Here is a 144,179-nt window from a genome sequence, read left to right on the forward strand (position 1 = left end):
CAAAGACATTAAAGACAGCAAGCAGTTGCAAAGCTTCGCTGATGTTCTGTGCAGTTGCAGAGACACTTTAAAGGCAATGAAGTGTGAGGAAGAGCTGAATAGTGGACGCACTTTGCTGCAGATTGTAGAAAAGCTACCTGAAGACTTAAAGAAAAGATGGCTCACAATAAACTATGAGATCATCAAGTCTGGCCGTTTGCCAAAGTTGGATGACATAGTCAGTCTTGTTGAATCGGAAGCTGCTAAGAGAGCAGATCCTATCTTCAGGAATCTTCTTAGTCCTGCCATTCGAAACTCTCCAACAAGTTTTAAATCAAGTACTAAGTCAAGTGTCAATAATAAAAGGCAGACATTCGCAACATTGTCTGTTACAAATGAATCCACAATGTCGTCTACACCAAAGACAACATTAAGATTTAAGTGTCCAAAATGCTCTGAGGGACACTTTCTGAACCAATGTCAAGCCTTTAGAGCTCTGTCTGTTCAAGAGCGTTTAGCCTTTGTTCAACAAAACCAACTCTGTCTGAACTGTTTCATGAAAGGTCATCGCAGCACAGTCTGTACTCGCAGCTGGGTATGTAAAGTGCCTGGATGTGGAAAAAAACATAACAGTTGGCTGCACTCTGCTATTGTGGCCTCTAAAAATGACAAAAGCCAATCTACTAATCAAGCTTCTGTAGATGAGCCAGCTGCTGACCCGCCACACTCCATTCAAGCACATGCTACCAGAAAGTTAATTGAAGTCAGTCGAAAGAAGATTGCACTTCCCATCTTGCCAGTAGTGGTTTCAGACAAACATAACCGTTTCTCTATGAACGTCTTTGCTTTGCTTGACAGTGGCTCTAATGGAACCTTTATTTCTAAGAAGCTAGTTCATGCTCTTAAGCTAGAGTCACGCAAAATGAACATTAAACTGAACACCATGGAGACCAAAAATCTCAATGTAGTCACGCTAGCAGTGGATCTACAAGTTGAAGATGCTCAACAAAGAAACTCTTACCTCATGAAGGGAGTACTCTGTCGGGATCACCTGAATATAAGTCTAGAGAACCTAGTCACACAGCATGAGGTGTTGCAGTGGCCACATCTGAGGGAAATTGCAGATGAAATTAGTTTACCTGATGTTGATTTAGTTGATGAAGTTCACCTGTTGATAGGTCTAGATCAACCAGACATACTTGCTCCTTGTGACACACGCTGTGGTGAGTCAGGCGAGCCTTATGCAATTTTGACTGGCCTGGGGTGGACACTCCATGGACCAGTAGCTGATGGTCCAACATCAATTTCTGCCAATTTCATTCAAGCTGACCACTCTCTACAACAGGCTGTTGAAAGGTTTTGGAAACTGGATGATCCAGTGCATGTTAACACTGACTCATTGTCAGTAGTTGATGAGCAAGTTGTGGATTTATGGAACAAGCTATCAGTCAAAGAAAATGGTCACTACACACTCCCAATCCCTTTCAAAGAACATCCACCACGACTGTCTAATAACTACACAATGGCCAAACATCGATTAGACCTTTTAGGAAAGAGGTTAAAGAAAGACCCAACTTTGCGTCAGAAATATACAGAAGGTATCAGAGACTCTTTGCTGAAAGGATACGCAGAAGAGGTCATTGACCTCGACAAAGAAGAGGGTTGTGTGTGGTATCTGCCACATCACCCAGTGCTACATCCACGCAAGCCCGAGAAGGTTCGTATTGTCTTTGATTGTGCAGCACGGTACCAAGGTACTTCATTAAATGATCATGTTCACCAAGGCCCAGACCTTACCAACAAGCTACTTGGAGTTCTTCTCAAGTTCAGGCAAGAACCAGTTGCTCTGAATGCAGACATCGAGAGCATGTATTATCAAGTCCGAGTACCACCAGCTGAAAGAGATGTGCTTCGCTTTTTGTGGTGGGAATATGACGACCCAGACAAACCACCTAAACATTATCGTATGACTGCACACCTTTTTGGAGGTGTCTGGAGTCCTAGTGCTGCAAATTTTGCTTTGCAACGAGTGGCTGAAGACAACTCTGGAAACTTCTCTGATGTCACTGTGGAAACGGTGAGGCGAAACTTCTACGTCGATGATTGTCTTAAGTCGGTATCAACAGAGGAGATTGCCATCAAACTTGCTTCCGAACTCCGGGAAATGCTCGCCTGTGGAGGCTTTAGATTAACCAAGTGGTTAAGCAATTCCAAGGAAGTGATGAAATCAATACCAGCCGAGGACTGGGCAAAATCACTGCATGAGGTAAACCTAGACCAAGAGGATTTGCCATTTGAACGAACACTGGGCGTTCTTTGGGATGTGCAACGAGATTGCTTCACTTTTGACATCAAGGCAGTGGACAAACCTGTAACAAAAAGAGGAGTATTGAGCACTACCAGTTCTATCTATGATCCTTTAGGATTTGCAAGCCCCTTTGTACTCAAAGCAAAGGCGATCTTTCAAGAGTTGTGCCGCATGAAAGTCGACTGGGATGAGGAGTTACCGCTGGACATGGCTGCACAGTGGCGCAGATGGTTAAACGACTTGCCTCTGTTGTCAGCACTGACAATTCCAAGATGTCTCAGACCAACATCCACTAGTTGCTTGTTAGCTACCCAGCTCCATCACTTTTCCGATGCTTCAGAACTGGCTTATGGTGCTGTTTCATACATCAGGATTGGTGGCACTTGCAGGCTGGTGATGTCAAAGGCCAGACTTGCACCAATCAAGCCAGTTAGTATACCACGATTGGAGCTACTAGCAGCGGTAGTTGCTACAGAGCTGGATCAGCATATCAAGCGCCACTTGGAAATTCCAATTGAAAGGACTTTCTTTTGGACAGACAGTACTATCGTACTTCAATACATCAACAACAAGCATTGTCGTTTTAAGACCTTCATCGCAAACCGCATTTCAAAAATACATGAGAGTTCAGAACCATGCCAGTGGAGACACATTGATTCTGCTTCTAACCCTGCGGATGATGTCTCTCGAGGAATGAATATGGGAGAGATTTTGTCGAGTGAACAGTGGGTATCTGGTCCGCGCTTTCTACAACTTGAGGAGGAATACTGGCCTGCTCAACCGATCATAAATGATTTGCCGGAGGAAGCAGAGGTCAAAGGAGCCAAAGAAATCTATGCAGCTAACGTAAAACCAAACCAAGTGATGAAAAATGCAATAGACAGACTACTGGAGCGATACTCCAGTTGGCATCGATTAAAAAGGGCTACTGCTATCCTGTTGCGTGTCAAGGCTTTGTTACGCAAGAAAACAAGAGTGCATCTTTCTGACCCCATCACTGTTTGTGAGCTCCAACAAGCAGAGTTAGCCATTCTCAACCAGATACAAACTGCATCTTTTGGATCTTCTCAAGTCAAAACCAGTTCCCTTCTTAAGCTTAAACCCTTTAAGGAGGAGAATAACCAACTCCTTCGTGTGGGAGGGAGACTAACACATGCCCCAATTCCTTTTGAGGCTAAACATCCAGTGATCCTACCTAACAATCATCACATCACCCAGCTGATTATCAGTCATTACCATCTTCGCTTGGGTCATGCAGGTCCAGAGCGGGTACTTGCGGAAATTCGGCAACGTTTCTGGATAATAAAGGGACGTGCTGTCATCAATCGAACTCTCAAGTCATGTCTACAGTGTCGCAAGTTAAGAGCCAAGCCACAAATCCAGCAAATGGCAGACTTGCCCGACTCTAGAGTAACACCAGGTGAGCCTCCATTCACTCGTGTGGGCGTAGACTACTTCGGGCCATTCTTGATTAAGAAGGCTCGCAGTGAACTCAAGAGGTATGGATGTTTGTTTACATGTCTCACTACGAGAGCCATCCACTTGGAAGTTGCGCACACTCTCGATACTGACTCATTCATCAATGCTTTACAGCGATTTATCGCTAGGAGAGGCCCACCCACAGAAATGCGCTCGGATAACGGGACTAATTTTGTCGGTGGATTACGAGAGTTGCGGAAAGCCATTAGTGAATGGAATCAACAAAGGATTTCTGATTATCTGCTACAGAAGAATGTAAAATGGATCTTTAATCCACCTGCCGCCTCCCACATGGGTGGTGTTTGGGAGCGACAAATTCGCACCGTCCGTTCCATTCTAAGCATTGTCCTAGCACAGCAGGCACCAGATGATGAGGGGTTGACAACACTGTTTTGCTGTGTTGAGTCTATTGTCAATGGTAGACCAATCACTAAACTCTCAGACGACCCAACAGATCCTCTACCACTCACACCAAATCATCTGTTGTTACTCCGTTCTGGTCCAATTCTACCTCCAGGAGCCTTCATAAAACAAGACGTCTACAGACGTAGATGGCGCCAGGTGCAATATCTGGCAGATGTCTTCTGGTGCAGATGGCTCAAGGAGTATTTACCTGCATTGCAGCAGCGTCAAAAATGGCTACAACCAAAGCGGAATCTTCAAATAGGAGATCTTGTGCTTATTCTGCAAGAAAACACACCACGCAATCACTGGCCATTAGGTCTGATTACTCAAGTATATCCAGGTGCAGATGGACTTGTGCGTACTGTGGAAGTGAAAACACAGGCAGGTGTCTTCAACCGTCCGGCTGACAAAATCTGCCTCCTGGAAGCCAGTCTTAGTTGACTTTCTCAGTTGAAATAGCTTAATGGAGACATCACCCTTCCTTTGTTTGAATGACCTGTTCGGGTCATTGGGGCCGGGATGTTGGGTGCTGCCCCTTTAAGGACGCTAGTACAGTGTGCTCAGGGGATTGATTAGAAAAAAAAAGTTAGTTAGAGAGAAAAAAGGACACTGAGAGAAAAGATATGTTGTTATGTTAAACCTTGCTAGACCAATAGTAAAATTCTAGTTTAAAAAATAATAATAACAAAACTATATATTCCCCAGCGTGGTGAGTGATTTATGTTAAGTGAATTGATATTTTTTGAGTTGTTATGTAGTTCGCTATTTGCAATTAGCGCCGAAGCGCCTAAACGGCTAATGCTAATGCATATATATGTTGTTTAGACGTTTGCCGGTTTGTATTGTTTGTCGGGATGTTCAAGCAATATATGTTGTATTTAGTACTAAATTGCATTTAGTTCTAAATTGCATTTGGTTATGTGGGCAATACTGCTTTAGTAATTTTGAGTTGTTTGTGTTTTGCAGTTTGACCACACACACACACGCATGTACACATGTATACACACATAAATGTAAAAAACCAACAACACCCAAAACAACAAATTCTGAGAATTAAACTACAGCAACAACGAATGTGTACATTGTGAGTTCTGCACTAGAGGAATACATAAATAAAAGAAAACACAACAAACAATATCCAGCTTAATGTTATCATTTTGTGGGTAACAGTATGTATGTATGTATGTATGTATGTATGTATGTATGTATGTACTGTATGCATGTATGTATGTATGTATGTATGTATGTATGTATGTATGTATGTATGTATGTATGTATGTGTGTGTGTGTGTACGTATGTATGTATGTATGTATGTATGTATGTATGTATGTATGTATGTATGTATGTGTGTGTATGTGTGTGTATGTGCATGTGTATGTATGTATGTATGTATGTATGTATGTATGTATCAGGGGCAGTTCTAGGGTTCTTTAGGGGGGCTTAGCCCTCTGTGAGAATTTAAAACCAGAAGAGTTTTATATTATATGTTATATGACTACATGGTAAACCAAAGGTTATGGTGTTATTTAAAATGGCAGAAGTGGACACCAAAATTGTATGCATGATGTAATGATGCCAGTCTTGAATCAAATCAGTTCATTGTAATTGTGCATTCTCTACAGTGTGTCCAGTGAATGCAGTCATCAATATAAAAATATTCACAAGACAAAGACCAAATCAATAAATGTTATTTTTATTTTGTATTGAATGGATTGTTTGCATTAATATTTTGTTTTTGTGCTATCAACTCTGGTACTGAGAATAGTGACATTTCACTGCTTTTGGTTGCCGTCTTTGCGTCTTTCCGCCGATTAACGTTATAGGTAAACGCCTCCAGCTCTGACTGCGCGTGCACGCTGCGCGTACCTGTGCTTCTCCGTTCAAATAAAGCAGACAGCTGAAGACGCACTACAACGCACACGCGTAAAAGCAAAGTAAAAAAAATCGCTCTTGGTTAAAAACTGATAAATAATTTTCATAATGTATGTATGTATGTATGTATGTATGTATGTATGTATGTGTGGGTATATGTATGTATGTATGTGTATGTGTGTGTGTATATGTATGTATGTATGTACGTGTGTGTGTGTGTGTGGTGTGTGTGTGTGTGTGTGTGTGTATGAATGAATGTATGTATGTATGTATGTGTGTATGTATGTATCTGTGTGTACGTATGTGTGTATTTGTGTGTGTGTGTGTGTGTGTGTGAGTGTGTTTGTGTGTATGTATATGTGTGTGTGTGTGTGTGTGTGTGTGTGTGTGTGTGTGTGTGTGTGTGTGTGTGTGTGTGTGTGTGTATTGTATGTGTGTATTTGAATTTATCATAGGGGGTTTTATTTTATTTTATATTCATTTAAAAAAAATAAATGAACAAAACTCCAAAAACATTCACACTACGTGTTTTGAAATCCTATTGCACGCTGCTTATACAGCAGTTTGTCCTGTTCGTTCAATGACAATTGGGGTTAGTTGGTTGCAGAATTGCTCTGTTTGTCTTTGGGTGGCCGCGTATCAAAGGAAGTGCAGCAGCGTCAGTGGGGCTTCGCGCCTCGCGCATATTAAAGCCTGCACGGTTTCGAGAGACAGTGAACTTGACAGCTCGTCTCTTGTTCCTCCTCAGATCTGCTTGAATGATCAGAGGGATTCCTCGGGAGGCTGCAGGATGACAGGGGTCATCAAAGGCCACCTGGACCCTTTAAAAGCTGCTTGTAAGGCCTGGACTCGACAAAGCTCATCGTTCAGACAGCAGCAAACTTTCACTCCGCAAAGAATCGTCTTATAGACAAACATTCACGCGATGAGACCACTTCCACTAGCTGTGGTGCTTGCTCTAGTGAGCCTGAGATGCCGGGGAACCAAACAGCACAGCCAGCAAAGGGGGAAACATCATGCAGAGCATCACAGTGAGCACGGAGCACACAGTGTTGGAGTGTATCATCCTCACAGATATCCACTGTATATGATGCAGCTGTACCGAGAATACAAATCAGTGGACACGAGGAAAACAGCTGCCCGTGTGAACGGTGATGCTTTGCATCAAACAGACTCCGTAGTGAGTTTGGTGGCCAAAGGTAGGAACGGTTATCTATCTATCTATCTATCTATCTATCTATCTATCTATCTATCTATCTATCTATCTATCTATCTGTAATAACACTGAAAATGATGTGACGTCACTGTGTATGCATTAATAGACAGCATGGACAGGTTGTTCTGCAGTGCTGAATAAACTCTTCTCATGCTGAATAAACATCTGGAACGTTAGTAGTGTTGTCGCTTCAACACCTTAAGTACTTCATTGCACTGTTCCTTATAGGTGCTGATATAACATTGATGACTTTTCTGTGTTTCATTCATTCATTCATTCATTCATTCATTCATTCATTCATTCATTCATTCATATTTTTCACATTCGTTAATTCACAAGCTTTTGCTTGTGCAAATCAGACCTGAATTCATATCAAGTGAATATGCACTTTTATTTGTACTTTTTTCGGATTTACTTTTAAGATTATTTGAATGCTTTAGGTGTCTGGTGGTCTACACGCCCATTGCAGAAACTTCTGGCGCGTATCATTGAGCTCTCATGTTATCGGCTGTTGTCTGATCCTCCCCGTTTAACAGCTCACTAGTGTCAGTGCTTATTCGACTTTAAAGAGTTGCTTCGTTTTATGTGCACGGGTGTGTGTATTAGCCCATCAGACGTTCAATACACATCCCCCTGCTCTCCCTGCACCTTCCTGTGGTCACATTTGGCTGGCGCTCTTTACTCCTGTTCAGGCTGAAGGCCATCAGCTGCATTTATGTTTATTGCATCGTGGTTTCTCTGAGTTAATGCTTTGATTGCTTCTCTGACTTTAACGGCTGCATAATTTCGCCCCGCCAGACTGCCATCAGATCGGTGAGAGGTGGAAGGTCACTTTCGACATGTCCTCCCTTTTCGGCAGACAAGAAATCCGGCTTTCCGAACTCCGGTTCCGCGTGTCCGCTTTTTCCGCCACCGAGGTAGAGCTTTATCACGCGCCGCATAACAGCGCACCTGAAGAGCGCGTCTTCCTCGGCAGCATCAATGTCACACCGGGACTCTCCTCCTCCTCCTGGAAGGTGTTCAACGTAACTGATCTCCTCACATATTGGCTGCATCACGGGGGCGAAGAGCAGTTTCCTGTAACGGACAAATTGAGAGCTGTAGAAGAGGGCAGCGGAAATGATGGAACTGAACCATCTCCACGCCGCACAATTCAGCTACCCACTGACCGAGTGATGATTGTAGTGTTCTTGAAGAGCTCGTTGACCCAGGGTCACCAGAGCAGGTCTACTTTAATGCAAACAGTACAACACTCCAAATACGTGGCCCTGGACCGACCCGGTAACGCAAGGCGACGCAAGAGGAACCGGATGGACCCGGGACATGTGCGGGAGGTGGTGGCGAGTGAAAACGTTACTGGGTCATTCATAGAGTCCGTGCAAAGGCCGCTGTGCAGACGAGTGGACATGTGGGTGGATTTTGACCAGATCGGGTGGAATGAGTGGATTGTGCATCCGAAACGTTACAACGCTTACCGATGTGAAGGAGAATGCCCAGTTCCGTTAGATGACTCCTTCAAGCCTACGAATCACGCCTACATGCAGGTAAGACACAGAGTCTTGGCACGAGTCAGTATGCACGACTTATTATCACATTATCACCTGTACACCTGAGAAAGGCTTTATTAGCCTACGCATTGCTTGATTAATGATATGAAATCGAACGAAATCATTACCATACATTAAAATTTCTGAATATTTTAGAAGGATTTTACCGTTGCTCACATGTTCAAATGTGACTTTTTCTGAATGAAACAGAGTCTGCTGAAACTTTACCATCCAGAGCGCGTTTCCTGCACTTCATGCGCGCCCACGCGCCTCAGCTCGCTCTCCATGCTCTATTACGAAGGCGATGACGTAGTGTTGCGTCACCACGAAGACATGATCGTAGAAGAGTGCGGATGCCAGTGAACCTGACCGGATGCTCCTGGATTATGAAGACACTTTTTTTTCACTTACTCTTCTTAAATTGCACACTTCGACTTGATAATGGTATTATTTTATCTGTATTTGTATTATTTCTGAGGTCAAAAGCCATTAGTCTACTGAGATAATTTAAATATTTAATATTTAAATAGAATGTTGGAAGTGGACTAATTTCTAAAAATGTCTATGTGTACAAAATGTATATATGAGTAGTTAATACATAATGATATATATATTTTTAATACATCAAATTTGCCATGTAAAATCTAATCTTTTATATTTTGTCATCAGAATCTATTATATGTACTGTTTGTACAATGCAAGATTACATATTTCCTTTTTGCGTAAATTTAAAGTTAAATGAATAAAAAACTTGCTAATCTACAAAGCAATATGAACTGAACCATTTATAAACTTGTACAGCAGCTTTAGCTTTGGCACAAAATTAAATTGTAAGGCTATCACAATCAGCAACCGGCTGTCATGCAAAATCTTACTAAAACCCAGTAATAGAAAGTTGATATGTAAAACATATGATTTTACATAAAATTATCCATCCTACAGTTTCAGCTTGTTTTGACTGGTTTAGCCATACAGAAATAAAGTTCAGAAATAAAGGTGAGACAAGTGACATGTAATCCATAGGTACAAGCATAAAATAAGCTCCACTATTTTTATTAGCCATTCAAAGTCCATATTCACAGTTCTATATAATTGAAAATCCTTTTAAAATAAAAAAAATATATTAGCTCTTTGTTCTTTATTGAACTGTGTTCTAGATAATATCATTAACACAAGGATTGCTAGGTTACAGTGAAATTTTAAGCTCAACTACAGTTCAAAGATGACACAAAAGACCTGAAACTAGTTTTTCTCAGCAACAAAACAACAAAACAACAAATCTAGAAAAAGTTTATCAGTCTCATGTCAAATAAGAAAAGGTAAAACAATCATTTGACTAATTTTCACTGTAAGAGTTAATATATATTTTTTTATTTTAACAGGATTTTCAATTCTATAGAACTGTGAATATGGACTTTGAATGGCTAATAAAAATAGTGGAGCTTATTTTATGCTTGTACCTATGGATTACATGGCACTTGTCTCACCTTTATTTCTGAACTACATTAGAGGAAAAATTAAAGGAAAAAGCTTTAAATGTTTCCACAACACAGCATGTCCCAACCTGGAGCAGAAGAATACACAGCTCCTCCCATATTGCAGTAACAGCCACTTTATCAGATATCCATCAGATAAAAACCTCTCTCAGTCTCAGACAGTTTAGTTAAGAGAGCATGAAGAGCAATCTACATCCCTAATACACAATTGAATGTTTTGGTTTAATATACATTTAACTGTGGTGGAATCTAAGCACTTTATCCCCGTCAGGTTCATGGTGGATCTGGACTCACTAACACCGGGTGAAAGGTGGCACAATTTACCAACACAGATATTAAACTGAGCTGAAAACATCTCTATGTGCACTTTACCTTAACTTATTTTTATTTAATGATGATTCATCATTTAATATTTGCACTATTTTATTTTCTAAGAAAGTTATATTTGCAGGATTAACTGGTGCTGCAAAAAAATCCCCAAAACAAAACAAACGAACTATAATTATTTCAGAGATATTGCTCTTATAGAAAGATCATTGGCTGTCATCCATAAAGCATAAAGCTCAACTATAGACATTTGGGATAAAGTTATTGCTGCACTTTTGATATCACATTTAGTCAATCCTTTAGGGCTAGCACATAATCTAAATGAATCTAAATCGTAACAACAAAACTAATGTCATTGTATTTATCTTATATATTCTTTTATTCATCTTTATTTTGGCAATTTTATAGAGTTTAAATATTATATATACTTGAATACACATATACACATATCCTACTAGACATATAACAAAGTAAAGTGTACATATTGTGTTAAACCTGAATAATAATAATAATAATAATAATAATAATAATAATAATAATAATAATAATAATAATAATAATAATAATAATAATAAAAAAAAAACATACTGAGAAAAAGCTTAAGTTTCTATACTTTTACACTTCTGGGAAGTTAATTTAATTGTAAGAAGGATTTTTGGTGCACTGTAATCTGTTGGACCTGTGGTTTGTACAAAAAAAACAAAAAACAAAAAACACAACACTTCAGTGCTTGTGAAGACTTAATGCTAGACTATGGCTATAAATCTGTAAGTAATACTTAATTAACACATGCTGACTGGATCTCAGACTCAGTCAACTGTAACCCTGTTAAACTCCTGGTGACCTTGTACTCTGATAGAATGTAGGAACAGTTACAATCTGAAAGCCTTGTAAACAGTTTATATAGAATAATAAAGTTGAATGGAATTCACTTTCTCACATCACATAAAAAGTGACATAAGTTTGTTTACATTTAAATATTAAATCGTATGTGAAATCAAGTCTTGAGATTTTTAACAGAAACGTTCTTGTTTCTAACATCAAGTCTACTATTTAATAGTTTGAGGTTTAAACTGCTACAGAAAGCTGCATCAGCCTCTTCAAAAGGAAAGAAAGAAGTCCCATTTGCACAGCTTTAGTGTTCTGGATTGCAGAGCCAAGTGCAAATCCTGACAAAATGACCTGGAGACTGGAGACAATAGAGGTGCGGCCGTTTGTTAATTTGGGGGTGGGATTGGGGGGACGGGCGTCAGCAGCATTTGAAGAACGGGTGGCATCTGGAAGTGTGTGAGTCCTCACATCGTAGAAAGTGGTTATTATTTTAGTTGGGTGGTCTGAGGGAAGGTTGTTACAGAAAGTGACAAACAGGAGCTACTTTGTACAGGAACAGACTGTGTGTGTAGTCTGTAGAGTGCAGTGAATATTGTAAATATCTGATTCAGTGACCCCCTCATGCTCCTAGTGTATAGGTGTGGAAGAGGAATGACTCACAATCACACTGTCTGGGGCATCACCCAGAGGAGGATGACTTTCCTAATGAGTCTGGTTTCTTCCTCTTGTCGACTCACTGTTTTTCCCCCATCACCACTGTTGACTCGCTTAATAGTGATTAATCTAATTGCCAAATGCCATGTCAATAAAAATGAATTGTACTTTTTTTTTAAGTACATAATGAAAAACCAGTTCAACTCAAAGTGCTATCTCTAATTTATAAATTTTAACCTCCATACTTTAACATCTAAGGTAACATTATTTTGTGATTATTTTTATGTCGTACTTAATATCTGGTCTCCAGATATTTGCAAAGCAACCAGCTCCAGGTCCCTGATTCACTAACACGGTCAGGTGTGCATGCTCTTGCGTGTCTGTCTGCAATTCCTCTTGGTTCTCTGGTTTTCATTCAACCTTCTCATGGCAGTATACAAACTCATGGCAGTATACAAATGTGTGTGCAACATTTTTCATATAATAAGAATAAGAATTATTAATATTGAGGTGATACAAAACTGACAAACACAAAGCCATTTGTGAGTAATCTTTTCTTTATTAATCCTGTAAATATTCTTTTTTTTGTTTGTTTGTTTTCAGCTGGTGTACAGGGTGAGTTGTCTATACATATATCTCAGGTCAGATCGGTTCAAACCATAGACCCTGTGTATAGGTACCATTTAATTGTTTTCCCATTTCAACAGCAATAAAAATAAGATCAAATAAAACAAAAGACCCACAAGGCCTCTTTATTTCCCAGGTTGCAGGCATACGTCTGAAGTCTCAGTTGCTATAAGTGCATCCATAATAGATCTGTAATCCCCAATAATTGGTTATAAATCCCCATGAGCAATTGCAAAGCATTCTAATTAAATATATATATATATATATATTTGGATATATATATATATATATATTATATATATGTATATATATATATATATCTTTGTATATATCAAAAACATTTTCTGTGCATGTGTGCAGTTTACATTCCTTTCAAGGTTAATATGCTATCGAGTGACTAATTGTAATCCGTTCTCTAGAAGTTTAAGATTATAAGTGTTTCTATTTTTTGCAACAGTTTACATTTTTGTAATAAATTGGTTTCATCACTGTAATGACATCAAAAAACTTTCTATTGGAATCCCCCTCTCTTTCACTGACTCTGACTTTCCTAAAATTCTGACTTTTCCACATGCGACTGTTTTTTCTTCTGTTTTTTTCTTTTTCTTTTTTTTTAAATGACAGAGAAATTAACTTGAGGAGAAGTCTTGTATGAACACAAGACTTGTGTTTACAAATCTTACATGTCGACTAGTTTCGAAGCCCAGCTCACCGTTCCGTTAACCATCATGAAGACAAAGGGAAGCACCATTTAGAGTTGCTTCTGGTGATGTTTCTTTAAACTCTACGTCCAAACTTCCATTCAAACTGCATCTGATCCACTACAGACGCCCACAGGCCAGGAGACAGTGAGAGTAAATACTATGTTACCACACTACAAAATGACAACATGAATAATCTCAAAAGTGGCTCATATTTTTGCACATTGCTGGTTCATGGCCTTTTCGTCTGAGACATCATTTCCGCTTTTAAAATAGAAATAAAACTAAAATGAAACATTTCGAAAAAAAAGAGTGAATGTGCCTTGTAGTATGTGATCTGACAATTTAACAAGAATGATGAGCACCGTTTGTGTCTCCAACACTTTGAAATGAAGCAGCTGAAGTCAGGGAAATACTTTGAACGTATTAAACAAACCTTTCAGATCTAAATACAGTGATTGATTATTAAAATTGTAGGAAACAATGCTCGTGATCAGTTCATTTACGGACGACGCTGCCTTTCACTTCAGTTTTCACTAATCATTTCTAACAATCTCTATTTCTCATGATCTGTTTGGTCACTGACTTCCTGTTTGTGAAGTAAAAGTTTCTATTTGGGTTAAATTTATGTAAATTTTATTCAACATTTTTTTCTTTTTGTCATAGCTCTTAGTGGTAAGTATCAGAGGACATGTACATGCTGTGTAAGAGGAAACTTTGGTGTAATTTGCTTTTCATGTCTCTTCACTATACTGTATTGATGATCTAACCTGTGTTTCTGATCCTTAAAGTGCTGTAAAAACAAAATGATCTAGAGTCATGCAAACATATTAGCTCACAGTCTTGCAGTGTCATTCAACTAAAAGAAATACGCTCCAAGGTCCTGATGAAAAAACAAGCAACACGTCGATATATTCTGACATCATTTCTGTTTCTGGGTGATACTATGTTACCACAAAACACTGGATTGTTTACATAGTCATAATAATAATGACAAATATTCAGTTGACTCACTAATTTCAGATGTATACCATGATATTTCATGTTCATTCTGATTTAGCTCACTTGGCTGATGATGATGAAATACTTTAAGGATTAGTTTTAGGACCATTGATATGAACTGTATTCGTATCTTGGTGCTTGAAAATGCATCAACATCATTGTGTTTACATCATAAGATCCTGGAATTATTCATAAAATGAATTCATGAAAATTGGCAGAAAATTTTTAAAAGTGTTTAGAGCAAGTACAGGTTACCATGGAGACCAATGGAAACAGATGGAAGAATATAGTTACATGTTAATATAATGACGCTTTAAAAGTACAACCAGTGAGAACTGGAAAAAGATAATAAAAAAATAAAATAAAATAAATAAATGAAATCAAGTTTTGGTGTTTCCTGCTTTAAACATATAACCTCGCAATATATTCTACAGTCAGAAGGTTTCAGTATCAGTGACATGTGTTTGTGTGTACTTGGGAAAGTTGGTCAGCTTGGACAGTGCTACAGTCTAATCACAGTGTTTTAAAGACCATTAAACTAAATCCGCCGGAGTTTTGTAGGAAAATTCACCACACCTCATTGCTCTTAATCGTGGCTGGTCAAAACAAAACAAAAACAACAACAAAAAAAGAAATTGAATCGAAATGCTAGAAAACATAAGAGAAGAAAAATAGCCATGTGTGCATTTAGGTCACGTGTCTATTGCTTTTCAGGTGTGAGTAAAGTACACAGGGCTCTAATGTCAGTTGTCTTTTTCTCATTTCAATTTGGCAGCACACACTTTTGAAATTTTGTCTTAAAACTAGAAAGTAAAATGACACATAACTGCAGAAACGGTGACACCAAACCCGCTTCAGACTAATAGACTAAAACCGATTTCCGTTTCATGTCACAATTAAAGCTGTTTGTGCCAGCCAAGAAACTTCAGGAAATTCCACTCCTTCATCTACTGACGTTCGATGTTCTCGCTTGAACTAATGTCTGTTCATACACAAAAATTAAGGTACACCAGCAAACTGATATCTATTGCTTTCATCAAGTTGCTTATTGCAGCGTTGAAGTGGGATCTTAAGTCCAGTTTTTCAGAGCAATGCTATAATTTGCTTAATAATAACTTCCTGAAGTTTCCACACATGACATTTGAGGTGAGTCTCTGAAGAGGTTGTAGGATCCCTTAAAAACTCTGAACGACGACTACGGAAAAGCAGAAAATAACTCCAGCATCCTGACTAACAGCTTTTCATTCATTTTACCTTACTTTATAATACTCTCTCTCTCTCTCTCTCTCTCTCTCTCTCTCTCTCTCTCTCTCTCTCTCTCTCTCTCTCTCTCTCTCTCTCTCTCACAGCACATCAAAACCTGAGCTACTGAGATCATTTAAAATGGAAGACTTCGTTGCTACATTTGCACTTAACACAAGTGTAAAAGTCAGACAGGTGTGTGTGTGTGTGTGTGTGTGTGTATGTCTAAAGTCATCAATTTCCTAGAAAAACTCTCTGATGACAGTTAGAAGAAGCAAAAAAAATAAATATCTATCAAAGGCCAAAAGCCCTGTTTTTTCCATGAGTGGAGAGACAACAATGGGGAAAAATGAAACAAGAGAAAAAACCATGAACATTATGTAACACTGATGTTTTGACATTGACACTGTTATTAATGCTGTATGTTATATCAAACTAAATAAAAGCCCAGGCAAGGAAGTAGCAGCAGAATCTTTGCATACAGTAGATTTGTTTCTCTTGCAGTTGCACACATCCAGACATATCAAACACACATGTAGTGTATTATTCAGTGCATATACGGCATTATGCACAAATCCAGTGCTGGAAGAAAAACTTGTGTGTAGCGAGATTGGATTTAAAAGAATTTCTTTTTAGATTAGACTACAACGAATAACACATTGGAAGACTTAAAATGTGTGAGATTTGGAGGGGGAACCGTTGTGTCATGTGACTACACATGTGTGTCGGCGATTGCATATATGTTTCTGAAATACAGTATTGGGGCTGAGCACTGGGTTCAGGTATACCCCAATATGCACAAACCCCTTCCTCATTTATTGCCCCTTATATCACCAGGAGCCCCATAATCCTTTGCTTTCTGTGGTGTATGTAAAGGCAGGCCATGCGACAGCACTCTCGCATGCTGATACAGGGATTACAGGAAGCACTTTTTGGATGCTTTTTTTTTTTTAAAGATTTTTTTCTACTAATTTTCCTTTTTATATGAAATCATGCTTTTAGCCTAGTTCTCATTGCAGGTTTGCTTTAAAGAAGCCTAAAAGCCATCTATTGGCACTGATGTCCTTTGCCCAATTTTCCACTTTCTTGCCGTTCTGGATGCTCATCATGTGTCTATGAGAGAAGGTTTGGGTGCCGGAGACAAGTCCTAGAGTAAAGAGAGAAAAAATTATTTTAGATAAACCATCAACAATAACTCATAAATAAATGAATAATTAAAAATTCTGACATTTTGCATCTCTTTTCTATTTTGCTTTTGCCTGTATTAATCAATGATTGTTTCCTGTAGAATTTTCTCTTTTTGTTCTTGTGTAGTATCAGACTTACAGATTAATCATTATATATAATATCCGATACTTGAATATTCTTATTCTTCTTATTAAACATGTTATCCTTGTGCTCTCATTGTATACTGTTTATATACCAAATATGGAAATATACAAAAAACCCAATAATTCACTATTACTATTAATACTGTGCCATACTGTAGGTTCGATAATTTCACTAAATGTCACATGGAGTCATTCACCTGTTTGGTTCAGTGCACACTACATGACTTGAGATCTGTGGCCATCGACCCCAAATACAGCATAAATACTACCAAACATGACACAACTTTGTGTGAAATGACTCCTTTGGATTTCTATAGAACTGATGTTCATCTCTGCCCACAACCACTTTTTCCTACATGTTCATCTCTTTTTCCTACAAAACGGTTACGATGTTCATATAATTTGATGCTCCCAAGCTACACAACAGAGATTACAAAGAGGTTTAATTCCAAGCTATCAATAAAAAATGTGTAAAATTGCTATAATGTTGCAGGGCCGGTTCCAGACAATTCTATTGGGGTGGGTTGATTAAAAGAAGGATCTAGAAGGATTAAATGCGTAGAATATATTAGCGAAGGCCCAATTTTGGTAATTAGCTAATATTGGCTAGGATGGGTCATTATTCAAATTACTAGCTGCCTGATCTTTATTAGCCTTTGATGAAATAAGAAGATCAAACTTTGATCAGGTGGGCGAGACCCAAAATGACCCATTACTGCTCAGTTGTGCCAAGTAGTATGTTTACTGTGCCCAGGTGTGTAGGATGTTCACTTAATCTGTGAGTGATCGTGTAGTGTGCACTCTCTTACGTTCAACAAACCCCAGATCATAAGCTTTTTAAATTTCAGTATGCCATGTAGTTTGCTTTTCATGAGTTTGGAGCCACTTCATTGATTTTGAAAACATATTCATCACACCTGGAACTCAAAAGGCCAATTAATCCCCAGGGTTAGCAGGCATAAGTGAGCTAGCGGCATGCCTATAGCCTTGTACCTGGACGGCCGAACGAGCGCCGCTCACTGCTTTACTCTCCGCAAAGTGGCACATTTCACTATCTGAGCCCCTCCCTTCTTCACATCCACAACATCCGGCTATCAACAGCAAGGAAGAGGAGAAGGTGGGGGTGACGAGTAGCACAGCAACAGCAGCAGATGAGACAGTCCAGAAAGTAGGAGGGTCAAGGAAAAGTGGTATAAATGCAGAATGGACAGTTGTTGGAGAGGTACAGTATGTGAATAAGAAAGAGAAAGAGGGATCAGGAAAACAGCGTTGAAGAAGATACAGTTAAAGTCAGAGGGAGATGTGTGAGAGATGGAGAGAGGGATGGTGCAGTCCATCGTGTGACATGGAAATAGGAGAGACAGAAAGGAGAAGCATCAGAAATGTGTACAGGTAAAAAAAAACCCCAAAAAAGCAGTGCTGCACGCAGAAGGACAAACACATTTATAGTTTACAGGAAGGAGAGTTTTAATGAAGCTTACATGAAACACAAAAAAGAACCAGATTAACAGGAAATGTACCAGGAAAAGACGCTATCCATACACAGCAGTTATGATGTGATGAAGGGACTAAAAATACATCACTGGTTGATATTACCTCATATTCATGGTTGTTTTACGGGGGCAGTTTTAAGGATAATTATTATTAAGAACCTGCCCCAGATTTCCATGTAATGAACACATACAGTGTTTTCAGAGTGAAAGCCATTGGATAATGTTTTTTTTTAGTGTTCACTGTGATTGGTTCCTCCTTTTGGGACAGAATGAAAATGAGGTGATGAAAAATCTAATCTCATGCATGCAGGGGAAAATTAAATACATGATGCGATTTGGGACGTTTAAGTTTGACACTTGAACTCTTTCACCTCAGAATTTAGAGACTCCTTATTGCAACCAAATGTTGGACATCAGCAAAAGATTGATTGAATTGAAATATCGTCTGTTAAAGAGTCGTTAATTATTTCACAATCATTAAATGACTCCGTTGGCCTTTAATTGCACCAATCAAACAGGATGATGTTTAATTCAAATTAGCTTGGATTTAATACTTCTACTGTAAATCAAATAAAACACATGGGACATAACAGGCAAGATATTTCTTTATTATAGTGTACACTCACTGTCCACTTTATTAGGAACATTTGAATTGCTGCAGTACACCATATAATATAAAACTAGATAATCAGCCAATCATGTGTCAAGTCATGCAGATACAAGGCAAGAGCTTCAGTTAATGCTCACATCAAATGGGGAAAAAACAGGATCCTGACACTACAGAGGTCACATACAGTAGTTTAATTTATGTATTTTTTTTCTTGAATTTTTGGTGTCTGAACTCTTGGCTGACAGAAGACAAGCCAGATTTGGCAGCTGCTTTTCTGTTCACTTCAGACTTCCTGTCATTTCCTCTAAGTGATATTTCTGCCTGCAGGAATGTCGCTCACTGGAATTATTTTTTGTACCTGCATTCTGCATGAACTGCATGAACCATGACAGTCAAAGTCATGGAGATGATTGCTGTGTGAGCATTTGGACATAAAACACAGCTCTTGTAACCACATGAGATTATACATGTTGCTATGTAATTGGCTGAGTAAATGGCTAATAAAGTGGACGTTGAGCATATATCGATCTATTTTAGTATTTCTGTTTGTATGTTTTATAGCACAGAACCACTGTGATAAAAAACAGGATTTACTTGGACAATTTAGAATTTACTATTTCTTACTGAAATCAAATAAAGACAAAATTTTCTGTGGTACTTTTCAGCATGTAATCTACTTTCAGCTAATCTACAGAGCCCAGAGTATTAAGACAAGGCAGTAGAACTTAGTCCATAACTTGAAGCCTAGATCCACGCTTGCTCAGAAGCCCACCTTGCTTTCACGGCCAAGGACAGCGTAGCCCATGAACTGCTCTGTGTCAGCATCCAACTCATCAGCTTCCTGTTGCCCGTCTATAATGAACTCCTGACCCTCACCCTCACCTTTTCCTCTCCTCACCACCTTCCTCACCACCTACACCACCCAATGATGAGCACCATGGAGTGGAAACAAAAGGGAGCAAAACAAGAGAAATGACATTAAACAATGAAAAATAAAAAGTCAAAAGGGAATGGTAATAAAAATGAGTGAAACCTAAACTAGAGTTTTTGGTGATCAAAAGGATGTGAGGAAACTAACCAGGATGCTTCTGTTCCCTTTTTGTCACTTTCAAATCATTAAAAAAGAATCATTTCTTCATTGCCTTCATTACTCCCATTTTACTGCTCTCTATATCTTTCAACATACTCATTAGATCTGTACTGATACAAAACCTGAAGTGAAAAACAATTGAAAAAACAAAACAAAACAAAACTGAGTGCTGTGCTGTAATTATGCTTTCAGCATGTGTTGTCTTTGGCATTTTTCATCTTTGCAATATTTGACAGAACAAACAGTCACAAAGAGAAAAGACATAAATGCAGCAACACATTTGACCCATAAAAAAAAGACTCATCAGTGCCAGTCTTACTTTAATGCCTGTGCCACACTGAGGATAATGTGGAGCGAAAAAGCCAAATCTTAACTTTAGAAATCTGCTGAGAATCTGGTCATGGCTATGCTGATTAAAAAAAACCCCAAAAACCCATTTAGTTCAGTATATGACTCAGCATGCTGTAGTGTGGAGTCCATAAACATATGGATGCATGATGAACTGTGTGTTTTGATCTGAATCTGTTTGCTCAAGAGGTATTTTGCTGCAATTCGAAACAGGATCACTCACAGGAACATGTGAACATGATGCAGATGCTCGTGCTCCAGGGCTAAACATCGTTATTGTCATTGTCCCAGTAATTGCTCCCATTTCGTTTTTAATATCAAAGTGTAGACCAGGCATTAGGTGTGTAATTATAGCCAGAAGACACATCAACATTTGAAGATGACTGATGAACAGAACAGAATCATAGTGAACAAAATGATTATTACTGCACTAATCATTTCGTCACAGCTGGTAAAAAAAAAAGATTATTTCATTTGAGTGGATGAATGTTGGTGACTTTGTTGAGAGCAACAGGCAGTAGGATGGGAAAGCTGACCTTTTTGGTGACGATGTTGCCATGCTCATCTGTAAACTGCTCCTCACTCACTTGCTCTCCAGGAAGATCCACAGCTTCATCACCCTATGTAATATATGACAGCATAAAAGCAGTGAGAAAAGCCTAAAGAAATAAGAATTCTAATAAAAGCCCCGGAAAGTAGATCAGAACAGAGAGAAACGCTAAGGAAGCTTTCCGTTTCCAAGCAAGTGTATCGGCCAAATGCGGTGCTGTCTTGCTTCAGGTAGCTCAGCTGATGAATATGTAATTTCAGCATGAATATAATATAATGAACATGCAAAAGTCCGAGACGACAAATATGTTATAGTGAGACACAGTGTCATTTGTGTGTCTTTGATAAATTCTCTGAGATTTATTCACATCATGTCCCCAGTCTGTGGATTCATCCAGAACTGGTGGAGCATATTAAATGACTTTTATTTTATTTCTTTTTTTACTGGGTGTGCTTTTTATACCAGTACAAAGTGGTGAGAAGTGGACTGTAAAAATGTGTTTATGGAAGGGTTTCACACAAGTCTGTTTTTAAGTGTAGCAGCACAACATCTGAACAAATAGGGCTCATCCCCTAGATTAATTAAAATATACTTAAGCTTCTTACTAGGTGAAACAACCATAGCAGACTAACTCCAGTACTGCATTTTCACAAACAGAAATAGTACCTCATATAATATACTCACATAACACCATCATTTGCCATATATGTAAGACCCTTATTCTTTTTTTTAACCAGTACACTGTTGACTTTTCAATCTTATTTGATCAGTATAAACAAGTGAATGATTTTCTGGCAGTAAGTCAGATCTAAAATGAGTCAGGATGCTGTTGGCTATCAGTGTATGATGTGTAAGATAATTTAGTGATCAAAGATAAGTAATTGTGTATCTCAGAGAGCAAAAAATTAGTTTGATGTCATCATTTACTTTGAAGATACAAACATTTGCATGTTTTTTTGTTTTTCCTTTTTTGTCTTTTGTTAACTTTTCTATAAAATTTTATTTATAAAAACATAAATACATAACATTTATTGCATTTGGCAGACAAACTTATCCATAGTGACTTACATTTTTTTAACCTCATTTTGTACAACTGAGCAATTTAGGGTTAAACAGTGGCAGTTTGGTGAACCTGGGATTCAAACTCAATACTTAAAGCTCTGAGTGTCTACTTTCATAAGAGCATCATATTTAACCACCACAGTGGAGTGGGACATGAGAAAGACATTCAGTGTTCAACATGGACACAACAAAACATGAGCAAATTCAGTTTTTTGGCCCTGGGAAAAAACTGTCTAATGTCTAATATCTGAAATGTGTAAGTTCTTAACTTCTGTTTCAATGTCAAACATCCACTCTTGTGTATTAATCTTATTTTTATAACCTAATTTACATCTAATCACACCATATAGCTAACGTAAGCATCACATCAAGCCCTCACTCCACTGCATACACACATAAACTACAGGCACTCCCCTTTTTCCCTAACACAACCTGAACCCTAGTGTTTTCTGACTCAGTGTTTCTTATTTAGTACATTTATTTTTTTTATAATACATTTTATTCCATTTGGTAACCTTATCCACAGCAACTTTTTATCTCATTTTATACAGGGTTAAGGGCCTTGCTTAGAGGCCCAATAATAGACCTGGGATTTGAACTCACAACCTGCTGATCACTAGGTCACACCCACATTGTTTACCTTTCCCTTCATTTGATTATCACAGAATGATCATTTGTTTATTTAAACTGTCAGCAAACCAGGTGCTTTTGTCTTTTGTTAATAATTTTTTTGGGAGAAAAATGTTATACATATTAGATATTATGCCACAGACCACTGCTGGTTGAGATGCTGCTGCTGAGAAGGTTGTGAGATCAAACCCCAGCACCACCAATTTGCTACAGCTGTGCCCTTGGGCAAGGCCCTTAACCCTATAAACAAGGTGCTTTAGATTAGTGCATTGGCCAAATGTAACTAATGTAACTAACACTCACAATGCAACGCACATTGTTATACAGGATTATATAATTGATTATAAGACTATAATTCTATATCAGATGACTCAAGTATCCATTGTAATAGGCAAGTTTAGTTTTTAGCCACCATGCGTCACACAAGATCAGCAGCATATTTACAGTATAATCAAGGGAAGTATAGGGAACAATATTGGAAAGTTATAGCTTAGTGTTTAAGGTGTTTGGTCTACCAATTAGAAGGTTGTGTCTTCAAATCTCTGGTCCACTAAGCTGCCACTGCTTTGCCCCTGAGCAAGGCCCTTAACACTTAATTGTTCAGTTGTATGAAATGAGAAGAAAATGTAAGTCGCTCTGGATAAGAGCATTTGCTAAATTCTGTAAATGTATATAATCAGTATCTAAAAGAACACCTGCTACAATGTAGGCTTGAACTGACACTTGTCTTTAATCTATTTCATTCTCATTTTCAGCATATGCTATTTTGAACATCTGCTGATATTTTAGCAAGCTAAGCCATTGTTGCATTTCCTTTAGAATAGGCATGAAGCACCACTTATACAACACCACTGCTATCCCCCATACAAGCATTGTAAGATACCTTCAGAATAACTCTGCGGCGCACCACTCGAGTGGTGACGTTCTCCTCTTGGTCTGGCATGCTCTCATCCTCCCCCAACTCCCGGTCAAGCTGCATGTGAATGTAAGTGAGCACTGATCTCACAGTGCCACTTGCAATGTGCAACACACTCTGGCAGCTGAGCACCAGAAAAGCCAGCACCACAAAGCTGAAGAGCAGCTCGGTAATCAAAGTCCACATCACGTCTCGCACAACCACAGGCACAAGTCACACAGCCGCTCAAGTCACACTGCTTCTGATCCCAAAAAACACCACAGGATTTCCTTAACTTTTCCGTTTCCTCATTACTGTTCTTCTGGCATACATTTGTCAGAGTCCATTCCTCTTTCTCCTGGGGGTCTAGTGGTCTCTTTACCTCTGTGCTCACTCAGCTGAGTGGTGTGAAGTGTTCTACCAATAACGAACAAATGCTCGCTCTCTCTCTCTCTCTCTCTCTCTCTCTCTCTCTCTCTCTCTCTCTCTCTCTCTCTCTCTGTCTCTCTCTCTCTTTCTCTCCCCTGTTGCACATGTGACCTGCAGCAGTCACTAACTTAACACCATGTCTGAATGGCAAAGTAAAACTGTTACTGTTTTTATGTTTAGCACATAAGCAGAAGCAACGTGCCTATATCATATTTACTCTCTGGATTCAAGACGAATTAAAAATATCAAATTCAATCTTTTGACTTAGTTGCAGTAAAGCCAGTTATGACTAGGCCAGTGGTTTGCCATTCCAACACATTTGCCTCTGTTCTGAATGTTTAAAGTGTTAAGTTCACAAAGAATAAGAATAATTAGAATAATAGGAGATTTATCCACTATTTAGATGCACTGTAGTAAATGACCTTATTGTCCATTTATTCAAATCCAAATATATCTCTTATAATCCCTCCCCCAACAGCAAAAGTAGCAGCAGTGGCCATAGGGAGGGTGAGAGAGGGGAAAAACGACAGGTGCTATATCTGTCACCCTCTGCTTGTGTCCTTCTTGGGTTGTCTGTGCCTGTGTGTGTGAACGTATGAGTGGTTGGGTGAACAATCAGCCTATGATTGTGATATAATGATTGTTTTTAAGATAAGGGGTTCTGAAACAGTTTGCAGCCAGGGATCCCCTTTAACTGTACAATATACTGTACTTGTTTTTGAGTTTGTGAGATTTGGATTAAATCCATTCAATTAAGGCAAACTGCCTAATAACTAATAATAAATACAGTTTTGATAGTGATTGTAATTTACATTACTGTATATATACCATTGTGAGCACCACTGCTTTACTCTTAAGTAAACAAATAATTTGGTCAGACTTAAGTATGCCGCATACTTAATATGTATTTGAGGCAAGATGTAATTACCAAAAATACATACCTGAAAAAGCTACCTAATCTTGCAATATTTTGGGATAGTCTTCTTAAGCACCATTTCCACTCCTTGTTTGCGGAGTAAAGCCAAAGTAACACGACAGGCACATTAAAAACACTGTAATATTTAAAGTTAGTTTATAACAGAATTGATGTTAGATCAGTTAATATAAGGACATAATACTTGGTTAAATCTATAAAACTGACCATACTAATGATAGTATGGCCAGCACTATGGCATGAATGTTTTTTCCCACACGTCAGGGTGGGATGAATGCTAGCAGAGTATTACTTACAAGGCACCAAAAACCTCCACTTCAAGCCGGTACTGAACAAACGCATCACAATTCAACAATTCAAAACACATGTCCCTATGCCATATGCTTTACTGATGACTGGAGTGCAATATCACTTACCTGCTCAGGTAATGAAGAACAATATAATTCTCCCTATCCTTCTTGGAAAGACTTATTGATAACTCAAAAGCTGCAAATGAGCTACCAAATCTCGTCATGGATGTGTCACATTTGAAACTGATTGCTTGACACACAACATACTGGTAAGTTCCACCATTCTATCTTATGTGAGTGTTTACATAAGTTCCCAGTGCTTACTTGTCCTCTGAGGTGCATATCTTCCCATCCTCGAAGGTCTGGTACTCTGTGGGGGAAGCCTAGGCCCTTTTCAAAAGGCTGAGTTCCCCAATAATGCCCACGAAGGATCTCTGAGTGCCCCATGTCTCGTACTGGTTGGAGCAAAGCTTCCTGGGACAGGTGAGACTGGCTTAAATCTGCATCCACTGCTGCCCTCACAGATGACATCATGGTCTCCTTGGCCTGTCTGAAATTGGGTGTCTGTGAGGTTCCTGCCCAGTTCTGAGTGGGATCTGGGATGGGATGCCATCCAGGGCCAGTCTGGTCTTGGAGGTAGGATAGGAAAGAACCACCACTTGTCCTTAGATGAAAAATAAACAATTAGTAAAAGAAATGGAAAAAGAGCTTTTGTTTGGGTGAATGTCTATATAATTTAATTTGAGATGTAAAATTCTTCTAATCATTATTAAATATTTTTTTCTAGTCAGGAATTGCTGACAAAATTGTGAGTGGAATTCTCCCAACATATAAACTTTACAATATTAACAGAAAGTACAAAAATAAGACAATAATTAACTATTTAATAATTAAGACATTATGAAATCTAAAACAGTACCAACTCACCTGTCACCATTGCGATCAGCCACTCGGCTTAGCCCAGGAGACTCACACATTCGAGCATAAACCCTCTGCTGTCCTGCAATAACAGACAAGCCTTCCACTAAGCCTGTGTCATCTCTTACTCCCAAACCTCCAGTGTCTCCTTCTGAAACATTCCTGCCTCCATCAACCGCAACCTCCAGTGCCTTCTCATCTGTCTCCAACCCTTGACCTCCGTCCAGCCCATTGATGTTGACCCCTGTTCCTGGAGTGGTGGCACAGTGTTCCGAGCCTGCCCCAAAGGACTGGTCCTCTAGCAGCTCAACGGACCCACTCAGGCCAATGGGACCACGTCCTGTACCTGGTGTGGCACTGCCTGGTCTGCCCATACTCCCATAGGACAGCCCCTCTGAGTCCTCAGCATTGCTACACTCAAGCGAGGAGTCCTCCACGGCCACCAGACATGGGCTTTTGCCCGATGGCCAAACTTGCACCTCGGACATCTCCATAAGTGTGTCTTCTTCAGTGGTAGCTATGGGAGCACCATCCATACTAGAGACTTCCTGCCAGTAGGGCTCGAGCCCCATTGGTGAGGCCAGGCTGTGTTGCACTGAGGCTGGGGAAACCAACACGTCCTGAACCACCAGTCCATAACCTGGAGTGACAAAGAGAGAGGCACACTGACATGCGCCTCCCCACCCTATCCCCTCCTTAGGGCCCTAGGAGGGGTGTGCTCTGAACCAGGGAAGGGTGGGGTAGGAAGGGTCACAAGGGCAGAAAGGTAAGTATAACCTGGAGTTGTGGGACAGAAGGATGGGATAGGAAGCTTCTTGCAAGCCATACCAGCCAACAGCAGGAGTACAGGCAGCCGGGGCACAGCATCCAATACACAAGTTATTATCTAATAAATATTGAGGCTGTTCCGCTGCCTGACACTTTACAGGTTACTGCCACCAGATTTTTTTTAAGCAACCAGGGACAAAGACACCCCTACAGACCTTTCACCTTTCTGGGACACACCACCTGCTCATATACATACGTGCATAATGCTCTCATGCGATTACTCTCCAAGTAACATAATTTGTAATTGATGTCAAAGTGCAGAGCATGCATGCAAGCAATCATATAATTCGTTTTACGTGTCTGTTTTTTCCACACATATATTAAAACTGTACATATGCCAATTTTATGGAAATAACTCTTTTCAGATACAGGGTGCTTCTTTGCTGATGCCACATACAATGACAAAAAGCAACCATTGGTTAAATGACAAAACCCTCCACCATTCACAAACAAACAAACAAAAAAAAAAGCAAAAAATGGACATTTTAAAATGACAACTATTTTAGTAAATCATAAGGTGTTTGACAATACATTAAATAAGCAATAAGAAACACATGGATATGATATTTACATGGAAATACATATGATAAATTCATCTACTATGGCAGTGATATAATGTCTTAGCTTGCACAAAAATGAGCTAAAAGTTCTTATGAAGTCTTAATACTCTGAAATACAAGAGGAAAAATGTCCTCACAATACAAAGATCCACATTCTTAAGTTTTGTATATTGGACAAACCAATGTTATCATGAAAAAAAGCAAGTGAACTGTTTGACCAGTCTGTAACCTCCGACCTGTTTTACGGCCTTGCACCGATTAAACCTTGTCCAATACACAACGCAAGGTTTCGTTTACCACATGGCTCTGGAATGTGAATTGAGGAGAGAATACACTTCCTCAAATGACCTCAATGCCTAAGCACTGTTACTATTACGGTACATTATGACATACTGTGAAAGTGAATATTGCATTGACCCAAAAAGTGGCCTTTAATTAAATAAGGATATAAGCAAGTATGAGGCAGGATGAAGGACTGGAATCAAAATACCGTTAACTGTCATGGTTTATTGACCTTGAAAACAACATTTGAATAATAATGCAACTAACATCAAACATATAAAACCTTAAATACTACAGTATGCAGTAGTACTAAATGTTGTATAAACTCTAAAATATTCAACAGGCCTACATTGCGGTTTTGTCCAATTGTCCAAATGCTTTCTGTTACTTATTTTTAAATAAAAATTAAATGAGTGCAATCTCTAAATTCTAAAATTTCACATATCAACAAAAAGACAGCAGTATGAGTTGGTAGGCTTTAAAAACAAAGAGAAGATTGCTAATAAATATATAAGTATGAGTGAAAGAAATATGTGTTGGAACCAAGTTTGTGACTGTACACTGTAATTTATGTTTGCATTTTATGTGTAAAAATGTGTGTGTACACGTGTGTGCCTGTGTGTTAAGGCTGGTGCGGGATCCTGGGGGTGGGGTTTATAGGGGGATAGGGGAGGGATTGCAGTTCAGGAGGTGGACGACTGTATTTTCGTCCCTTAGTGTCTGAAAGAAGAAGCGGAGTGTAATACAGTTGGTAGTTAGGAATATGCTGAGAGTGCAAGCAATATCAGTGACACCAGCTGGTTACATTCTCACTCCAGAGTTACTGCTGTACTGTACGTGATCTACCCTGTATCTGTCAGTCCTAGATTGTATTCCAAATAACAATCACTTTAATCTACCAGAATGGATTCCTTTTTGTTTTTGTCAATATTCCTACAATTCTGATGCAACATACAGTATGTGGTTGTAGAAAGGTAATGGGAACATTCTAGTAATGTTGTGTAACGTCATATGAAGGACTGACATGACATAAATAGAGATATTCACACGGACAGATAAACACACAAACACAAAGCGACATAAATAGATAGATTGGAATCTATTTCACACAGCCACAGGTACACAAACACCCAGGAATGTTCATTGCTGAACACAAACATATATACATGTATATAGAACAGACACATAATAATGCAAACAAAACACACTGCTAATGTAACAGCCATGAGTAAAAAGTAACACAGGTTTATTGCTATCAAAGAAACGCAAAAGGACATAATTAAGGCTTTGGTGATGCACAGGTCACAGACAAAGGACAGACAAGCACAAAAAACGTCACCGTACAGTAGAGTGGCCAAAAAGCATGAATTAAATCCACAACACAATTTTGTTTTCTTATTTATAGGCAGTAACAAGAGAAGTGGGAAGGCTTTGAGTCTCTATACTACATGCTGGCCGATCTCATTTCAGCCCTTCATGCAAAACATGCAGCATGCCAAAGTGCAGTTTATTTGAAGGGCATTATTATGTTAATTTAGTTACAAACACATACAGAGGGTAAAAAGAGCAGTTTAGATGAGGAGAAGACATTCCTTTGAATGCTTGTGTGCGTTTCCATAGACCCTGTACTGTAGATACGCAGCAAAACTTGTTCAGCTCAGAATTAAAGACAGATGGGTGACAGATTAAGGGAAAAACCAACAGAACATATCTTAAGTGTTTTTACTGACAATTTGATCATGTTCTGGAGAAAATTGTTTGGCTTTTCCTTGCACTTTACACTAATAAATGGCACTAAATGTGCAGATTTTATCCATCTTTTTCTTTAACTAAATGAACATATCACTATTGTTACTTTTCCTATTAAAACAGAGATGAATATCTTAGGTGATTGTTCTTAGGTGACCAGGATAATGTAAACCATTTCTCTTGCCATTTTAACATTTATTCAAGTATTTTTATTCATTACATTAATTGTTTAAATGTATCCTAACATACAGTTCTCTAAAAGCATCTGCATTTATTATGTTTCAGCCATCAGTTTTTCCTTTGATTAGTCACTCATCTGCAGGCCTACACACAGTATTTACATAAGCCTTATGAGTGTCAGTCAATCAAGTTGGAGTATGAGTATGCTAAATGTGTCAATAAGTCCCCAGGCAAAGCCCTTCAAAAATAATACAAAAAGTCCATTGGTCTGCATTCATCCTCTACATGCACAAAAAGTGATAAAGTCAAAGTAGCAATGAGCCTCAAGTGCATGCATACAGGCACCAGGGAAAGAAGAGAAGAGAGCAGGGGGTGTGTAGGTGGAAAGTAAAAGTACAGGAAAGAGAAAGAGGGAGGACAGCAGAAGACGACAGAGAGAGGGAACAGGAGACAGAGACAGAAGGTGACAGGGTCAGAAACACCTCCCTCCTGCAGGGGACACTGAGTGTACAGCTAATGAGAAGGGAATTTTGATCACATAAAAAAAACAGTAATATTGGTGGTGTTTTTGTGAAAAAAAGAAATAGGCAAAAATGCAGGCCTAAGGATATAGAGGTGAGGGCCAGAGGTCAACATGGTGTCTGTATGAGGTCAAAGGTCAGAGAGTTGTGGAGGAGGAGGAGGAGGAGGAGGAGGAGGAGGTGGAGGAGGAAGAGGCTAGGCTGCAGATGATATGTCCAGTGATTAAAAAGAGAGGGGTCAAAGGGAAGAGGTATGACACATTGTTTGTACTTGTGGTATGCCTTTAACTGCCAGATCGTATGCTTTTAATTTCTTATAGGAAACTCTTGTTATTCAGTATGTGATTTTTCTAGCACAAGCTATTTGTATGTGATATTGTAGTGATTTATATTGAGATTTCTCAAACCAAATAGCTTGCTTCGCCATTTCTCTTACAAGGGTAGCATGTTTTAATAAAGTATAAAACTACCACTGTGACAAAACAAGGACATTACACTGTACTGTATATACATGCACTCAAAAGTTATTCATTGGGTGTTTCCACACAAAGATACAACACTTTTGCAATCCGTTTTTTTTTTTTTTTTTTTGTCGTATTAGCATTAGCAAGTATTAATTAAGGCCTAACTAACTTTCTAACATGTGACCTTAAACCACTTGTTCTAACACCTCAACTCAGCCCAGATCTGAGATCTCGGCTATCTTCTTCCTTCACTTCTGCATTTTCCATGATGGTCATGCCATAATAATGACCAAATAAACACGAGGCAGGCCAAATCATGACAGTAAGCTTTATGCAAATCTGAACCCACATCAAGAGACAGTAAAGACAACAATGTGCATAACTGCTGTTCATGATTTTTACAGTAATTTTTGTTTGCTAGAAAAGTGTGGACATTAAAAACAAGTAATGTACTAGTAATAACAACACTTTACACTTAATAATGGCCATTAAATTTGATTAGCATCAGATAGATTGAAAGATGTAAGCAGGTTTGTAGGGATGTCCTTAGCCCTGGTCCTGGTGACAGCAGAATTGATGACATAAATGATCTGAGCTACATTATCAAGTATAAGCCGCTGGCACAGTGAATGGCTGTAGCTGTTAGCTGGAGGTGAGGAGAAGCCTGGTTTTGGGGTAAAAGGACTCACATGTGGCTGGGGAAGGGAAATTATGGAGGGAAAGGGCACTGAGGAATCTCTTACCATTTGGTATGCCAAGAGAGAGGTGGTCTCGGTCACTGTGTCTGTGCCGATCTTGTTCCTGGTTACCCTGTTGACCTTCTAGCATGTTCACAATATCCATTCGGTCAATGCTCTTCAGTGCCATGAACAAGTTCTCCACTGGAGCAGGACAGAAACAATTGCAAGATCTTATACATAATTCACATCTACAGTGAACAGGCTAAATAATGTCAAACATCGTCTTTTTCAATGCAACATGAGGCATGGACATTACTACTAATAAGGGCTAGAAAGGCTATTTATATATGCCATGGGTCAGACAGCTGTAAACAGGTTTAATAGTAAGGCATTTTGCTACTCATTACAGGAGATTCATCAGTCCAACAGAATTAGGGAAGGTGGAATTGGGAAATTTCTTTCTTTCTTACATTTACAAAATTTGTCAGAACTCTTATTTTCCAGAGCAATTTACATTTATCTCATTTATACAGCTGAACAATTGAGGGTTAAGGGCCTTGCTCAGGGGTCCAGAAGTAGCAGCTTAGTGGACCTAGGATTCAAACTCATGAACTTCCGATCAGTAGTCCAACACCTTAACCACTGAGCTACAATGTTCTCAATTTCTTTCTATTCTAATGTCCTCAAAAGATTTGCCCTTGATTTCTAGATATACAGCTGACAAATTACATCATGTTGTAGTTTTCCTTTAGAACTGATAAATTGATGAAGCAACTCAGATGACTGTAATAGTTTCCAAATCACCTAGATAACTAAAGGACTTCAGGCTATAGGTGTACAATTCACAGCTGATGGAGCACTTACTTTTGGCCCTCTTCCCTTCATGAGTAATCCACAAATTGAGAAGTGTTGAACTCTGTTCCAGGAGGGAATTGGGGTTCTCTACACGAATCCTATTAATTTCATCCACATTGAATTGGAGTTCTCGGGCCAGCTCTACATGGGGTTTAGAGATGACATTTTAAAACTATTATGAACTTGCACACATCACTGAATTATTTGCCTCATAAATCAGTAAGCAACTTTATTGGTATTGACTTACAAACATCTTGAAGCTTTCGAATGTTCAAAAAAGCAATCATGCTCCAGATATGTCTTCATAAGAAAAACTTCAATAACACAAATAAAACTCCCATTCATTCTTGTCCTCAATCCCCCCCCCCTTCACTCATTCACTTACTCAATCACTCCTTTTTTCCCACCCTGACTTGGTCACTTACTCTCTTCTTCAATCCCTCCTTCCCTCCCTCACTTACTCCCTCCCTCCCTCCCTCCCTCACATACTCCCTTCCTCAATCCCTCCTTCCGTAACCCTCCCTCCCTCCCCCCCTCCATCCAACCATCCCTCCCTCCCTCACTCACCGGCCCAGCTTAGTCCCAGTTGTTCAGCTATTAAAGCCATCTTTATCTCCGTCCTTTCCATTGCGCTCATTGATGCTGCAGAAATCAGACCATCATTGGCTCAGACCTTCTACAGTATAATGCTAGAGCTCAAATCATTTGTAAAAGAAGTATGGAATATGAATGGGTAATATGTGTGATAGCTATATACTGGTCTGTTCTTACCTACAGTTGGTTCATTGAGCGCACTGTATCTCTCTCTAAGGGCCAAAGGGGTGAGTGTCCTCCGTCGGTCCTCACCCCCTCCAATCTGTTATTAGCACATAATATGTACAGTTTATACTGAGTGCTCAGGCATTAGTATATAAATGTATATATGTATACATCACTGAATAAATGCATATAAAAGTGTTGTATAGATGCTTGTGTTTACCTTTATACTTGGTGGCATAGTAATATTGAGGTTGCAGAGTACTTGCTGACTGTCCTCATACTTGGTAGACTTACGTAAGAAAGACAAGAAGCCAGTGGGGTCCTTACTACTGTCCCTTACCTACAAGAGAGAAAAAAATAAATTTTAGTGAATGAGGAAATAAAAGCTGAGAAAAAGTTGGATTCCATTGCTGGCAGTGGCAGCACATGGAAATATGAACATTTTGAATATGCAGTATGAATTAGATGTCAATGGTGCATAATTCTGTAGATGACTTTACAGAGACCTTCACAGAGACAGGAAGTCTGTTATCTCTGAAGGCTTGGAAGCTGAAGCAACGGGGCTGTTGAGCAGCCTTCCTTATGGGGATCAAGTTCCCTGAGCACTCCAAGTGTAATGGCATGCCCTCCATTACCTGTGAATAATGGCACATTATTAAGAAATAGTACAAAATAATGCCATAAGTGAGTCACACAGGTCCAAAGTATTCTCACTGGCCACTTTAATATGGACACCTGCATCCATGCTCATTAATGTAATCATCCAATCAACCTTTCATGTGACAGGGGAGAGTGTTCCTAATAAAGTGGCTTGCAAGTGTAACTCTTTACTTACTTTCTTAAGTCCTTAAGCCCTAGATGACAGGTCATCCTGGTTATAGCAGCAGTTCTCAGATAACAACTATACAGAAGTGTTAGTGATTTATTTAGTTTTTGCTTGTGATTTTTTCTCCTGCTTCTGAATGAGCTACAACTGAGTTTGCATACTGTTAAATGTCTGACCTCTATGTCTCTGCTCCGGGCCACTTCAGTGAAGTTTTCATGCTGCTCTAGGGTCTTGTCCATCTTATCATCAGTCATACAGTAGCAGCGCAATCGACCTTCTCGTGCCTCATTCATCTTTGCAAACACTACAAATTTAACCATGTATGGCACTGCTGACAGCTCACGGTACAGCAGGTTAGCAAAGGAAACTGCTTCTGCAGTCCGTGGACAGTCTGCTAGCCAAAACCTGTGGGGAAAAAAACACAGAAAGACAACTTCTGTGATAAATACAGTACATCTAGCACTCTGGCTCCCAGAGACTGGTTAAATGTACAGTATTTACTTTTCCAGTTGTTACGTGATTATGTATTATTCTGAGATCTGTTTTTGCCTTTCCATGCCTTGACCAATATCATCAGCACTGTTCATACTGACCTCATGGTAATTCTGGGGTTTCTATGGCTTTAATATTTTATAAGACATCGCCTATTTTTTATAACAATTGTCATTTTACGCTCTCTGCTGGTTATGTTCACAATTCCTGCCTCCTCATTTAATGTATCAGTTCAGGTTTCTTGTTTTTTTCAATGTCTCTGTTCAAAGGTGAATAGACCACAGCTATTATGGGAAAGACAAGGAGATGAGGGACAAGGTCATGAACATTTTACCAAAGGAGAGGAGATAGCTTATGATTACACACAAGTATCATACCCTGACTACCAACTGCATTTGGAATAAGAAAATCATCGGTCGTTAGATCCTCTAAATGGCTCTGGAGGGTAGCCAGAAATGCATGTTGTTACACAGGAGTTAAATCACTTATTAAAAAAATAAAGACAGCTCCATTTCTGGGTTATGCTTGTCCTGTATTGTAAAACGAATCCAATTTCCTTTTTTTCCAGATATATCTGTTTGTATTTAAAGTCTAACTCTGAGTGTCTTTCTGCTAAATTCCCCTTGCAGTTGACAGGCCACCTGGCGATCTCCAGGAAGAAAGGTTACACAGGTGTCCTGTCATTGTTCCTGTCTTGCAGACTATATCCTTTCCATGACATGTCCATTAGGTATGTCATTGTTTATAAGGACAATATCTCAGTGTATTTTGCTGGTTTGATGGAACATGTATGTTACTTGAAGACCTTGTTGATCTGGTTGCATATATGTTACACAAAGATTTCAGTACCATTTCATCATTGTCTACCATCTAGTTTGCATCCTATCCCCTGTGTGTGGGGGTATGCAGGATTGCAAGATACATGCAGTTTAGAACTAGCTATGCTAAAGAACCATTTATGCTCCTCAGTAGGTCCTTCTCAAAGCATGATGCACTGGTCAAAGGTAGTAAAAGTGATTAATATTAACTAAGACCCCAGAATCCTGTTTGAGGTCAAGTTGGCAGTTTCTGAGGAGGGTATCTAAGTTTCTGAGGAGGGTATCTAAGTTTCTGAGGAGGGTTATACTATTGCAGTGGCAAAGAGGAGCACCCAAGTGCTAACCCGAACCCAGGCTGCTGCCCAAGTTAACAATGACACTGGAGACATTGACTAAAGGGGAATCTCCATCCACACTCCATACACACCTGTTGGGCTGGTTGTGGCATTGGAAAACTAAGGAATTTAGGAAATGGCACACACACACACACACACACACACACACACACACACACACACACACACACACACACACACACACACACACACACACACACACACACACACACACACACACACACACACAAAAATCTGTGGAAAGCACCCAAGGAAGAGCCAGGTTGCTCTTACATGAACATATGTATATGTATATGTGTTTTTTAATGATAAATGTAAGAGTCAGAATAATATTTCAGGCTGATTAGTGTGGCCCAAATATACAGTATTTTGTAGCCATGAACATTCACAAACCATATTTGTATTGATCATTCAGTGGACAGGCTCCAGTTTCCTTTTGCCTTGCACATCAATTGTTCAACTAATGTGTTTCAGTCAGGGAAATTGTGATTATTAAATTCACTGTCTGGCAGTATTTTTCGGTTGGAAGACTATACAGGTATTAGAGATAGCTGTAGGTAGAGCATCAGTAGAACAAACTAATATTACACAGTTTGCTCACACATGTAGAAGGCAGTAAATGTGTATCTAAGTTTGAAGATTACTCTCCAGTGACCTGGTAGAGTGAATGAGCATTAATACGTCCACAGTTATTGTTAAACCAGAAGGGGCAGCTGCAAGTGTGGCTATAAGCCAAATGTGTCCAGAACTCCTTATTTCACTTGACCAGTTTCAGTTAATTCTTGGTTTTCAGCCAGGCTTATTTTGCAGTTTTGGCTACATACAGTTAAAGCGAGAACTATTAAATTACAAGCTGCAAGTTTCACCACCACAGGGAGGCACTGGAATGCAGGTTGGTAGAGTGGTCTGGCTATCAACTTACATTTACATTCACAGAAATTGACAGAGACCCTTATCCAGAGATCCCTCCACTGGCTTCCGGTAGCTGCACGCATCCGATTCACAACACTGATGCTGGCCTACAAAGCCAAAAATGGACCAGCTCCCTCTTACCTCAAAGCTCTCATCATTCCTCACACTGCACCCCGCAACCTCCGATCTACCAGCACTGCTCGACTGGTTCCACCATCTCTCAGTGTAAGAGGCAAGTATTCTACAAGACTCTTCTCTGTTCTGGCACCAAGGTGGTAGAATGAACTTCCCCTAGAGGTCCGGACAGCTGAGTCACTGGCTATTTTCAAGCAGCGGTTGAAGACCTACTTATTCAGGAAGCACTTCAACTAGCACTTCTTTCCTTATCTTTTGCATAAAAAAAAAAAAAAAAAAAAAAAAAAAAAAAACCTTTGACACTTTTTCATTGTAACTTTGAACAAATATTTTAAAACTCATGGTATCTTATGTATGTAACCTAGTGAACCAGCATTAATGTATTCAATGTTAGAGATTTAAGCACTTATGTACATCTCTCTGGATAAGGGCGTCTGCCAAATGCTGTAAATTTAAATGTAAATGTATCCAGAGCAACTTACATTTTATCAAATTTGTATACAACTGAACAATTGAGAATTAAGGGCTTTGCTCAGGGGGCTAGCACTGGCAGATTGGTGATTCACCTCACAACCTTCTTACAGGTAGACTAACACATTAACCACTAGGCAATCTCCACAAATGTTGTACCACATCCCCACAAATGTGGTACAACATCCCCACATCCACTTGTGACCTCTACTGATTTGTGCATGACATAACAAGAATAAACACTAATAAACTGACTCACAGTGCTTTTTGTGTGGTTCTGTTTATACCAGTGTTTCATGTTTACAGTTATATCCTGGTCCTGTTATTGCTAGTCCTGCCTCTCTGTCTGACTATGTAAAGAGGTCGTCCAAGAACATGCTGAAGAGATTATTTCATGCACATTGTTATCTTACCGTGCAGACACATTGGTGGTGAAATTTGCACAGTCATTAGCATATACAAGTTTGGTTGTGCCAGTGATATCCTCCCACTGTGCTGGGTCCGTGCCACCTAAGAAATGTAGAAGAGCCTATGTTAAATTTGTGCTTAATGAAGAGGCAATCTTAGAAATAATGCCTAATGGGACTAGGAATGCAGTAATAAACAATACACCATTAAATTAATTTGTTATTTTAGAAAAAAATCATCACTCTCACTTTCACTTCAAGATACACTGAATTTTCACAAGATACTTGAAGGCAGAAATCTAGTCAGGTTTCCTTTACTGCAAAATGACCATATTTCTAATAAACCAGTGGAACTGTGTCATCATGTAGTATATTCATAATTTAAATTAAGTTATTCCTGTGGTTCGAACTAGCAGTCTAACATAGCATTTCCTAATGTTTTTTCCTGTGCAGCATTAAGCAGCTTAATATCGTATAGACTGTACATTCTGCTATTAATATACCTATTTTTATGAAAATATACTGGTAAATATTTAAACGTTATATGTGCCCAGGTGTAATGTTTTATTCCACTATAATATATAGGCATTGTAAAATGTTTGCTATGTATGAGAATGAGTCAAATGATAGCTTTAACCATAAATTTAAATGAACCCCATGAATAAAATTGTAACATCAATAAAAATGTAATCAATCATTTTTTTAGAGGAATCTGTAGACTTGCTTTGAACAAAATGAACAATATGTAGAAAAAAGTTAAACATATCATTTTCCTTATTCTTATTAATTACATTAACCCTTCTGAACTAAGTGTTTCCCTAGGGATTGTGTCGTACCAATGACACTGCAGAGCAGACGGAGGCTGGTAGTGTCACCCTCGCCCGAATCTCGTGGACTTTCCTTCCAGGACGGAGGCAGTGGGATGCGCAGGCCAATGGGCCGGTGGAACTTACGGCGCCGTGGTTCCACAGTCACCACAGGGCTGAACGTGGCCTGGTTCCCCAGCAGCTTGGCCACCAGCTCGTCAGGAACTGGCTGGGCCTGAGCACCAGGTATAGCAGTAAAAGGAAGGGGTGTAGGGAGGGAACGGCATTCAGAGATGTGTGTAATGGATAAATGTGAAAGACGTGTTGTGAAAGAAATATAAATGCAAATGGCAGCAACAGTAACAAAACATAGGGAAAGGATAAATGTGCACAGAGGCATATAAATAAAAAGAATAAGCAATTATATTGCACATTTAAGAGATGCAATATCAAATGAAATAATAATTGGTGGAAAAGCCAAAATGGGGGAGAGCAGTCAAATGGAACAAAATATGGGATGAAACAGAAGGAAAAGACAGAGAAAATTTTAATATATTCTCAGCACTGATGATCATTTAAAGGATAACTGAACAGCAAACAAGACACAAATAAACTGGTCAGATGGGAAGATTTATTATAAAAAGAAATTGTTACAAATCATTTTAAACAAACCTCACTAAAGTAGCTTTGTTCACATCATAGAAAGAAAGATTTTACCCTGTTATTCGAACTCAGTTTGTGTGATAAAGAATGTAAAATATGAGTCATGTGTTGTCCATGGATGTATTTACAAAGCACACTCTTAACTACATTTCATTAAGCTGTACTGTTTTGGATAGCTTAAAGTAGTTGATAGTAAAAAGAAATAATGAAAAGTGCACAGTTCAACTGGTCAAAATATGTATAAAACTTTGGTATTGAGCCTGTTACAGAAGCAGAAAGAGAGATTAAATACATGCATTTGATCTAAACCTAATTATAATTATATACTTGGGAAAAGTCTGAATCATGTAGGAAAGTAATGAGGGTAAACTAACAGAATCTAGATTTATTCAGCATCAGTAATATCAAAGGTTTTATCACAGTTATCACAAAGGCACATTTCAGTTATTCATCCTACATGTAAAAACCGCCTTAGTCCATCTTTGTGCACCTACAGTACTCTTTCCTCAAAAGCCATTCTGACATGCTGAAAAAAATCATCCATCATTCAACTCGATAAGGCAATACGGCAATAATGTAAATCTTTTCTAGTCCAGAAAATCAGGAATAGAGGCCAAAGGTTTGTGACACCTGACTATTATATCTATGTAAGTTTCTCCTCCAAAAGTTCAAACAAGCAGTTTTACGGAATGTATTTGTATGCTGTAGCATTATGATTTTCCTTGACTGGAACTAAGAGAAGGAATATGATTCTGTAAACAAAGCAAGCTTAATGAAGATGTAGTTTGAGAATGTTGAAGTGGAATGGGATATTCAGAAATAACATGTTAGTGTGATTTGCACCGGTGTGCACAAACTTTTGGCCATATTTATTGCATTTGATGCAAAGGCTTAAAGTATTTGTGAAGAGCTTTCTATCATTTCAGTGTTTTATTAAGCCTTAACAGAGCCAGATAGATGTTACATGCAGTCTAATGTCTGACATTAGTAAGTGCTGTTTCATGTCTTCTTTCAATTTGACATTCTTATTTAACTCAACCAGTACAGTACACCATGCTTCTCCTGGTACACTGCACATACCAATATCAAACCTCTACCAAACCAGTCTGAAGAAATACCTATGGTTATATTTCAGGTGGTAAAAATTCAATGGTTAATTTGTGATATTTTTCCCAACTCAGTAGAATTTTATTTGCATTGAAGGAACGGTAGCATTTGATAGAATGATGATTCAAATATCAATCAGTATTGTGTTATGGTGACAATAGTCCTAACTCTTCTCGATCCTCCTCATCCAAGCTCACCTGCAGTCCAAGGCGAACCCGCTTGGTGACAGAAGTCTCAGGGAAACTGGCCTGAACTAGTGGCAGAATTTTACTGGTCAGACGTCCTCCCTCGGGGCCAATCAAATCGCTCTCTTGTTGGATTCGGGAGACCACAGCAAAGTAGAGAGGGAAATCAGTGGAGATGATGCGCCTGATACGCTTCTTCCCAAGCTCTTCTTGGCTTTCTAAATCTAGAAAAAATAATAGAAAAATGATGATTTACCATTTAGATTATATGAATATTTAATGACCTGCCATAGATCAAATAGGAAACAATTGCCCCGTTAAACACAAAATGAACAGTTTCATAACATTAGATATAAACACAAAACTGTTTGCAAACCTTCATCCATGCCATTGAGTATAGTCTCCAAAACTTCATCACCATAACGGTTCCGATGCTCCTTCCAGACGGAGCCATTCTCACTCCTCAAGACCACCAGTTCCCTGTCTCCCCGACCAAGTGCTGCAAAATGAGGGATCTCCACAATCACCGGTCTGTAAAACCAAAGTTTTGTCAGTTACATAACAGTTATATCATTATCAAGTAATGTTCATCAGTAAAAAGTCAGGTGTTTTTTTCTTCTTCTCCTTTTTCTACTCATATATGGGGTTTTATCACTTCAGAACTGATGAATTCATAATTGAAATGGAATGTGATAATTCAAAATGATAAGAAATCTTACTGCTAATAACATTTAATTAATTATATCCAAAAACATGTTCTTTTTGGACTGTTGATCATGATCCTTTACTCACCCCAAAAACTGCATGCTAGCTGGACCTAGTGAGATGATTCGACTAGCTAAACCTTCACCCTCCACCAGAGGAGGTGGAGTAGAGAGCTTCTGGGGCTTCACCAGGCGGCAGGTTATACGCGTCGGGGCTGCACATGTCCGTGGTGGTATGATAACACGTAGACCATTGTGTCTGCTTCCTCTCATTGAACCACCTCGTGCATCCACCATGAAGCTGACCAAGAAGCTGAATAGAAGAAATCCACAAAACAAACACTATTTAGTATGAAAGTTGCACCGCAAACAAACAGACATTAATATATTTTTTACTGGGCTCATTATATCAAGATAACACCTGAGTGTCATAAGCAAATAAATAAACCACTGCATACCAAACAATATAAATTGTTTAGACTGTTAGGATAGGAAGACAAGTTTATAAAAAATACTTTTTTACACATTCATAAAGAAGCTGCTTTTGATGTGTATAACACCGTCTCCACATAATCTAAAACTAAAAATACTGAAGACGTTTATACAACATTTATGGAAGGAGTCTCCATTGGTAGTTATGTTTACTCTAAATGTTCTAATTTACAAGAGCAATGTTTTATTTTGTAATAGATGGACATTAAATATCTGCACTTGCCCAGTGTGGATGGGGCTGGCCACTGGACTGACGTTATCAGAGGTCTCGGTGGCTGGACTGCTGGGAATCAGAGAGTCATCATCATACTCTTTGGGCATTGGGATAGGAGTGTGCTGCTGTTATAGAGGAATAAGAAAAGGACAAACCTTTGTAATTCTGTGGTAAAGAGATCATTTCTGATGATAAAATGTACAGGAACAAGTGTGGAACTGAAATGTAGTTCATGCTTACCTGGTCCATTTCATGTTCTTTCAGCATCATGTTTTCAGGAGAGACGCAGGGGATCCTTGGAACAGCAGGTGAGTAGTTTCTGTTGGGAAAGAAGAAAATAATAGTTTGTACTTTTACGATGATATAAATTACTTGTTTTGACTATTTTTCTATCCTTTGCCTATCCCGTTTATATTCGCACTCAAGTCTTTTTTTTTATCATTTTTAATAAATCAGGACATTAATTCATCTGTTCATCTAACTATTCCTAATTCTCTGGTTATCCTCTGCTCTGTTACGCCTGCGAGGCGCACATCACATTTGAATAACGATATCCAAAAGTATTATTGCAGCCCTCTCTCTCATACTCTGTGCCTGTCCTGGAGGAAAGGAAATCGTCATCATGGTCCCTCATGCCGTCCGTCCTCAAATACCTGCCAATCTCTGTTCCCAGTAGCTCCTCGCCTGCCGCATGAGAAAGGAGGGAAAAAAGGAAAGACAAGCCATAATAATAATAATAGTATGAGGTTTGGACAGACTACAAGGATTTTGAGTCACCGTATATGAATGGGAGAAACACTGTAAGGTGAAGGACACGCAAACACAACACAAACACAACTGGCCTCATTTGTGAAAACCTTTTGGAGTATGTTCTTTACATGAATTTTTAAAAGATTGCAGGGGTTTTAATATCATATGATGATAATAATAATAATAATAATAATAATAATAATAATAATAATAATAATAATAATAATAAACTGTTTATCCGTGGTCTTTGATCTAAATCAATCAACTAACTATTGTTTAATCAACAGCAATTTTATATCAACATTGTCTATGTATAAAGAAACCCATACAGAATTTGCTGAAGTTGAATAACTCTTCTGTTTTTATTTCAGAAATGAGGCCTTGTATTCTTAAACACAGGACAGTGATGGAATGTTAATGTTCCTGTAATGTTCTTGTTACAAACTCAAATCAATGTGCCTCTTTTCATGCACTTTATTTTGCATAGATTGCCTTATCTGTGATGCATATATATATATATATATATATATATATATATATATATATATATATATATATATATATATATATATATATATATATATATAAATCTACTGTTCAGATTGAATATTAAAGAAACCATCATTATAGATTTACTGACTTCTCGTAGCATTGTGACAAAGATCATTATAGGGTGGTCATTATAGGGTGGTCATTATAAAACATAAACAGTGTTTTCAGGACCTTTTCTAGATCATAGAAGTGTACATGACATTTCAATATCATAAAAGTGTAAACATACCCAAAATTTACATCCAGGCTTTTATATAGTCATCGATTTGTATTTTTTTAATACTTTAAAGCAGGAATATGGTCTCAGGCATACTTTCGTGAGCACATTATTTGTACTGAACAAACACACATGTAATTAATTGCTACATTAATAAATAAATTGCTTTTTAAATCTGTTGCCATTGACATACTTACCTGAGCTCTAAGACAATCCAAAGAAAATTAGCTGCTGATTAAAAAAAAATACACCTTTTTTTGTATCATCTTCTAAACCTAGACCTCATACTGTATTAATCTGAGGTCTGTGTATGCAATGTGTTCAAGTCTGTTTAGTGTCAGATATATGGTGAGGAAGCATTATGTATATGGAACCTCAGCATACCAATGCCCTAACTTGCAGAATATTTCACTGAAAATTGAAAATTGCATCCAGCTTAATCACAATATTCAAGGAAAAGGACAAGCTTTTGAGTGTTGAAATAGCAAAAGGTGTAAAAGTGGTTTCAAGGACCCATTTGGATATACGAAAAAATAATTGCTGGTGACATTGTCTAAAAGGTATGGAAGTCTCAAGTGGCCATGTATTATTAGAAGTTTTTCTTGCTTGTTAAAAAAATAAGTTGTAATCACGAGAAAACAACTTGTTATGTTGAGTGTTAATGATAAAACAAGAAAGAAGAAATATAATAATGCATGGCCTCTTAGGACTTTCATTCGAAGGCAACGATCTATGAGAAAGCAAGAAGGTTGCATGCAGACTTTTTGGAGAGAATCCCAGGAAGGAGTCAAAAATATTGTAATCATAAATCATAAATTATGATAAAGAGAAGTTTATCTTTTGATTGCAAAAATATGATTATAGTGTTAAAAATTGATAGTATTTTTGGGTGGCTGGCACAAGATCATCTGCATTTACATTAGTTCCTATGAGAAAATTCATTTCACAATGTAAGTTTATGCCCCCAGAACAAATTAAATTCATATGCTGAGGTTCCACTGTATGTGTGACAGGGCTCTGAATAAATCAACCAATAATCCAACACTCAATCTCAAAAAGATAAGAACATGCTGGAGGTGTTTTGTGAACATTTACTATATCTTAAGGTGAAGAAACTTTCTTCCTCTTTGAGGATCAAGACTAGCAGGTTAGTGATCAGTTAGTGTTCGGTTAGTGTTCGGTTAGTGCCACAGGTTCCGACATGGTTATCGATGGACACATGCTGATGATACACCCATCATCACTGCCACTTTTGTGAGAATGTGAGTGACAAGAAGTCTGTTTTGTTTTTGTGTTAAGATTCATGGTCACTGCACACAGAACAGAGAGATGACAGACATTCATACCTAGCGTTAGCTGTGCAACTCCTAGGAAAAGCAAAAGGAGCACAATTTTTGGAAAATTGCACACTGGATGCTTTCTTTCCCTTCAGTTCAAAGTAAACTTGTATTCCCAGTAACAACAGATGGAAACTTGCACTTTACCTTCATCCTCAGACACATCCAGGATTTCATCCACCGTCTCAGGAAAACTCATTCGATGTTTTTCAGTGGTCGACTGCAAAGCAGATAATTAGATTTGAATAAATATGTGATTAACTCTTAAATGCTTTTATGATTATTCCTTTCCTTAGCTGATTACAGGTCAAAATATTTTGTGAGTGCTTTCTTTAGGGGAAAAACAAATCCGAAATGAATCATCTTTGAAAATCTATTTTTGAATTAAATTAGTGTAGCTACCATTTCAGCAGGAAGCCTTAGAGTCATGATGGCAGATGGATGAATACACATTCAGATTTTCAAAATATAAAAAATGATTGATGTAGAGACATGAACTAGACTGTGTAAACAAACAGAGAATGTATCAATGAGACCGTTCCAGAAAATCCGAAGCATGACAGTGAGACTTCAGGTTTCAGGGTGTCTGGGTGATCAGATAATTTTGAACATGGACAGTCATGTGACACTGACTGGCTGATGATTATGGGAATTGCCGAATGCATGATAGGGAAAATGCAGTGGTGCATGTGACTGTTGATAATCCTTTTACTTCAGGTAACAATTTCCTCAACATCTCTTAAAAAACATTGAACATGCTGTAGGCTATTTGCTGCTTATTTACAATCTACAAATATATAGTATCTCACAGAAGTGAGTACGCCCCTCACAATTTTGTAAATTAAATTATAAATTTTGTAAATTTATAAAAATAAATTTTGTAAATATTTAATTATATTTTTTCATGTGACAACACTGAAGCAACAGCATGTTGCTACATTGTAAAGTAGCTTGTATAACAGTGTAAATTTGCTGTCCCTCAAAATAACTCAACATACAGCCATTAATGTCTAAACTGCTGGCTACAATAGCGAGTATACTCCTAAGTGAATATGTCCAAATTTGGCCCAAAGTGTCAGGCCTGTTCTGAGTGGAATCTGTCCTGTTAAACCACTGTATGGTGTTGGCCACCATGCTGCAGCTCAATTTCAGGGTCTTGGCAATCTTCTTAGCCTATGCCATCTTTAAGTAGAGCAACAATTCTTATTTTCATTTATTTAACCCTAGGTGCCATGTTGAACTTCCAGTGACCAGTATGAGAGAGTGAGAGCAATAACACCAAATTTAACACACCTGCTCCCCATTCGCACCTGAGACCTTGTAACACTAATGTGTCAGAAAATGGCTACTTGGGCCCAATTTGGACATTTTCACTTTTTCACATTTTCAAGGGGTGTACACACTTTTGTGGCCAGCGGTTTAGACATTAATGGCTGTGTCTCAACAGCAAATTTACACTGTTATACAAGCTGTACACTCACTACTTCACATAGTCACAAAGTGTCAATTCTTAAAAGTATCTAAAAAGGTATAATAAAACATTAACAAAAATGTGAGAGGCGCACTCACTTAGATACTGTAAGATGTGCCCAAGATAATTTAATAATTCAATATTTTCAGGCATGCATACTAAAAGAATTTTTTTATAAGCTGAGAATTTTTGTCTGCTATTATCATTTATTATTACCTCTAACATCCTGCGTGTGCACTAAACAAGGTTACTTACCACGGTCACTGTTTCTTCAGTAATCAGTTTGAGGACATCAATGACAGAAATATAGCCGAGGCGTTTAGCAATGGCCAGTGCAGAAGTGCCGTTCTGTTTGAAAAACAAAGCTAATCATTTAATACCTAGAAATAAGTCTATTCTGTAGCTGTATTAAATAAGGAGAATGATTTGCAGTGTATATCTGATTGAACAATGTAATAGGTGTACTGTATAGAAAACACTAGAAGACCTGGAAATAAAATAAAATTTGTTCTTACGGTAGTAATTTCATTCGGTTGGGCACCATGTTTCAGAAGCAAGGTCACAATGTCAGTGTGGCCCTGTTGAGCAGCTTGATGAAGGGGTGTATATCCTGCCTGCAACGTAACACACAGTCATTACTGCTACTGAATTACAAATATGAATATGTAAGAAATGTTTCTTAAAAATACACCAGGAACTTCTTATTCCTGTTTACCCTGGTCTTGCTGTTGACATTTGCCTGCTGCTGCAGGAGGAACTTAACCATTTTAATGTTCCCATAATGACAAGCCACATGAAGTGGAGTGTAGCCCATCTGAAAGGACACAACATTTAACCCGTTAATGAAAAAAACAAGCATAGAACCAGATACAATTGATAGAACCCGAACAAAATATGTACACTGAACCATATTAACAGCAAATGCTTTTGTGCTGCATTCAAGATAGAACGCAGGCGAGCTGGCCTGGTGTATTTCTGCACAATTGACTGATACTGGAACTGATCTGCTGCTTGGATCTTCGCCAAAACAGATTTAGATTTGGCCCATGTTAACAAAAAATATTGTTGGCCCAGAGCTATTTTCAGGTCTATATATATATATATATATATATATATATATATATATATATATATATATATATATATGAAATATGCCTGAAAATAGCCCTATTATTATATATATTGTGAACAAATGATGAACATAGGAACATTTAGGAGCCAACCATTATTATTTACTAGCTGGATTGTAATATTCATGAAACATATTTTGCAACCGTTTCTACATTTGATACCAGTTTTTTTTAATGTATTCATCGGTAGCAAACAACTTATTCTGAATCTTTGAATATACAGTATACAGTACAGTGAGGCACAACTTCCACACGGATAACAGCCAGAATCGATACATCGGCAATAATGTTACAGAAAAGATTCAATTTACTGATATATTATCATTTTTAGTCAACTGTTTTTTCTAATAGAATTTGGCAAATAGTTTTATGTGGCTCATATGTGTCTTGAGGCTGCTGACAAAGTGTTCAGCTATTAACAGATGCTAAGGGTGAACTTGGCACAGATCGTCATTGTGGATGTGACTGCCAGGACTATTTCATGACTCTCATGTAGCCCAAACATTCTTGCTATCAGGGAATTTATCTTATACACCAGAGCCATTGCGGTTCAGACTGCTTTAATCTGACATATAAATAATAAAGCTTTGTATAACCTAAAATATCACTGGATCTTTTTTATTTTTAAGCAACTTTAATAAAAATAGTCCCATAACACATAACAAATGAAAATAAACAGTCTTTAATAATCCAGTGTTAATGTCAATGGCATGACATCTTACCCGTGTGGCAGCATATACAGATGCCCCATGTTTCACTAGGATGTCAGCAATGCCCACATGACCCTCTTGAGCAACAAGGTGAAGTGGGGTCAGGCCGCTCTGAAGAAAGATAAAACATACATTCCCACTGTTTTTAATTCTCACTCACCAGCATAAGACAATTATTGCTAACAGAATAACCTCCATATGTCATATGTCAAGTATTTACACTAGATTTTTGGAGCGTGACTATGCTGGGATTTGTAAAGGAGCAGATCTGAAGGGTTCATGGGCATTGAGTATTTTGCTGAACTGGATGTTTGGATGTTGTCACGCATAAAGTTGGGTTTGTTGACAAGTTAGGGTGTGGATTGCTGGCCACCGTAGGTCTTGCCATAGTCCCTGATTGCACTCTGCACACAATGCATGTCGTCCTCAACCATTATGTGACAGTAAATGACCATATAATATGTTCTATCTTTCCCTCTCTGTCTGTCTTTCTCTCAGTCGAGCCACACATGCTACTCCTGAGATTCAAGTGCTCCTGACTCCTCCTGCTCTCTGGTCCGGCCTAATTCATACTAATGTCCTACTTGTGCTTGGAGTCTCATCACATGGAAGCAGCTCTTTGCTGCTGAGGATGTGGCTGTAGAGGATGACAACCTGAAGCTACTTTATTCACTGTGTGGATGAAACCAATTCAAAACCAGGTATATATAGTGTACAGTTATATAAGGAATATTATTCTATATCCACCTAGATGAGGATGTGTTCCCCACAAGGTTTCTTGTTCCTGCCACCATCAGGTCTGTTTGTTCATTTATAAAAGTAAAATTTATATGCTGAATTGATATATTTCTGATAATGTCTATTTTTAAAAGTGCTATACAAATAAAATTGAACTGAATTAAATGTGGGCTCATTCACCACACTGAGGTCAGGTGAGGAGATATTGGGTGCAGTTCCCACTTCAGTTCATCCCAAAAAGTCAGGACACTTTAGTTTGTCCACTCCATTACTGGCAAACAATGTCTTCATGCACCTCGCTTTGTGCACAGGGGCGTTTTCATGCTGGACAAGATTTGGTTGGAGCCTGTCACAACTTTGTAACAACAGTTTGGAGAAAAACTCTTACGGTTGTGATGGTCAGGTGTCCAAAGACTTTTGGCCATATAGTGTACAGTATGTATATGGTCATGCTGTAAAGCAAATTTGCCTTGAATCCTTGTAAAAATGATTCAGTAATCTCATTTACATTTTGCACAGGGAAGTTGGTTAGTAATATTTACTGAGCATCTTGGAGAATCTGGAACAGCAACAAGTATGGAAAAATATGAAAGCTAGAGTTAAGGTTAGGGGTGAGGGTTTGTACCTGTTCTTGCGATGTCTTATGAAATCTTATGAAATCTAACAAAATTCAACCACATCAGCCAAACATAGATGATTTCATACATGAGTACAGGATTGAGTAACATGTAATTGGTCTACAAAGAGGACAACATTTCATCCAAAAAAAAAGAAAGGAGGAATGTGTACTTGCCTTGTTGCCCAGGTTGACATTGGCTTGCTTGGAAATGAGCAATGAGACCATGTCTACTTGACCCTCCTGGGAAGCCAAGTGCAGTGGTGTGATTCCTTGTAAGGATTCAGCATTGGCAGAGGCTCCATGTTGCAGCAAACTGTTGGCCACCTCCAACTGGTTCTGCTTGGAGGCAATGTGGAGTGGAGTGTAGCCATTCTAGGGTAAAGAGAACAGTCTCTAGTAATTCCGTCCAGTACAGCAATGTGGGTTGTTAAACATCAGGTTTGCTCAATCTAATGTTTTATCTTTTATGTGGTAATGCAGATGCTTCTACATAATGAGACTGATAATGAGACATTATTAAACAGATTCAAAATAATCCAATAAGGATACAGAAAAGTACAAATGTCCCAGTCTCAATTTTGCGTTCTTTAAAAAATTAGAAAACATGAAAATTGCTAATCTATTTATATTATTATCAGTATGAATTAGGAGCATTTAAATTAATTTTAAAAAAGTCCTATATCTCGTATATCTCCTTTTACTATAATGGAAGTGCATTGAAAATGGTCATGAACTCCACTAGTTTGAAAAACCTGGTGATTCATATTGTATCAAATCCACTGAATACTGTTGTATGTCGTTCTGAACAAGGGTCTTCCAAATGCCGCAAATGCAAACATGTGCTTCAATTAGTGCAGAATCTGGAACTGATATATTGCATATATTAAACATTTATTTAAATTGTTTTAAATATTTTTACATTCATTCTGTTTATTTTCAATTGTGAAAATGAATAGGTTTTGTATGTGGTTTCAGGCTTCTGGGCTCCATTGTTTGTATGTTAAAGCTGTCTGTAAGGAAAGTTTCTGGAAGTCTTCAGTGACAATGTTAGTGTCAGTAAGGACAGTGAACTTTTTTCTGCCTGGCGTGAGTTTTGGGATTCTCATTGTAAAGATCTGCTCACTCTTGCTGCGCTGTGTGGAGATCCGCCCTTGCTAACCAGTAAGTTTACCACATCCAGGTTATTGTGATGGACAGCAACATGTAACGGCGTGAGTCCATTCTAGAGGAGAACATAGATAAATGATGAGAACAACAGGAAGAGACTACGTAGCTTTTTATTTGTGTTTTTATAAAACCTGGTCATTAATATTGTAATGCAGCAAAGAATGGAACTCTGTACACACTAATGACTGAGCATGAAACAAAACAAATATGAAACTTCCTGCTGAAGTCATATTGAAACTTAATGTGGTCTTTCACGAATACTGAATGAACCCTGGCTCACAGTACAGGCTGAGAATATGAAGTACAAAACATCACTGAGCTTTCATTGCCTTTTGGATCAAAGTAAAAATCTGCACACTAGCTACGGTAGACATAAATTTGTATGTTTGGATTGATGTTTTTTATGTTTGTTATCCAATCGATTAGTGTGGCTGAGCTGCAAGCTGTTGCTCCGATGCTAAAGATAGAGATGTGGTGTACAAGAATGAAATCTGAGATTAAAATGTCAAAATGTCCAAACACACAAAATTCTGAGATTAGATTAAATCGATTCTTTTCTCCTTTCTAATGTACACTAGAAATTCAGACTCTAAGTGGTGTAGATTCTCTTTTTTAAAGATTTAAGCAGTTAACTAAGATTAACAATGAGATTTAGTATATATAATAATATGGATCTATGCAGGAATCTTGAATCCTGAGTCCATACCTTTCCTGCAGCATTTGGGTTTGCCCCTCTCTCAAGAAGTAACTCTGCCACATCTATCTTTCCATATTTTGCTGCCATATGGAGAGGAGTAAAGCCTTTCTACAAAGATAGTTAAAGGTTACTCAAGGTTAAATAATATATCTATTTATAGTTGTATGGTTTTCAGGCTTGTTGTGGCAGCTGGTAGCCTTATGTTATTCTCAAGGGCAGAAACTTACTTTCGTCATCTTGGTCTGCTGGGCATTCATGTCAAGGAGGATCCTGGCTGTCTGTGTGTGTCCCTCCCTGGCTGCAATGTGCAGTGGAGTGTGTCCAGCCATGGTGGCAGAATTTGGATTGGCCTTGTGCTCCAGCAGGAGCTTCACTAGTTCTTTGTGGCCCATGCGGGCAGCGCAGTGTAACGGGGTCTGGTCATCCTAAAGGAAACATGAAGGCTTTAAAAATTTGGGAGTCAAGATTTAAGAGTTAATTAGTCACATGCACAATTATATACATTATACAACTCGCTGTGTAATGAAATGCTTTTCCTTAGACTGTGCATGTAAATAAACTCAAATAAATAAATAGAAATAAAAATAAATAAGAAATAGAAATAAAATTCAATATGGATGCACAATTATGTTATACGTAAGAACAGTGCAGAGTGCAGCATGTCTACTGAGTCAATCTTTATGGAGTGCTAATGGATCGTTAAGGTGGACATTTTCAAAAGTCTGATGGCCTGAAGAAAGAAGCTCCTCCTATAATACAGAAGATCATGCCATGATTTCCAGGATTAGAAGTTAGCCACAAGTGGTGATGCAACTAGTTTAACTACATTGTTAAGTATGTCACCAAGTTATGTGTAGCATTTTGTGACTATGCTTGTGTGAAGCAGGAACCAAATGGACTATTCTCATAAAGGTTAGTTATGGTTTATTAACAATAAAAACATTGATACTAGATACATGGATATTTTTATGGATGAATATATTTTTAACATTCAAGTATTTTCTGAATGAATGAGATGAAGCAGATAATGATCAAAACAGCTACGTGTCTTGACAGAGCATGAGAGGGAACTAGACTAATAGCTGTTATCAGCCGATATGAAATAACAAAAAATGATGACAAGTTATACTTTATTGTAATCGTGCAATAAAGTAGCACTACTAAACAAGAAAAGATCACAGCAGAAACAAACAAACAAAAATCTGAAATTATTTGTAGTTTGTTGTGTATATTGCTGCTTTATTAAAAGAGGAGTTTGGCTATTTGAAACCATGAGTCTGTAGCTTATAAACAATCTCCCTAAAGCAATGTTCATCACTGAACACATGACTGTACCATTGCTAATTTTGTAGCAACTTATAGAAGTTAGGCTGCTCATTTCTAACTAAATAAAACTGTTAAAAAACATATATGTGTGGGTGGAGGATCTCTGTACCTTGGCTTTGGCATCCACTGGAGCTGTATTCTGCAGCAGAAACTCTGCAACTTCACAGTGACCTGCTCGGGATGCCATGTGCAGGGGCGTTTCCACTTTCTACAAAAAATAAACACAATTAATCTGTTTAAAAGTTAAAGAAACCATTCCTGGAAATGAACATTCAAGCTGAACAACACATGTATACGTTCAGAGATTACTGACCAAATTGGACAGACAGACTTTGATTAAAAGCCAGATCATGCAATAGACAGTGTTGAACTGGAGCCCAGTTTTATTGTGGGTTATTGCTCTGATCTATGAGATTTTGTGACTCACCACATTTGAGGCATTTGGAGAGGCTCCCTTTTGCAGCAGGATCTTCACTATGTTTAAATGACCCATGAAGGAGGCCACATGAAGTGGGGTTAGGCCTGACTGTTTTACACACACACACACACACACACACACACACACACACACACACACACACACACACACACACACACACACACACACACACACACACACACACACACACACACACAATGACTAACAGTACAATAGAGCAAAGCCTTATTACATTATTGGCTAAAGAACGTCATCCTAAATAAGTTAATGTTGCTGTAGTCTTGACAGTCATTTTTGTAATTTTCTGAACAATATTTTCAAGCCATTTTAATGATTCATAACATCAATGATATTAGATGGGATGGCTTAAATATAACATCTATCAATACCTTAAAATGAAAGTATAAGTATCAGTACTGAGCAATGTATTATATCATGATGTATCACTGATGTTAGTGTGACTGATGTGCGATTAGTCCATCTACGTCTAGTTTCTTCTCCAAAGCCTTTCAGGATGGTCAAGTAAATAATGCACCTTATTCACATGCATTACGCCTTCCATGTGCTCCTTCTCGGTCACTGTTGATAACGTGTGTACGGAACACAGGTTAAAAATCTAAAAACATCCAACCTAAGGGCCGTTTCACTCAATATACATGACTGCAGTCTAACTATGTAATGGTGCAGATTTACTAATCATATTCTCGAGTGGTGTGAGATACTGATGACCGAAATATATCTACCACAAATAATTTTAATTTCAATTCAATTTATTTGTATAGCGCTTTTAACAATTTCCCATTGTCTAAAAAGCAGCTTAACAGAAGTATGGAAATAGAAGAGAGAGAAAATGAAATAAATACATAATAATAATAAGAAGAAAAAATAAGGATAAAATAAATAAATGAATATATACAATTAAAGTTTTAAATTAATATAAAAATATTAACTTATAATTTATGATACTATATATCTATCCCTACCACTAATGAGCAAGCCGGAGGTAACGTGGCAAAAGGAAAAACTTCCTGAGATGATATGAGCAAGAAACCTTGAGAGGAACCAGGCTCAGAAGGGAACCCATCCTCATTTGGGTGACACTGTACAGTAAACAGTGTAAATGTAAATAATGTCCTTTCTACAACAGTTTATAATAGTGCAACCAAGATCTCCTGAGGAACTAATGGGTCATTGTAAGCTCTGAGTCTAGCACAGACCTGATTGCTGACAAAGACCAGACCATACAGCTGACTGACACAACATTGGTTCAAAAGAAGGCATGACAGTCTACGGGTGGCTTCATACACAACAATCCCATCAGACACTGGCTGACCATGCAGATCAATTCCTGGCAAGGTGACCACCGTATCAATTTATTCATATATCTATAGCATGCTAAGAGCTCCATATGAATGGACATTTTCTGACTTCTTAAAAACTCCTTCTGTTTTAATCAATTTGTGGAAAATTGTGGAAATTTTTGGAAAATCTCTTACCTCTGTCACGGCTTCCAATGATGCGGAGTGTTTTAGTAGTAGGTCCATTACACGGATGTGATTCTTCTTACAAGCTATGTGGAGAGGTGTGAAGCCATTCTGCGTATACAGTGAAAACATGATTAGATATGAAAGGCAAACATATATATATGCTGTGGCTCCACAAATTCCTACTGAATTAATATACACTGTCCTAATATATGTAAGGTGAGCTGACCAGTGCACGGGTGTTCGGCTTGGCTCCTTTATCCAGCAGCACTTTGGCCATGCGGTGGTGACCACAGTGTGCTGCCACATGTAGGGGTGTCAGGTGGTCTAGTGTTATATCATCAATCTCAGCGTTATACTGTAAGAGCTGTCGCACACAGTCCATGTGGTCCCCCTGAGCCGCCATGTGAATCGGAGAGAGACCATTCTGTAGGTGGGGTAAAGTATAATAAATAACATGCATGAGCTTAACTACATACAAGGTATGCATGGTTTACCTCAAGATCATTTGCTAGAAATTATTATTCAATATAACAGTCAGTGTATGCTATGCATGAATGTTAAAACCTTAACACTGGCTGTATATTTACTTTGGTCTTGGCTTGTATGGGGGCTCCTTGGTCCAGCAGGATCTCAATGATCCTAACATGACCATTTCTGGCAGCACAGTGAAGTGGAGTCAGCTCATCCTGTGTGCAATCAATCAATCAATCAATCAATCAATCAATCAATCAATCAATCAATCAATCAATCAATCAATCAATCAATCAATCAATCAATCAGTAAAAATGGCAAAACATCTAAAGGTCATTTGGTGTCAGAAGAAAAAAGTTTGTGTTGTGTTGTGCATTTGTATATCTCTTGTCCTAGTCTTGAGTGAGTCATATAGTGCTAATGTAAATGTTAAGCAGTCTATCATTACTTTAGTCTTGGCATCAATTGTTGCGCCCCGGTCCAGCAGAAGCCTGACCATGACAATGTTCCCTCTCCTGGATGCAATGTGAAGAGGTGTTATTCCATTCTGCAAAAAAATTAGGATCAGTCTGTTAAACTGCAATGATAAGACAAAACCAGTGCTTAAGTGATGCATTCAAGAAAGATACCTTGGGAGTGAAGTTCACATTGGCTCCTCTGTTTATCAGCAGCTGGGCAATGTTCACATTTTCATAGTGTGCTGCAATGTGGAGTGGTGTGAAGCCTGTCTGCAAGGAGTCATGGGAAATGAAGCCATATATAATAGATATTGTAAAATCTCTTAATATGCACACAGAAATAATTTTACCTAGCATGTTTGGAAATTACACACACACACACACACACACACACACACACACACACACACACACACACACACACACACACACACACACACACACACACAAACCTTGCTTAGTACATCAGGATTGGGGTCATTCTGCAGAAGCACAGCGGCAGTGCGAGTGTCATCGTTGCGTGCTGCTATGTGCAGCGCAGGGAGGCGAACCTTTCCCTTGGTGCCATGATTGATAAGCAGAGCCACTACATTCTCATGACCCTGCTGAAGAGCCACAGCTAATGGCGTAAAGCCGTCCTAAGAGACAGTGAGACAAAAAAAGTAAAGATAACTTGAATATTTTTCATTTTGTTTAGTTTTTCATATATTTTCAGTAAGAGCCTTATTCTGGTCAGAAGATGTGGTGGATCTGGAGCATATACCAGGCATACTAGACATGAGGCAGAAATGCAATCTGGACAGGATGTCAGTCCATCTTATGGCTCTGTTCACTTTCACACCCTCGTTCACACTTACAGGCTATTTAAAGTCACCAATCCACCTACAGGCATGTTTTTGGAAGGTAGGAGCAAAGCAGAGATTCCATAGGAAACCTTCATGAGACGAACAATTAAAAATCCAAACACACAGTAACCTGTAACCTAAGCTCTGGCCCAGGAAGTCTACCCTGCAGGATTAACCATCGTGCCCTGTCCTGCCATCCATAAACATACATCTGACACCGTGTTTAAATTTACCTCAGTTGGAATACTCTGATTGGCTCCATTGTCCAAGAGGAACTTCACAACCTCCAGATGATTCTCTTGTGCTGCCATGTAGAGTGGAGTGAAGCCCTTCTGTTATAGAAATGAATCGAAATGAAAACATTAGGGTTTTTTGCTGCATTTCCATTACTCTATTAATACTGACTATTAATCTGTAAATTATTTGATTTTTTGATAATATGGTTCTGGGTTTTTTATCCATCATTTGAGCATAACATGAAGCTGCCCTTTACTGGACTTACTACACACAAAGTTATTGTTTTTAATCTAACCTGAGACTGGGCATTGACGTTAGCTCCATAGTTAACCAGCTCTGTAACCACTTGCTCTTGTCCAGCCAATGCAGCAATGTGGAGGGCAGTGTTGCCTTTCTGCACAGGAATAACAAAAGAAACGCATTTGACTAAAGTGGACAGAAAAGGTCCTACTTTAGGATTTAGCTCTAGAATTTAGAGCTGTGTGGTATAGAAAAGAAACATAAGTGCTTTCTTAGCTAAAGATCATCAGACGTCTCTTTACCTTTGTTGTAGTCTCCAACACAATGCCGTTGTGCAGAAGTTCCAGCACCATTTTAACATGGCCTTCTTTTGAGGCCAAATGTAACCCATTGAGTCCATTCTGTAGAGGCAAGAAAGAACAAAGTAGACCTCACAGTGGAGGCTCCATTATGTGGTATCACACTCCCCAGAGCACCAGATGATCCTGGTGCCCTTGCTATTGTGGGGGCAATTCAGTGTAGCATATGATACCTTAATTAGGAAAACAAGAACTTCTATTTCCTCTCTGAATATAAAGACATGAGATACTAATAAGTGGCCATGATGATGAGAGTGATGGACTGCGATGAAGCGTAGGATGGCAGGTTGGTGGTCTCTCCGCCGGGAAGAATACAAGCTGTGTGGGATAGGTCTAACCTCACACAGCCTTCCTTCATCGACACCGGACATGTGAGGTTGGACCTTTCTCACATCGCTAATATTATCCCCCTCTGTGTCCAGAGACCACTCACCCCATCAGACAACGGATAAACAAAAAAATGAACAAGAGTGAATGGATGGACAGACGAATCAAACAGAGGATGATGCAGTGACTAGGATCAATTATCTGTGATAGACGCTGACAATGTTGACGTTGGCCAATTTTCTCACAAACACATGCCAAAGATCGACCCAGAGCAGCAGCAAGGCTGTGCATGTGCACTATGTCCATGTTAATGAAAGCTGCTGTAGTAAATGGATGTCTCCAGAAGGGGTCTCTTGATGCCAGGAGTTATTCTTGAAGGCCCCAAGGACTATTTGATCATCAGTTGCCAATTATGTCTCGATTTTCTCTCCCGTTCTGCAGTAATCTATGTTTCTAATCATTCTCTTTCTATTCTTAATTGCTTCACTTGGTCCTACACCTGATATTTGTAATAGAAAGCCATTTCATAGTACTGTATTTTTGTATAAAGCTACAAAGCTATATCAGCTGGTGTTACAAGGACCTTGGAATATGTTTATCCTTTGATTCATGTGTCTGTGCCGAGTCATGCGGATTTCACATCCTTACCGGTGCTGAACTGAGTATGTACTGCTGCATGCTGCATACTAATGAAAGTTACTGTATTACATTATTACATATTACATCACTGTGCAAAATGCATGCAAGTATCACTTCCAAGCTTCATACAATGACACTATCATGACACTAAGCTAACTGATGAAAACATTAACTCTCAGTTTTATAGATCACATTAACAATTAGCACTTTAATTACATGCTATTCATTGCTAGAACGCTTATAAAGAACACTTATGCTGTTTATCCTCGTGTTTATACTTGCTCAGAAAGTGAATGTTTTTGTCGTATCGCTGCATTGAGCGAGTGTGCCAGGTTGTGCAACCCACTCATGAGAATGTACTTACTGAGTGCTTGATTAATGAGCTCAGAGATTAATATCACACAGAGGTGCTGTATGTTTTCATCCTCACAAACACTGCTGCTAAAACGTCTTGGTTTGTGCTGGACCCAACACAGAGATTTATATGTCATGGTGAAGGAGGTGGAAGAAGTGAGGAACCACAGTGCACATATACACACACACACACACACACACACACACACACACACACACACACACACACGTACTCACACATATGGGAATAAACAGTATTTATATACACTTAAACAACTTATATGAGCTCCTACCACATGCACACACACACACACATTCTGGAGATTGTTTGTGATGTTGTGTGTCTGCGCATTATTGATAAGCCTTACACTTCACAGGCTCACACCCTGTTTTTTTGTCTTATCACACACGACTCTCTCTCTATGACGTATAGATGAGGCAACTCCCTATTCATCAGCTTAATACTTTTACAAGAGCTGTCACACCATTAATATCACTACACAGCTCAGAAATAAACAAATCATATCACAGATCAAATCTATACTTACAGCTCGAGCATTCTCTTATATTCTGACTCAAAATCAAATGTCACTGAAAACAAAGCGCTGATAAAAATCTGCTCAGGATTTCAAGAAGGCATGAGACACATACTTAAGAGAGGATATTATAAATGAATCTATAATGGAGAATGCAAATTGAGTAGCTTTATTTCTCAGCCATTAACAGTTAGAACCATTCACATTTCCATGAATAAGCAGTGATTTTTTTTTCACTTCACTGCTTGTTCCTTTAATCCTTTGACTGGGTTTCAGTATTCCAGCTCAGCAAACGCTTGCTGATGCAACATACTGAAATATTTAGCAGCAAATATGGCGAGAATGAAGCTGTTGAATATTAAGAACGGAAGATCGAGGTTAAATAGAAAACATTTCATGCTTAACAGACTGGATTGTCCTACAGAGAAATCCACTGTCAAACAACAGAAATGAAGCAGCTAGTTTTACTGATGAAAACAGACATGACGCACACAGAGGTCTAGGCGAGTCTCACCTGATTGGCTGTGTTGATATCGACACCGTTCTTGATGTGGTCAAGAGCCTTTTCCAGGTTACCTGAGCGGGCAGCACGTAGAAAACTGGTAGCAGCATCAGTCTGAGGCAGATATACAGACATACAGAGAGGTGGGAATAACAAGAGTGAAATTATTTGTGAAACTTAATCTGGAAATTAAGGGATCACGTGCGTAAGAGTGTCACGTTTCTTCTGCGTTATGACATTTAAGACATGGTGACCCAATACTTGACAACTAGCATTCACAGAAAGCACACAACACTACAAAACAACACAGAAAGCAGTAGTGTTAAGGTAAGGGAACATCTTCATTTCTAACATTAAAGACACAGGGTTAACATGACAACAATCCACAACCACAACACAAGGTACATTCAGAATGACTCATTGTGCTTTTCTGAAAGACCTTGGTAAAGACACCTCACAAAGAATCACAGGAATTAAAGACTTAACAGTCAGGTCAGGGTGCTACTTACAATTCTCCAGTGCATCCCCCTGGTAGCAACAGGGTTAAATCTATTGTGTTTAATGCATTCAGTGTTTAGCTCAATTTGCATTTGCATATAGTTTTTGTATCATACAGTATATGGTTGCTCAGTGATTGTATTAATACATTAGTGTTATTTAGTGTAGTCAAAGATCTCACAATAAAATAATTCTCATATGCAGACTCATTCGGTAAACAAACAAAGAAGCTGTGGAAAAAAGACAAGGACGTGTGACTCAAGCTGGGAATTCTTTACGCATAAACAGAATCCGCTCTTTTGTTCATTGTACATTACTATATTATAGACGACTGAACTGTTTCATGGCAGAGGATGTACATTCAATCCTCCATAAATTGCATTCTATAAGTTCATGTAAAACACAAGTAACCATAGAAAAACAAGCCAAAATTAACCACAAGACTTAAAGTGCTGCAGAGGAGAGCAGAAGAAGCCAGAGGCATGTGTGTGTGTGTGTGTGTGTGTGTGTGTGTGTGTGTGTGTGTGTGTGTGTGTGTGTGTGTGTGTGTGTGTGTAGAGGGGCAGACTGAGCAGAGCTATTTCCAGAAGTCTGAGGCAGCAAATCTTGTGGAGAGGTTCCCTCAGACAGTGTAAGGACTGCTGGAGTGTCCAGGTAGTGAAGATTTGACATATAGCCCCAGCTCAGTAAGACATCACACATACACACACACGCACACGCACACGCACACACACACACATACACATACACACACAAACACCTTCATCTTCACACTACATCCTGTGTCACTGCAAACAGGATTCACAGAAAAGGTTCAGCTTTTGAGGAACTCAGGACTGAAATGATGGAAAAGAACTTTGCCATTAAGAATTGAGAAAGAGATCTGAAGAAGTATTAGTTATTGGTGACGGATGTGTAGGCATGTCTGCCATGGTGATTCTGAAGTGTTTAAATAAAGCTGATGGCCACACACCCACAAAAACACACTCTAACACATGCATGGCCACACAGCAAGAGCTGGCATGGTAACGTCTTATAGTGACCTACTAGGGCCCCATTTGTTACAATAGCTCTCTCTCTCTTACACACACACACACACACACACACACACACACACACACACACACACACACACACACACACACACACACACACACACACACACACACACACACACACACACTAATTTACTAACTCTCTCTCTCACTGTATTACTTGCTGCTGTTGTAATAAGATGCTCTACCATAAAGCTTTCATCTGGACTTAAGGCATCTTGTCAGACAATTCAGTACCTGTTCATGTTATAATCTGTAGACTTTTAAAGGTAACACTGAACATTTACAGCAACTTTGGATACATCGAAAGTAAAAGCATGAATAATGATAGTCTTAAACACCATATATTGGTTTAAATAATAATGTGTCTTGCTGATGCATGATTTGAGTGCTCCCTATTTGCGAAAACTGAATTTGGATGTTTGCTGACGTCAGTGCACAAGTGTGTCTGGCTGTACAAGATAAGGCAGCACAGACTGTCTTATGTTTCCCATAGCAAGTTCCTTACTGTGTATCCATGCTCACTTCCTTTCATTTACACTGCAGCAGGAGATCTAGTTTCAAACTCCCAACCTATTAGTCATTTATGCTACTGCATTACTGCTGTATCATAAACCCTGAACCTGAATTACTACAACACCACCATGAAAAGGAGGAGGATATTGTTGATCCGAATTACTAATGTTACACCTATAAGGCACTCCATTTTATTTAGACGTTTTCAGATGTCATTACTCTGTATGTATTTATAATTGCTCAGCATGCTGTGAAGCTAATCAAGAATTTGAATCATTGTGCAGTAGAAATACAGATGTGACAAACATAGTCCTCTCTTGATATTTGCCTGTTCAGTTGATACTCCTACATTTTCCACCTACAGATCATATAACTCTAAAGTAATCCTTCTTGTCGTCATGTTCAGCTCCTTTGTTCTATCTCTCTGTCTCTCTCTGTCTCTCTCTCTCTCTCTCTCTCTCTCTCTCTCTCTCTCTCTCTCTCTCTCTCTCTCTGTGCACCAGTGCTGCGGCAGACAGGATGACATCACCACTAAGACATCACACTGCAGTGTGTTTGTGTAAAACAGAAGGAGTGCACGTGTCTGCTTGTGTATGTGTATGTGCGATGGTGTGTGAATGCATGCATGCTTGGTGTGTGTTTGTGCGTCTGTAATTGTGTGTCTGCATGTGAGATTGCATGAAAGAGCGAAAGAAAAACAGAGGCAAAAAGACAAACAGAGAGAGAGAGAGAGAGAGAGAGAGAGAAAGAGCGGACATATTGATCATGTATTAAACAGGTGACATTGCAAATAGTGACAATGCACAACAAAACAAGCATTATAAATAGCCTATATTATATATAGCCTACATATATATATATATATATATATATATATATATATATATATATATATATATATATATATATATATATATATATAAAACAAGCCTATATTTAAGGAAAAGCATTACATTTTATATGATTAATTGGAACTAGCATTCTCAAACTGACTGAGCTTTTCTAATTTTAGAGCAGCAAAATAGAAAAACAGGGGTCATGTGTATGTACAAAGGAAGGAAAGCAGAAAAAATGAGAAAGCTCAAGTTATGTCCTTCACCAAGACAAATTTGATCTGACTTGAGACATCTGCAACGTTCAGAAATGTGTCTTTTCTGAATTAACCAAAACTCTGCGGCATCCCCCTAATGTATAAAGTTACAGAAGCTGGTTATTGATTCAGACTTCCTCCATGGACTTGAGCATAATGCTGACACGCAACTAATGATTAGCTTGCACTGAGGAAGTAAAGTAACTGCAACACTTTGCAGCATAATGTATGATAACATGTTTAATTACGCTTGAATCCACATCTAAATGAATCCCAGAATTTCTGATCACATCAGCTTGGGGTCCTGATCAAACCTCATGTAAGATAATTCAAAATCTCTGACATGGGTTTTAGATGGATCGGTATATTTTTTCTGCTGACTCCGCTCTCCTCATTTTCTGCATGCTTCTCTTCTAGCTCACATTTCTCTACTTGGTTCTTCTAATTCTATGGGTGGAGCGTTGCAGTAGAAGATCGAGTAGTTATATCACCTTTATTGCTGGCAGTATGTTCACAGACAGCCGTAAAATGACAAGAACTAAAAACACTATATGCCGACTTCAAGTCTGATTATAAACTAGCCATCTTTCTTCTCTGTCATAAACAGACAGGCTTGTGTACTACACGACATGCAGACTTTTTACCCTAGACAAAAACCCTATTTTGTGTATTTATGTTGGGGGTAGGGTCGGGGGTGGGGACTACTAAGTAACTAACTAATGGCTAGAAATTTGCCTGTTTAATCCCAGAATGCACTATGGGAAAATCTGAAGTTGAGTCGCTACACCGAACTCTGCCACTGTGCCTTTGTTCCTGTTCTTCTTTCACTTCTATCGAGTCAACAAACTTAAAAGATAAAAGAATCAGGGAGAGAGACTGAAAAGAGGCAAAATGAAGAAATGCTGAAGTATTATGCCATAAAAGAATATATAGTCTTTATATACAGTAATTACTGGTATTCATTTTCTTTCATATACAGTTCAAATGGAACTGTAAAACAAAGGTACTCATAATAATAATAATAATAATAATAATAATAATAATAATAATAATAATAATAATAATAATAATAATAATAATACTTTCAAAGGAAAAACAACTTTTAAATGAATCTATTTATTTGTTTGTTTGTTTGTTTGTTTGTTTATCTATCTATATAATTCTAAGTTTATTCCATATACCTGATACTTATGTTATTTAAAAAAAATTTGGTGGAAAATATCAAGCAGGTTAATTTTTTTTGTAGCTGATAGTTTTGTATCCATGGTAACCCAGAAGTATCCGAACCCCGGGTTTTACTTTTAACAAATGAAATGTGTGAAGAATCCACAAGACTCTTTCACTCTGCTCTACTCCAATGTGTATGCACAGCAAACATCATTCTTCAGTAAGATATTTGTTTTTTAAGTTTACATTTCCCTTCATTTCACAGCCTGGGAAGATGTAGTAATAGTAGTAGTAGTAGTAGTAGTAGTAGTAGTAGTAATAATAATAATAATAATAATAATAATAATAATAATAATAATAATAAGAAGAAGAAGAAGAAGAAGAAGAAGAAGAAAGCACTCCACTTATTCACTGTAATGTGTGATACATTTTACTTCCTGTTCCCAGCCCAGATCTTGGCTCTGTCTGAAATTCTGTCCTGATCAAAGTTTTTTTGTTTTAGTTTTTTGCCAAAAACAATGAGTCTCGGGTTAAAGGATAAATAAAAAAGAAATGGCGAATAAGGTTACAGCCAGACAGATGCACTAAAAATGATGGTCAGACTGTGCCTAAAATAAAAAGCAGATTTAATTAAAAGTAAAAATAAAAAGAAAGAAAGAAAGAAAGAAAGCACAAAAGCTATTACTCACTCCCCAAGTGATCTTGCTCGGCATGCCTATTCACCTGCTTCCTCTCTCCACTTTTGTCTCTTCGTCTGTCTCTTGCCCCACGGCTGTGCTGTGATGCACTGAATATTTGGGCACAAGGCTCCTGGTACTGGGCTGTGGGTCCACCCCGGGACACACACACGCACGCACGCACGCACGCGCACACACACACACACACACACACACACACACACACACACACACACACACACACACACACACACACACACACACACACACACACACACACATGCACTCAACTAAGCAGTACTTGTGAGAGGTGGGTGGGGTTGGGGGATGTTATGGGGCCAAAGGGTTTATCTCTAACAGAAAGCTGTGTCTATCAACATAATTTCACCAAACCACTTGCTCCCTCTCTCTCTCTCTCTCTCTCTCTCTCTCTCTCTCTCTCTCTCTCTCTCTCTCTCTCTCTCTCTCTCTCTCTCTCTCTCTCTCTCTCTCTCTCTCTCTCTCTGACTTTTTTCCTGTGTTGTCTATTCCCTAATGTCTATAACATCTAGTCAGACCTGCTCGATGCATTCTGACAAGCGAAAAACTTACATTGAATGGCGTGGAGAAAGTGTCTGTGGGAAAAAAAAAGAAAGTAGTGGGTGTGTGCACATTTCTAGGTTCTGCCTGATTTCACTCTGCACTTGGAGTTACAGTGAGAAAGCTCACAGCAGGGGGGTTTAGGGAGGCACTTCAGCAACAGCAATCTTGGTGACAATGGAGCAGACGTTGATAGGGAGGGTGGATGTGTGTGTGAGTGTGTGTATAAGGGGCCCAGCCTCTTTTAATAAAAGATCCGTCACTTCTTGGTTGAAAAGGCCCCCTTGCTTTCTCTCTCCTGGCCAACGCTGGGAAAAGCACATCCCTGCCAAAGGCATGCACCCAAATAAACGTGTTTTATACAAGAAGAGATGGGGAAGAGTTGAGAATTGTGGCTCAGTGACACTAGACTGTGGGAGAGTGAAACTGTACGTATGAAGAATAAGAGATGCTTCTGGAGTGCAGGTTTTAGTCAGTAAGGTCATGGAAGGACAACGAGAGACAGCGAGTCAGAAGAGAACTGATGGAAAGTGCCTCAGTAATTTTAATCATATCTATTGAAGAAATTACAATGTCAACTTTGTAAATTTAAATTAAGTACCATTTTATTTGAGTTATTTGTTTTTTTAAGATTCATAACTTATCTGTGTTCTTAATTACATTGAGAATACCTAAATACATAATACTTGTCTATTATGATTTTCATATAATTAAATAACATTTACTTAATAATTTGGGTGATTTGTTAATTTTGTCCTCATGTTCAATAAATTTAAAAAATGGTTTTGATGGAAAATCTGTTACCTGGCAAACCTGCAGTGTTTAATCATGGTAAGCTACTTAGTGCCCATGACCAGTAGCTGAAAAAAGCTTTAAAAAAGCTGACTCTCCTTCGTGTTTTTGAAGCTCATGCAGTACAATTTAACGCATGTGCTACCATGTTCTCTACATTTTAATGACCACTATTCATGCCTCTTAGAGATTTTGCTAAAATCACTGCTGTTATCTCAGGCTTAATAGGTAGTATGATAGAGTGGGTAGCACGAGATGAAGGACTCACTTTACTGAGGGAGAGGAGAGAGGTAAGAGGCTGCCGCATGATACATGAGGCCAAAATCCAAACTCAAAACTCAAATTATGCATTAAAACAGTGCAGTGCTTGGAATTATGCAGTTTTGACATACAGTAATATACAACCCCAAATCAGAAAAAGTTGGGACAGTATGGAAAACACAAATAAAAAAAGAAAGTAGTGATTTCTAAATTTACTTTGACTTGTATTTCATTGCAGACAATGTAAAGACAAAATATTTCATGTTTTGTCTGGTCAGCTTAATTTCCTTAATAATCCTTTCCTGTCATTCAGACCTGCAACACATTCCAAAAAAGGTTGGGACAGGAGCAATGTAGGGCTAGTAATCGGGTAAATTGGTTAAATAATGATGTGATTTGAAACAGGTGATGTCAGCAGGTGATTGTAATTATGATTTGGTCTAGTCCTTTAGGAGTAAAGATGGGCCAAGGATTGCCAGTTTGCCAACAAATACGTGAGAAAAGTATTGAAATGTTTAAAAACTATGTTCCTCAAAGAAAGATAGGAAGACATTTGCTTATTTCACCTTCAACAGTGCATAACATAATTAAAAGATTCAAGGAATGTAGAGGAATTTCAGTGCGTAAAGGACAAGGGCGCAAGCCTAAGCTGAACAACAGTGATCTCCGATCCCTCAGGTGGCACTGCACCAAGAATCATCATTCATCTCTAAGTGATATCACCACATGGGCTCAGGACTACTTTGGCAAACCTTTGTCAATTACCACAATAGTTACATCCACAAATGGCAGTTAAAACTGTACTGTGCCAAAAGGAAGCCCTATGTTAACAGTGTCCAGAAGCGCCGTCGACTTCTTTGGGCTCGGAGGCATCAGGGATGGACCATCACACAGTGGAAACGTGTACTGTGGTCAGACGAATCAGTATTTCAGGTATTTTTGTGGAGAAATGGACGCCGTGTGCTCCAGACCAAAGAAGAAAAGGATCATCCAGACTGTTACCAGCAACAAGTCCAGAATCCAGGGTCTGTCATGGTATGGGGTTGTGTCAGTGCCCTTGGGAATGGTAACTTGCACTTCTGTGATGGCACCATTAATGCTGAAAAGTACATGGAGATTTTGGAGCACAATATGCTGCCTTCAAAATGACATCTTTTCCAGGGACGTCCATGCATATTTCAACAAGATAATGCCAAACCACATTCTGCACACGTTACAAAGTCCTGGCTTCTAAGGAAGAGGATATAGGTACTTGACTGGCCTGCCTGCAGTCTCGACCTGTCTCCAATAGAGAATATGTGGCGCATTTTGCGCTTCAATGAAGACCCCGTACTGTTGCCCACCTTGAGACTTGTTTGCAGCAAGAATGGGACAAAATTACACCTGAAACACTTCATATCACTTGGTGTCTTCAGTCCCTAAATGTCTTGTAAAAAGGAATGGCAACGTTACAAAATGTCAGATGCTTTACTGTTCTTTTTTTGAAATGTGTTACAAGAACCAAAATAGGAATTTAGATTTTTTGAAACAAACAAACAAACAAACAAACAAACAAACAAACAAACAAATAAATAAAAATAAATCATGAGGAACACATATAAATAATGTGCTCTTGTATTGTCTGCAATGAGATACAAGTCAAAGTAAATTTAGTAATCACTACTTGTTTTTTATTTGTGTTTTCCATACTGTCCCAACTTTTTCTGATTTGGGGTTACAGTATATAAAGAGATCTCCTGGTTATGTCAATAATTTCTCTAAACAGCTTAAATTGTGTTTTTTAGCTTTTAATTAAAAAGACCCCATTAGTCAAATCAAATGAAATCAAAATGAAATCAAATCAAATCATATTTTATTTGTCACATACACATACATACAGGGTACGACATGCAGTGAAATGCTTTTTTGCATCTGTCCGGTATATACTGTAAGCATAAAAAAAGGAATGCATCAGTCTCAGATCAATGCTGTGTGCACTTGAATTTCATTAGATATACCAACAAGGTCTGTGCTAAGATATACCATGTTGAAGTTTATTTAAATAAACAAGTTTTCTACAAGCATAATAAAGAATATTTGACAAGAAGAGAAGTACACTAGTGTATTTTTTATACGCTAGAGAAAAGTCATGTAAATTAGTTTAGTTTTAGATATTTGGATGATAATGCTTAATTTCAACATGTTATGTATGTTTGACTCCCACACACATTAAACTGATATCTACTTCGATGTGTTTTTATTATGTCATGAAAGCACTTCTTTATACAGTATGCTTACTTGGTCAAATCCCTCTTGCAGGCTTGTAGATGTACAGCTATAATATTACAACTGACAGGTGAAGTGAATAACATTGATTATCTTTTTACAGTGGCACTTGTCAAGGGGTGGGATATAAGGCAGTAAGTGAACAGACGGATGTGTTGGAAGTAGAAAAAGTGGGCAAGTATTATGGGCAAATTGTGATGGCTAGACGACTGGGACAGAGTATCTCCAAAACAGCAGGTCTCGTGTCATTGTTCCCAGTATGCAGCGGTTAGTACCTACCAAAAGTGGCCCAAGGAAGGACAATCTGTGAACCAGTGATAGTATCAGGGTGCTCAAGGCCCACATCGGACACAAGAGATACTGTAGCACAATTTGATGAAAGGTTGGCTGGCAATGATAGAAAGGTTTCAAGGCACACAATCCATCATAGTATGCTGACTTCTGTCCATGGGCATGTGACTATCAGAGCTAGAAGATGGAGGTGGACTTTTGAATCATTTGGTGTGTGTGTCACTTACCTGGGGATGGCTCGAGGACACATGGGAAGAAGGCAAGGCGGTGGCAATGTTCTGGCTCCTGCATTCATATGGATGTTACTTAGACATGTAGCACCTACCTAAACATTGTTGTAGACTAAACACACTTCATGGTAACAATGTACAGCAGGATAGTTCTCCTTGATCCGTGATCTTCTTTCAGCAGGATAATTCTCCCTGCCACACTGCAAAAATTGTTCAGAACTGGATTGAAGAACAGTGAAGAGCTCCAGGTGTTGACTTGGCCTCCACATTCCCCAGATCTAACTCAAATCCAGCATCTGTGGGATGTGCAGGACAAACATGTCTGGCCCATGGAGGCTTTGCCTCAAAACATACAGGATTTAAAGGATCTCTTGCTAACACTGTGTCAGAAACCACAACACACCTTCAGAAGTCTTGTAGAGTCCATGCCATCATGTCAGAGCTGTTTTGGTGGCACAAGGAGGACTTTCAGCATATTAGGTGGGGTTAAAGTTATGGATGGTTGGTGTTTTTTATCATTCTTTGAATTCATATGATATATTCCTAATTCTTATTTAGTTCTGTAGTAAATAATGGACGATACAGTAGCAGGTGGCCATCAAGTCCAGATGACCCTCCTTTGGTATTAGAGTTATGGACTCTGCTACACACAGTTCAGCATTCAGTAATTCTGTCTTAACAACAAATAATTTCCAAAGCAACTTTGGATCATTTTCTTGTATTTCAATGAACTAAATAAACCGAGTAGCCTGTGCCCTAGTGAATATCTGTCAGTTTTGGGAATTAATTGGGACAATAATTTATGTTGTACACACTTTGCCTAAATTGTGCAAAAATGTATAATAATAATAATAATAATAATAATAATAATAATAATAATAATAATAATAATAATAATAATAAATACAATCACAAAAATGTTAAATTTACACATGTATAAATGTATAAATTAAAAAAATGTATGGGCAAAAGAAAGTCTCATATCCACCTTGAAAGAAAATGATAAAAGGAAGGAAAAATATATATTGTGCTAATCAATATTAATAACTTATTTATAACTAAATTTTAGAGTTAGATTTATTCTTGTTTAATAAAATGTTGACTACATTACATACAGTATGCTAAAATAATTCTTATTTCTCTCTTTATTTCCTTGTAAGTGTTGTGAGTTTACTATAAGAGATAAATATTTAAGTATTTATTGTATTATTATTATTATTATTATTATTATTATTATTATTATTATTATTATTATTATATTGTTTTTTTGCTAACATGACGATGTAGTACAATCCAGTTTATGATGAGGTGGAAAAATATGTTTTTTAGGATGGTTTTCAGTAGATTGTAATACAATATTTTGACAAAAGAAAAGGATACCATAAAATTCTTCAAAACTAGAAAGCTTTTTTGGAATAAATGATAAAAAATCATGATAAAAAAATTATACTAACTATTACAATATTAGCAAAGTAAACCCCCAGCAAAATGAAGCATATTTTAAATAGTATTCTTTAAGTATTTCACGTATTGCAATGTCTATAGTTTAAGTAAAAAAATGTAAGTTAAATAGATTTTAAATGACAATACAGTATGAAGAAATACACCTAAAGAAATTAATTTCTTAACATACTGAAGCACACTTAAACAAACAAACAAACAAAAAAAAATACAAAACAAAAAATTTTATGTTATTTTTGAAAGTAATACCTTAAAGTAAGTAAAAGTGTCTGTTTAATTTAGGAACTACATTTAACGAAATAGAATTGTGTACAGATGAATAATTCAGCAACAATGTAAATTTAATTGCCATTTCAATGATAATTATTTATTTACTTTATTCAATTTATGCTTAATACATCAAAGAGCCTTTAGTTACTACATTCAAATGTATTTTACTGTCACATCAACTTAGGTATTAAAAAGGTATTATTAAAAACAGCAAAAGGATACATTTTAATACATACAAATATTGTGTGTATCCTTTATTTTACAGTCAATAATTATACTTTAGTAAGATGCTATTTTTTATACTTAAATAAAAATATGAATAGATTGACCTAAATGCTGTTTTGCGATCTAATAAACTTATTCTTTATGCTTTATTCTTTATTACCTGTTTATTAACTCTGATTTCCAACTTACTTCTTATTTCTGTATCATATATAGTGTAACTGTGTAAACTCAGTATATAATTTAAATATATTTCAAGTCTGAAAATACTGCAATATATGAGCAACTTTAGACCAGAGAACAAAAAGCTCACTTGGACAACTACAGTCTTAAATCTACCTTGGTACAAATTCAAGGAAATTACTCAACTGAATGCATTTAAGATATAACCAATCTTATTTACAATAGAAATGCACTTGTGTTGTCAAAAATTGTTCCAGTAGAACACATTTATTATTTATTAGTATGTATTCTAAAGTATTAAAGTCAAATGCATGTATTTTTAATATTAAATATTCTTTTTAAAAGTTGCTTTTTATACCTTATCATGTTTTTATTGGTTACAATACTGTATATTACAACAGAAAACTTTCTGAAAAAATATGAATCTTCATAAGATGGCCATGACCAAGAATGCAAGGTCAAGTCAAGTCAAGAAGCTTTTATTGTCTTCTTTTATATTGTCTTTTAAGGTCTTTATAAACATAAATAATAATTGTCATTAATAAAAAAATACATCTATTTATTGACCCTGTAGTCCTTGCTTGTTGAATTGCTACTTATTAATACTACTGCAGTTAACAACAAGAAAATGAATGAGCAGGACATCATAACAATGTATTATATAATATTTCTATAATGTCCAGTTTTATAGTCCAGATCCAATTTTTCTGTTTGCGGCTTTATGAATGAAATTTAGAGTATATATATTTCTATCAATATACTTCACACTTACCTGCTTATCTATGAGATCAGTGTGAGATATGATGTTATAATAATGTCTTCATACTTACCATCTTGTTATTCACAATTATTACCCAGTACTTTGGAGATCTATGTGGCTATGCTGATGACACACAGCTGTATATTTACCCGACGCAAATGACACATACCGTCTTTATAACTTTGAGGAATGTGTACAGGAAATTACAATTCTTAATTTATGTTTTAGGCTTGCAAGCAGCTAAGATAAGATTTCTATATAAGAGTTGCATATTTCTGATTTGTCTTGTATGTGGCAGTGTTAAAGGGCCTAATAAATTGCTGGATTCATGTGATTATTGTTTCTAATCTTTCATAACAGGGCCAGTTTTTCCCCACAACCATAAATCTACTGAACTCTACACTACACCGCTAGGACCCTAATACTTTACTGTCTGTAATCACCTGACAGTTCTTCTCCACCACTTACACGCTGTTACATCTTCTTTTCTCCACCTAATTATAAATATATATAACTGTACATCTATATGCATAATACATGTACCTGGACTATGCATTGACAGTAAACTTGTGTATCTAGCTATGGATGCGTAACTGACTGACTGACTATCTATCTATCTATCTATCTATCTATCTATCTATCTATCTATCTATCTATCTATCTATCTATCTATCTATCTATCTATCTATCTATCTATCTATCTATCTATCTATCTATCGATTTATCTATCTATCTACAGTATCAGTAAGTCTGAGACTGTACATGAACCCCACCAGACAAACACTTCTCCTGTTGTGGTTCTTCTTGTGGTTCCTCCAGAACTGCCTGATTCATCCTGGTGCTGTACTTCTGCCCCTTTATCTGGAAATTTATACACTCTTTCCTGTGGATAATATTATATTGGTGGTGTAGAATTGAACCTCTTATCTACTACTGCTGTTAGCAGAAACACCTCCCTTTGTTCATCAAACTAAATTCTATATCCTAATCAGATCAGTACAGTTAGTGTTGTTTGTCTTTTCCTGCTGTTTACTGTAATGATTTAGAGTCAATCTATCCGCGTCACTTGTTCCCTTGTAAGTCTGTCCTCCTTTAATGGGTTCTTTCTCATGTCATTGTAGGAAGCTCCGTGCCTCCCACTTGCTCATTAGAGATTTCAATCTACAGGATTTCTGTAAAACTACTATGCAAGACTGATAAAAAAAAGCTATACAAAGAGCCAAAGCATTGCTTCAGTGGTAGTTTGGTGGTTAGGATACTGAAGTATAAATTGAAAGTCTGACTGTTCAAATCCCTCCACTGCCAAGCTGTTACCCCTGAAGGGCAATAATCTGCCCTGATGTAAGAAATTAGATGTATGTAAACTGCTCTGGATAACAGCATCTGTCAAATCGTATGAGTTGTAAGGGTGTTTATATAATACTAATTAATTCATGTTTATTTAATTGCAAGTTATAAAAATATTGAATGAGGTCCTTGTGTCATCTCGGGGATGCTTTGTGCCTTAATTAATTACAGAAGAGGTTTAAATAATCTTTACTAATTATAATAATGTTTTAGTCAAACATTTAAATGATAAAAAAAAAGAAGCAACAATGTGTGTAGCTGCAATGAAAATTGTGATACCAAAGTGAGAGAATTCAGAAAAAAAAATTTAATGGACCTTAAACTTTAATTCAAAAACCTACTAGGATCTTAAAATTAGCTCTAAAAGTATTTTTTTATCATTGATATTAGAATATCACAAAACACAAAACATAAATATTATTTGGTTTTTTTGCAGATGTCAGTGTAAAGTCACTGAAATGTACAACCGTCAGTTGCTTTCACACACACACACACACACACACACACACACACACACACACACACACACACACACACACACACACACACACACACACACACACACACACACACACACACACACACACAGAGAGAGTTTGCAATGAAGGTGATGATTTTTGCCATAGCCCAATGCACTTAAATGACTGGATAGGAGAATGAGTGGACACCTATCCCTGACCCTTTCCACGTAGTGCTTACAATGAGAGAAACACGTGGAGAGGGAGCCAGCTGAGTGCATTGTGACAGGCCATTGCCTTAATTAAATTGTTCTTGAAAGAGATCTTTTCATAAGAAAGAGTAAACTTGTGTTTGTGTGTTCATATGTTGAGATATTTTCTTTTCAAATAACTCTGTATTGAAGTCACACCTGACAAACACTTTCAGGAAGTTTCCACACTTACCACAGATGGTGACTAACAAAGCACTATGAAGACTACATATCAACAATACAAACCAGACATAACACTAGACACACACACACACACACACACCTACACACACACAAAATATGGAACGAAAACATAATGAATGAACCACTAAGAAAGAACAGCACATGAAACTGAACCTCACTCACCACTCAGATTCAGCTCTTTCTAGCCACAAACACAGCATGAAGGAATATGGATAGTGAACGAATGACAACACATATCAGAGCATGCATTGGTGTCTAGAACTACATGAGTGAACACTGCTAAAGTGTGAAGACAGCACACTGTGAAGATGAAGAACCCACAGGAAAAATAAAGAAATATTATAATAGCTTATTCTAATGATCATGAACTATATTTATCAGATCATTTCATACCTTCAAATAAACAGAAACCATACTAAAGTTAAGGATAATATTTTGCCCGTGGACTCTTTCTTTTGCTGTGTGATGACGTGTATTTATATATACATTTTTTTAAACATGACAAAAATGACACCAAAAGTCACAGAAAAATGAAATCACAACAAAATCAGATAACTGAATTTGTTCCACAAATATGACCAAGTAAAACAAAAAAAAAGTGTCTGGATTAAAACTACAACCACATCTAAAGTTAGTGAATCAGCCAGCCCAATAGCAACACTAGCAACACAGAACTCCAAAGAAAACTACAGCTACACACATCAACTGCACTGCACAAGAAGCAACCAAAGGGCAAATGACATTTTAAAAATCACACACACAAACAAAAACACTAACAATGACAAAGGCGTATCTAGAGGCAGATACGTAATGGGCATAGATATATAAAATTAGGAAGAAGGAAAAAAGATATACGTGTTGCAGATATTTACTGTTTCATCATAGTGCCACACTCCCTGGCCATCCGGCGGCTCAGAGTTCACACTATTGTCCTGATCGATTAGCCAGCGGTGAACAGCGTGGGCCTAAAAGGACACACGACATAAAAACAGGAGGGCCATTAAATCTTAACAGGTTACAGGGACAATAGAGAGGGAAAGAAGGGACAGGGCCTCAATCATGATATATAGCTTACCAGCTTTCCTCTTTTATCTAATTTTTACTTTTTTAATTTCTAGATTGTGTAAAAAGAAAGTTAAAGGAAGTGATGGTAATGTAATGTAATGCACCCCAATTCTGATACATTCCTAGTGGTAATGGCTCTTGTGCATTGATATGATATTTGCATTGCAAGAGAATGTGATCATGGAACCCCGTTTTTTTTTTTATTTAATCAGGAAAAGGTAAAGAGAAATAACAGAGACAGAGAAGGTCATAAGAAGAGGAAAGGAAAATGTCTGTAACAGTCACAGACAAGCAGAATCTCAAAACCTGTCTTGCTCCTTCTTGCTGCAATTGAGATAAAATGTTAGTTTTCGATCATTCACACATAGGCAACAAGATTTGTCTGTCTGTCAGCATGAGCCAGGGATGAGAGCCACTGTTTCAGATATCAATAACAAATCCAAGGTGATGTAAGACTCAGTGAGCTATGCCAGACAGACGCTTGATTACTACCTCATACAATATTAAGAAAAAATGATCCTCATCCAAATTGGCCAAATAGATATTAATGAAATAATTATCATTAACTATTAAAGCCTGTTTAATTTCCCACAAGAAAGAATCAATTTAAATAAAATTAATCAAGAGAAAACCACCTCTTATAAAAATTATTCTTATTAGCCGATCTGTAAACCTTGCACACACAGTACACAAAGGAAACTATTGATATGATTAAAATAAGGACATATGCGGTGTTTAAAGTGAACACACATAAGAATAACAATTTTAGAAATTTATGTGTGTGTGTGTGCGTGTGCGTGTGTGTGTGTGTGTGTGTGTGTGTGTGTGTGTGTGTGTGTGTGTGTGTGTGTGTGTGTGTGTGTGAAGGTACACAGAGACACAGCCTGCAGTATTTGGGCTGATTTGTAAAGCGTGTCAGATTTTGAATGTAACTGGATTATAGAATAGCCTGGCAAATGCTTTGTGTGTGAAAGAAGTGGGGGACACCATGCAGGTGTCGATCCAGTAAAGAAAAGAAAGGCTAATTTTTGCAAAACAGCAACGCAAAAAATAATCCTTGCCCTACAATAGAGCTTGATAAGCAAGACTGGCTGCACAACACAAGAGCCTGAACAGGCAGAAAAATTGTGACTTAAAAACAGTCGCGTTTCATTTAATTACTTTTGGTAACTAGATCATCGATCTTGTCAAGGAGTGTTTAGTATTGCCTTTCAAATACTGAGAACCTCGACAAAAGTATTTACAATAAAAACTGTATCCTGCGCTTGAATCTGTTCTCCAGTGTCCCTTGAGAGATTTGTGACTGCATTTTGGGAATAATCACTCAGTAATGCTGTCTGTATGAAGGAACACCTGAGTGAGAATGCAGAATGTACGTAGACAGGATTCCACCACATTTGTAAACATGTTCATCAGTCACGTTAAATGCTATCACACTGAACATGTCACACATAGTGATCTAGATGCTGGTCAAATTCCAGAAAGCTACACATCATTTGAGTGAATGTCTCTAAATATCTAAAATTGCATATTAGAATTGTGTCACATAGATATTGTGTTTTATGCAATATGAGCAAAAGCACAAAAAAGAAATAATAATAATAATCTAATGTAATAATCTAACTTTTCAAACACATTTTTATTTTTTAATTTATGCCCTGTCAAAGAAAATAGTTCAAAATATGCCAACATTAACATGTGACTTTTACTGCTATTGGCTACAGCCGTCAAAAAGAACTATGAATGAAGATGACTGACGTTAAACTTCCACAGACCCCACAGAGCATATGTTCACAAACTGTGGCTCCATTTCAATATTTTTACAATGGCGTCATCCACTAGACCTTACCTGACAAGAATGGGGGAACATGTTGATCCATGCCTTAAGACAGACAACAAAGTTACCATCTTATCACTAACCTCATGATCTGCTGAATTAATTAGTATGATTTATTTAATTAGCATAAGACAAGAAAGAATAATACAAGAAACATATTTTTTAGACGTGCATTAAATTCAACAGTGTGTTCTTTTATATTTATATATTTGTGTATGTGACTTCCCTCATCAATCAGACTACAGGTTTCCAGAGATTGAAATGCTTGATGAAAAGAACCAGTTTAACCAGTTTAACAATTTCTCTGGTGATATGGATGTATATCTCAGTGTTAAATGTTTCATCTACATATCCTGTCCTGCGTGCAGCAAACGAACTTTGTAAATGAGGAATACAACTTCATTAGAGATCCTGGATCACAAGCTTCAAAATGCTGTGGAAAAAAAATCAGTGAAACATCTTTAGGACCTTGTACTGTATGCAGGTAACAGATAAATAAATCTCTCAGGATTGATTTTTCTTTTAAAGTTTCTAAACAGTTTGATATGGATGTGGCATCTAATAGACAATTTGAAAACTTTTTAAAACTAGAATTTTATACCTTATGTTTTTCTTCCCCCCTCTCCTCTATCATCCCCACTGTGTGACAGGGCAGTAAAGCTTATATGTCCCCTTTCTCACCAATTTTAATCTGTTGCAGACTTTATTATTATGGCCCAGATTGTGCTTCATAGTATTTTACACACCTTACCTGAACAGCAAACATTAGTTTTTTTGTGTTGAATGCTCTTTGGTTTTCTCTGCAGTGATGAATAAAAAAAGGTAAATTACACGTGTATTTATCTCCCAGAGAAATAAGAAAGGTTTTAGAATTCCCCAGGATTAGAGTTAATTCCTCACACAGCTGCCACAGTAAGACATGCACAAATTTCACATGGTCGTATGCTATTCAGTAAAATCTAAACCGAACACTCCAGCAAAATGACATTTATTTAAACACTGGCTTTGTCTGGTGTAGTTCAGATATGAGTATTGAGCAGCTCTAAATCACTGTACCGCTTCCAGTCATTTCTCCAACATTGGAATCATCACTGAATCATTGATTTTTTTTTTCACGTCATCAGGAGAACTTACTGTACTACATACATACTGTATGTATGAAGAATTGAAGATGACTGTGTGTAGTTGCACCTTATTTTTGCAAGTTCACATGTGTTCCTACCGGTCTCTGCCATTGTCCAAAACATGGCCTGGTAACTAAGTGGACTGGGAACTCAACATTGCCACAAGGTTTAAATGAGTGTATGACTGTTATTGTGTATGCAATGTGATAAACCGTGTCTCATCCAGGGTGTAGTCCTGCCTTATACCCAGTGTTCCTGTCAGGGTCTACCATGGCCCTGGTCAAAAGAAAACACTTACTAAAGATGCATGAATGAATGAACAAATGAATGAATTGATGAATGAATAAATGGTTGTTATTTTATATCTAAAATAACAATCTATCTCTACACACAATACAGGACATGTGTAGGAGGACTTTTTGCATCCCCCATTAAACTGAGGAAAACTGAGGATCATTGTGTGGCTTTAACGAATAACTACATATTATTTGTTTATTTTGAATCTAGATCTGATCCAACATCACAATCTTCATCAAGAATTAAATTCCAGTTGCACAGTAACTGCAACCATTGTGAAACAGGCAAAGATGCTCTCTGTATCTCATTTTCTGTTTATATTATTTTACACACACACACACACACACACACACACACACACACACACACACACACACACACACACACACACACACACACACACACACACACACACACACCGCGAAGTAAAATTTGCTGCAAAAGCTTGTTACAGTGAATTACTGATTATATTACAGTATACAGTACACAATCAGACGATGCACAACTTCAAAGAAAGTTACAATTGGGAGAAGACTGTTAATGCTGATGCAGTTGTCTTTTGAGTTAGTTAAAAATAAAGTTAAAAATAAACTAAAAGTTTGGTATGGACTCAACTTTCTATAATTATCCCAAGAGATCTTTATAGAGTAAGCAGTCAGCAGCACCTGTGTCTGCAGGGGACAACAATAATATTTTGTCTTGCATGTCTCTGCACTGCAACAAGGGCGTATTTTGGCAGAATTTGTTTGAGGAAAAAAAATACAACTAAGTTTCTGTGCATGGAATAAAACTGCACAGTAGTCAAAAATAGTTTCCCAACCATAGCAATTATAAAGCTATTGAAATTTTTCTTTCTTTCTTGGTTAAGTAGCATTTAACTAGGTTTCAAGTGACTATTCCGGTAAACTTTAAATAATTCCTCACATGAATAGATTCCATTTATTTTTTATTTCATTTTTGTTTCTTTTTGTATATCACTATTCATATCAATATTATATCATGGGTAGAGTGCATTTTTGTTTTAAAATAATACATTGAGTTTTATGTTTGAGTGATGTCATTTCTTCCTGTGGAATGGCCTAACTGCTTCCTGTCCTTGCACAGAACGGCTTTGAACGTGAGTGAAGCAGGTATTTGGTTAAAGGGTTCCCTGGTAAAGCCTGGTAAAGCAGATTAACTTAAGAATTTGGACATCCTCTGTGGATGACATGTTTAAGTGCTGTTTGAGTGACATAGTATGCTAAATTGTTGCTATTGGTTTGTATATTTGTATAAGTTCAGCTCAAGTTCCCTCTTGGGAACATCATGCAGTTTACCTTTTTGAAGTATATTTTCCTTTTATTTCTAAAATGCTATGTGTTTATGCATTTTAGTTGATCAGAAACAAGTATAGTGGTCTTTCATTTCACACTCCTCACAGAGACTACAGAATTGAGAGTGTGTTACGATGTGTTTTAGTCCTGTCTTTAATTTATTAACATAGTCCACCAAAGCTAGTGGTGGTGTGGGACATTTTTGTAGTGTAAGATGAGGTATATTAAAGTTACAAATCAGGAACTCAATTTAGGACACATCACCTCTTACAGCATATGCTTTAAAACCATACACATTTTGGAAATGCTTGTTGTCTTTCATGCAAAATAAAAGGTTAATATTCCAATATACTTCCACGTATGCAGTTACCTACCCATAAGAATGGTATGGTATTCACATTAGTCTTTTAAAGCTATTGCGTTAGGCACAAGAGAATTAGTAATTGATTTTTATGTGCATTTATTTTTGTCCAATCACTTTCAGTAACAGCTCATTTACATTATACCTATTTCCAATTTGGAGTTGCCAAATTATTCACATAAAGGCATGTTTTTTATTAGTTTGAAGGACATGGACACAAGGAAACCTGCATAACAGACAGCAAAGACAGCTGAGGGTCGCATCAATACCAGGTGCACAACCATACTGTCTATAACTTTATTTCCATTATAATTTTTCAGCAAGTCAAATTTGAGCAGCAGAATTTGCTTCTGTGGACAACTAAAAACTCCAAAGTCATATCACAGACAGACTACTACTACTGAGGTAATATGCTCCTGAGGTAATATGTTGTTTTGCCCTTTTCAGTAAAATAGTAAAAGACAAATTTCATCAAGTGTATTAAAACAAACTGTTTGTGTCAATCAATCATTTTCAACTGACGAGCAGTATTCTGAAGAGGGGTAAAATTTATAACAGGAATACAGTATGTGTCTGGTTTCCAAGTTGCATAAGGTGTAAAAAAAAAAAAAAAAAAAAAGGAAGCATCTTACCTGACCAAGCCAATGACATCCAAGACTGAACAACTTGTGGACAGCATAGAGAGACAGTACCTAGGGCTTGCTTATTCCAAATAAAAGTTTGATCAGTACATTGGTGACACCTAAAATGCCATAACTCCCTTCCATTTCAATAATAATGCACCAAGCCTAAATGATGTCGAGGATGTTGGGAGAACAGAAAGAAAAACTTCAGGCCACATAAGAGTATCATACATGGAGTCCTAGCTTTCTGTTGCTGGTCCTCAGCAATGCCTCTGCCTCAATCCAACACAAGCTGATGGGAACAGCACTGGTTTGCCAATATGTTCTAGGTAACATCAGGGACCTCAAAGTGCTACTGCTGCTCTACTGCATGAGCAACTGGGTGTACCATTTTATTGACATTGTATGCTCTTGACAGGAATATGCTTGTCAGCAGAATCTGGTGTTTGGCAGCCACCAAGCAGGGCATTTATGGAAGATCCAGTGGTGATAACATCAGTGATTGTATGCAGATCCTCCAAGGCCGCAATGACAAGTTCATTTTTTCCATAGGGGTAGATCATTTTAATCACTGAGAAACAAAATGAAGTGTCTGGGCAAGGTCTTTGACTATATCCTGAGGTACACTGCAGCCCTATATACAACCAACAGGGAGTTCCAGGAATGGTTGGCAGATATGGGCAAATCGGGAAGTTTAAAGCTTGGATTAATCAACATGGCACCTTACCATTACTTCTCTGGATGCTACTGGTCTCTACTGGTCTCTATGAGATCTTGCTTTCTACTGTAATGAAGAGTATTTAAAAAATGCCTTCAGCTACATCTTGCATAATCTTATTGGGAACAAGCTCCCTTTCAGAAGTTAGGGGAATCTATGGTTACCCAGGCAAGAGAAGTGCTCCTCCATAGCCCTTCCAAACTCTTCAGCCAGGGTTTGGCAGACACCCAGCATGCTCGCGGTTCCCGAAAAAAAAAGAACCCTGGAGCATATACTTAACTGTTGTCTAAAGGTCCTGGGAGAGGGGTGCTATTGTTGGCACCATAAACAGGTGCTAAGGATAATAATAATAAACCTGATGCAGCAAACCAGGCTTTCTTAATTTCTATGGCACTGGAGAAGCATTTGAAGGTTAACCTATGGTGATAACTAAAACTTACAGACAGAATATCAACACTAAGGCCAGATATTTTTTTAATATCAAAAATCACAAAGCAAATTATGCTACCAGAGTTCACAGTTCCTGGAAGGATTGAATAGAATAGAAGAGGTCTACAAGTATGAGAAGAGCAAAGTATGAGGGCCGTGTAGATAAGTGTGGGAGCCAAGGATGAAGTGCTCCATATGAGCCTATTAAAGTTTCCTGCAGAGGTTTTGCTGACCTGTCTCTGTACAGGCACTCAAGCTCCTTGGCATCAGAGTGCTGCACATTAGCAAAGCTATTTAAAACATGAGAGAGGCTGCAAAAAGGCATCAAAATGGCTGTGGATGAAACAGGGTGATCTGTGGGAAAAATACGCTACTCAGACACAACCCCTATTAGTGAGCTTTCAATGATAACCCTATTGTAATTTAGATAGGGGTGAGATGTGTTGGTGTTATGCACTAATGATTTTAAGTAAACATATTTCTGTATAGAAATATTCATATAGAATTGGTGGTACAAAACATGCATTAATGTTGCCAGAGGGGCTGGCTACTGCCTTAGTGGCAAGGCCTGCATGTCTCTGTTTGGGATTAGGCATTAGGTATATAGTAAGGAATCCATAATGAAACAGTAACTCTGAGCATGCATCAACTATGCCAAAAGGGTTTGCTACAGCTTTAGTCACCAGGGTGTCCTGTATGGCTCCGGTGGTGTTAGGCAGACATGTCTATGAGGGGAAAAAAAGTGTTGACTCTATACATAACCAGTGGCACTGAGCATGCATTAACAGTGGGGCTTGTGACATCATGAGTCACTGGGGAGGCCAGGTTGCAATACAAATGATTGCAATGCTGAAGGACAAAAGGGATAATTTGTGAAACACATAAGCTACTTGGAGACAAGCCAGAACCTGATTTTTTCCAGGCTTGGTCATGGACCTAAAACACTCGATGACCCCAGGTTATGTCACTTATGATACTGTATGTGCAAACTGCATCATAAGGCATATGATAAAACCAACTAGGGAATAGACTGTAACAACACTGGATTGGTTTAAAGTTTTAAAGTTTAAAGCTTGATTGGGACTGCATTTTTAAATAGTCCTAGTTAGAGGAACAATAAAATTCAGGATCAACACTGTACCATACTTCTCTTCCCTGAGTACTTCAATAAGATGTTTAACAAAGTGAAGATGTCATGAGCAAGATGTAAACTTATGCTAATGCAAAAATGTAACATTATAAACAACATCTACTTTGATCACTGAAGAAAGCGGAAGCTTTATAGCAGAGAGCAGGAGGAAGGTAATGGCATAAACAGCACAGACAATGTTTTAATAGGCAGCACCACTTCCAGCCGATCAGCCAAAATGATATTTGATTAACTCACTACAACCCGTGTGAATGTGTATTTTGCAAGCAAAACAGCTTTGCACTGCACTTTTTTTGGTGGTTTTGTCAGTGTTTTCACATGTTGTTTAAATGATTCTAAAAACACTACCTGTCATCTATGAAACCTTATAAAACATTATACCAATTAAGACAAGACCATTATACTGTATTTATACAGTAGCATGATGCGGTCACCTTTTCACTTTACAGGTGTATTATTAAAATTTTATTCTGGACACAGTGTGGAAGCCAACAAGGACAAAAAGTTAATATATTCTGTTACATTTGAAGTTGTGGGCAAAGTGGGCTGATGTGAAAGGTTAATTTAAGGCAAAGAGAATTTTAGAGACTCTCTTGAAGTTATGTATAAAATCTGTTTATTTTCTGTAATAATCACTGAATCACAAATATATTCTGAGAGATGGGCTACTACTCAACAGTACAGATTTTTATTTTCTGTTAGCAAAACATACTGTACCACAGTTCCATTTGCAAACAAATAACAATGCAAACAAAACTATGACTGGAAATATGAAACCTGTTTTGGTTTCATGGTACCATCTGTAGTACTCACAGACTGTTATGAATATAGACTGTTATGTCTGAACCACCGTAACCCATCAACTTAGAAATGTTTTTATTATTTGTCATGACACAGACTGTAATTGAGATAACATGCACATCTCCTACATTGCGCTCAGCTCTCTTAATGAGGTGGAAATAATACTGAATTCCAGACACCTCTGTCAGAACCTTTTGCAAAGTAAATAAACACATAGAAACAACTTAGGTAACTGAAGTAATATTTGACTAATAATAATAACTAAATATACTAGAAAAAAAGGCAATTCATCACTCACTCACTCACTCACTCACTCACTCACTCACTCACTCACTCACTCACTCACTCACTCACTCACTCATTTTCTACCGCTTATCCGAACTACCTCAGGTCACGGGGAGCCTGTGCCTATCTCAGGCGTCATTGGGCATCAAGGCAGGATACACCCTGGACGGAGTGCCAACCCATCGCATTGCACACACACACTCTCATTCACTCACGCAATCATACACTACGGACAGGGGAGAACATGCAAACTCCACACACACAAGGCAGAGGCTGGAATCGAACCCCCAACCCTGGAGGTGTGAGGCAAACCACTAAGCCACCGTGCCCCCTCAAAAGCAATTAAATTAGATAATATTTAAAATTACTGCATAAATGAATTACAAATCAAGGTTCAGACCTTCTGAATTTATTAAACAGAAACAATCCAATTTTCAACTTGATCGAGTTTATATAGTACTATTTACTTTTTTGCTCTGCATCAAACCTTCAAGCTAATTTTGAGTGGTTCTTTTAGGCTCGACTTTAGGAAGACCTTTATTACTCAGCCCCAGTTATCATGGTACATAATAAATAACTTAAACATAAATGAACAGGTTTTAATGCACATTCTTGCTCTAATTTGACCATAGATAAAAACACATTATTTTTCATTATTCTTTCCACCTATAGAACATCCTAGAATGACTGACAATTTTCTCACAATTTATCTGTAAAATCTAGATATATAGCAATCATGTGTAATACAGATCATGCATCTATTTAATCTGACTAGATTAAGTTGTTCTTCAACCCAAAGCAAATTCTATTTAATTACCTTTGTAAATTACCTAATGTCCCAAGGTTGCCAGATTTTTAAAGAAAACCATTAACCTATCTGTTCTTGCAGATGTCCCTGTGCCTGACAGTTAATAGGTCACTGACCAGCTGTTTGTGTGCTTCATGGATCTTAATGCATGTCACTGCAGTTTAAAGATAGGGTAGCCCACTGGGTGTCAGAAATTATGGTGCAAGCATACTTAGAGGTCAAGAAATGCTTGCTTTCATTAACAAATTTGTGAAGCGGTGACAAAGAGCTCATGACCGGATGTTATATTATGAATCTCACCCCCTGTGGAGAGAAGTGTCAGAATGTTGAGTGATTCTTATGTTCAATAGAGAGCAGCACATGCCATCCTTAATAACATATCTAATAAGATGTCAGTGCTATATAAGTGTGTTATTTATTATTATTGCTGGAAGGGGCACCATCCAGACATAACTGATATGTGGCATCCACTATTAAGGAAACTGGCTTGTTAGTTTAGAATGAATAACAAAAGGATGAATTGAAGGTTAGATATTTAACTGTGGTTCTACAGCTGTGAGGAGGAATGCCAAGCCAGCTGAGGATGACATTGCTGTTTATTACTCAGCTTGAAAATAGGTTCTGGCCTCATTATACAATTCAATGTGAATTTGGATTTATTGCTTATATTTATAATTAAGGATGTTCATTTTTCCTTTTTTTTCTTCCTTTTTTTTATAAGCATACTTTAGATTTTTTTTTTCAATTCACAACTGCACAATAATATGCTTTAGCAGTTTTACAAATAAATATCTGCCAAAACATTATTTATGTAGGGCTACCACAAAAGACATAAGTAACCAAGTGTTTACACAGATTTAGTTGTAATCCAAATACAGCAGACAAAAGCACAGGCACTGGTGTTTGGAAAATAGACTGCATATAAAATGAAGGGTGGATAATAAGGGATAAGAGGAAGTTCCTCAGTTGGGGTGTTACGGTTTATCAATGACAGACAGGGAACCCTCATCTCCATCATGACTCTCTTAATCCCCCTTTTACTTCTTTGAAAAGAGAGAACCCCGCCTCTGGCAGAGTATTTTTTATTCTCCAATCCATAATTAGCATAATAAAACATTGGCAAGAAAAGGGACAGTCACAAAGAGCCAAATGTGCAGAGTTTCTTAACCTATTTTCATCTTTTATATTTTATCAAAGAGAGGCCAACCTATCATTCATAATTTCCTTTAAAATCTGGTCTTTTGTGTGCATTAGAACCTTGACAGTTCCCGTGACACAAACACAAGCACTAGACTTGTTTATCCTGATGAAGGTTTGATGCTGTTTTGATGTGCGGCAGTCAACGCAGACTTCAAGTATGTGTGCATGCCTCTCTTCACATAGTATTGAACAAAGATTAGTACTCTGAAGTACATAGATCTTCCTGGTGAAAGAACAGACATGAATAGACCGAAAAGTGAAAGGTCTAAACTCCTGGCAGATTCCTAATATACTACTTTTTATAATATCCTATTTTTATGTTTTGACAGATTTTCCATTTTCTCTTGATTGTGCAAATAATCACAATAATCATTATATTAATATTTAAGATTTCCCTATATTTCTAATGGCTTATTGATTTCACAAACTTGGTACCTGTAACATCAGGTCTGTCCATAAAACCATTTTTATAATCTCAAAATCACACTCCGAATATTAGCATTCCCAAGAAGGAAAGCAGCTTGTATTATCTGTTCTTTAGTTCAAATGCTAATGGCAAGATGGTTACAAGTTATACTGTAGCTGCATGATCCAAGTGCATTGTATAACTGGGGATGAATTAACAGCTTGAACTGGTACATGCTGTAGCTGGAGTCCATGAGCATGTACAGTACAGTACAGTAGCCTTCAGGCATACCCTGATTCCGTTGTCAGAAAAAAATTAGCAACGGTCGCTTCATGGTTAAGGCTTTAAGTCTAAACTGAGTTTGGTATTTAGTTCATTGTAATCTTCTGACAGAAAATACTAGATAAATTGGATTATGTTCAAGAAAATTTAACTTGATGTCTGAAGAATACTTCTATTATTATTTCATTCAAATATCAGCAGCATTTCTAAACCTGTTGACCACCTGGAATATCACCTGAGAAGCACAAACAAAATATGAAATATGAAAAAACACGTATTGAAAAAACAAGAAAAAAAATGTTTGCTTCCGGAATGGCTTCTTGTGATGCCTTGTCATCTTTTTTATGTAAAGCTTTTTCAGAATGTAGACACATGTACCTTTACCAGCAACAGACATCCCATTAACCCAGGCTCACCTACTATTCCCAAATTGACCACAAAGTCATTGTCATGACTTTAACTTTGCAAAGACTTGCTGAAATATTGAGTTGCGTTAAGTTGTCTAGCCCATACTTTATTTTTGGGGTTTGGTGTAAGCAGGCCTACTGTTGGTTTCTGGTATTCTAGAGAATATTAGGAACACTAGCTTACTAACTGTTTGTAAATCCATTTTAACCTCATTGCCTTGACCTGTGAGGAAAATTTGATATTCAGGGTTTGTTATGACATGTATAGACTAATCAGTACCTAGCTTTAGGTCTTTTGGGAGCCTCCTTGGTAAGTTTTGGTCTTGTCCTTTTATACATTTAGAAGGGCGTCCTGAATTTTTCTGTGCATCCTGTTCCTGTTGATGTCACTTTGGTGCTCCATTTTCTCTATTTGATGATGGCCTTTTTACAGCGTTCCATAAGACAGATAACATTTCCCATGAAGCCAAAAATGGACCAGTACCCACTTACAGTACCTTGTTCTTGTCACTCTTTGCACATCATGTTCACTCCTATCTACTACTGTAGCACTGCTCAACTGGTCCCACCTTCTCTGGATACAAGGTAGGTATATATCAAGACTCATGTCTGTTCTAAGACTGAGGTGGTGGAATGAACTTCTCATAGATGTCTGAACAGCTGAGTCACTGGCTGTCTTCAACATCTACAGGAATCTACAGGAAGACCTACCTCTACCTACCTCACTTTTTCCCCCATTTGTATTGTGTGAATATTTAAAAGAAAAAAACAACAACCCTGAACAGAGTTTTAGGTTGATAGCATCCTAAGTCTGTAACCTCATGAAAGTTAATGTATGCATTGAGAGAGCATTCAAATCACTTCTCTCTGGATGAGGGCATCTGCCAAATGCCATAAATGTAAATTGTTCAGAAAATACTTTTGTACCCCTCTTCTGATTGATACCTTTCAAATAAGTGCTATTTGTGGATCATAGCTTCAGCAGTCACTTTAAACCAAGATGATGTGAAAAAAAATCCAACTGAAACATTAGGATTAATCTTTAATTTGGTTTAAGCAGAATAATTGAAATGATGACAGCTGTATGATGATATCACAAATTAGCAAAGGATTTTAAAATAATTGTTTTATTGTAATTGTAATAATTGTTTTCCCCCTAAAATGGTTCTGATTCGATTTTCACTTAGTTGTTTATGTTGTAATATCACATTCAGTGTGGACATGCTGATATTAACAAAATATCACTTTCTAAAAGTCTTCCATCTCACATTAGTAGAAGCATAGACTAGAATTTATTTATCCCATATTTGGTGGTTGGGGTCAGAGCACAGAGTCAGCCATGATCTAGCACCCCTTTAGACAGGTGAATGGAGAACGTTTTGATCATCAATGTTAAAATAAAATGCTAATTTATCAGATTTAGCCAGTATTAGTAGAAGATTATAGAACAAGTTTTGAGTTTAAGCTAAGGTCATTCAGAACACTAATATATATATATATAACAGTAATGTTCTAGGTGATTTTTTTTGTCCTGCACAAATAGGGGTGATGTTAGTAATTGATCAGACACCCTGTAATCAAAAATCTAAAAAAAAGACAAGACCTCAAAACAAGAAGTGATTGTATTATAGCGATTATAAAATATCTGTGTGACACGGCATCACAACGGCCACCATTGCCACCTCACAGCACCAGAGTCCCATGTTCAGTTCTCTACCTACCTGGAAGTTATTTGACCATGCTAAAAATTGCCTCTGCTTGTGAATGAGTGCATAATGGATGTTTGCATGGTGCCCTACATTGGACTAGTATCCCATCCAGGGTGTACTCTTACCTCACACCTACTGTTGCTTGGATAGACTCCAGGCCCACTGCAACACTGACCCAGGAAAAGAAATGAATGAAGATGAATAAATCAGTGAATCAATCAGTACGAACAAAGCATCAGGGTTAAACATAGTCAAATAAATAAGCAGCTAAATGGCAAATGAGAGCATTAAAAATAGTAACACACACTAGACAGCACAAATGGAGCATAAGAAATAAACTGCAATTTGCTGAATATATCTAGAACCTTTTTGTGGATAAATGTAACCAATCTTTCTTAAAGAACCTTTTGAGGCATCCCTTAATGTTATGCGATGTAAACTGTTTTTGCTTTTCTAGGACACCCTCACACTCTTTTGGTTGGACATGTTTGTACAGTGCAGACAAACCACATCCTGAAATTTTAAAACAACTAAAAAAGTGACTTATATCATGTTAAAACATGGTTATTATTATTAGTTATAGCTTTAGGTTTGAGAGAAATGTGCCATTTCTTCAATTTACATTTTGACTGAACTGCATTTATGGAGATTTATCTAATCATACTGCTAACAAACTGCTATCAAAGATATATTTATTATTAAGTTAACAATACAAGCTCTAAAACACCTTTCCTTCCCATGTCAAGTTTGAATCATACTCATTTCATAAAATATACACAAGCAAAAAAAAATAAAAATTCAATGTAGTCATGTGATCTGAGTGGAAATGAAGACAAAAGATTGCAAGAGAATTATAGTAAAACATCTGAGATCCATTGCTTTTTTACACTGAATAATATAATTGTTTCAAATTAAAAAGTCATTAAGTAAATGTATATTTCATTCAGAAATGATCAGTGAATAAATCATAAAAAGCAAAGGCACGACGCAGGAGTTAGCACTGCTATAATGGTAGAAAGATTCATGTACCCGGTGGTTAAGTTTGGCTCATTTCAATGTTTGATGCTACTATCATTTATACTGTAAGTATGGATGATAAATGGAAGTTAGCATTGGCTCAGTAGGTACTTTGCATAAACATGACTCTTCTTGATCTATCACTGAGTTTCAAAAGTCATGTTTCTCTCCTTATGCTAATGTAATGCTGCAAATCCTTCTGCATTGCAGTGTTCAGTGTCACACGCATGCACACAAACGTGTTGCTGGTCTTAGTTCTGTGGGTTGATTTTGACTGTGCTAGAATTGCTGAGCTGTGGTGTGGTTTTCACAGACCAAGATCTAAATAAGGAATCTTTGAGGTTAAGGAACAAGGATACATTAGCTCATCAATGCTTTTCTATGAATCCTTTGTCTTATTAGGAGAAGAATAGGTTTCAACAGACATACTGCTCAATGTTTCAATTAAAATCTATTTTTTTGCTGAAAATTTCATTCATTCAACTCAACATTCATTATCCTTCAAAGTGAATTTTATAAAAACACTAATAATTTAGTATTCTCTGAAACAGCATTTCTGTGAATTATAAAGACTGCAATCTAACACCAGCAGGCAGATACAGACAAAAACACCGGCTTCCCTACAGGTCACTGTGGTAGCTTCTGAACGTGTCCCATCTTCCCATAATGTTTATCTTAATATAGGCATGATTTCTTTTATTTTTTAAATATTTCTCACATAACAATCTCCACAGAGTTAAGGTTACTGCTCTGCCAAGTCTATTAAAATGCCATGCTGAATTTTACTGCCTTGCCCTGATGCCGATGTACATCAGCATAGACTGCAATGATGTCTAAATGAAATACATGTATCACTTCATGTGTTTTAGGATCACCATGCAAGCCTGTCAAGTCTGGTTCTCTCTCCCTCTCTTCCTTGCTCCTTCTCTCCTTTCACTCTGAATGAGTGGAGAAATCCATAACTGCATGCATAATTGATGCTGCTGCATAAGACTCCAGCAGATCAGTTTTTGATCACTGAGCAAGCTTGAGTTTAAAGTGGTGTGTGTGTGTGTGTGTGTGTGTGTGTGTGTGTGTGTGTGTGTGTGTGTGTGTGTGTGTGTGTGTGTGTGTGTGTGTGTGTGTGTGTGTGTGTGTGTACGTGAATATGTGTCTCCTTGCAGGTGTGTGTGTTTGTCTGCAGATGTATGTGTGCTTGCGTATGTGTGTCTCACTGTATGTATGTGCATGTGTGTGTCTCTGCAGAGATGTGTATGTCTGTGTGCAGATGTGTGTGTGTATGCGTCCATGTGTGTCTCTACAGATGTGTGTGTCTGTGCAAATGTGTGTGTGTCTGCACAGATGTGTGTGTTTGCACACAGGTGTGTGTGCAGATGTGTGTTTGCATGCAAGTCTGTGTTCCCACATTTTTGTCAGACATTATACTTTACAATATTTACACTTACTGTCCACATTACTGCACACGCTCATTCATGTGGTCAGTGAGTGTATACACTTTGTCTTTGTGTTTTTCTATGCAGGCACTTTTCTTACTTGCCAATTATTAGGAACAGATGCCAGTATGACAGAGCAGCATTATTTGCTAAGACCATATTCTTCACCCCTCCCTCTCACCCCACCTCCCCTTTCTGAGAACTGTGGAAAACTTCGACATATAATAGGCTTTTAAGGGCTTTACTGTTTCTTACTCCACACACACACACACACACACACACACACACACACACACACACACACACACACACACACACACACACACACACACACACACACAGTATATTGTGGTACAAAATAAAAAGCTAATAATTTCTTACAGTAGGAGTCTCAAAGCTGTAATTCCTAATTTGTTCATTTGTAATGTCTGTTTTTGTTACAACATATTTCTCTTTATCCTTATATGCTGTGTTCATATTTATTTGTTTGTTTGTTTATTTATAGTACAGCGTGGGGGGAAAAACAGTCTGAAAAGTCAGCAATAATATATATGATAGAGTAGGTGCAGGATAAATGGACCATGGCTATATATGATAAATGGCCCCAGTCAGACTAGACAGAACAGCTCACTGTTTTTACTACCATGTACTATATTATTAATATTTCAAATATTAACTTACACATTATGATAATTTTGATATATTTTACCAAATAAAGCTAACTAAATGTTGCCAATGTTTTACTTCTGGATTTTCTTTTGGTTCGGGATCTTTCTGACATTTAGCTGCACCCACTCATCATGGAATTTTACCTAACATGTGGTATGATCTGAACCGAGTGCCTTTCAACAGATATCAGTGTGCTGGAGATGTAGTTAGCTGACTGTATTTACATATGCACCGGTGTGAGAATTATTAATGCAATTCCATTTTATAAATAACCATTGCCTTTTTCTGTACGAGTACACTCTTTATAGTTATACAGGTCTAAACTCCACTTCCTAGTTTGTAGCAATAGCAAAGTTAAATTTACAGCCCTCTTTTTGTCCTGTACATTCGCAGTAGCCTGTAATCACCCACATATTTACACTGACAATAATTCAATAGCTCAAATATTAAAATCATTATCAGTATTAAAATGTACCAACTCTTCTCTCAGACCCTGATGCAACATAAGAGAACAAGTGATCATTAAAAAAGGAAAATATGGCAAAACTCAAAGGAAAAGAAAGTGTATAAAACCCAAGTGTGGAATATGTATTTATTTATTTATTTATTTATTTATTTATTTATTTATTTATCCATTGTTCTCTCAGAACAGCCTCATTTCTTCATGTTATGGATTCAGGATTTGGGAAAATCCTTGAGATTTTCCTGGAAGCTGAAATGGGTGCATTACACAATTTCTGCAGATTTGTCAGTTGTACATTCATGCTGTGCATCTCCTATTTTACCACCTATCAAAGGTGACTATGGGATACAGGTCTGGTGACTTGGGAAGCCACTGAGGTACACACAACTAATTGTTATTTGCATAGTACAGAGCAGACTAGGGCTTTGTAACATGGCACATTATCATGCTGAAAGCAGCAACTATAATATGGGTAAATTGTGGCCATAAAGGAATGCACATAGTCAGCAACAATACACGATACAGGATGTGAAATTCAAATGATGCTTGTTGGTATTAAGGGGCCTAGTTGTCCCCAAACAATTATCTCGCCACCACCTTCCTGAAGTACTTACACAAGGCAGGTTATATCCCTGTAGATAGACATACTGTATCTGATACTATCTTCACATCAGAGCAGAAATCAAGATTTATCAGACCAGTTTTTCTAATGCCTAAATTTGGTGGGTCTGTGTTCATTTTAGCCTCCGAATCCTGTTCTTGCCTTAATGGAGAGGATCCCAGTGTGGTTGTTTGCTATGGTGGCTCATCTGCATCAAGGTCTGGGTCAACTAATCACTCTTTACTAATCTATGGTGTGCAAAACATCAACACACAATACGGGCTACAATGGAAAAACTAAAATCCTTTTTCACTCCTTTCATCCAAAAACAATAACCTGAGGCTACAGTTATTGCTCTGACCACAAACCATCTAGCTGGGCATTTAGATCCAAGGTAGAATAAAATCCATGAAATGAATTATATATAAAATCATAACTGATATTATTTTATTCAGTAAAACTTGCAGCTCTGAGACTTTATTGCAATCACACACACACACACACACACACACACACACACACACACACACACACACACACACACACACACACACACACACACACACACACACACACACACACACACACACACACACACACACACACTTTCTGGGAACCAGCTAGCCAATCGTCTTTGATAGCACCCAAGCACAGACACACAGTAACAGGGCTCCTTAGAAAGTATATTGTTTATTACATTAAGCAATGTAAGTAAACATTAATAATTCATTCAGCATAATGTAGCCTGTGTGCTTGTGTATAAGGACAAGAAAAAACTTAATAGTGAGACAGCTGTTTCAGACTGAGTGGGTGAGCTGACATCCCCCTATCAGTGTACCAAGGGCATAGGCACACAAACGCATACATTCCTACAGTAACTTTAACACAGCTTAATGAGACAATACTGCCTTTAATTCAGCCATAGTACAGCTTGATAATGCTATTAATTGCTATAATTTCAACACAAAATTTTGTAATGTATATGAATTGTGTTCAACCAAGGGAGAGATAAAAAAGGCGGACACACACGCACACACACACACACACACACACACACACACACACACACACACACACACACACACACACACACACACACACACACACACACACACACACATAAACACACACACACACACACACACACACACACACACACACACACACACACACACACACACACACACACACACACACACACACACACACACACACACACACACACACACACACACACCACAGAGGATGAAACAAATATTCATCAAGTTGCATTTCCTCTCCAGTTCCAGCAGGATTCCCCCTGTGAGGCAGCAGTGTGTCTGACGTAACCAAGAGCCTAGCGTTGATCAAAAGCAGTGTGAGATGCTGAGCTATCACTGGGACCATCTGGAGCCTGAACAGCTCCCACACCTATATATGGGCACAGTAAATTCACAGGAATGAAACTGGTCCATATTACCTCAGGGAGATAATAAGAAAAATGAGATAGTCAGAGAGAAGCAAGTTTTATCGCACAATCAGTGTAATTGTCTCCTAATAGTCGAATACGAGCTGCTACTGATTTGAATAATGATGCATCTATACTCATGCATTTTTTTTAACTCCAGGACAGAATCTATGTGTATTCATATTAGAAATTATTACTTGTTAGTGTGATGATTAACACTATCTTTTTTTCAGTACAGATGATAAGGAAAGATGAGTTTCAGAGTGGACATAGCAGATGGTGTGAAGGTGTTGGATTTGCCTAGAGGGACTCCATTATACTGCCTCATGGACTGGATATACAGGGGTAAAAACTTTGTGTATGTGTGAGTCGGAGAGATAGAGAGGGGGTAAACGAGGGCATCAGTGCTGATAAACCATTCTGGCTGGCAGTGTGAAAGGCAGTACATGACTTCACAACATTTGTTTTTTTTAAAGTGGAACAGCACTAGAGGGTGATGTCTGTATCTGCTTCACCTTAAATAACATTTAACTACAGTTTGCTTGCTGGTAAGACATTCGGTTATAATGGAGTTATTTTATATCTTACGAGTTGCTTTTGTTGAATAAAAGGACATAAATAATGCATAAATAAGTGATTATCAATATTTATCACTATATGTTATTTATACTTGTCATTGAATATATGTGAGTATATACAATATCACTTGCATAACACAGACGTGTGTGTGTGTGTGTGTGTGTGTGTGTGTGTGTGTGTGTGTGTGTGTGTGTGTGTGTGTGTGTGTGTGGGATAGGGTTATTTTCAGTTTTTATTTATGGCTCAGTATTTTAAAAACGCATGATTATCAGCATGATCCTTATAATCTAAGGTCTAAAAATGTCATACCTTAAGAATAAGTATAAGGAAGTCTCTAAAAAGTAATTAGGTCTATATTTTGCTGTTTATTAAACTATATTTGCCATACAAATAAATAATAATAAAAAAAATAAAACAAATCCTATTGCCATTTCAGCATTAGTACTTGTCCCCATGAGGGTGCAATGTTCGCTGCATCACAGAATTGGGAGGACAGGAAAGGTTGTAACAATGCAAAGCACAGCACTGACCAAGGACAGATTCTTGGTTCTGTCATTTTTAATGTCTAAACTGCATTTGGTAATTATTAATGGGAGTCCATTTTGTCCTTGATGATGACCATGATGTAAGAGAATGTGATTAATAAATGGAAAAGTTTCGAGTAAGCCCTATGAGGTTATATACTCTGGAGTAAATGTTTTGACAAATATTTTCACGGATAATGTAATTAAACATTGTATAACTTAAAAAGACAACAACAAAACAATGGTAGCTAAGTAACTAAATTATAATGAAAGAAGTAAATTGAAAGGGAAGTAGTCTTAGATTCTTTAATTCTATTTTATGAGACAATCTGAAATAAGAATCAGAAATAATCAACATTATTGCTCTTTCTGTACTTTTAGGAGACCACCATAGAATTACTTCATTTGACTATGTCAGCTAAACATGCTCCAGTCAAAATGGTTTACTGTTTTATGGGGGTATACAGGAAACCTTCTTTAGATAAAAAAAAATCACCTTCAGTTGTTGTAGATAACCACAAACCAAACCACACCATGGTGCAATCCTCTAACTCTGACCACAGTGTAGAAATAATCCCTAAATAAAGTAATCTCCACCTACAGGTTTAAGTAAGAATAGCTTAAGTCCTGAATAGCTGTAATTATTAACAGCTATTCAGGACTTAAGCTATCCCACAACTCTAACACCAGTCTTCAAATTCATACTTACTTACTTAACTTAATCTTATCTAGAATAATCAATACTTGTTTAATAATAAGGCCTTATTTATAAGTAGTTTTTTAGGCTGCTGTCTATTACACAGTTGTGGTCAAAGTAAACCAACATGTTAAACAGTCTCTATCTTGAAAATAACTGGACTTCTTGAAGTTTGGAAAAGGACTGAAGAGAGGTTTATTTAGTTTAAGGGATCCACTGAAATGGTGGACAAGATCCATTAATATCAGTCTGCTCATTGCTTCACCTCACCTTTGAATGTATTTGATTATAAGTAAAAGTCATTAAAATTGGGTTGAGTATTTATATGTGGACAATCCCCTTCTGGAACACTAGGGGGTGTCCAAGCAGTTTCTTTCCTTAGTCCCTTCTGCACACCTGTTCCCCAACTACCTTTCCTCTTTATACCTGCTGCATTGCATCTTGTTTTTGCTGAATCCTTGATGCTGTTGGGTGTCTCTTGTCACTGTGTTTTTGTTCTGTTTTATGTTCTTGGTTTTTGTATCCTGTTTCATATTTTCCTGCCTAGTTTTCCATCCTAGTGTTACCAGTGAGTGTCTATCTATGGATTTGGGTCTGATTTTGTTCCTGGGGAGGCAGTTAGCCTAAACATAATAACCTTAGATAGTTAATAATTTGTTGCTAAAATTATTTAGCGAAGTTTGGAGTATCATGTAATGGACTGTTTAAAATAAATACAGCTGGCAAATATCCCTTTGGCCGGTTTTGTATTTTCTAAAACTACAACATACAATATAATAAGTACAAATGATAACATCACTCAAATAAAATATATTTAAAAGGTTTTCAGTAGGATATTATTATTAGTGCCAAAGTAAGGTGTCAATTTTATATTTAGAGAAATTCAGTCTTTGGAGAAAATAAATGCTAATTTCTCTTCAATATAAGTCTAAATGTGTGTGTTTAACCTCCACACACACACTCACATACACAGGTGCACAAACAACCACATTCTCTGAATTGTAGAGTCACACATGCACCACAACTGCTATAAGCACTGCTATAAATATGAGTGAATTTTATGGGACTGTGTTGTGCTGAGTCATGCACAGGAATCTCTCAGGGCTACAGACAGAGCAGTGAATGACAATCACAGGGAATAAAACATCAGCTCAACACAGCTGGAAAATAACTGTGTATATTGAATAACCATTCAATTGGACATGGATTTAACTTCAATTACCTAGCTTAGTCAAAACAGACAAAAAAACTTGTTATTAACTGAGAAACGTGCTAATACAGCATGACATTATTTTCATAAGCTTTTTGGGGGTAATTTAAGCAGTTGGCTGTGGTTATATTTGAATGTTTGAAAAAAGAAACATAGTGCAGATGTGGGTTTCAAGTCAAAGTAGTGATCGGCTATGTTTCTGTTCAGAGTCTCAAAATCTTGGGGCACATGCATACATATATAAATACATACATTAAATGTACACATGTATAATGAAATAACAACCTTTATTAGGAAAATTTGTCCATTTGTTTTATAAGATACACAAAAAGAGTTTTTGATCTATGGTGCTCACATCATTCTTGCTACTGCATGCACACAGTGATGTATAATCCTGTTTGTTTTTTTTTTTTTTGCTTCAAGTTTAGCTGCATCACACCACCCTGGTGTGGATAATTTTACTATAATTACGCTAGACTCATATTCCTTTGATTTTTAGTTACATTTGAGGTTGTGCTGCCAAAAAGCTTAATTGTGAGGTGCACAACACACATCAGTGGACTTCTTTTGGTTCGGCAAATCAGTGGCTATACTCCAAGGCTCTCCTGGAGAATTGTTATGCACCTCACCCATCAGGGAGAGTAAGTCCAACAACCCTGCAGAGGAAAATCATTTCTTATGCTAATACCTGAGACTATTGTTTTTGTCAGCTTTAGTACTATAGGTATGGAAAGGGACAACAATAGGGACACCACCACAGACTATAATACTGCTGCTGACCCAATCTATTTATCAATCTCTCACCATTTTTTAAATAAGCCCCCAAGATACTAAAACTCTTCCACCAAGGGCAAAGCCAGGAAAGCAGCAAAATGACTGAGTGCAGGTATACATCAGATGATTCCAAGAGAACAACATAATCTGCAAATAACCCTAGACCCTGCCATATTGGACAACTCTCAAACCTTGTCTGTGTCTTGAGTAGGAGTAAGAGAGGACACAACCTTATTGGAGTCTGACAACAAACATAAACTCTCACTGCTCTCCTGCAGGGACTGGCTCACACTGACCCAATAGCCCAAGACCCCTGCGGCTCCTCCAGCAGCAAATGTCACAGACATTTTCCAAATACACAGAATATTTGTAGACTGGATTAGCATACAAAAAAATTCATGCATGCAGTGCAGCAACTGCATTATTCCTCCTGAAACTATAGAATAAAAGCCATTATTTTGTCACATATACAACACAGCACAGTGAAATTCTTTCTTCACACATTCCAACTTTTGGAGGTTGTGGTCAAAGCATAGGTTCAGCCATGATACAGTGCCCCTGGAGCAGAGAGGGTTAAGGGCCTTGCTCAAGGGCGCAGCAACAGTGTTGCGCCTTTAACCCCCGATTCTCCGATCACCATCTCAGAGCCTTAACCGCTTGAGCCACCACTGCCATATGGAGACTAACCTCCAGAACACTAGAGGAGGCTGGGAGGCTGGGATTCTGCAGTCTGATTATTAGTTTATTAGTGCAATTTGTAATGCACTAATGCTGATGTGCTGTAGTGTAAAAGTCTGGTGTACATTGACAAAAAATTTAGATTGTAAAAACTTATTTACTGTATATTCTACATATTAATTGCAGTGGGAGTGGTATCTCATTACATGTGGACATGAAAAAGTCAAAACATGATAAAAATTGAAAAAATATGAATACAGTCTAAGTGTACTAGCCAATTCTTTACAATAATACTGCTTAGATTTTTTTTTTCTGAAAGAATATATAACTCTGTGCAGGTTGACTGCTATGAGCTGCACCACAGTGTGGAATTTTGCTTAAATGATCCTTCAATTTTTGGAAATTTAAACTTTCAAAATAGTCAGTCAGTCACAGTCAAGTATCTAGCCTACAGTCTGCTAGCCAGTATTTTAATCCTCTTCTGCCCAAGAGACTCTGACAAATCTAAATAAAAATTTAATTATTCTGCTTATTCCGCAATTGCAGATGGCAGTAAGATTTTGGGTGTCTTTGAAAACTGACAGTGTTGTTGGAAAGAAGGCTTCTGACTTTCTCACCTGCCTGAAGTATTAATTTAAGCTAATGTAACGGGTTACTTTTTTTTTGTCTTCGAAATCACAGAAATCAGGATGTATGTTTGTTCTGTTCATAAAAAAACACTTGTTACAATGTTTAATACTTTGATAATGTTAAATAAAGTACAAATATATTAGTATGCATTTAGTATGCCTACATTGTAAGGTGTTGAGTCACGAAGCAAACTTATGCCATCTGACTTGCTGAATCTGATAACTATCTTCTGATGACCCCAAACATCCTTTTACCATGTTACAAATTTTGTAAATGCCTTTAGCACAGAAAGAAAGAAAGAAAGAAAGAAAGAAAGAAAGAAAGAAAGAAAGAAAGAAAGAAAGAAAGAAAGAAGGGAAGAAGGAAAGAATGAGAGAAGGAAGGAAAGAGAGAAAGAAAGAAGTAAGGATAAAAGAATGGACAGAAGGAAGAAGGGAGGAAGAAGCAATAACGGAAAGAAAAAAGAAGGAAGGAAGAAAGTAAGTAAGAAAGAAGCAAATTACCACAATAGCATTAAAGCCAGAATCATGGCATTGATTGGACAGGGTCTGGATGATCTGGGATTCTGGGAGTTAGACCACAGACCATTGATCCCACTAAAGACCATGTCTGGAAGTCTCACAGAATGGAGAAATGACAGTGGGCAACTATGCCATATTATCTGGTTCACCTGTTATGTGTACCAGCCTATTTAGATTGGATATGTTTAGAGCATCCTGCCTTTGTCAGGTGGTGTATTTGTGTGTTGCTGCTTTATAACAGAACTTTCAAGTAGGTTCAATAGACTGCTTGAGTGGTTTGGATTGTCAGAAGCTTTCTGATGTTTGCCAGATAATAGGCCCAAATTAAAACACGTTATCAGATGTTTTGTCTCAGCACGATCCTCAAATGACTGAGATCAGGATTTCACATAATATTAAAAGATTATGCAGTTAAAAGGCAGATTTAATCTCTTTTGGATGTGAGTATTATAGTGGTGGTGATAAATAAACAACAGTATGTGACTACTGTATGTGTGGATTAAAATTACCTTTGTGAGACAAGTAGCGAAATAGACATATACTTTAAAGTGTCTCAAATGTTTTAGTTTTTTAGACTATTGTTTCCATTTTGTAAATCGTGTAACTCAAGAATAGTTCCATGCTGGGTATATGCTGTACTTACGGTCAGTGTTCCTAGTTTAGATCCTCACCAGTACAGATAACAATATAGGACATATCTCTGCTGAGAAAGAGGGACAGCACACTTTGTTTTATTTTGGTGACCCTAGCATTCAATTATCATTTATGAGAAGGTGAATTTGTTTATTTATTTATTTACTTATTTGTTTGTTTGTTTGGAGAGAGCAATATATATTTTAAATTATAATTCATTATAAGCACAGGAACAATCTGCTTATCTTTTATCTATATTTTCAAATAGATCTAGGTTGAATTTTTTCATGCCATTTCTTCTGTAGTTCATCCACTAACCTTATATCACACTGTATCATCTGGTATTGGATATTGGTATTAGGGCATTTATTTTGAATTCAAGTAGGAGTTAAATGATCTCGGTATCAGGCCAATGCCAGTATGAGTACTGATGCATTTCTAATTGCATTCCTAGGATATGATTTTATAAATAGTTCCTTAGTTATTTCAATATTGAAAGTGCATGCAATTCTTAGTATGGTTATTCACCATTGTTTAATGGCATTGAAACACAAAATGATTAACCTGATAAGATTAGTCAGATGTTTCAGACTTCTGCTATTTAAGGTATATTATAAAATCTAAGCTCTAAAAACCTGCCAAGATTACAAACTTGAAAAATGTCCATCTTAGAATTTGCAAGTTAACTTTCAATTACTTATGATTAGAAATAACATGAATGTTACCTACCTCCTGGTGTTGGAATGTTACCAGTGTTTTGTCAGAGACAAAAAAACAACCTTCATCTGGTGCCTTGAAGTGGCATTAGAGTTTGATTCAAAGTGGTAGTCTTAGTATAATACAGCTGGCCTTGTGCAGATGTAGAAGGATAATCCTCAAATCAGTCAAATTTTCTGTATGAAGGAAGCCAAAGACTGCTAATATAAGATCCTAACTGGTTTTCAATATCACCATGAGATGGGTTACTTATGAATAGTATTTCATTTTTTTCTGGTCACTAAATAGATGTTGGGAGTGATGGTTCGTCTTAATAGAGCCAGTCACTAAAGATATTCTTGTCACAACATATCACTTTACAAATGCTAGATTAATGCCAATCAGAGATCAAAAACAAGATGCATATGGGAACACCATTAGTGCATTATGGTTTCCTGAAAAAACTTGTACCAGAGTAAGAAATTTTAAATCCCACAATATTAAAGAACTGTGCTCCCTGTTTCATTATCCCTGGCAAAGAAAAGGTCAGAATGAGGACCATATTTTGTATGCTGGTCATGTTGAACACTTAAAACACTTGACTTATCAGTATCAGCTTTTGTACTCACAGTAACCAACAAAGCCTTTGTCACATTGTCAATATGTGTGAAATCTGAAAAGGCATGCTGAGAAACTTACCAGATAGCAATTGACAACGATTGAAAGGTAACTGAGAAAAACATAAACTTATTATTATAGAAAGCCTGATATAATTTATACACTGTTATGGCCAGAAACATCAGGATTTTGGAGGTTGCAATTTGAAGTTCTGCTCACGTAGATTTGAACATTAACACCCAATGACTTGTCAAAGCTATTGTAAAATGAATGAGAAAATATATATATTAAAAGAGAAGGCTTTTTTTAAAGCAGTCATGTCAGTCTTTCTATCCAGTGTTAAAATTCTGGTTTGCTAGACTAACAGAAAAAAGAGAGCGACAGATGGTGTTGACATGCATAATTGCACAATTTATCTTGTTGTTTGGTTTCAAAATCGAACTCTTCTTTATGACCTCTATACAACAAGTTGTTTAGAGAGGTTGCATGAAAGCACTTGTGCTCAGTTTAAGCCTGAAATTGTCCTTATTGGCTGTACACACCATTAGAGAGTTTAGAAAAGTGCTCAATAGGTTCTTGTAAAAAATGATAATAGAAAATTCTGATATCAAGATATATTGCCCCAAAACTCAAATAATGACCCCCAAATGGACATAGAAATGGTTTTGCAGTGGAGCGTCTCTGGGTTTAAAGAATGTTGGAAACCTGTGGTCTGTTCTGAACTTCACATTCTATACAAGTTTTAATTAAAGTGGAAGACTTTAGAATGTGTGATTTCTGACTGAAATAGCAGCCATTAGAAATGACTAGCAGATTGATATATATGGAATTTGGAATGTACAGTAGCAACAGTCTAGAAAATATATCTAAGTAAATCTAAGTATTGTAAATAGGATACTCTCTACAACAAAACAGCTGAACTGTTACTGCCTAGTCATCTTGTATAAATTCATTTTAAAGTGCTCTAAGGAAACAAAGACAATAGTAGAGAAGACAAATATATGGTGAATTGTTCCCCCTTGAGGGAGACACCGAGCCATAACTCTTCATCCCATAGCATATAAATCATTCTCCCGAAGAAGGAGGCAGGAAGAGACTTACAGAATGCTGGCTCAGCACCAAGGGGACCAAGAGCAGCACAGAGACTGTCTTGGCTTAACACTGAACATAACGTTGTGTTGTGAATACTGTATACATTGCTTATTATCATATCTCAGTCATGTAACACGGTCTTACTATAGAAAATGTATTTTCATCATTTTGTGTAAATTAAGTAAAATATCTGTTGCTAATTACTGTTTGCAGATGTTTACTATGGTCTTTGATAGATAGACAGACAGACAGACAGACAGACAGACAGACAGACAGACAGACAGACAGACAGACAGACAGATAGATAGATAGATAGATAGATAGATAGATAGATAGATAGATAGATAGATAGATAGATAGATAGATAGACATGAAAACACATAAAAAGGTATACAGTCCACATGGAGAAATAGAAAAAAATAAAATTTTCTCACAACAACAGCAATGACAGCCAATGAATACAAATGTAGACATGGAACCCATTCTCACCAAAACATTTGTATTGTTTGTTTTGGGTCAGATTTTGAACCAATCACCCAACTGTGGTCTTTTCATTTATCCAGCAAACAAGGAGGGTAGATACTGTGCACACTTACAGAAGTATACATAGGAAGAGAGAGAGAGATTATTTATGTCTGTCCCACCACAGACACAAAGACACCCTTACTGTACAGTGAGCAGCACAAATATAACACTCTGCAATTCTCCAGAGGAAACTAGATTCACAGCTTGCATTGCATTAACTGTCAGCATGACAAGCAGAAACCAATTCTACTAGACACAGTTCATGATTGCTCCCAATCCCATCTAGAGTAAATGTGTTGTATATTCAGAGGAACCTGTACATGCCATACTGCATAGTTCATTATGTTTTTGAGGCTTGTGCTGCACTCTGTGCACCTTAATGAGTAGGTACCTAGAATGGGTATGTTAGTGCACTGACTTCTTTACTGTCTCATGTGTGGTTCAAAATGTGTGTCCAGGTGCGTGTTTGCAGCAGGCATGTTTCTCATGTTGCACCATTGCTGTCCCAACACCTATCTAAAAAGCACGATCTGTGTCCAATCTTTTCTGTTTCTTCCCTCCCCATTGCTGCCTCGTTCCCTCTCCCCATGCTCCATCTGTCTACCCCCTTACCTTGCGCTTTTTGTCCCGTGAGCGACTCCTCTTCTTCACTTTCTCCTCCTTTTCTTTCCTCTCTTGCTCAGCAAGAGCCTCTAAATCCTTGTTCTTACGAAGGTGTTTGGCGGCTTGTGCCATGGCCGGTGGTCCAGGACTTGGCTGCTGGGTCTGTGCTGGTGCAAGTGTGTGCCACCGGAGAGCACTGCGTTGCTTCTGCTACACAGCCCCGCAGCGGCCAAATGAGCCTGCCCACCCTCCTTTGTCGGTTCCCTCTCTCACACTCTTACCGTCTGTCCCTGACTCTCTCTCTCTCTCTCTCTCTCTCTCTCTCTCTCTCTCTCTTGCTCTCTCGTTTGTGCTGCAGGGGTTGTCAGGCAGGCTGAGCCACAAACCGTTTAGTGTGCGTAATGCTGCCGCAGCACAATGCATTTCTCTCTTTCTATGTCTCAAAACCTTGCTCGCTCACACCCTACTGTATTTTTCTGCAGCTCTCTCTCTCACTCTATCTCACTCTCTCTTAGCCTCTGTCTCTCTCGTGTCTGTTTCATATTGCGCAGATGAGCAACAGTAAGTGTGAAGGCATGAGACTTCAATGAAGGGATCGCTGGCATGTTCTGTCATACTTTGCTGTGTTACTTTGCTTACTTTTCTCCACACATCTCTACCATTACTGCTTTTTTTTTACTGCCGTTTACCTTACTGCCGTAAGTCATATAGAGGCAATGGACACTAAACATTAAGAAATAAATTTACACAGAAGTGTCAGTGGACTAAATATGTGTCGTTACCCATCTCTCTGGAGATCCTTCTCTAGGATGCATCACACAGTTTTCTGAGCACATGTGAGGCATAGGGGGAGGGGTGATGGTGGCATGACAGTAATCTTGCCTCCCTTTATCCTGCTGTGTTGTTTTAGTCCCCCACCCAACTCTCACCTACCTCAGACGCAGTAATATGAACCTGTAAGATTTGTGTGTGTGCATGGATGTGTGTATATGGAGTAGGAGTGCAGTGAGGTCTTATGTGTGCTGGTGTGTGTGTGTGTGTGTGTGTGTGTGTGTGTGTGTGTGTGTGTGTGTGTGTGTGTGTGTGTGTGCATACCTGCTACAGACATAGCAATTCAATCTAGATAAATGAAAAAGTGAAAATGCATGAAGGTGTGTGATCATCACTGCTCTCTCCCTCTCTCTCTCTCTCTCTCTCTCTCTCTCTCTCTCATAAGAGAAAAGAAGAAGAAAAAAGAGATTATTCAAAAACAGTCAAACACTACAGAGACAGCTTCATTTGGTGTCCATCTAAGACTTTCTCTGCTGTGTTTATGAAGCCTGCACCACCTATTGCTACTGTTATCCATGGCTCCCTCTGCTTCTCCTTCACTCACCAGTGTTGCTGATGCAGGCAAAAGGCTTTTCCTCTCCTGCTGCTAAAGAAACAGAATAATAACATATAAGAAAAGCTTAACATATTCCCCTGTCTAAGAGTGTTTTTAGACAAAGGAATAACATTTGGAAAAGTGCTTATAATATATGCCATTAATTATGCATGTTCTCAGACACACCTCTGTGCTGCAGGTTTTTTATGGAAATCAGTTAATTTATTTATCTTTACAGCAGTAAATATTTCTCTCCCCTAAAACTATTCACTGTGAACTGTATTAGTAATCTTCAGCCTTACAGCGACTATAAATTTGCATAACAGCTGCTGTTTGAATGAAATCTACCATTGCATCAAAAACCTCTAGTGTGAACATCTGTGTTCTCATGGCTAGTTTTGTAAAAGACAAAAAGACATAAAGAACCCAAGACATGGCTGCCAACATTCATTTCAAATTCTGCACTTCTCAGCTCAGCAGTTAAGTCAGGACATTGTACAGCATAGTATTAAAAATCAATGAGCTTGTTTGACTGTCAGGCAAAAGTGCTGAGGGCATGAGCCCTCTAGTGGCACAACTAGTCTCACTTTTAGTGGTAAAAAAAAAAAACACAACTAAGTCTAAAGAATATGACATAAAAAAGAGTGGCATTAGAAATTGTTACAAATGTTACAGAATAAAATCTACTCTCAAGTATCATATTAAGTTCTAATTCTCAGTGTTACATTGCACAACAGCAATAAAAAACAGGTCTCAAGCATATAACCAATTTCTTATCTTTAAAATGCATTGATGATGTTGATTTATGTAGCTGAAAACAATGACATTTGGAAACTGGAAATCAAAAATGGATGAATATTAACTTGTAAATGTTGCCTAAAGATGGGACTATTCTTATTTATTGAGCAAATGTAATTCTGCGCTGTATTACCTCGCACACTATTCATGGGCTAATAAAAAACTACTCTATAAAGGTATGTTGAATCCCCTTCTAATTATTGAGTTCAGGTGAGATCAGGTATTTCAGCTGTTACTAATAGGTGCATAAATTAAAGCCTTTATTTTTCATGGCCAAGCAGCTTCACTTAAGCCTAAGAAGCATCAGTTTCAGTGGGGTAAAGCACACTGTCATTGGACTTGTGAGAAGTGTATATCTGTTCTCTGGAGTGATGAATCAAACTATTTGGCAGTCCAATGTATGAATCTGGGTTTGGCAGATAGGATAAGAATGCTATATACTGGAAAACGTAGTGCCAACAGTGTGGTGGTGGTGGTGGTGGTGGTGGTGGTGGTGGGGGGGGGGGGATGGTCTGGTCTGGTCTAGGGCTTTTCCTGTTCCAGTCTGGTCTCCGGCCCTGCTCTGGTCTCCGGCTCCGCCTGCAGCACCGCCATGGTCTCCGGCCTTGCTCTGGTCTCCGGCTCCGCCTGCGGCACCGCCCTGGTCTCCGGCCCTGCTCTGGTCTCCGGCTCCGCCTGCAGCACCGCCCTGGTCTCCGGCCTTGCTCTGGTCTCCGGCTCCGCCTGCGGCACCGGCCTGGTCTCCAACCCTTCTCTGGTTTCTGGCTCCGCCTCCAGCACCACCCTGGTCTCCAGTCCTGCTCTGGTCTCCGGCTCCGCCTCCAGCACCACCCCGGTCACCTGCTCTGCTGGCTCCGCCCTGGCCTCCTGCTCTGCCGGCGCCGCCCTGGCCTCCTGCTCTGCCGGTGCCGCCCTGGCCTCCTGCTCTGCCGGCGCCGCCCTGGCCTCCTGCTCTGCCGGTGCCACCACTAGGGGGGGGTCTTAGTTTGTGATTGCCTCCGTCTTGTGATTGGTTCTTGTTCCCTATATCTACTCTGTTTGTTCATTTCCCTGTTGTAAGTTGTTGTTAGTATGTGCTATGCTCTCTGTTCCTGTCTCTGTTCCTGTCTCTGTTCCTGTGCCCTGTCCTGCTCAGTGTTCTGCCCTGTTTTTTCCTGCTTGTTTGTTTCTTGTTTCCTGTTTTTGTCTATTAAATGGATTTAACTGCATTTGGATCCGCATTCGCCTGTGACTAACCGCGACATCAGGGCTGTTCTTTTAATCTACTGTAGAAGAATGTTATGAAAGGTGTCAAAAGGTGTACTAAGTTCAAGCAGCACAAGTAAGGAGACACAACCCCGATTTACGGTGCCTTGCAAAAGTATTCATACCCACTGATCTTTTTCACATTCTGACATGTTACAACCACAAAAATGTATTTTATTTGGATTTTATGTGATATACCAACACAAATATTTAATTTACAAATAAATATCTGAAAAGTGTGGTGTGCGTTTGTATTCAGCCCCACTGAGTCAATACTGACTAGTCATTCTAACACATGAATATGCTTTGATCGCTCTGGCTGTATGTTTAGGGTCATTGCCTTGCTGCAAGGCAAGTCTCAAGCCTTTTGCAGAATCGAACAGGTTTTCATCTAAGATTGCCCTGTATTTGGCTCCATCCATATTCCCATAAACTCTGACCAGCTTCCCTGCTCCTGCTGAAGAAAAGCATCCCCACAATATGATGCTGCCACCACCCTGTTTCACGGTGGGGATGTTCAGAGTGATGTGCAGTGTTAGGTTTCCACCACACATAACGTTTTGAATTTTGGCCAAAAAGTTTTAGTCTCATCTGACCAGAGCACCTTCTTCCACACGCTTGCTGTGTCCCCCACATGGCTTGCTGCAAAGTGCAAATGGGATGTCGTATGGCTTTCTTTCAACAATGGCTTTCTTCTTGCCCCTCTTCCATAAAGATTTATGGAGTGCATGACTAATAGTTGTCCTGTGGTCAGATTCTCTAACCTGAGTTGTGTATCTCTGCAGCTCCTCCAGACTTACCATGAGCCTCTTGGCTGCTTCTCTGATTAATGCTCTCCTTGCTATGTCTTGGTAGGCTTGCAGCTGTGCCATACTCTTTCCATTTCAGGATGATAGATTGTAAAGTGCTCCGTGAGATGTTCAAGGCTTGGGATATTAATTTATAACCTAACCCTGCTTTAAACTTCTCCACAACTTTATCCCTGACCTGTTTGGTGTGTTCTTTGGTCTTCATGATTCTGTTTGTTCACTTATTTTCTCTAACACACTTCTGAGGGCTTCACAGAACCGCTGTATTTATACTGAGATTAAATTACACACAGGTGCACACTATTTACTAATTAGGTGACTTCTGAAGGCAGTTGGTTTCACTGGATTTCAGTTAGGGGTATCAGAGTAAAGGGGGCTGAATACAAACGCACACCACACTTTTCAGATATTTATTTGTAACAAAAAATTTGGAAACCATTTATAATTTTCATTCCACTTCACAATTATGTGCCACTTTCTTTTGGTCTATTTCATAAAATCCCAATAAAATACATTTTTCTTTGTGGTTTTAACATGTCAAAATGTAGAAAGGTTCAGTGGGTATGAATACTTTTGCAAGGCACTGTATAACCTGGCTCGCCTGCTAGGGTGGAAGGGGTTAACCTGTGAGATCCAGCATTCAGAAGTCAAATTTAACATCATATTTCAGTGACAGTCTAAAATGTAGTTCTTGAAGTGATGATGATGATAATGATGTTCATCATCATCAGGCAGAGGAGGAGGATAATAATGACCATATAGACTTAATGATTGATGTAATGAAAAGCATATAAAAGACGAGTATGTAAAAGGATGAGAGTTCTGCCTCCTTAAATCCTGTGTAGTTACATCTTATGCCCAGAAGATGGATCCCTATTCACGTCAAACTCATTAGATTCCTCTACAGTCCACAACGTCAGGAAATAAGAAACCTATTCCATTTTATAAAGGAAAAAACATATATTTAGAATACCATAATTTTAAAAAAGAATGTTCTACTTAAAAAAACTTTCATTGGACACCTTTGACATGTTTCAAACCTTGTTTTAAAAAATGTAAGTAAAAAAGTAATATATTCACATTTCACAGTTATGTTTCTATAAATGAAAATATTTCATAATCTTAAGCTACTTTGAGACTGTAGTGTAAACATGTTAGAATTATTTTCATTGTCTATTCCATCTGATTTGCCAAAAATCTTTTTTTTTTTTTTTTTAATAAATAAATAAATAAATAGATTTGTTTTCCTGGGAAACAATGCTTCTTCCTAAACCTATTTAAAAGCAATGCAATTGAAACATATTAAGGCAATCCTTATTTTTTAGGATTAAAACCATTGTAATTTACTTTTATATAAATTATGACTGGTCATTAGACCAATTATGTATAACTTATGGTGACATAATGGTTTCCTAAAGATTTTAAGTGTGGGTCATTTCCTCAGGGAAATCAGAAAACAGTAAGTTCTGCATCTGTTGTCACAGATGTAGTTCAGTCTGTTGCATCTCACCAGCAGGGGACAGTATTGGGTCAGTATGAGCATGTCTCACCTGTTCAAAATATAAATCAAAGCTGAACAGAGAAGATAATTACAAAATAAGTCATGACCCCACATATGCGCACTAACAAGTGATAAATGAAAATCTGGCAATTTACATAAAACCTATGACTTATAGCAGTATTGTGGCATTTGTTGGTAGGGTGAATGAAATACTGGATGTGAAAATGGTAAATTCCAGCAGATAAACAGGGTCTTAATTTCATCAGCAATCAAATAACCACACACACACACACACACACACACACACACACACACACACACACACACACACACACACACACACACACACACACACACACACACACACACACACACACACACACACACAGGCAGCAGGTGCTTCTTCTTGAGCTTTAATTACATGATCTCTGATTCATCTAATTGATATGCTAATGAGAATGTAATTAATGCATGAGAGAAAACATTCGCACCCCTATTAATTAATGGATTTATTTGATCATATATACCCTGCATATTTAATTATAGACTGCACATCCGAGTGGGGTTCAAAAATGTTTTTAATATTTTTTTAACCTTTTGAGGCTTTATTTTAGTAGGATTAACTCATATGGATGCAATTGTTAGCTATAAAATGTTTTTAATAATGTTGACTTTATCTTTGTACTCTTTTTGCCTGTTAGCATTGCTGCTTCACTGTTCCAGGGTCACTGAGATTAGTTTAATGTGTATTTAAAGTGTTGCATGTTCACCCTGTGTCTGTGTGTGGTTCCTCCAGGTTCTCCAGATTCCTCCCATCTCACAGAATCATGGCTCATGCTGATGCTGTCCTTTTGCTTGGATCTTTATTTACCTGAAGTGAGCTTTCCTGAAGTTTCTCAAGTTGTCCTTGGCACACTCAAATTTTACTGGTTTACTGGTTTGTACATTTATAATTGCCACAAGTCCCAGTTTCACACAGTTTGCCACAAGTCCCTGTTCTACCCGGGAGAGCCAAAGTTTCACTTCCCTCATCAATTAATTACAAAAAAAATCTGAATTGTATCTAATCTGAACATGCATCACTCTGGGTAGAATAGAAGTATTTATAAACTGACATTTTTAAACAAACATTTCATTGCATGTAGTACTCTGTATGTATGTGTATGTGACAAATAAAATTTGATTGATTTGAACTGTTCTCACTGCATGCAGCTCTGCTGTCTGTTTATCTGATTAAGATTTGGGTTGTTGATCAAAGGATCAGGGTTTAAGCCCAAGCACTGCCAAGCTGCCACTGTTGGGCTCTTGAGCAAGGCCCTTAACCCTCTCTGCACCAGGGGCACTGTATCATGGATTACTCTGTGTTCTGACCCCAACCTCCAAAGTTGGGATATGCAAAAATAGAATTTGACTGTGCTGTAATGTATATGTGACAAATAAATGCTTCTGTATAAGCAGTAACCCTAGAGAAACTATGTTCTAGTGCATGCATGCATATGTGTTGTATGGATTGTTTTGTCCGGTTCAGCAAAAAGAAAAGGTGGATACATTCAATTTGGTTTTGCTGATAAACAATAAAGTGGATGGATGTCATTTTAGTTATAATGTGCAACTTAAAGCAATTTATTACAAAGCACAGGCTTCTTATTTGGTTCACCCTTTCTAAAGACATGAAACAGTGTATAACACTCGAACATCTGCATTTAAAACAAAAAAGTAATGCTGTATTCATCCATAATTTCATACAGTGATTGTTTTCTTTTCTTTATTGCTTTACATGATTACATGTTACACAACAAATCCCTCACAATACTATTCACCACTAATTGGTTTGACTTGGTTGCATATTTTATGTTGGATATTTTATGTGGGTAGTTACTAATAACCATGGTCATGCATTCAGAGCCTGTATCTCTGGAGAAGATGGACTCAACCCCACATACAAGGAAGCCCACAAAACAGACTGATTTACTCTCTAGAAGAATCAACAACTTTGGACCAGATGTGGCTTAGCTCCAGTCAGTGATTTAACAGCAGATACCATATTTACATTTACATGTCCAGCATTTGCTAGAATGTTAGGGTTAGGGTTTGGGTTTTCCTGTCAGCTAGAAGGCACTGCTGATAACCTCTAAACTAAACATGGCACCCATGGAGACAGCCCAAGTAGAGTTGGAGGATCTGGTCATGGATTGCACAGCAGAGGGGTTTACCAAAATGGCTAGACGGACAATTTGTTTGACAATGTTAGGTTACAACAATCTGGTTTAGTAGTTCAACAGCCACAAGGGACCTTCCTGCCTCTCACTAACCTTGCTGGAGGAAAGCTCAAAGACATTTAAGACATCTTCATCTATCCCATGGGGTGGGCACTTAATTCTGATTAATTTTGCCTCCAAACCCAGCCCATGTAGATGATTGTTTTGTTGCTATATCCCATAGCTAGTACTACCTGTACTGTATGTATGGGCTTAGCCAGTAAGGTATGTACTAAAAAATAGTAATATATCTAAACAAATATGAAATTGTTTCTAATGTATGTCACAGTTTATCAGTTGTATTTTATTTATTTTGTTTAGTTTAATATATATAGCACTTTAAACAATGGATGCTGTCACAAAGAATTTTTATAGAAATCCAGATATGGACATTGATCCATAATATCAATAATGAGCAAGCCAGAGGTAACAGTAGCATGGAAAATACCTACAACGAAATGAGGAAGAAACCTTCATAGGAATCATACTCACAAATAAACTCGTTCTGGCTAACACCTGATCTTCAGTACAATCATCTGGAATGGCTTTTATAACATCAGCGTATTCAATTTAAGTCCATGTATATACCTATGTATAATGATGAATGACACATGTGACAGGATCCAAAATGTTCAAGTTTCCAAAAAGAAAACTGTAAGTAGCAATTCTGACTCAAAAGCATTTTATTCTGAGCACTCTGCATGACTGTTTGCTTCCCATCTTGTGAATTATACTTGACTGATATATCATATCATTATATTTGACTGAATAATAAAGTCAAATATAGCGAAGCAATGCAGTCATGAATGGTCATTATGGAGACACATCTTTATGAAGTGGTAATACAATTACAATCCATAAACTACTGAATTTCCAGAAGTGTTAAACTTTAATTTAACTTTAAACTGTTAAATGCTTTGTTTTATATTATTTTCCTCTCACACAGTAGACTTAATATCAAGACTATCAGGCACTTTATGAGTTGGACCTGTTTCAGTATTAACCTTCAGGCTACTGATTATTAAAAAAGAAAGTGTCAACTGCATGATGTCCAGGTACCAGTAACCCCTCCTCCCACATCACCCTCCCAAATGTACCCCAACACACACACACACACACACACACACACACACACACACACACACACACACACACACACACACACACACACACACACACACACACACACACACACACACACACACACGATGCACTTAGCGGATCTAATAACATTACATCAAGCTAGTCACTGTTAAGTTGGTTAAGTGAGAAAGCCCTTGCTTAACGCCTCACAGACCGGGGGCTTGGTTGAACCCCCAGAGTGATTGATGGCCTAACAGAAGCCAGGTCAATTAGTTGGTGGCTTTTCCTCCATACGTACTGTTGGGGGCTGCCGTCCGTCCCACTGCTGCCGCTGTCAAACAACACCAGTTTAATTTATCACCCAGCCAAAAGCTTCACCTTAGTGTACACTGCAATTACAAATGAGCCAGTGCTCACATAAAACAATTGTAAGCTGGTGAAGATAGAGAACAAGGCTAAGTTTATTAGACGGCTTGAATTGTTTTTAAGAGACATATAATGTCATAAAAATTAATATAAAACTATCGATTACGAAATTCTTCTTTTGCTATGACAGACTTTTATGCAGGTGAGATTTAGTTAAAAATATAAAAATATATTAAACAGACGTGATCAAAAATCACATTTTCTGAGATGAAGAAACCTTGAGAGGAACCAGATTCTAGCAAGATTCAAATTCTGCTGGATGACAATGGATTATTGTAGATGAGTAAAAACAAACAAAGGTTCAGTATGATCAAATTCCTATGAGAAATGTGATTCTTCTTTTTATGTTTCATACTTTAATGTTTATATGATGTTATTAAAATCATTTATTATACAACTGGCAACTAATTTTAATTCAACTAAATACAAGCGGTGTTCTACAAGTGTTTTCTTTTTCTTTTTTTTTCTTTTTTTTTTTACTGTTTTAGTTTTAGTGTCTTTTTATACTTAATTTAACTACAGTACACTGTGAGTTTTCACTGTTTAGCATTTCTACAATAAATGAAGTCAGTAACAAACAAAATGTGTTTTCATAATCTAACTTTTGCCTTAAAATTTGAAAAGTCAATTTCCTTTTATGTTAATGTGTAATTCAATGTGAGCTTAAATATTCGGTTTACCTTTTGTTTAGTTTTAATAAGTAATACTGTTAAATTACAAGAGATATATAGCATGACAGCACAGAGACATAGTCCAAGATTTACTGTGTTGATTGTAGTTGCATCATATGAACTCTCATGTGAAATACACTGAGATTATCTCAGATGAAGATAATAAGCAAGGACATAAATTTGCAATCGGTCCTTGTTGAAAATGTTTAGTAGAGATGTATGTGTGTGTGTGTGTGTGTGTGTGTGTGTGTGTGTGTGTGTGTGTGTGTGTGTGTGTGTGTGTGTGTGTGTGTGTGTGTGCGTGTTTGCGTGTGTGTGCGTGTTTTGTTTTGTTTTGTGAAATATCCCATGAGACCGCTCCCTGTCAGTTCCATCTGTCACCCCACTCTTCTGACACCCAGGGGAGAGGGGAAGGGTGTATGGGTCTGCATAAGCTATAATGGACTACAAAAAAGGACACACTGATTGGACCAAAAGTGTGGCGAAGATGCTTGTGTTCACAATTTAATATATTTCCCTATTGGCAGTAGCCCCAAAGCCTTGCCTCAGAAATTCAGAGCAAAAATGCATACATTCAAACAGATGCACACACACACACACACACACACACACACACACACACACACACACACACACACACACACACACACACACACACACACACACACACAGACAATGCTGGTCATATTAGCTAAGTAGCCACATAGATAATTGAGGAAATGAACTCTTACATCTCCCTCGAGGAGCTTTTTTCTGTATATTTACAGTTTGTTATCCACATTGTAGCATTCGGCATTCAGTCTTGTCTAGATGAGAATTCTGAGAGTTCCATGTATAAAAATCTGAATTAAAATCAGACAATGTTAAAATGGCATGTCTGATCACTCAGCCAGATAAACATCAACAAAATCAAGCCAAGGAATCATTTAGAAAGCAACATATGGCTGCTGTGCCTCTAGGCAGAAGGATGTATTAGACTGATGAGTGCCGAGGCGCTGACAACAAAGCAGAATTTAACTTGTCAAATTAGTAGAAAGAAGAGGAGGGGGAGGGTGATAGAGTCAGAGACTGAGAGAGGGAGATGACAGAGAAGGAAAAAGGAAATTGAGGCGTAGACAACAGCTTGGATTTTCATAGCAAGTGCCACTTGAAGGTGACAGAAGTAGTCAGGGACTGCATTTGTAATAACTCCTGAAATCCTTTTGAGTAGAGTAAAATACTTTGCTGACTCCACTACAGTTACTGAGAGATCTTCAGTGAAATCTGCACTCTGTGTGTGACAGTTTTTATGTCTTGTCTGTGTGCTTCAGCAATATCGTAGCAGTGTTATTGCAGGTGGTACAGCAAGTTAAATCGCTGCTTCACAGCTCCAGGGTCCACAGTTTGATACTGAATGTAGTTAGGGCTGGTTTGTTTGCACATGGGTTGCTTCTGAGTTCTCACACCACCCAAAAATGCTGTTCTATATAACATCTAAATGTGATTGAGAATGCACAGTATGTGTGTTACACTCTTTGATGGACTGGCAATATGTGTTCCTGCTGCTTAAAATGCTTACAGAAGAATGAAAGTGAATGACCTAAGATAAGAATTATGTTACTCAGTTACATTTTGCAGCGGCCTTTGAAAAAGAGACATTTATTTTTCAGTTTAGCTTTGTTTGTGGCAATTTCTATCTTCACATAATTTGTCAGTGTAGTTATTCCTGTATGTGTGTAAATGTTAAACACCAAGTAACTAGAAACCGAGTATGACTTCCCATAAACACATTACAAATGCATGTAGGAAAATACAATTTTTTGGTTAATTCAAACTGTTTAATGGAGAAACAAGAATAAATAAGATTGTTGTTATTTTTATTTCTGAATGAAATGTATTATAATGTTTCTTTTATTTTGCTTTTATGACATACAGTGATCACAAACAGTTTAAGCCTAATCATGTACTGCATAGTTACAGAATTGTTCTGTGATGGTGTGTAACATTGCTGGAAATCTCCAACACACTACTGATGAAAATGCAGCTGAATTACAAAGAATTTCCGAACTAGAAGTTTTCTGAACTACAAAATTTGTAAACATTTACAGTAGTATTTACTGTAAGGTCTATTCAATAAGAGCTTGCCACCAAACTCTGAATATAAGTTAATAATTATTCAAATTATGAAACAATTTAAGTAAGAGGCAAGTTAAACTATGATCCTGGAGAGGAATACCTTATAGCTTTATGCAGTGCCACACTTGGAAGAGTTTAAAAAAATATTTAGTATTATTTTTCCCTAACAAAATGATTTCAGGATTTCTCCAGGAAATTTAGATGTAAAAAATAATAAGCTAATAACATTCATTATAAACTCACAACATAAACATAATAGCAACATAGTAATAAGATATATAACAAGTAGAACAATTTCAAATAGGAGCAAAAGTTGTTTTATTATTACTTACTTAACCTAAAAAATAATAACTTATATACCATTTATTTTTAAATAAGTCAATATATGAGGTCATCAGATCACATCTCTGAGAGGTACAAAGTATAATTTCCCTTATTTTCAAACTAAGAAAGAAAATAAAATTCTGCACATCTATAAATGGAATGCTTAGGTTATCGGTGTACAGAGTCTTTTGTGACCAAGGTTTCTGCACAAACCTTGAAAAAAGCTTTGGACGGTTCTCTCTGAGACTTGCTTGTTTGTATGATGAGAGGCCTCTGATCATGTGATCAACAATCTCTGTAGAAAAAGCATCATAAATGGCTGACAGACTGGTGAAGCCTCTCTGAGCTAAGGAGAAGGATTTGCCAATACGAAGTTCTATGTGAAGTTCCTCAAAGCTGATCACGTCCTGTCCCATTCATATTTTCTTCATATGGAGAGATGGAATTCACAGCTTGTTATCACTCATGGTTTAAAATGTTTAAGAGTCTGCAGTGTCTTTCTGGGTGGTTGGTGTGAGTAGTTGTGAGTTGTTAGGAGGTAAAGACGTCACTAGTCGTAGTATAACCCTGGGGTGTCAGCTGGTGAAAATATCTTATCTCGCAACAATGTGTCTTCTACATTGGAGGGACAACGAGTCCAGTCATTGCTGAAGAAAAAGAGAACAAATAGAGCTGTTAATAAGTAAAGAATAAATGTCTACTTGTGAATAATCTATCTATCTATCTATCTATCTATCTATCTATCTATCTATCTATCTATCTATCTATCTATCTACTGTATGTATGTATGTATGTATGTATGTATGTATGTATGTATGTATGTATCTATCTATCTATCTATCTATCTATCTATCTATCTATCTATCTATCTATCTATCTATCTATCTATCTATCTATCTACTGTATGTATGTATGTATGTATGTATGTATGTATGTATGTATGTATGTATCTATCTATCTATCTATCTATCTATCTATCTATCTATCTATCTATCTATCTATCTATCTGCTTAACAACTTCAGAATATCTCTCGTCACCTCTAAAGCCATTGCCTCCTGAAGTGGGACAGACAGGTGAAGGTGAGCCTTGTGGTCTCAAGACAGGAGCAAAAGCACTCTTCTGTTTGGCCGTGGAAGGAAAAGATGAGAAGGGAAGAAGAGAGGAAGACGAACTAGAGCCTGGTATAGTGGGACTAGATGGCATAACTGCAAAAGAAAGAAATGGGGTGGAAGATACAGTAAGAAACTATTTTTGTATTTTTTCATACCGGTAAGCAAACACAACAGAATATCAGTTTAAAATGGCAAAAAAGTAGAAGGTTCCAACTGCATATACAATAAACAGGTCTAGAAATTGGAATGTGGCTTTGACAAACAGTTTAAACAGTTAAATATCTATTATGTTTATTATTCTATTTGGAATGTTATCACATTATAGGAAACAGAGAACAATCGCATCTTTTTGAGTTCTTTGAAAAGCTTTTATACGACATTGGGAGCCACTTGGTAAATGGTAAAAACTTTTATTGGCTTACAAACATATTACCTCAAGAACCAAATATTTTCTTATACCCTGCTAGGTGTTTTATATGTGTGTGCTGAAAAAAAAGTCATAGGACTGAGTGGATTTTATGTTGATGCCATAGACACATTATCAATCAAAAAATTTCAGTCATTACCATAAGGAGAGCTGTTTGGGGAGGCACTGCTGAAGCCAGGAGAACCGGGCACACCCAAACTACCCATGGGTACAGCTCCATACCCTCCACTCATTCCTCCTCCAGAGCCATAGGTGGACTGCTGAGGGGTGGAAGCAGATGGGTAGCTCCGTGGAGACAAACTTGTAGAATTACGCATGTAACCTTTGTAAGAAAGCAGAGATGGAAACTGTTAAGAGACTAAAGTTATTTTGATGAAATAATAGCCTTGTGAAAATGTTAACCTTAAAATATATTTAATATGTCATCATGCACCTGCTTTACAAATCTGACTGTATTTCTGACTGTATTTCTTTCTTTTGCTTTGATCCTTGGTCCAAACATATTCTAAAGTAACATATGACATGTACTGTACATAAGACACTCTAAACTATTGTGTGCATATAAAAAACTGTAAAATTCTTCAGGACACCCTTTTGATTTTTTAGGCCTCTCTCACCTTGGCCACTGCTTTGTCCAGGGTCACCAATGCTCACACCGAGCTGAGATGGGTAGGAGCTTAATCCCATAACACTGCCATGCACTGGGGAGCTGGGCAGAGCCTGTAGTTGACTGTGGGGCCGTGGTACACTATACAAAGCTTCAGCAATGTCCGCTGCCCTTTTGAGTAACATGTCCTTCAGCCAAATATGAGGAAAAAATTTGTTATATGTATTGTACTTATATATGTATATATGTATAATGTTTTCTGATGATTTTTATAGGAATTGCAGGACTGTACAATTTAATGTTCTGAGTCCCTCAATTCTGCAGATAGTTTTATTTCTTAAGCATTGAAGACTCAAGACTCACTTACTCACTAGACCTGTCTGATTCCCCCTGATACTATTCCTACGTAGAGCTACCCTTGTGACTCATAATGTTTAGTCAATCATACTAAAAATCCTTCCAACACACTTATTACATTTTTGTAGAAGGGTAATGATTTATAATCTCATGAGCCATGTTGTCTCAGGGAATTTTTAAAAATAAATATATATTTAGCTACATCTGGGTATCTATCTATAACCCTGTCTTATTGTTACCCTGTAATATTTTCTACTGTAAAAAGCAAAATACAACGCAAACTGAGATGCATTGAAGACTGTTTAAAGTTAAGGTCGGTCACCCTCCTAAATGATAAATGCTGAAAGTTTAGGTAGTGATGATGATTCATTCATGCTTAGCTTAATTCATAAAGCTCACACTTAAACTGTCAATGATTTACACACCTGATTACTGTGGGTATTTCCATAGACTGCTTCCACAAGATCTGCTGCCCTTTTAAGCAGCATCTCCTAAGCGGAAATCCAAAAATATTGTTAGGTTACAGAAGATCAGATCAGTTCACATAGAAAAAAATGATTTAGATGTTAAGAGTAGCATCAAATTCCCTACTTTTGCCAATTTGTCAGGGTCCCCAGGATGTCTAGGAATGACCTTCTGCAATCTCTGGAAGCCGTAGTCTATAGTTGGTTCATTCAGTGCTAAGGACAAATTCACAGTGCAAACTGACACAAGATTCCACATTTACACATACAACTAAAACACATTTTAAAAAAGTAAGGAAAGTTAGGAATATAAAATTTACAGAAAAACATGCCAAAGAAATAGCAAAGAGTACGTCTCTATGACTTTGAATACCTGTGTAAATGAATCTTCCCGGAGCTCCTTTGCAAAACTGTTTTGATTTGTAGGACAGTGTGACTTCTACTACCCCTGGAATGTGTCTTGGAGGTGTCTGAACCCGGATTGCATGAGGAGTGATTAACTGTTAAAAAACAAACAGTTTAAATGAAACAAAGTTTTCTATCCAGTGCTCACAAACTAAAGTTCTAACAATTACCACTACTAACATTATTATTATTATTATTATTATTATTATTATTATTATTATTATTATTATTATTATTATTATTGTTATTATTGTTATTATTATTATTATTATTATTATTATTATTATTATTATTATTATTATTATTATTATTATTATTTAATTGATCTTGGTAACTGAAATAGTAACAGTGAAGTTACACACACACTAACCTCACTCCACACCAACATGCTCCCAAACACAACCTGCAGACCATCAAAGAAGTTCTCGCCGATAATGATTACCATCGCTCCACCTGTGGTCCAGCCCTCACTGGGGCTGATGGCTTTGATACATGGGGTGGCTGTTTATTTGGAACAATAAGCAAAGATAGAAATTTTCAATTGACGTTATCATGTCACTGTGAGGGGGAATTTAAACTGTAGACAAAATGTGCACAATGTACCTACAGTATACTTTGTTAACACTGGACTTTTCTTTAATATATATATATATATATATATATATATATATATATATATATATATATATATATATATATATATATATATATATATAATATCTATATCTTACTCCACTCACCATATTCCATAGTGTTCTCTAGGGACTCTCCTGGCTCCAGTCTTCGTGCTCGTCGGCCATGTTTGGAGTTGTTGTGTACAAACATATTATCGGATACTGCGAGAACGTGACCATCCACACTAATAGTGCTTGAGAGAACAACCTAAATGTGGAAAAGAGATGATGGTCAAAATGTTTTATAAAGCATTTAGAAGGGTTCATTAGTGGACTGTATCTCTTGCTAAACATTTTGATTCAAGATTCAAGAAAAATTTACTCTTCTCAACTTGCACTGTGTAGAGTCATATTCATTCTTAATTTTAGGATGCTTTTTTCAGGATCTCTTCCTACTCATTCTTTCTACTCACAGCCATCATTCTTAACATCCTTGAACACTCTACCTCATTGTCCATTTGGCTTTCTCCTTTCCATCATCATCTCTTTATGTACTATGGTCTATGAGCAGGAGGTGTATAGGAACTCTCTGTGGTCCACCCTATCCCTCAGTGCTATCAAGGCCATATGGAGTGAATCTCTTTTGGCTCCTGTGAGGTACACTGACTGATGATGTGTTGTGACCCCTAATTTCATTTTTTTCATTCAGTGCACAGCCGCCCTGCATTGGACTGATGTTCCAGTCATGGTGTCTCACTGCCACACAACAAATGTAAGGTAAAAGGAAGGGGTATAAGTGAGGTGGAGAGTGGATAGATAGATAGATAGATAGATAGATAGATAGATAGATAGATAGATAGATAGATAGATAGATAGATAGATAGATAGATAGATAGATAGATAGATAGATAGATAGATCATAAGGAGCTCTTAGGTGGAGTAGAGCAGGAAGATGCTATCCAGATGTTTTTAGGTGACTAGATGCCAAAAGTCTGAGTACTCTCAAAAATAAATAATTGAATATTAGAGAGACAAAGACATGGCTTCTGTGCAGGGATTCACAGAGGTGTGGGACCCACGTGGAAGTCATTTCTCAGCATGTGTCAGTGGGAATGAGTTAAAACAAACATGATAGAAGGAAAGAAACAGGGATAGCATGGGAGGGTAAAAGGAAGAGATGTCAAAATGGGGGTGGGTGGTAGTGAAAGACATGTAGGAGGAAGTGAGGAGGGAGGGTCCCCAGTGAGTACTTCCTGGGTCATGGAACCTGACCTCCCACATCTGGAGCCAATCACTCAAATCTTGACAACTTCCTGAAACATCTCGTCTGATTTCCTGTGATGCCTGCATCTCCCAGTAAACCCATACCTTCTCCTTTTCACTTTCCTTTCTTCACTTTCTCTCTTTCTCCCTCTCCCTCTCTCTCTATCACACACACCAGTTTTAGTTTTTCACATTCTTATTCTCAAAACAAAAATGTCAATATGAATTCTGAATTATAAACTATTTCCATATAAGGAACGAAATGTGGACTAACATAATGAAGGATCTAACGTTTACCCCATGACCTTGACAGCAAATTCTTCATTTTTACACAACTTCAGATTGATTTTGTACCTGAAATCTTCTCATGTCTCTTGGGTTTCCTGCTGTCTTCAAACAATTTTGGTTGCACTTGAGGAAAAACTTCAAGAAAAATCTGTAGGAAAGAGAAGACAAAGATTTGTTTATTCAAGATGTCATAAAAAAGAAAGAAAGAAAGAAAGAAAGAAAGAAAGAAAGAAAGAAAGAAAGAAAGAAAGAAAGAAAGAAAGAAAGAAAGAAAACCCAAATAAGCAACGGGGTAGTTCTAACTGTCATGAGCTTGTATGCTGCTGAACTAAATACAGAAAAAAATGTAAAACAGCAGTGTAGGCCCAGGGGACAACAGCATCCCACAATGCAGTGCATGAAACTCCCATGAGGCAGGACTGTGAGTGTTCAGCTGACAGAGTGTGAGAGGAAGGCATGTAAATCTACACCATATTATATTCATTTTTAATCTTCTATAATGATTTGTTGAGACAGTGTGTTCTTAGGTATGAATTTGTGTATGCGGTGTATTGAAGTGAAGAGCAGTGCAATATTATAGGGAGACATGAGGAGAAATGAGGGAGATGAGAGAGAGAAAGAGAGAGAGAGAGAGTAAGTGGGGGAGAAGAAGACTTCAAATCACAGGAGTGTATCGTCCAGCAATATGGCACTGCTGCCATGGCAACCCAGATCTGCCGCAATCCCAAAGTCCCCAATGTAAAGCAAGGAGGGACAGAAAAGTAAAAATGCAACTGGGAACTGAGAGAAGGAGAGTCGGAGGCATTTCAAAAAGAGACTTTCATTATACAGCAAATCCTTTCGTGTCTTTTTTTCATCACAAACTACACACAAGACCAGGGTATAAAAAATTAAAAAGATTCAAGCCAGTCCCCAGTGATTTTCACTTTAGAGAGCTATTTAAGAAAAACACAGTCAAGACTGTTGCTGGCAGAAAGTGGTTATGATTTATCATTTAGACTTAAGAGATCTGGCAATTATACCATTAAGCCATCTAACCATTACACCACAATTCAGCACACACTCACACACACATTCTGCTTGTAGTATCACAATTACAAGGACTACAGCATAAAGTATACACCTGAAGCATATGTTGTCACTGCTTCTATCTGGAACCCAAGGTCACATTTTTAAGTTAAAATCCTTAAAGATTAAAGAAACGTAACACAGGATATGTCTGTCCCAATATGCCTCACTGTTGGGGTTTTCCGTTGACTGGGTGGGGCAAAATTAGTTGTCTTTAGTTGGTTTGTGGTCTGCTAGCTTGTAAGTGATGAGACATTAGGTTGACTGATGATTGCAGAAGTTTTGCTAACTTGTTAGCATTAAATATATCGTCATTATTTAGCTAGTTTATTATAGCTTGTTAGGTCCAGTGAACCAACTGTACAATTGTGTACATTCATACTGCTGTTGTAAAACAGTGTTCTTTAGTGATAATAATGAACAGGTTAGTTTTTCATCATGACTCCTGTTCCACCCTGTTATTTTCCAATTAACTTCTAATTAAAGCAAATCCTTTCTCCCAAACTTTTTCACCAGTTGTAATTTATTGCCAACCCATAGTGTCTTATAGAATTGTGCACAGGGCAACACACACAGCACTTTGTTCCCTTTCAAATTAATTAATTCATCTTCAGTGTAAATCATGGACCCATAAGCTGTGAGGCCTGCAAACCCAACATCTTTTATAAAATTGCCAGCCTACAGATTTCTTACCCTACTCTGCCACACCTCTTGTTCTTAAAAGGCAACTCACAATACATTAAATCAGTTCTGCAGAAAGATTGATGTAAGGAAACTTATTGATGCTTTAATCTCAGTTGCAGTTCACCTTGTAGACAGCAGAGGGATTTAAATTGGCAAACCTTTCCTTTAAGTTTCCTCAGCTCATAGTTAGTTCTAGTATTAAACTTTTTAGTGGTTTGAAATGTACCTGTGCCACTGTCCTCATCCTCACTTGTTCAACTTTTCATCCCTAAAAGAGTCAGTGGCACCCAGCTGTGAACAGCTAAAATTAAGCATGATGGCCACGCACACATTAGCATGCATTAGTCACTTCCCCCTCCCTGCCCACTTAGCATGCAAATCTCCCAGGCTCAGTGCCTCGCACCTTCTGCCATGCAGCCATTTGCTGCATTATAATTAGAGCTATCTTGCATAATTAATTAGCTCTCCCAAACATCCCTGTATTGTAACACAACATCCTCCACCCACCCAATCTCAGCTGTTCTGCAAGGGAAAGTTTAATATCAACATTGTTTGTTGTGGTTTGTTGTGATATTTAGATTTAACAGATGGAGGGGTCGGGAGTTGTAATGGTAGGTGTTGATGAATGCGTGTTAATTAGTAATTACAAACATTAATTCAAGATGAAACCAAGAATTTGATCAATTATGAAACAACTGCTGTATTAAATCATGATTTCATGTGTAATATTTATATTTGTGTATTAATGCAAGTAAAATCAGGTGGACGTTCATGATTTATTTGAGACCTCGCTTTTATATAAAAGCACAATGTTGCAGAAATGAAAGCATTGGCCCCATTCTGAGCTGCAGATGTCACTGGGTGTATTAATCTATAATGTCAGGCAACGGTCAATTCCCTTTGCATCTCTAGGAACACTTGTTAGGAAACAAAAGGTATGGTTGAGTCTTAAGCCAGGGGATCAGTTTCCACAGTGCCTCAGAGGGAGTCCCTGGCCAGGCCTCTGAATGGCCTTTGTGTGCATCTGCCTCACTTCTCAAGACCAAACACGACACTCTCAGCATGGAGCTGCCTTCTAAGAGTGACAACTTGCTTAATGTAGAAAAAAAATGGCACACTGAACTAGTAACAACACAGTCCATAATACAAACGTATCTGTGGACAGAATTGAACACTAGCTGTGGAATGTACTGGAGTCTATTTGTCTCCAAAACTGTGAAAATATGATGAATTATATTACCCTTGCATTGAGTTGAAAACATAATAATTAAAAAAATGGAAGCCCAAGTGACATGATTAATCATCATCATCATCATCATCATCATCATCACCATCATCATAAATTATTAAATTTTGCATCAACATTTACCAGCAAATGGAAATCAGTAATTATGTCCAGCAAATGGAAATCAGTAATGCCTGATTATGTATCTGGAGTCATGTATTAATGTTATGATTATGTATGATTTAAAAGTTTTTAAAATTATTTTATTAAAGGAATTTTAGGATATTCCTAGGATTCTTTTAACAGAAATATAAACTATAAAAGAAAAGAAAAAAAAGAAAGAGAATGACAGAAAAAGAGAGTTGTGTTGGTGTTTTAGATTTAGGATCATCACTCATCAAAATCCCTCTCCTCCACCTAAACCCTCCACCCTCCCTAGAAAAACAAAACAGTGTCATGACATGGAGGGAATTGGAGGGGGAGGAAAATTAGGAAACCAGATGTGAGGCATTAAAATATTGACATGCTGAAAGCTTCTCCAGCACCACTGATACACAGGAACTGTAAGTCACGGACACGTACACGTGTGGTCACAAATTAGCTCGACTGCATTCTACAGCGTTAATCAAAAGTTGGATGTGTGGATATTGTGTAAATGACAACTCTATTATTTGAAAATTTTACAAACATTAATTTGAAGAGAATAAAACCTACTGATGCAAACTGTACTGCAAATCAACACAAATGCAGTAAAAACAGGATTCCAGGATATTGCAACCAAGTTCAATAACAAAGAAAGTAGCAATGATAAACACTTGAAGTGTTTCATTTTACATATGAATATACTTCACATAGTTGTGTATATAATAACAATTTTATGGATGAGAACAAAAGAAAGGGATGACTTTCTTTAATGCCTCAAACTGGGGAAAGTTGTAGGTGAGAGCAGTGCATGCTAGGGGGAGAATTGTGTGTGTGTGTGTGTGTGTGTGTGTGTGTGTGTGTGTGTGTGTGTGTGTGTGTGTGTGTGTGTGTGTGTGTGTGTGTGTGTGTGTGTGTGTGTGTGTGTGTTTGAAGAGTCAGTCATAAATACTCTGGGCTCCCAGAGCCCCATGGCAGACCGGGGCTAGACTGGTCATAGGGGTTAACACCCTGTGCTGGTGACCTCTGACACCGCTAACAGGGTGCATAGAGTAGAGCAGCTAAAGCGATACCCCCGTCACCACATACCACACCGGGACCTTTCACACCCGGCTCCATGAGTAAACGAAATGAAAACAGCACCAGGCTTTTTCCAGGGCTCTCACCTTTCCATGTCAGAGTCCGTCTCCTTGTAAAATACGTAAATTAAGGCTTTTTGTCAAATAAACATGTAGATGACAAATGAATCCTGAAGTTGTTCTATTTGAAGGAAAAAAGTTGCCTCGTTACTGGAATCTGTCTAATCAATGTTACATAACACTTCAGCGTGATGTTTTTTTCTACTTAAACTGATTTTTAAATTGATTTTGATTGGTTTATTTGCACATATTTGCACAGGAAACTTCCAAATCTAATCTTTCTGTGAGTGACACTCCAGACTTGCACTGGACTGGCATCTGTAATGGAGTCAAACTTTTAAAATAATAAAATTTTTGAATTCTTGGCTTGATCTTGGAGTAATTAAGGATGTTTTATTCATTTTCAGAAGATGTAGTCATATACCTTGCAAAGGTTGAGACTGTGGAGTTTAAAATGACGGTTCATCATTCAGGGTTATATATGCAGTTCACTGAGGATATCGAGCTTTGTGAAAAAATGCATTGTGTATATATTTACTAACCGAATAGATTATATTATACAGCGAATGAAAAAAGGAGATTAATGCATAGCATTTATTAATAATAAATAAAGATTACAAGTTTACTCTAATGTTAAAGCAACAAAGAATTGCTAAGCAATAACTCCCTTCAGGCACCATTAGAGCTGCATTTTGAATCGGATGTTGTGGTAAAATTTGCCAAAATCAATTTTTTCTCACCATAAAAACTGTCAGCATGTTTAGTGACAAACAGGGAATTCATACTAGGAAAAGCTTAATGGCATCATGACTTTTGCCAGGATATTAGGATATTTCATCCCAGAACCGGGTTGCCTCTTCCAGCAGATTCAGATATTGCCATAGATAGAACTTTCAAAATAAACCTATGGTATGAATTGAAGAAGGAAAACTACGTGAACAAACATATGAATTTAAAGGAATTTAAAAGTGTCTCCATCCTCTTGAGCAGTTACAGGAAGATATATATTGCTGTGAAAACATACAATAAAACTATACAATATTTGAGCTCCAGAAATGATGTATGTATTATTCTAATTCATCTCTTATACTTGTGCCATTTTTATGAAGGGTCTCAATAATTCTGGAGAGCAATGTATATAGGATTTTTTTCAAAATGAAACAATATCTTCATATTACTTGTGTCTTACCACAGCCATGCTCACACTTGTTTAATTATTTTTACTTTTATGTAACATCTACAAAATCATCAAGCCCTTATGAGAAGTAACACAAACATATGCATCACAGTGAACGAGATACACCTTCAGCTCTGTAGGGGAACAAAGCTTGGACTATCTGAGAATTAGTGAGCAGCAGGCAGTAGAAAAGAGAGAAGAGATGTCTGCTTAATTAGCCAGTAATGATAGGATCTGACAAACAACATCTGTTTCCAGATAGAAAAGGGGAGAGATGGAAGAGAAAGTGAGAGAGAGAGAGAGAGAGAGAGAGAGAGAGAGAGAGAGAGAGAGAGAGAGAGAGAGAGAGAGAGAGAGAGATGAAGATGACAATAGTCACTAAACTGAAAGTGTCATCACAGCAAAATTCTTGATGGAAGGTGTGTGAGGAGAAGAGGGCAACAGAGAGAGATGGAAAATGACAATACAGCAACAAAAAAAAACAGCATGAAAAATAAACAGAACAATAGGAAGATGAAGAAAGGGTGGTCCGGGTGAGCAGAAAGAAGGTGGTGGGGGAATGTGTGAAGATATGGGGTAAGGAATCACTCAAAAGTCCAAAGCGCTGTAATTTACTGTCCGTAACTAATCCATAGCAAATGTGAAAGGATGCAGAAAAGAGAGAAGAAGGAAAGGGGAGGCATGGAGCAGGGGAGGAAAGGAGGTGGAGGGAGGGAAGCGAGACACTGGCGGAGCTCACAGCAGGCCTGCTGAGAAGCTGTCAGCGGGCCCATCAACCCTGCCCTCCATACTGACAGATTCATCACACACACACACACACACACACACACACACACACACACACACACACACACACACACACACACACACACACACACACACACTCTCTCTCTCTCTCTCTCTCGCTCTCTCTCTCTCTCGAAGACAAGTACACACATTCATTTTGCCTAATAGTTTGATCTTACTCCAGGGATTCTCAGGTGTGCTAAATGGTGATATGATATGACATGAAGTTGTGCCACAGTGCAACATGACTCAAGAATATATAAACTGGGAGGAAGTAAAAGGCTAAATTTCCTTATCAGTGTGCAGTCTAAATCTGGATGAGGTCTCCAGATTACTGTCCAGCAGACACATACACAAACAAAGCGGTGGGGCCGAGCTAGCACCAGGAAGGACCGTTAAATCATTAGTGAAATTTAAGACTGCCTAACACCACTCTCCACACAAACACACATACATAGAAAAACACACAAACTTAACTAACGGCCTGCTCAAGTTTCAAAACAAGATTTTACGAACTAAAATCTCTGAAGTTCTAAAAGAAACTACACAAACACACACACACACACACACACACACACACACACACACACACACACACACACACACACACACACTCTCTCTCTCTCTCTCTCTCTCTCTCTCTCTCTTTCTCTCTAATATTCAAATATATGTGGTGAAGTCAAAAAATAGCTTCTAATGAAAAACATATATTTGAATGCATACGTAATCACGTAAAATTATTGTACTAATGTGTTTTTGAAAGATTGCAGATATTTCCAGTGAATTGCTCTTGCTTTTTATATTCATTTTGTTATTCCTCATTAGATCTGATTGCTACGGATCACTGGAACGGTGTCTGTAACAAAAGTGTCACAAACTTGTCACTTATTCTGAATCAGAAACCTCAAAAATGGCAGTAATGAGAAGGCATAATTACTACAGATAAACACAAACATACAAACAGAAGGAAAAAGGGATAAACCCTCAGCCATCCATATGTTTCCTTGTCTCTTGGTTTTAAAGAGTACTAGGCACATTTGATATCCAGAACTTAATGCTCTCTCGTTCTTGCTGTCAAATTCTCAAGGGAGCAGATGTCCTCTCCTGTGTATGTGCACATCTGTGAATTCTCTCTCTGTGTCTCTCTCTCTTTCTCTCTCTCTCTCTCTCTCTCTCTCTCTCTCTCTCTCTCTCTCTCTCTCTCTCTCTGTGTGTGTGTGTGTGTGTACACTTATGATCGGATAGCATTGAAAAGGTTTATATGAAGAATGATAAAGATACAAAGCATGCAACAATGTTATTGTAGTTTATGATGTAAGAAAATGATTGAGTGTGAAAATAAAGGTCTGATAAATGTGAAAATATTTTGATAAATCTGAAAAATTTCAGGCCTCCTGAATACCACATGCATGACTTGATGTATGAAAGTGAAGCAAGAGAGCTTGATTTTAGGTAACTATTCTATTTTAGCTAGAGAACACCACTGCAGCGGTAAGACTTGTAGAAAACATCTTGGAGTTCTCCAAAATAGGCAAGGTGATGTAGGTGAGCAGGTAACATGACCTATAACATCATTTGCTTTTTACATTAATTATTTAATGTGTTTATTTATGTTTCATAGATTGTCTCAGGGATTTCATTATGAAAACAAAGCAAACTAACCCTTAAACAAGAATATCCTAATTATTTTGTCCAAACATTCATTAAAATGTGTCCATTTCTCTTTCAAATGCAAAGTTCCACAATGGTACGATTTCGAGACAGCTATAGAGAAACACTCAAGATCAACACCACAGACAATAATAGGAAATGTGCAATAAAAAGTTAACAAATTAACAAAAATTAGGTATAGTACACCAAGTACCAAGTTTCAACCTTCATTAACTGTTACCAACAAATTGTTATGGTTCGTTATGTTTAGAAGACAGAATGATGTATGTATGGAACACAAAAGATGTATTTATGTTCTTATCCTATCACTATGAATTAAGAATGATGGTTAAGAGCACAGACCTGTCCCATATTTGCTCACACATGTTTTACATTAATCTATGCTTTAGAGTGCTTCAGCTGGGTGTTCTCATAGCTAAAGTAAAACAGGCAGACTTATATGTACTGTAAGCCCCTGTGTCGAAGCCTTGTAAAACCATCTGTTTCATAGTTGGGGGGATGGTGGACTGATATTGATGAGACTGGGGTACTCCTATTGATTCTTCTGTTTTCCTGGAGCACAAGCTTGTTAAGGGAGACCCTAACGGAAAGCGCAATCAATTAGATATATATTGCAAGGCATTGATCCTTTTCACCCTCACTCTCCAAGCTTCACTATGGTTACGCCATTGTTTTTTTTTTCACATCCATATATTGATTTTGGTGTGGCATAGACCTGCTAATCCTCAAGCCCTTAACAGGACTGTATATCAATTGCTCAAGAAGAGACTTAATAGAAAACTGCAATCATTAGCAGGACAAAATTACTTATGTTTTTTCCTTTAGCTTTGTCTGTTGCCCTATTAACCTTCAAAGCTGGCAAACTATCTAGGCGATATATTACCAAATTAAAAACTATATATAATATGGATGTTATAATATGAAACAAACATATATGTATGATAAGGAATCTTGAAAATCTCTGTTCCGTGATATGTTCATTTGATTCATGTACTATCACTGTATTTAAACTGAACTGCTTTCAAGGGTCACTGATCAATGGATTGGTAATTTGATTGTGTAGATCTTTCAGTCAATTTATCATTTCCATGAAACAAATTCAGCTAAGAATTAACACAAGGATGTGCTTGGATCAATAAGGGTTAGGCTAGATAAACAAGCCAGTAAGAATGTCGCAAAAGAGCTTCATGAACTGGGAAAGCATTGGATTAGTACATTGTTAAGTTTCTCTAGGTTATAATAATATAATTAATCAAAATCTGTTTATATCTGAATCTTTGATTTAAAAAAACTCCTGAACTGTGTGCCAACAAAAGTTATATACATCAACATTTAATGTATAAAATATACATTTTTAAAATGCAATCGTTGCCATACACTGACTGGATTTTTTTTGGTTAAGGTCCAATTTAACATTGACCACACCAGCCCTAGTTAATCAGTGGGACAAGCATCAGATGTGTGGGTCATAAAGTGGCAAAAGGCATGCTGCCTCAGGGATCAGATGGGATCTCTTCTCTCTCCTTTCAGTAATAACTGGATTAGTAGAGGAAGGGGTGAATAGCAGATTGTGAAAAGGGGGAGGAGAGTCAAAGACAAGGCAGGGTCCAAATAATATGGAGGCAGATTAAAAAAGGGGAGGGGGCACAGAGGTGGGGCGGGGGGCAGGGGGGGGTTGGTGGGGTTCTTGTGGGGTAGGTGGCACATTTGGGATCCAAATTCCCCCGTGTATTGAGAGGTGCCCTGATGAGGCTTACTAATTACGACAATATTACTTTAAGAAAAATGTGGGGTGGTGGAAGTGTTAGGTGATGCTCTCTCTCTCTGTGTGTGTGTGTGTGTGTGTGTGTGTGTGTGTGTGTGTGTGTGTGTGTGTGTGTGTGTGTGTGTGTGTGTGTGTGTGTGTGTGTGTGTGTGTGTGTGTGTGTGTGTGCGTGTGTCTAAAAGAGAAAAAGAACAAACCCTACTAAATATGACTTTGTAAAAGAGAGTGGTGCACAGCTGGAACAATATGATGAGTTTGTGAATAATGATTACAAGGCCGTCAAATAAAAGCCAACTAAAAAAGAGTGGCACTTCAAACAACACAGTTTTGGTAGCACAACACTGTGATTAGCCTAATGAGTTGACCTGCCAATGAGAGACCTCCCCTGAGAAGTGATTGGTTATCAACGATAGCATCAGGTCTACAAGTCACTGCAGCGTGATCCTGCTACACTAACAGTCTGTGAAGACCGAAATACTTAACGGAATCCTTCATTTTATGGAGCCCTTGAGTAAAGTATGTTTTTTTAAAAAAAGGTTAAAGCATGGAAAGAAGAGGGACTGAACGTTGGAGGGCAGGTCAAAAAGAATTATTTCGTAAAGCAGAAAAACAGATGCCACACTCAGGAATTCTGGAAATATTTAAAGAAAAAAACAACAAAAAAAAACAGCTCTTTTTTTTCTTCCTGAGAAAGTTTGAATGGCTCCACTGAGACACTGTAAATAGCATGGACACAGAGAGAAGTAAGAAAGCTACAAAAGCACAGTTTGTAAGACAGAAAAAGTAAAATCTATCAAACTTAGACATATTCTTGGTAATTAGATAACAGCTTTTTTATGCTGGGAGGCATGGGATGAAGGCTAAACTGTTTTGAATGTGAGATTAAAAAAGGACAATAATGACATATAAATTATGAAAATCACCTGTTTTTAAAGTTACTTACATTATTTTTTAACAAGCATTTAATCTAAAATTTTGTACAAATACCTTTTTGAGTTTGTCTGTGTGTGAGAAAATAGAATCATGTAAAAACTAATAAAGAAGAACCAATGTTCAGAGGAAGACTAATGCAAAGTTTCCCCCAAGAGTGCTTACTCTCTGTTAATATGCACTACAATTAAGTACTAATCAAGTTTGGTTTTAATGGAGCAGAAACCCTTGCTAGGTCAAGAACCCTTAGAAATCTCTTGTAAACTTTAGTTTGATAACCTGCACAGGTTTACAGTTCTTACCTGTCAATGATGACAGGGTCTGATGGGGTCTCATTACGATTTCCACAGCTTTTTTTCTCGCAGCAGCGACTATGTATAGAAAACAAACAGGCAATATTAAGGCTTTATATAATAAATTAAACATTTAATTTTAGTTTCAATATTATTCAGTTATATTGGATAACAATAATGCACACCAATTATCCGTGATTACCTAACATTAAAGCTCATTAGTTGTATAAACAGTGGGTTATAATTATATGTAAACATTGCACCAGCAAAAGCCATAAACACAGGCTATAAAAAGAATAAAGGACTCGAATGGACAAAAGAAAGTGGGGAAAAAAGAAAGACTGTCACTTTTTGTTCTTTCTCCATAGGTTTGTAAAACATTTTGCACTGTAAAATGTGCAGGCAGACTATATAAAAAACTGTAGAAAACAATGTATTAAAAGAAGAATGATGCTGGAAATTTATCTCTAAAAAGCCAGACATACATATAGACAACAGACAACACACACACGCCAACACCAAGCATCTCTTGTCTGGGGCAGCCCTTTTGCCCCCTCCCCTAAGCTCCCCCCACTCCGCCCATCCTGCATAACAAAAGTGCCCCCCACCCCTGACCATCTGCCCCTCTGCTGTCCTCTTTTACCCCCTGAACCCCCCATCCACCACCATCACCTAAACTCCCCCCTCTGTCAGACAGAGCCACTCCCCAGCTGTGTCGTTTGCCCTCTCCCCCTCATCGCCCTCTCCCCCTCTGTTATTAGCCAGCTGTGAACCCCACTCGGGCATCTGCTGGCCGCACAATGGGGGCTGAAGCTGATTTCCACTCCCGTTCTGCCCTCTACTATCGTGTCCCTAAGCCTGAGGTCACAGACCCACACGCCTCCTTGTACCGCCCCTCAAAACAAGCTGTCTGTGGGGATAGCCGTGTGCTTGCTGTCTATCTGTCACCCTGTGTTCAAGTCTTTGCTGATGCAGGTTTCACAGTTTACTCTGCTGTTAAGCTTAAGTTGACTAAATCTGCGTCTGACAAACAGTTTTGAAAATCTGCTTTGTGGTAATCGTTATAATGTATACCTTAATGTGGTGCATATTTTGTCTGTCTTAATTCCCCATAAGCCATTTATCAAAGGTCAAGTACACACAGAATAACAGTTTAAAAATTGGAATTGTGGTACATGAGAAAGATTGTTTCCTTGCTAACACAGACACTTCACTTTATATAAACATATAGCAATGTATTTTTACCTGCACATGACCTCATGAGTAAGCAGAACACGGCACATTTCAGGGTTCTTATTTTGTCCTTCATATGATATGGGCTAAGAAAACATAAAACAAAAATATTTATAAAGCATTATTAATATGGCCAAAGTGGCAAGGTGTAAAAAAATGCTTGCAGCTGTCTAAGAAATTTACCTGTTTGGTTACAGAGTCAATAAGACGAGCATAAAGGTCTTGTTCAGTTCGTACACCTGTTAAAAGACACGTTTTCAAATGTTAAACTAGTTGGTGAGAAGTGTTACTTGCACTGAATGAAACCCAGTTAACTCTGGCAAGGGATTTCTTGGCTTGGATGATAGCTTTATAATTTACTAGATATAATAATAATAATAATAATAATAATAATAATAATAATAATAATAATAATAATAATAATAATAATAATAATAATAATAATAAGTAAGGACATATACTGATAAGAAAAATCTTAAGCATACCATTACTGTAAAGGAGCTGGAGTTTGTAGTGTGTGCCATTATTAGTTTTTTCTCCCGTCTGCTCCTTAGAAGAACAGGACAAACAAATACAAGAATACAAATCCCTGATGAAATAAATGTAGCAGTGACAGCAAAATGTCCAAAGTGCATGAACAGATATCAAAGTCTACTATCAGGAACACAGTATACCATATGTAACATATCATAATGAATTATCTGTTTTTGCGGTTTTAATGTACTAATGCATGGCAGTGTAATGTTCTAATTCACTTTTCCTCTAAATAACAAGCCAGTTTTTTGTATATATATATATATATATATATATATATATATATATATATATATATATATATATATATATATGGAGAGAGAGAAAGAGAGAGAGAGAGAGAGAGAGAGAGAGAGAGAGAGAGAGAGAGAGAGAGAGAGAGAGAGATGCCCTTGAAAGAGAAGCCCCAGTCTGGCTTAAGTCCTATAAACCAACCCCCTTTCCAGCTTCTCCTGCTTTCCAACTTCTCCCTTATTAACTAGCCTCCAGAGAATGCACCATGGCTCAATACCCCAAGGAGGGATGGAAAGAATTGAATGAAAGAGAAGAACAGGGAAGGTATACAGGTTCAGTGGTCAGTTTATTATGTGTCCTGGGTCCGTTTAATAATTATATTGGAATTATATCATGAGTTATCACCCATGAGTACTTTGATATAATTAGTGTGTTCGTTTATACAGTATATATAACACTTATATATATATATATATATGTGTGTGTGTGTGTGTGTGTGTGTGTGTGTGTGTGTGTGTGTGTGTGTGTGTGTGTGTGTGTGTGTGTAACAATTACATTATTTACTTGTGCATTAAACTAATAGTAATGCTATTGTTGGCCACGTTATTGCTCAGTGTTAACACAGCACTTGACTTTGCCCTTTGAGGCACTTTTAAGCACAAGGCACAATCTCTCTCTCTCTCTCTCTCTCTCTCTCTCTCTCTCTCTCTCTCTCTCTCTCTCTCTCTCTCTCTCTCTCTCTCTCTCTCTCTCTCTCTCTCTCTCTCTCTCTCTCTCTCTCTCTCTCTCTCTCTCTCTCTCTCTCTCTCTCTCTCTCTCTCTCTCTCTGTGACTCCTGTCTGTATGCATACGTTTATCTATGCTGTTATTACCTATGCAAATTGAGAATCTTGCCCTTCCTCTTCAATACTAAAACAAAATATAAGTATCTGCATAAACACAACGCAAATGTACCTTATCATGCTCAACAAAGTCAATGAAGGCTGTTCTCTCGATTTCCACTGGCTGTCCATGCCGGTCGTACAGGGCCAGAACAAAATGGAAGAAGTTGGACTTTCGCAGGTTGGAGGGAGGTTGTTTCTCAAAGTGGGCACGAGACAAAGCTAGTCCACTGTGGATACAATAATATGGCATGAATTTAACACTTCATTTACATACCTGCATATGGGTCATTTCTAATGATTTAGTGTGCATTTGTCACTGCGTCTAAATATACTAATTATATCCTAAACATGAACGTATACGATAATATGGCAACTATGACAACCTCTTAGTATTAAATTATTCTGAAAATCTCGACAATGTGCGTCATATTTTATTATATATATATATATATATATATATATATATATATATATATATATATATATATATATATATATATATATATAACAAATCAGCCTTAAACCGCTCGTTTTTAGTTAGACTGTCAGTCATGTGTTATTCTTTTTAATTTGAACCTTCGTTGAAAACAGGCGAGTATCATTTATGCACTTTTCATAAAATGCTATGAGAATTTTAATTTTATTTTATGGATTGTCTACAACACTATAAACAGATAAGATCATAGCAAATAAACGTGGAAGTGTAAAATGATATCCATCAGCTGATCCAAGCCAGAATGGATCTATTGCATTAAAGCATATGAACTCAGATTTTCATGTAAAGTTAGAAACTTTAAAACGGTGTCATTTCCTGCTGTAATTAATTAATTCGATTAGTAATAATGCGAGCAAATGGATAAACAGGTGAAATATGTGAATTAGAAGCAGTAAGCATGATATCGCGTTATGCTCTAACGTTATACTTTTTGTATTATTAAATAAAACCTTTAGGAAGCGAACAAAAGTTTCGTTCAGATCCCGTAAAATCCCGTAAATACCAACAGAAGGTTATTTCACTTTGAATTCAGTCAAATTCGTCGGATTATTTTGTTAAATAAACTGTACCAAAAAATGTAAACACACACACACACACACACACACACACACACACACACACACACACACACACACACACATCGAAATGCTAATTTTGAAAAAAATATATGTTTGCATTATTTAAAGGTAATTCTTGCACATATTTGCCCCGTTTTATGGAACAACAACAACAACAACAACAACAACAACAACAACAATAATAATAATAATAATAATAATAATAATAATAATAATAATAATAATAATAATAGATATTTCACTTTTGTTAAAGTTCTAGAAACTACGGTGCTACATTATAAATGTAAAAAGACGTGAAACGAATCGCAGTCAAATTCAACAAACACTAGTGTAACGTGTAATAATGTAATGTACAATAACGTGTAATAATGCAGTGCAGTGTACAATAACGTGTAATATTGTAGGATAGTGTACAATAACGTGTAATAATGCAGTGTATTGTACAATAACGTGTAATAATGCAGTGTAGTGTACAATAATGTGTAATAATGCAGTGTAGTGTACAATAACGTGTAATAATGCAGTGCAATGTACAATAACGTGCAATAATGTAGTGTACAATAACGTGTAATAATGCAGTGCAATTTACAATAACGTGTAATAATGCAGTGTAGTGTACAATAACGTGTAATAATGGAGTGTAGTGTACAATAACGTGTAATAATGCAGTGTAGTGTACAATAACGTGTAATAATGCAGTGTAGTGTACAATAACGTGTAATAATGCAGTACACTGTACAATAACGTGTAATAATGCAGTGTTGTGTACAATAAGGTGTAATAATGGAGTGTAGTGTACAATAACTTGTAATAATGCAGTGTAGTGTACAATGACGTGTAATAATGTAGTGTAGTGTACAATAACGTGTAATAATGTAGTGTCGTGTACAATAACGTGTAATAATGTAATCTGCTCTTCAGCTAGTTATCACTGAATGGCTGTAAAGTAGCCCAGGTTTATTATGTTAAAGTGTCTTTGTAGGGGCTCTTTCACGGGGTTCATGACTTCAGCTCCAATCAAAGTGTTGGAGACTCGAAACTGTGTCGTTTTTCACGTTTATATCGCTGACGTTACACACCTGTTGATAGGTCATTAATGACAAGGAAGATTAGATATGATGTTTGGATAATATGTAAATTCCAAATGTATCTTTGAACGGTATCCAGCTTGCTCCCAGCTTGCAATCTATATATTAGGGGAGTACCGGAATGTTTTTAGCTATTTGGAATAGAATTGTTGCTTAATATTTACGACTGATTCATTCATAAATAAGTGTATAAAAGTGTAGTGCACTACCTCTGAGCTGCAACATTTGCATCCACAACTCCGACATTGCGCACCCACGGACGGACTGAATCCATTTCTTCCCCAAAAGTTCGTTCTTTCACAGCAAGATGCTCCTGGATTCCAAACATTTACAAAAAGAAAAAAGGAAGAAAAATAACAAAGAAAAAGATTCGAGCACCTCTGCACACTTAGCACAGGAGGAAGACGTGAAAAAGTCCAATGAGGAAGAAGATGCTGATACCGACTCCGTAACACTGGCGATAATATATAAATCGTGTTTGAGTGTCTTGTTGAAGTAAATAACAATCTTGTCCTAATTACTTTTTCTGTGATTTTACAGTTTTTGAGGTTGACCTCAGTTTATCCCGCTTGGGCATCGTTTAAAGGAAAGTTAGGAGTTTTACGCGCCCCAAAGATCACCTGCTCTAAAAGTCCTAGACAAGCGCGCGCTTCCCTATATACGACTTTAAACATCTGCAGAAAACCAAGCATTTATCCACAAGCAGCCCTCTGAGAGCCTAGGAGCCGGTCCGATAGTCCTGCATTAAGAGGTGAGGATGCGTGCAGTCGTAAACCGCTCGGGACAACGAGCACGTAATGATGCTGCAAGTCTAAGCTGTACATTATGAAAGAGCAGCACAGCCAGGGCACGGCAGGGGAGGAGCTAAACCATATTTGGGTGGACAAAGTTCTCTAATTCTGTAAAATCTCCTACAAAACACACTGCACAAGCCCCAAAATAAATAAAAATATTTCGAACCCGTTGCATTTTTCTCCATTGTGTCGGTGATTCTGTATTTATAACACAATATCAGAAATAACAGCGCAAAATACTTGCATAAGTAGATACGATTTCTATCAATTTAACTGAAATGACTTTTGGTGTTTACTTGTCCTTTTTTATTTGTAACACTGCAAATTAGCCAATCGCATTTATAATGGTAAAATAAATCACCGTATTATATTTGAGAATACAGTGTTCTGCATAAGAGCGTTATCGTGTATACTTCCTGTAGTCAGTGATTAGCTTCACACGTAAATGCAGTTTAATAACTAAATACGAGCATCCAAACTTATACTGTTGTGCAGCGAACAGACAAAACTGTAAGATTTCTTCAAACTTTTTTTTGTAATTGAAGTGTATTCCTCTTAAAAAAAATTGAGGTTTGCATCTTTTCTCCCTTTTGGCTGGAGTCATTGTCTGTGCGTGGGGATAGTGCGTCTAAACAATGAGGGTGACCCCCTCCTAGCTCACACACACCGCCAGCCGGCTTACACACCAGCCATCTGCCAGAGCGCCACGGAGTCAGCTGGGCACCCGATTACACACACTGCCGCGGAATGTGGACACACACACACACACACACACACACACACACACACACACACACACACACATACACACACACACACCGTCAACTCCAGGACCACTGCCTCTGTAGCGCACCGCACTCTCCAGCCATCACCATTATTAGGAGATATATAGACACAGTTTTCATGATGTATGAGTCATACTAGTACTTTTACACAATCACCATAGGCTACTGCTGCGGAGTGATGGCTAACAGCTCATCAGTGTCTTCTGCCAAAACCCAGTTTAGGTGATACTCGGGCATTATATAGATCAGAATTTACACTTCGACTATATATTACTACTTTTCATTTAACACAACTGGCATTCAGGTGCATATAGTAAAGTATACAAATCTCTTGTATCTTCGCGTCTTTTGAGTTTCGAGATTGGACATCATTAGATGAGTTCATTAATATTTGTTCATAAGGTACTCGTTATGGTGTAATAACTGGCACGTGGCCTAAGGGCCTGGCCTATCTGCAGTGGCATTAGTTTTCTTGTACTGTGTCGGACCGGGCATCCCATGCAGGGTATATCCTGGTAACCTCCGCCTCAGCCGCAACATTAACCAGGAAAAAACAGAACGATTACTTGACCTAAACATTTTCAGATTTTATCAACAGGTGTCGTGTGACTTGGTTAAATGCTCTCCTACATTAAAAATAAATCATTAAACTACGGTTTTATATGGCATGCGATTAATAATGACATAATATCACAAAACCTACACAAAACCTCCTAATAAAAATAGATGTAAAATATTTTACGTCATTTTAAGTGCAATAAAACTGACATTTTATGCTATAGGGCGAATCTTCCAGGAGTTCCAGCTGACTTCCTGCTGTCCAGCCCGGTTGTACAGAGGAACAGACCCACGCTTATGTGAGCAGATGAACAAAGAACTATCGTGTGCCGCCGCGCAGCCTTTCTCCATTCTTTAGGTCCCCTGGGGAATCAGGAGCCGAAGTGAGCGGCTTTGTGCGCGTGGGTGAAGAACAAAAAACTCCCCTCGGGCTGCAGCCCCAAGGCTTGCGCACACACCACCAGGGCATTAGACTGAATCACGCAAGTCATTCGACAGAAACGACAGGTGTATTTATGTGAAATTTGTGATAATTCGTTTTTGTTTTTTTTTTTGTTTTTTGGTTGTTGTTGTTGTTGTAATTTTATCGAATATACTGAAACACTACAATGCTAGAACGATTTAGAAAGCCTTGTAACAGATTCACCTTTATGAATTTGTGCAGATTCATTCAGCTCAAGTTTGCAATGGCTTGAGAGCTGCCTATGTGTTTGAATTTTTCCCAAATATTTGAAGAGACTGAAGACCATAGAGTTTGGTGTCCAGACGCTTCTCATCACAACTCATCACAGGAGTGGTAATAAGGGATTAGAGCTTAAGATCTTTGGTCTGATTTTAGCTTGTTTGTTTTCTTGCTTACTACCAGTAAACTTTATTAAACATTTATGTTTGCTTACTGAAGAATGCGCATCCAATATGGCCATACAGACATGTTATTAATTATCTATAAAACACTACAGTATAGACTGAATAACTTTGATTTATAAATAGTAAAACAGTGAGTCGCACTTTTGGAAGCTTGTAATTCCTCGGATCAATGAACCCACTAAGATTCATACGAACGCTCGTTTGGACGATGCGCCATCTATTGGTAATGGTGTAGAAAAGCTGTTCATGTTGCTGGGGGGCGTCAGTCATTATGCAGTCATTTTATTCATTGATGTACACACAATGATTAACAAAAAATACACTTTCATATCAGATTATATGAAGACCATAAAACTCCCCCTTCAATTTAAACATGTGGTTTTATATAAAAATTAAAACATTCATAATAATTTTAAAAACATAAACCATTTTCTATTTCAAAACAACAAAACATTTACAGTGGCTCTTGTTTACACACACCTGCTCTGAATTTTTTTAAACAATAATTATTCTAATTATATTTATAATTATAAAATTATCAATCTTGTCAGTTTTTGTGATATAGGTAAAAAACAAATAGAAGTTTTAAGTGGGAAAAAGAAAAAGAAAAAAATTGACTTGGCTGCATGTGTTCACTTCTCTTAACTGATGGTTAATTAAGGTTAGTTAATTCATTGGAATGCATCACTCAGTCTTTTTGGTATTAATTTGATTCTTCTCTTCCTAGCTGCAATAGAGATCTTTCAAATTGTGAATCCTAGACAGGGTTTTCAATAGAATGTAGACCTAGGCTATTTTATTTTTCTTTTTTTAACTTTTCAGACGTGGGTACAGAGGATATTTTCACTCAATCCATGTTCCCTATACAAACTGTGTAGGGAACATGGATTGAGTGAAAATATCCTCTGTACCCACGTCTGAAATGTTTCTGTTAACAAGACACGAATGAAGAAGTGAAACCATCAACCCAGCGATGAAAGTCCCTCATTAAGAGAAGCACCAAATGTACTACAGAAATCACTTAACAGGATTTATAAGCTTAAATGACAGCAGGTATGTACGAGAACTCTCCCTCTGTTTAAAATAAGGTGAGACATAATGTGAAAAACTTAGTTCCAGGCAGCAACCATTTTGTATTGTAGGGTTCCCTCTCCACTCCTTTAGCATCTTCAACCTCAATTTCAATGCAGCTCATTTACAATCCTTGTGCAGGTTACTATCAACCTTACAGGCTCAGTCCTTTTGCTAGGGGGCCTAGACTGATGAATAGGAAATGGGAGTTATCTTCTTCCCCTTACTACTCCATGTCCTCCAAGGAGGTCTTAGTTAGTTCTAAATACCCAGTCATTCCTCCTCCTGTGTGAGTAGCCCTTCAAACAGCCAAGGCATGTTCCAGGATACAGCTCCATTTAGTCTGCCCAACTCCAGGTAGCTCATGTGATGGACAGTAGTCATAGATTTTGGCATTGACACACAGTGGACATATCGTGGGGGTGGGATATAGGCAGGATGCAACCTGGCTGCCAATTCATTGGCTTTTCCCGGGATACTGGTCATCAACATAGTGGCAGAAATGTGAAGGTTTAATACCAAGACTCTTCACAATTCATTATTCTATTAGTGCTGATGGCCCAGGTTGTAGCATAAAGCCTTAAAGTGACTTGACAGTGACTGTTTTCTTTCAAAGATGTCACCAACACATTCCATTCCAACTGACATTTGGGTCTTCTGTATGGTTGAGGTCCTCTAGAATCAAATCAAATTGTGATCTCTGTGATGCGGTGTGCATCAATATGCAAAATGTGACCAAACCGATTACACGATTACAAAATAATAACTAACAAAATGGTGGCACGGCAGTAGCACAAAGCGGCCACTCTGAATACAAAATTGTGCAAAATTGTGCTTTTCACATTACGTTGTCACCAGAGTCAGTGGTTTTAAAGTTTATGACCTCCAGACACTACAGACCTGCATGATGATGTTCTTGAAAGACTTTGTGATCTTGGCTTGACTTTTGACTTTTGAAAGACTTTGTGACCTTGGCTTGCTAAGGAGTCCAGGCCTCCTCGGCCAAGCCTGATGTTGGTAACCGTTAGAGGGGGCGCCGGAAGCTGCGCTCACAGAAGTGCGGCAAGCGACCGGGCGTCCTTGCTATGCTACAGGTGCCTGTGCTATGCAGAGGGGTGCCGTCTGTGCTATGCTATGCAAACCCTAGTTCGCTGGCTCTCCTGTCCATTCTCCTTTCTAATGTTTGCTCTCTGGATAATAAACTGAACTAAATCTGTCTTGAGTGGAAAACACAACAAGAGTTTACAGACTCTTTGTTTTCACAGAGATGTGGCTCAGCAACAGAGTTCTGGATGCGCCATCCATCTAGAAGGGCTCACCTTGCTTCATGCTGACTGAAATGCAGCTCTGTGCGATGGTGGTGTCTGTTTACATAAACAAGTAATGGTGCAAGAACTCTGTGATTGTTTCTAGTTACTGCTTATTGCTACTGGATTTTGTGACAGTTTATTTACTATGGGAATTCACCACGGTTTTCATTGTAGGATTGTACCCAGTGCTAATGCTAAAGAGGCACTATTTGAACCCTATGGGGCTATTAGTGATCTGCAGAAGGTTCACACCGATGAACTGTTTATTATTGCCAGATATTTCAATCATGCAAATCTCAAATTAGTGCTCCAAAATTTCCTGCAAAGAATATGGACTTTGCTACGAGAAGGGCGAACACGCTGGATCTTGTTTACACAAACATCCTTGGCACAAACATCCTACTCAGTTCACACCTCTGTTATTCTAATTGCAGCATACAGACCACTTGTCAGATGCTCTAAACTGGTTCTGAATCAGGTTTAAACCTGGCCAGCAGGAGCCACCTCTGCTCTTCAGGACTGTTTTGAGTGCACTGATTGGAACATGTGCAGGGAGGCTGCAACCAATGGCGATTCCCTCAACTTGGAGGA

General features: G+C 37.8%; 3 protein-coding genes across 20 annotated transcripts; 1 reads left to right on the plus strand and 2 right to left on the minus strand.

Annotated features, from left to right (window-relative positions):
• The first annotated feature begins 6,760 nt into the window (after positions 1-6,760).
• On the plus strand, positions 6,761-9,583 carry spaw (southpaw). The gene is made up of 3 exons (XM_027155208.2): positions 6,761-7,243; positions 8,059-8,804; positions 9,018-9,583. Exons 1-3 carry the CDS (start codon positions 6,970-6,972, stop codon positions 9,168-9,170), a joined length of 1,173 nt encoding a protein of 390 aa, XP_027011009.2. The 5' UTR covers positions 6,761-6,969; the 3' UTR covers positions 9,171-9,583.
• A 6,116-nt stretch (positions 9,584-15,699) lies between these two features.
• On the minus strand, positions 15,700-104,381 carry ank1a (ankyrin 1, erythrocytic a). Of its 17 annotated transcripts, none has more exons than XM_047818874.1 (46): positions 104,153-104,381; positions 88,859-88,903; positions 74,791-74,883; positions 59,354-59,455; positions 56,927-57,025; positions 56,680-56,778; positions 56,381-56,479; positions 55,755-55,940; positions 55,474-55,572; positions 55,293-55,391; positions 54,961-55,059; positions 54,600-54,797; positions 54,383-54,481; positions 52,875-52,973; positions 52,557-52,655; positions 51,349-51,546; positions 51,131-51,229; positions 50,381-50,479; positions 49,432-49,629; positions 47,913-48,011; positions 46,776-46,874; positions 46,576-46,674; positions 46,316-46,408; positions 44,737-44,809; positions 44,599-44,619; positions 42,387-42,417; positions 41,974-42,052; positions 41,743-41,858; positions 41,116-41,340; positions 40,700-40,854; positions 40,336-40,547; positions 38,399-38,603; positions 37,569-37,665; positions 34,148-34,376; positions 33,652-33,780; positions 33,366-33,485; positions 33,158-33,242; positions 32,954-33,028; positions 32,396-32,527; positions 31,595-31,732; positions 26,277-26,907; positions 25,674-26,013; positions 21,096-21,179; positions 19,894-20,034; positions 18,012-18,109; positions 15,700-16,834 (listed from the first exon to the last, which is right to left on the minus strand). In XM_047818874.1, exons 1-45 carry the CDS (start codon positions 104,273-104,275, stop codon positions 18,035-18,037), a joined length of 6,015 nt encoding a protein of 2,004 aa, XP_047674830.1. In that variant the 5' UTR covers positions 104,276-104,381; the 3' UTR covers positions 15,700-16,834; positions 18,012-18,034. The 17 variants fall into 17 exon arrangements, with proteins under 17 accessions (XP_047674830.1, XP_047674826.1, XP_047674825.1 ...); XM_047818870.1 differs by having other exon boundaries at positions 18,012-18,088; positions 42,321-42,417; positions 104,153-104,379; XM_047818869.1 differs by having other exon boundaries at positions 42,321-42,417; positions 104,153-104,379.
• Positions 104,382-116,158: 11,777 nt separating this feature from the next.
• ebf2 (EBF transcription factor 2) lies at positions 116,159-139,013 on the minus strand. 2 transcript variants are annotated; one of them, XM_047818710.1, is made up of 16 exons: positions 138,413-139,013; positions 136,112-136,268; positions 134,875-134,932; positions 134,573-134,628; positions 134,402-134,475; positions 133,166-133,234; positions 122,344-122,425; positions 120,853-120,994; positions 120,483-120,613; positions 120,081-120,207; positions 119,835-119,923; positions 119,669-119,734; positions 118,897-119,074; positions 118,419-118,601; positions 117,778-117,945; positions 116,159-117,386 (listed from the first exon to the last, which is right to left on the minus strand). In XM_047818710.1, exons 1-16 carry the CDS (start codon positions 138,529-138,531, stop codon positions 117,355-117,357), a joined length of 1,731 nt encoding a protein of 576 aa, XP_047674666.1. In that variant the 5' UTR covers positions 138,532-139,013; the 3' UTR covers positions 116,159-117,354. The 2 variants fall into 2 exon arrangements, with proteins under 2 accessions (XP_047674666.1, XP_027011006.1); XM_027155205.2 differs by having other exon boundaries at positions 134,875-134,938.
• Positions 139,014-144,179: the final 5,166 nt, after the last annotated feature.

Source organism: Tachysurus fulvidraco, chromosome 9 (genome assembly GCF_022655615.1).
Source record: "Tachysurus fulvidraco isolate hzauxx_2018 chromosome 9, HZAU_PFXX_2.0, whole genome shotgun sequence".
Lineage (NCBI taxonomy): Eukaryota > Metazoa > Chordata > Actinopteri > Siluriformes > Bagridae > Tachysurus > Tachysurus fulvidraco.

Coding starts and splice junctions, on each gene's coding strand:
- spaw (XM_027155208.2), top strand. CDS start 6,970: ATGAGACCACTTCCACTAGCTGTGGTGCTTGCTCTAGTGAGCCTGAGA. Junction 7,244..8,058: donor AGTGAGTTTGGTGGCCAAAG/GTAGGAACGGTT, acceptor TCGCCCCGCCAG/ACTGCCATCAGATCGGTGAG. Junction 8,805..9,017: donor CGAATCACGCCTACATGCAG/GTAAGACACAGA, acceptor TGAATGAAACAG/AGTCTGCTGAAACTTTACCA.
- ank1a (XM_047818869.1), bottom strand. CDS start 104,275: ATGGCACAAGCCGCCAAACACCTTCGTAAGAACAAGGATTTAGAGGCT. Junction 44,620..44,736: donor GGATGTGTCTGAGGATGAAG/GTAAAGTGCAAG, acceptor TGCTTTTCCTAG/GAGTTGCACAGCTAACGCTA. Junction 38,604..40,335: donor GGGTTCGCCTTGGACTGCAG/GTGAGCTTGGAT, acceptor CCTGGTGCTCAG/GCCCAGCCAGTTCCTGACGA.
- ebf2 (XM_027155205.2), bottom strand. CDS start 138,531: ATGTTTGGAATCCAGGAGCATCTTGCTGTGAAAGAACGAACTTTTGGG. Junction 134,939..136,111: donor ACTTTGTTGAGCATGATAAG/GTACATTTGCGT, acceptor TGTTCTTCTAAG/GAGCAGACGGGAGAAAAAAC. Junction 119,735..119,834: donor ACCCTGACAAATTGGCAAAA/GTAGGGAATTTG, acceptor ATTTCCGCTTAG/GAGATGCTGCTTAAAAGGGC.